Source organism: Glandiceps talaboti, chromosome 12, assembly GCF_964340395.1.
Source record: "Glandiceps talaboti chromosome 12, keGlaTala1.1, whole genome shotgun sequence".
Lineage (NCBI taxonomy): Eukaryota > Metazoa > Hemichordata > Enteropneusta > Spengelidae > Glandiceps > Glandiceps talaboti.
The window spans coordinates 17012687-17155097 of NC_135560.1; the positions used below are offsets into that span (position 1 = coordinate 17012687).

General features: G+C 35.7%; 12 protein-coding genes and 2 non-coding genes across 14 annotated transcripts in view; 2 read left to right on the forward strand and 12 right to left on the reverse strand.

Annotated features, from left to right (window-relative positions):
• Positions 1-4845: 4845 nt before the first annotated feature.
• LOC144443020 (glycine receptor subunit alpha-2-like) lies at positions 4846-34337 on the reverse strand. The gene is made up of 9 exons (XM_078132394.1): positions 34267-34337; positions 33829-34022; positions 22141-22208; positions 14770-14990; positions 12081-12163; positions 9863-9997; positions 6986-7215; positions 6495-6602; positions 4846-5222 (listed from the first exon to the last, which is right to left on the reverse strand). Exons 1-9 carry the CDS (start codon positions 34335-34337, stop codon positions 4992-4994), a joined length of 1341 nt encoding a protein of 446 aa, XP_077988520.1. The 3' UTR covers positions 4846-4991.
• Positions 34338-50760: 16423 nt separating this feature from the next.
• On the reverse strand, positions 50761-51579 carry LOC144443021 (uncharacterized). The gene has a single exon (XM_078132395.1). It carries the CDS (start codon positions 51577-51579, stop codon positions 50761-50763), a length of 819 nt encoding a protein of 272 aa, XP_077988521.1.
• A 2260-nt stretch (positions 51580-53839) lies between these two features.
• LOC144443777 (uncharacterized) lies at positions 53840-55473 on the reverse strand. Its single transcript, XM_078133324.1, has 2 exons — positions 55392-55473; positions 53840-55014 (listed from the first exon to the last, which is right to left on the reverse strand). Exon 2 carries the CDS (start codon positions 54991-54993, stop codon positions 54172-54174), a length of 822 nt encoding a protein of 273 aa, XP_077989450.1. The 5' UTR covers positions 54994-55014; positions 55392-55473; the 3' UTR covers positions 53840-54171.
• Positions 55474-57374: 1901 nt separating this feature from the next.
• On the reverse strand, positions 57375-64022 carry LOC144443023 (protein dcd1A-like). Its single transcript, XM_078132396.1, has 14 exons — positions 64017-64022; positions 63331-63463; positions 63051-63148; positions 62643-62713; positions 62161-62210; positions 61924-61982; positions 61681-61715; positions 61345-61436; positions 61062-61175; positions 60270-60364; positions 59761-59871; positions 59088-59202; positions 58062-58278; positions 57375-57432 (listed from the first exon to the last, which is right to left on the reverse strand). The coding sequence occupies exons 1-14, from the start codon at positions 64020-64022 to the stop codon at positions 57375-57377; spliced, it is 1254 nt and encodes a 417-aa protein (XP_077988522.1).
• A 2159-nt stretch (positions 64023-66181) lies between these two features.
• LOC144443706 (protein dcd1A-like) lies at positions 66182-72695 on the reverse strand. The gene is made up of 14 exons (XM_078133246.1): positions 72387-72695; positions 71855-71987; positions 71223-71320; positions 70983-71053; positions 70597-70646; positions 70268-70326; positions 69901-69935; positions 69577-69671; positions 69184-69297; positions 68666-68760; positions 68203-68313; positions 67407-67521; positions 66817-67033; positions 66182-66429 (listed from the first exon to the last, which is right to left on the reverse strand). Exons 1-14 carry the CDS (start codon positions 72447-72449, stop codon positions 66372-66374), a joined length of 1314 nt encoding a protein of 437 aa, XP_077989372.1. The 5' UTR covers positions 72450-72695; the 3' UTR covers positions 66182-66371.
• A 1541-nt stretch (positions 72696-74236) lies between these two features.
• LOC144443024 (protein dcd1A-like) lies at positions 74237-80389 on the reverse strand. The gene is made up of 14 exons (XM_078132397.1): positions 80321-80389; positions 79606-79738; positions 79123-79220; positions 78657-78727; positions 78439-78488; positions 77983-78041; positions 77203-77237; positions 76819-76913; positions 76391-76498; positions 76103-76197; positions 75596-75706; positions 75122-75236; positions 74591-74807; positions 74237-74294 (listed from the first exon to the last, which is right to left on the reverse strand). Exons 1-14 carry the CDS (start codon positions 80387-80389, stop codon positions 74237-74239), a joined length of 1314 nt encoding a protein of 437 aa, XP_077988523.1.
• Positions 80390-82253: 1864 nt separating this feature from the next.
• Positions 82254-90510, reverse strand: LOC144443025 (protein dcd1A-like). The gene is made up of 15 exons (XM_078132398.1): positions 90506-90510; positions 89072-89105; positions 88498-88630; positions 87782-87879; positions 87116-87189; positions 86726-86775; positions 86326-86384; positions 85846-85880; positions 84917-85011; positions 84504-84614; positions 84075-84169; positions 83869-83979; positions 83184-83298; positions 82538-82754; positions 82254-82311 (listed from the first exon to the last, which is right to left on the reverse strand). The coding sequence occupies exons 1-15, from the start codon at positions 90508-90510 to the stop codon at positions 82254-82256; spliced, it is 1290 nt and encodes a 429-aa protein (XP_077988524.1).
• A 75-nt stretch (positions 90511-90585) lies between these two features.
• LOC144443026 (long-chain fatty acid transport protein 2-like) lies at positions 90586-99019 on the forward strand. Its single transcript, XM_078132400.1, has 9 exons — positions 90586-91036; positions 92557-92784; positions 93713-93874; positions 94917-95041; positions 95277-95471; positions 95862-95952; positions 96564-96762; positions 97140-97237; positions 97685-99019. The coding sequence occupies exons 1-9, from the start codon at positions 90586-90588 to the stop codon at positions 97990-97992; spliced, it is 1857 nt and encodes a 618-aa protein (XP_077988526.1). The 3' UTR covers positions 97993-99019.
• Positions 99020-99304: 285 nt separating this feature from the next.
• Positions 99305-105764, forward strand: LOC144443028 (long-chain fatty acid transport protein 2-like). The gene is made up of 8 exons (XM_078132401.1): positions 99305-99746; positions 100300-100488; positions 101849-101973; positions 102790-102984; positions 103354-103444; positions 104097-104295; positions 104807-104904; positions 105457-105764. The coding sequence occupies exons 1-8, from the start codon at positions 99305-99307 to the stop codon at positions 105762-105764; spliced, it is 1647 nt and encodes a 548-aa protein (XP_077988527.1).
• Positions 105765-107205: 1441 nt separating this feature from the next.
• Positions 107206-107287, reverse strand: Trnal-aag (transfer RNA leucine (anticodon AAG)). The gene has a single exon. It is a non-coding gene; the product is annotated as a tRNA-Leu (tRNA).
• Positions 107288-108216: 929 nt separating this feature from the next.
• Trnat-agu (transfer RNA threonine (anticodon AGU)) lies at positions 108217-108290 on the reverse strand. The gene has a single exon. It is a non-coding gene; the product is annotated as a tRNA-Thr (tRNA).
• A 1437-nt stretch (positions 108291-109727) lies between these two features.
• Positions 109728-118561, reverse strand: LOC144443029 (long-chain fatty acid transport protein 2-like). The gene is made up of 9 exons (XM_078132402.1): positions 118078-118561; positions 117466-117690; positions 116361-116519; positions 115499-115623; positions 114433-114627; positions 114001-114091; positions 113528-113726; positions 112932-113029; positions 109728-110065 (listed from the first exon to the last, which is right to left on the reverse strand). Exons 1-9 carry the CDS (start codon positions 118559-118561, stop codon positions 109758-109760), a joined length of 1884 nt encoding a protein of 627 aa, XP_077988528.1. The 3' UTR covers positions 109728-109757.
• Positions 118562-126281: 7720 nt separating this feature from the next.
• LOC144443759 (uncharacterized) lies at positions 126282-134636 on the reverse strand. Its single transcript, XM_078133302.1, has 9 exons — positions 134554-134636; positions 132639-132669; positions 132054-132122; positions 131040-131825; positions 129400-129441; positions 128676-128888; positions 127993-128124; positions 127087-127200; positions 126282-126519 (listed from the first exon to the last, which is right to left on the reverse strand). The coding sequence occupies exons 1-9, from the start codon at positions 134632-134634 to the stop codon at positions 126404-126406; spliced, it is 1584 nt and encodes a 527-aa protein (XP_077989428.1). The 5' UTR covers positions 134635-134636; the 3' UTR covers positions 126282-126403.
• A 2924-nt stretch (positions 134637-137560) lies between these two features.
• The window catches only part of LOC144443030 (uncharacterized), a 10999-nt gene continuing 6148 nt past the window's right edge, over positions 137561-142411 (reverse strand). Inside the window, exons 7-10 of the mRNA XM_078132403.1 lie at positions 142202-142285; positions 139160-139279; positions 138755-138865; positions 137561-138230 (exon numbers count right to left, since the gene is read on the reverse strand). Of these exons, the coding sequence (XP_077988529.1) occupies positions 138106-138230; positions 138755-138865; positions 139160-139279; positions 142202-142285 (440 nt within the window). The 3' untranslated portion in view covers positions 137561-138105. The remainder of the gene's footprint in view (positions 138231-138754; positions 138866-139159; positions 139280-142201; positions 142286-142411) is intronic.

Sequence of the window (142411 nt, forward strand, 5' to 3'; positions counted from 1 at the left end):
TAAAGATGTCACATTTTTTATTCAGCTTCCCGCCATAACAAAATCAGCCATAAATAAACCATCTCTCGAAGGAAACAGATGAGTTAAATTTTCGAGGGAAACAGCTACGATGGTCAGCTATAAATTGATCAACATTATCACAAAACTTCGCGAGTATCGTGCATGTAGGGGAGGGGGTTCACATCAAGAAGAGTCGTTTATCTGTCCAGTTCTGATATGTCTGATGGTCATAGTGAAATTCATGTTCGTTCAGTTAGTTGTGATAAACACATTGTCGAATGAACGTACCACATCTCTAGAAATTCATCATCAAATCTATTCCGATGCTGTAGCTATGATGTTGACAACTTTCATCAAATTTATTACATATATATATATATATATATATATATATATATATATATATATATATATATATATATATATATATATATATATATATATATATATATATATATATATATATATATATATAGTTAAACTCTCCAGCATTAGCTTATATCCAATCGGATTTTATCCGATGTAGATGTCGACTAATCGTTCATTGTTATTTTACATCGGTATTTTTGCTTCAATTGACCTTCGTATTACATATGTTTATGTTTTGGTCCTGATGACCGCAAAACATAAACATGCAATACGAAGGTCAATTCAAGCAAAAAGACCGATGTAAACTAACAATGAACGATTATCCGACATCTAGATCAGATTCGCTTATATCATAGTTACTCAGCTTACGTGTTGCGATGTCTTGACAACTTAGCGCGCCCTCTAACATTCGTTTCGATCTGTGCAACACTGAGTTGCGTTGGAGAAACCGTAAACACTTGTGTATCCTTTTATTCGAACTATTGTGGTTGAAATAGCATCCATGAAGATTAAAATTCCCTTGAAGATTTCGTTCACGTTTCTAATTTCGTGGTTTTATAAATCAACCTAATTTGTGTCTCATATAACAAACCCTTGTCACGTACGCGTCTTGTACGTTTACACGTTAATTGGTGTGTTCGTTACGATACTTAACATTTATTTCAAGTTAAATGTTTGAGGCTTTATTATTTAAGTTATTAAGGGTTACGTTTGGCAGTATTAAAAAGGAGATTTATCTCCTGTTTTATAGGAGAAGAAATTGATTGTTATTGGTATTTACGAACCAAAGTTTAAAAAGGTCACTTTTGTAAACGAGACGAAACGATAACCTTGTTCCATACGACATACTTAACGCACGCTAATTAAATCTACAAAGTTTTCAATATCATGCAAAGAATTCTAAATTTGTTAATGTTTTTTTTTATCGGTAATGTTCCGAAATCTATGTAGATTCACAAAACATTTTACATCGCGAAACCATCGATCTATTCATTGTTCTCTGCTATGTGATTAACCTGTGATAGTAGTGATATATGGATTTTATGCCTTGGAATTTTTTTTTCTCAAAAGTTAATTCGTTTTGACATATCTTTCAATTGCAATTGGTTCATAAATTTGAAAAAGAAGCGTTCAAATATAGTAAAATTGGATATGGAATTACATCCTATAAGTTACCTTTGATATCTGAATACCCCCCCCCCCCCGCCCATACTCAACTTGCGGTATGTCAAAATCTGTAGTTAGGTTTACGGTATTGATTACGATCACCGTTTTTGCAGGATTTCAAGCGACGATATATAGACTTATAGTATGTATTGTAAATCAAATGTAGCAGATGTCAAGGTGTCGGCATTTTATGCAAGTAGTAAACACTTATTATGTTCTTCCTGTCTCAATGACAGGTTGATTGTGTTTTAACCACAATACAAATTCACTTGATATTAAGGAAACATCAATTTCTATCAGCAACCCGGAAGAAACGTTAATCTTCATACCATTGTAACAACAGAAACAGGGTTGATGTGGCGTTTCACTGATGGGACACACTATAATGTTCACATGGACACAGACACAGACACAGACACAATTTCAAATCCAAAATAATATAAACAGATAAATAATGGACCGTTGTTGCTTGTCAGTGTGTGTGTGTGTGTGTGTGTGTGTGTGTGTGTGTGTGTGTGTGTGTGTCATTGTTAGTCTGTAATTGACTATCTGTATTTAAAGAACATACGGCGTCCTGAGAACATTGAAAAGCCGCATCAATTGAGTTTCTGATGTAGTAGGTTTAGACTCTCAATACGGTCTATTTGAATACTGGTTTATATCACATGTGGCTGATAGAACCTCGCGACAATACACTACTACCCCACAGAACAAAGACTGCAGTCTCCATGATGAATTTGAAACGAATGCATCTTTTGTAAAAGATCTCGTAGATAACACGATACAAAAGAACGGTTGTGCACAGATCGATCGACAGGCTTAAAATTGCACAATAGAACGTATCTGTACAGCTGTATGAATTGTATCGACGATTGATCAAATTTAACAGTACTCGTATAGGTTTCCGAAAAACCTGACACACATGCAAGATATACGAGGTTGGAAAAGGTTGGTGTAGTCGTGTGTATATTTGTACTCGTTTGATTTTATAGATGTCAGGGGAGATATTGCAAAGTCTGACCACATCACATGTAATATCTGTACATCATTTTTAACTGACTGAATGACATTCACCAACTGTTACAACATTGTATTCACAGCTTGACTGTACGTACGACTTCTGTACACCTTACATCACCATGGCTGATGTAACATCACTGTGTTTTCCTAACAGTTTTTCTTTGCATTGTATGTATATCTATACTCCCGGGACCCCACCATTGGATCTTGCGAGAGGTTATTCTTATGATGACCTGTACAACTGTTTAAAGGTCATATATGTTACTGCAAATTATTCATCACCACTCTTCACGAATATGGAATCCAGTATCAGAGACATAACGAACCAATGGGAGCATACTACTTCAATAAATGAATATTTTTTATTCAAACCACCTGCTAATAATGACTTACAAAATGGATATTTTTTATTGTGGATTATTGTCCATATTAAAGTGGTCATATGGATGACACATGGGTATTTATTTTGGAGTTTTAGTTGACAAATTAACTCTACTATGTTTTTTAAACTTTAAAGACTATGTGAAAAACACAAGCTTATACAAAATCCTTGTTAGTAGAGTCAATAAATAAATGGCACAACATTAAGCAATGTTTACAATTATTTGTTATTGTATGTACAATAACAAACGTTTTACATACTTTTTAGCTTTTATAGTAATTCATTGAGTTACAAACACGGACTTGGTCGATGCTATTTCACATTGGGGTTTTAGTAGGAAAAGTGTAACATAGTACATCTGTGTTAAGAATTAAACATCCAAAGCAAATATCCATTTGTCATCCATATATGACCCTTTAAGAACAAATATCCCGATTTCGTTCTGTGTTTCTAGTTAGTAAAATAATTTATTGATAGATTGAGAGTGCAAATTGTTACATTTGTATATGAACAATAATGCTACCGTATCATCATAATCATAAAACGTGCAATGAAAGTAAGTACATATTTCCCTTTAGGATCAGTTAATAATTAATTAACGATGGTTGAAATTTACTGTGTATTCCAGTTTTTTCTTGAATATTAGCTCAATATAGGCTCAACCAAACAAGCAAATGGTTGATTGAAACACTGCAAGCATATATTTCACCTTAAGTGGCCTAGATACGATCATTGTTGTTATGATTTTTAAATTGGTTCACGTAAATTCTACGGATTGGGAGCTGCTGTTACATGCCGAGACAATGTAATCTGCGACCTCTCATCTATGTTACTTAAATGTTGTAAATTGACTTTAGTTTAGTTTATTGTTATCGTTCGTTCATTATCCGTTGATCTAAATCTTTACAGTTCCACATTCATTCAAGGTACATTAAATGTGGCCATGCTGAAAAGTTTCAGTAACAGTGTAGGTGTAGATATATGGATGAATGAAACTGGAAAACTATAACAAGTTTTAACGTGAAAAGACAACAAGATGCACTTGTATATATTGGTTGGTGGATTCTACAATATATTCATCTACAATAGTAAAATACACAAATATTATTCAACTTTATAAAAAAAATTGCCACAATCTGTATACAATTAAGTAAAAGAAAAAACTGACATTGTAATCTATTCACATAACACAGCAAAGATGTAGTATTACACGAAAACTCATCAGTGAAATAAAAGATTGAGTAGGGTAAAGTTTCTACAAAGCCTAATGTTACTTAGTTATTTCTTTATTATTTCTGATATTTGTGTTTTTGTGATAAACTAGAAGCAAGTTTGGTGATTATACATTTAAAGCTTGTCTAAGCGCTTCATTGTGAGAAATCAGAGAAGCTACCACGTATATTGTCTACACTGTTTGACACTCACTACGTTTGCAAATCGCAATCGCCGCGATACCGTCTGAATATATATGCTTACTGACAACGTGTATATAAAGTTGCATGTATTCCCGACAAAAACGTTGTAAAAAAACAACCAACCAATACGTGGAATACACGTATCGCAAACTGGCCCTTCACGGCAAAGTTTGACTCAATACTTCATTTTAACCACTCGAAATGTGTGAAATTAGTAACAAATTCGAACTTATTAGTTGTCACGAAAACAAATTAAAGGGACATGGTCTGCAACTTTTGCGTATTTCTTTACATTTTTGTTTCCTTTTTAAAGGTTACTTATATTATACCACTTACTGTAACTTGTCTAAACAGCGGTTAGTCACTGGCAAACCTGTACGCAATAAACTGCTGTGATACGATATCTGATTAAATGGTACGTTTTTTTAATCGACCCCTGACCCCGTTCAAACCAGTAACGTCGATGTTCAAACGCGAGAATTTGACCCGGTCACCTAACGGTTTTGGTTTGAACGCAAATATGCGCATGCCTATTATTAAAATCAGGCACAATTCAAGTTTGGCACAGAGCGTTTGCGAGTACTGACATATCTTATATTTTAGTACTTGTGGCGAGAGTTTCAGTTCATGTTTGAGATTTATTTTGCCATCGCGAGACCTGTGTACGGCCAGTATACAGTATTAAACAGTAAAAATGCAATAGGAAAGAACACTCTGGAGATACGATCAAGTCTAATGGCTATTTCTGGACCTCGTTGATGCCGTTGCTGAGATTCCATATCAGCGTCAATGAAGCTCACTTCACCGCCTTTGTTAGTAACGCCTTTGCTGTAGCCAACTTGAGAATTCTTATGGAACGACAACTTCATCTGAAAGAAGATATTTGTATTTAGTAAAATATTACAGTGATGAACTCGTACAAAGTAAGGATTTAATCTATATGCTAAAACATTGTGTAATAGTAGAAATTGACACGTTTCCGGGGAAGATAGGAGGACATTTAAAGAAGTAGTCAGTTTTACAGATTTCGAGAATGATGTTACAGTAACGTTTCGATGATTTCTTATGTCACTGGATGTGATAGGAGACATATCAATTAATCCGGTGACATGAACCTGTTGGCGACATTTCTTATTGTGTATCCTTTTTTAGAATAACTAGTACCTTAGTAAACGTATGATCAGTATATAAAAGTAACGTGATACACATTTAATAAGGCGTAATAAAAAAAATTGCGTGTTTCCGATTACGCTCAATTTCAGACTAGCTGGGGGCCGGGGATAGGTAGATTTTTTTCCATATGTGAGTGTCTGTCAGGTAGGTATGTTTTCGGTTGTTTTCCATATAGTTTCTGTGTTGTCGGTTTCTTCTCATCAGATGTACAGCCATTACAGATTGGAAGAACAGTTGTATATGTCTTTTTAAGTTGATGTCAGTATCCGCATCCACTATTTCTTGTGAGACTTAACAATTTTCGCGATTTTTCTTTTTCGTGAATACGCCGAAAAAGGGTTAGGATCGGCGTGAAAAAGTAGGTGGGATCGGGTAACCGGAACCAAACAATTTTTTAGGCCTAAGCAGAAAGCCTGTTTCTTAACGTTTTCAAAAGTATGACTATCTTCACACATGATTGAGAAATCACGAAATCATTAAGGATTGGAATGGCGAGGGCATGTTGATCGAGTTACTATATGTGCTGAATATGAATGTCTTGTAAGAGTTCTAGAGGACCTGGTGTACATTTCACTTTCAATTTAAGGATTGGTAGTCATAAAGGACAGATACCCATTATGGTCATTATTCTCGCTAGCCAGAGTACAATCTTTCTGAGTCTGGACGGTGCCGTAAAAGAGGCTGTGGTTTACGACGATTGGTGATCATGACTACTGTACATGTGTTGCAAAATATAATGGTATAGTCAAGTTTTGACAATATTCATGTGCATTTCATTCTTTACATAGAGGTACTTAATCCATACGCAGTGCCCGCATGTCAAGTCACGTGCTCTTTTCATATTATGATGCGCCCCCCCCCCCCTCAGGAGTGGGGTACTCGCACAGAAATGCATATGAGTATATGAGCATAAATTATGAAAAAAAGATATTATAGCTGTAAATCAAAGAATATTATTTCACTTATACCTTTTCTCCGGAATCTTCTGAACGAGTCAGCATAAAATTGACCACCGCATATTGGACAAGAGAAGCAACGACAAACACCAAACAGGCTAACATCCATATGTCCATTGCCTTAAATATGAATACATGATACATCGAGATTTATTGGATCCCGTGACACTACATTAGTAAGAATTTGAGCCATGTATTATTTTAAACAATTTTCACTATTTTAACTTTATGGAAGTTTGCAAGTCGTGGACATGTCAATCGTTTTGTCATAGCTATGAGGAACACATTGAATGAGTATTCAAACCAAACGCATTTGACACAAGTGATGAGTAGTAATCGTTGCTGATAGAGCCGTAGATGTAACTACTAAATTATACTAGCTTTAATTGTGAGAATGGTGTAAATGAATTTTTCCCTGTACGAGTCAAAAAATCCAAAACATGATGTAGGACAAAGTGATAAATAGCGAAATACAATTATAATTAAATTTGAGTGGTACGTACCGTAACGTAAGACACTTTTGGTAGGGAGGAGTGCACACTAATTGCCTGGGTAGTAACTGTCAGGATTATTGTCGTGCCCAGCGATACTCTAGCTGGAGCTGCCTTAGGACTTATCCAGAATGATACCCACGAAAGAATGACAAGCAGAATTGTCGGAATGTAGTAACTAAGCCAGTAGTAGCCCAATGCTCTTGTGAACTGAAAACGGGCTTCCAGACAGGAAAATGTTCCTATGTTGATGCAAAAAATGATGATTTTAGTGTACAATCGTTAAGTTAAGTTTCATAAACAAAGTAAAGCATATAAAGCACACACACACATACATACATACATACATACATACATACATACATACATACATACATACATACATACATACATACATACATACACACAAACACACACAAACACACACACACACACACACATACACACACACACACACACATATATATATATATATATATATATATATATATATATATATATATATATATATATATATATATATATAACTGATCAATATGATGACAGAAAATAAATTAAATCAAAGTACTTGAAATTAGAAATTAAAAATTAAAATTGTCTTGTATGTAAATATTAGATAAATGCAATAATGTCGGAATAATGACCATTACCGTGTTGAAGCAATGTTTGAAATAAATATGTGGCCTGATCATGTAGAGCTCGGATAATACAAGCATTTGATGCGGCCTTTTTATGTCACACAGGTGCATATATTTGAAAGTTAGCATAAACTCAAATTGATTGACACTGTCACTGATCAGTAACCAGTAAATAACGACATATATTTCTGCAAGTTCAACATGTGTGAATGAAGTAAAATTACATGAACTTGAGATTAAGCAATTACAGCAAACAAACAAACAGCAGACAAAGTCTAGGTTAAGTAGATAGTAGTATAGGTCAGGCTACTATTTCCTGGTGAATGTTATCATGGGGACAATGTTTGGCGGAAAGGGAATGCTAAATATCAAACAGTCCAGGGATTAAAATTTACCTCAGGCCCGCCTCGTTAAATTTTAATTCCTGGACTGTTTCATATATAAATCTTGCGGGGAAAAATATGTATCACATCACAGACTCAAGTCGGATTCATTTCGTTGAAGAATATCTCATCAGATAGTATTTTCAATTAGTTGTACTAGTATTCTCTGCACAAAGATCATTTTTGCTTGCACAACGACACGTTTGCATGCCATCCAATAGCGTATTACTGGTAACTAAGCAACACTTACATCGATTTTGACTCACAGAACAAATTAGCCATGCATTCATCAGAGTAAGCGTAACTTTATCGGCGTGCTGGTATTACACCAGGCGTATCAAAATATATCTCTTGTTACAATAGAAAACTACCAGACTGTTTCAAATTCTCGTCTAAAAGTATCATTTGGTATCACTTTCATATTAAACCACTATCTCATTTTCGAAGAATAATACCGTTAACGGTTTCAAGATAACGCAGGTAATGCAAAGTCTAGATTAGATGCATAAACATGCATGTCTGTCGTCTGCTTGGTTGCATTTGAGAGCCTTGTTCACGGCAAACAAATAATCTATTACTGTAGGTATAGCCAGGAATCCCTCACTTTAGATTGGGGTCATGGAATCAATTGAGACAGATTACGATAAGGTCGGCTGGTCAAATAGATAACACACTGTTCTAGAAGACCCTAGAATGATCATGGCTATACGTCCTAACGATCGACGCCGAAAAACCCGAACATTTTGCTCTCTTTACTCTCAGTATAAGAAATTAAAATAACGATATTCTATAAATTATCTATCAATCTATCAAGTTTTAGACTGACCTTTCGTAATGTAAAACTTCAAGACATTCGATTTCTGTATGTCCGAGCACTTCTGACTATGTGCTTTGCTATTCACTGTGCGTTTTCCAAAATTACATGAAGCCGACCGTGTAATCCCTGGTTATCAGAGATATCTACGAAGATTCGTTCAAGAGTTTGCCAAAGAGCAATGCAATACAAATTAGGAGCACTTGAAGATCACCGGTACCGGACAATCTGCCTAGCTTGAAGGTGATGAGACGATAACCGCCAACGATTCACGGTATAATAAGTTAGTTAATCAACAAAAGGATTTCTATAGCGTCAACATATAACCCAAGGTTAAGATCTTTTGCACTCTATTGGAAAATCATATGCGAAGTTAAACCACCCTTGAGGAGAGAGGATTTCGCGATTAAAGAAATCGTCTATTCAGGCAATTTCAGAGTTAATAAGTTATTTGAAGGTGCCATTTTATCACCCAAAATCGTGAATCTTGGTAGCAGTAATCAGTACGAAGTGTACTTAAAGCAAAAATAAGCCCGATTAGATTTTTCCTTTAACAACAACTTTAAAAGTAAATTTGTCAAATAAATTTGAAGAGCCAGCGAGATAACATAGCATAGCACTGATAACACAGACTTTGATCAAATGAATATACACACCAAGAAAAACTCAAGGTATTGCCGAAGATGATTCTTCATTTATTGCCTATACAGTTACACAATATTTACTCTGAGCCTGAAACGTTTTTCGACATCAGTTAAATTCATAACCAATACAGTGACCCAAATATTCACCTGTAAGTGACCCAAAACAGAATTCATTGTGTGCATCAACTATCACATAGCTAAACTTCGTACGTGCATATTATTCATCGTTATAATAAATGAGATAGAACAATATTTGATATATAGTTTACGCTGCATTTTATGCTAACTACTTCAACAGTAAACGAAAACATTACAACATCTACTGATGGGCAATAATTTCTAGTGAACATCAATTTTGGTGCAGCACGTGACAATATAGAAGATATGAATAGACGGGGTTTTGGTCATACCTGTATAATAGCTCTTCGTACAATTCAATGTCTCGTTGCGTGTGAGAGAAAACTGTTGCAGTTGAACACTATCGGGCAGTTGTATTGGTTCCTCCGATTTCCATACAAAGTTCAGTTCATCGACTGTGTAACCATCTGAAAAGTGGGTCAACGGAAGTCAACGAAGGTCAATGACGAGAGTCATAATTCAAAGCAAAGAACGGCGTCATGCAAAAGATACCCTGCCCAACATGAGTTAACTTGATATAAGAATGAACTGCACGACATAGTGAATTTGTAAAAAGAAAGGGAACAAGATTGTAGAAATTTAATAATACTATATTCGTACTGTTAGACTGGATTCTGGATATCATTAATCGTAATGAATACTCTAATCCTGAAAATTTACAAATTAATTTGAATATTACGTCGATGAACATTCCAATAGCCTACTTCACCTTTAAAAGCTAGTTAGGGTTTGCTTTTAGATGCAAACACACCGTTTATCCATTACTACATGACAAATTGCTTATTAATGAAAGATGAAAGAAGACGACAAGAATGTACTAATTTCATGCAAACGCTTAAAACTTCAAATGACACAATAATAGGCGGCAAAGAGAAGCCTTTGGGGTACTCAAATGTATGTCTTTTTGCATAATATTTTCAACGATTTGATACGACTTGACTATCATAAATACACTTTATTACTGTAATATATGTATTGTTATGCTCTTTCTACAAAACCGCTTTAAGGCATACGTTGCATCTTTCCGATAGGGAATTGTTGAGAAGAAATTACATGGAAATGCTTAAAACTTCAAAATGACAAAATGACGAAATAATAAAGATGGCAAAAAGCCTTCGGCGGTACTCGTATTTTTCTGTTGGATATAAAAGATTATCATATATATTTCTACAAAGCAGCTTTAATGCATACATTTTATCCTTTCGATAGGGAATTCATGATATAAAAAAAAGAAAGAGAATATGAAATACATGAACTATGAATAAACAAGTCAAATACGTAAAGGGAACCCAGCTGTATCTATGATGCTAGATGGTGAAAAGATACACTACAAATAAGTACTCGTACAAGTTCATTCAATGCTTTTACTGTAATAACTATTGATAGATGTGAATGCACGAACAGTAGACAAAAGCTTCTACTTCATGTCCCAATCCTAGAGATGTAAAACGAACTTCACTTCATTGCTCCGCTTTTTACGGTTTGAAAATGTCAAAAGCCTACGGTACATTTACTCATTTCCGTCTTTAATGAGAAAGGCTCGACCCCTTACATAATATCACCTCGGGAACAAACAAATGTACTAACTCATGATTGATGCTACAATATTGCTCACTGACTATTCCAATGTATATTAGTAAGTGAAATAGCATACGTGGTTTGAAAAGGGGAAGTGGTGTCAATATTGCATTTCAAGTATTCAAATGCTAAGTTTAAAATCGATATTCTACCTGACAACCAGAAAGACTGTAGAGTTTCAATCAGGCAGCACGATTTTTTCACATCTCACAAGTATTTTGGTTACGAATTACACGAACAAAATACAGGCACTGATAGTGCGCATGTACATAAAATATTACATATTAGCTCACTGTGAACACAAATACACAATTTTGTGCTTGAATGATCTTTAGGTTTAAATCGAAAAATTCAATTTATGTGCCGTTGTAAAAGAGCCTTATTAATTCAAATTATTGGACATTTTAGGAGCTTTTTGAAAGAATGGCAAATCCTATTTATATGATTTTATAGACAATTATTAATCAGATTATGCTTTCGTGTCGTTTATAATATGGAATATGTATAGTTTATATATCATTTATAACCGGAAGTAAGTCATATAATCATAACAACAAACATTGCGTTTACTCACATTAAACTTTGCAATCAGCTAAAAATCGACTGAAAAGTGCTGTTTTTTGATTACATATTTCTCATCCGTCTTACTAGTATCCCATAACAAAGGTTACTAAAAGTAGCCGCGATACTTTCCCTCATGACAGTGGGCGTTAGAACTCCTTGAAGTGTGAACATTAGCCATATTACGCATGATTTGCCATGAGACGGACGATGATAGGTATGATCTAACATGACATTATTCATAGTTTAAAGAATCTAAACATCTGGCGAAATAAATATGTTAAATAATTGTGATTACAAAATATTGCGATTAATGCCATCCATATAGAGGTACAAGACTAACGCACTTACAACTCTCTAATAGTATTCCACAATCTTGGACATCATTAGGAAATCTTCCAAAAGCCATTTGGCACGTTAGCGTCAAACTGATCCTGGTTAGGGTGATAAAAACAGGAATTAGCCAGCCTTAATAAAAATGACCGAGTCCCACAAATATCCATTGCCAGTAATGTCAATGAATCCATATGCATAGAAACGACCTATCAATGATATTATATGTGAATCATGTGTCATTTTTTGTATCTTACCAGCCACTAATCTGTGCTTCATCAGCTGTGATGATTGATATACGCTTTACTGTCGAGTCATTTTACTAAGTTGTATGCAACTCATGTAGGTTAGGCAATTTGAAGTAGGGTATATATGCTGTCAATGTTTTACGACATCGTTTACAAAATGCAAGCCATGAAATTGGCATTTCATTTCATCTCTCACAATATGAGCTGTTCAATAAATCGCAGTTCCTTGAGATTCATTATAAGTGCTCACTCATGCTGTTTGATATTTACACTTAATGATCAATACGATGGAATTTAAACATTAACTAAAACTCTCCCGTTGTTTTTCTACATTCTGATTGAAAATATATTGCTTCAATGAAATTGTGCAACCAAGGAAACGTTTCTGGTTACAGAGAACTGCGTATTTGTTTCACTTCACTTGTATTTGTTTTCAAATCAGAATCGCCAAGAACTGATCATAACATACTGAGGACAGACATGAGCACAAATATGTTAACTTGTGTTAATACCTTGTTAATTTGCGTATAACACTATTATACCTCCAGTATACTATAGATCTGCCTGCCTCAGTGTATGTCTGTCTGTCAGTCTGCCTGTCTGTCTGTCTGTCTGTCTGTCTGTCTGTCTGTCTGTCTGTCTGTCTGTGAACACGATACCTAAAAAACAACTCAATTCTGAGGAAATTGTATTGAAACTTCTTCCTTAAGGGAATCATTAGAACTAATCAGGCGGGTGATGCTAGATATGATTTGTTTAACTGACATACAACATTATGCAATTTTTGCTCAAAATTTCTTCAAACATGCGTAATAACCTTGGACATTGCTTGCATTATCAACGGAAATAAAATAAGTAACATTTATCTGTTAAATTCTATTCTTATTATGAGAGATAGGAACTGCCATTCCTTCACATTTCAGTGCAGTTTCAGGGTCATGTACACGCAATGTGTGATTGAGCAAAAAGGCAAAAGTCCTGTCTTTTGGTCATTACGGCGTTTAGTTTAGATCTGATCTTTTGCAGGTAACGTCCCCAGTATGTTTACCGACTGGAGTAGGGTTTTAAAAAATTCTTACGTTTTTGGGAATGTTTATGAATAAATGTTGAAGATTACCCATACGAAAAGGCGACGTGTAAAAGTTACTAAGTACAAAGCAATAGTCAACATTAAGAGAACAAACCAATAATGAATGGGGAAAGAATGGTGTATTTACAAGGCCAGGATTGATGAGAGGCGTGTCTTTAATATTGTTTGCTTTATTGTCTGTATACAAAGAAACATTTATGAACTGTAGTAGGAAGAATTTGATCTATAAACACTAAATAAAAAATTGAAGACCAACAGAGCGTGATGATATTGAAAGACAATTCTACTGACTAATCAATAATGGAAGTTAAACGAAATGAATTTGAAAATGATTTTTCGAAAAATAATAAATCGACCTATGTACGTTTTCATGTCACCAGGAAATATATTTTATTCAATTGAAAGTAGTACTTCCTTTTCGAAATCACTACAATATCAGTCTGATTGGAAGGAACTTTGGAAATGAAAATCTGATAAAAACATCATCCAATCAATAAATCACAAATGATGGATTGCATATATGTCATAACATGAACATGAACAGATCTGTAATACAATCCATATCTTTAAAGAAAATCTAACATGGAATTTAAAAAAAATAGATAGGAAGAGATGCATGCCGTGATGAATGGATGACAGCCAAGTTATGGATGGACAACACCAATCGGCTATAGTTACGTCATTGTACGTGCAAAAAGGGTTTATCTAATAATTTCAAGCAGAATCCGAGATATTAGGTTTTTATAAATCAAAACATGTTGAAGATGAGTGAACAGAGCAGATATGTGCTCAGTTGACCTTAACAGTTTGGAAACCATGGAAACAAATATGGTTCCCTTAAAGGTTGTAAGGTATCGCTCCAAATGTCAGTAGCAGATATTGTACTGCAGATGTCGTATAAACGGCAATTAGAGAATTCTTGCTGCAATAAAACGTCTAGCCATGACAAATTGTCACTCCTCAGAGAGTCGTAACATGTAAGTGAATATGCTAAAGCTATCTAATTCTGACAGCCTTTTAAATTGTAAACTCTCATTATTTCATTACTATTTCTCTCATCGCCATGATTGTGTTTAAAGAGATGACACATTGCTTTTAAGCTGTAATTTTGAGATTCATTGATCGATTTGTTTCTAGGCAGATGGTCGTTTTATTAGATAACCGTCCCAGGGGTGTTTGACTAAACACTATTGTATAAAATCTAGTAGGGTGATTCATTTGGGAATCAAATGTGCCGATGATAATCTATACAAATACTACCGTAACAATAAATATATATATTGTGAACATTCCTCCCGGAAGGCTTTCAAGTGTTAAAATCATGCAATACTTAAAGTTAATTATCTTAAAGTAAGAGTTCTGAACCTACCTCATACTATAAAGTACATCTCCACTAGGATAAAACCTCAACATGACGTTATCAATGGTCTGATCGTGGAAATGTGCCGACTTTTCATTTGTGAAATATAAATCTGGAATCCATATTTTATTCAGCAGATGAGCGGAAGGTGGGATATGTTGAGTGTTAGCATTATACTTCAGTCTTGGGTCATTCCACATTTGACGTAATATGACAGTTGCTCCGTAGTCCTGGATGTGAGAAAAAAGACACGCGTTCATTATAAATATACCCCTAGAGTGAAATCGATATTACACCATATTTACACCGTCTAATGATATATATCTTTCCTAAACTGTCTATTTTCGACATTTAGATGTTATTTCCCCAATATTTTTCTTCATTCAGCCAAGGAAAACACGAGTGACCTAAGGGACCCTTGTCATTATTCGTCTAGCGACTCGTAGTGACAACCCTTTACGTCACGAGCATTTTCCGGCTTAATGAAGAAAAATATTTGAGAATAACAATTATACCAGCGCCAGTAATATAAAGAAAATTCGGGGAAAGTAATGGCAATTCTGAACGTTTTGACTAATCAATCAATAAATTAATCAAATTTCTATAGCGCCGATTTCCAGAGCAATTTTCTGTTCAGTAGCGCTGAAAAAATAAGTCTTCAGGTTTGTTTTGAAACAATCAAGGCTGGAGGCTTGGCGAATGTCAAGTGGCAAAGAGTTCCATAGTTTAGGGGCGTCATATGAGACATACTTCGAACACATCGGGACCACTGACGTTACGTAGAACGACCACAGTATAATATTATATACATGTATTCCATATTTTTGTTTAACTTGGTTCGTGCATGGTATAATACTCAATATCCACTATCCCATTTTGACTCTTAATAGTTTACTAGTATGTCTGTACCTGTCGCTGCTTGCATCTGGCTACCTCTTAGCTGTGTTTTATATTTCTCTTTCTTGTTTCCCCTATACTTCCTAAATAATTCCCTGGTGTACCATATTCAGTGCTTAGTTATTTAGCTCTCAACCCACTTGTGGATGAGACGACTCCATCACGATCATCTAAGAGTGACTAAGCTACACTATTTCGGGTAGTGTTGATCTCTCCACAATGATGCCAAACTGTTGAAAACTCTAACATACACACCACATATATAATATAAATAAACTCAGTATATGTGAAATGTCTATTGTGTTGTGTGTGTGTGTGTGTGTGTGTGTGTGTGTGTGTGTGTGTGTGTGTGTGTGTGTGTCCTGGTAAATATTAGCCAATTAATGTACAGAAATGACCATATGCACAAACCTGATTTTCGTCATAGAACTGAAATGTGATGAAACATTTATGACAATATACTCAGAATGAGCAATGCAAATATTACTAACTTTATTGATGAAATGTTACCAAATACAATATTTCTGAGCAGTATTAGTTCCATTTCTATGCTTTCTGACCTTTGACCTTTGATGGCATGGATAAGTTAAATAGTATTGGAATGTCGTAATGTACTGGACAATCATACATACATACATACATACATACATACATACATACATACATACATACATACATACATACGGACAGACAGACATACAGTCCATTTGCACGTATGACACACGGATGCACATTGAAGTAATCGATATGATTACAAAGCACCTTACACCCCTGTACCGAAATTGTGTTCATTGCTTTAGAGCAAGATGTGAATCGCAATTTATTGACGAACCATATAAGAAACAGCTGTAGGCGGCACACATCAAACACACGCTTAATAATTAGCTATAATTGGATATATTTACAATGTAAAAGAGATAATCGAAATGTTGCTCCAAATCGTTACGGAAACAGAGTTGTTAAATACTGATGCATTTCGGATGCAATTGAATTCAGATAGTGAATGCTAATATTTATCTTTAACTGGCGGTGTGTTCATACAAAATTACAGACAAATTAGTAATTACGTGCAGCTGTGTGGTCTTAAACTAAAAATCACTATTATACGTCAATTTCAACACATTAGTTGGTTGTTGTTGTTATTATTATTATTATTATTATTATTATTATTATTATTATTATTATTATTATTATTATTATACATGTTGACTGTTAAACAGGATCTACACTCCTCTTCACACCGACCCTGAATGTGTATATGTTACCATTGATTATATCGAGTACACGTAATGTGTGGTGGAGCATTATTACTGAGTGTGACGGTAAAGCCATATTTCTAATCATGGTTTTCCAGTCCTTTGCCACTCGAGCTTTATGGGCTGATCATGAGCACTGTTATCATACTATTTAAGTTTTTATACGTGAATATCTCTAATCTCTCATTACATCTCTGTTTTTAATCATTGACCTATTGATATCATCCATGAATAACTATTCAGCGATTCATAGATATAATTTTCCATAACAAAGCCTTTAACAAAATACGCAATGTCATTGTAGTAAAAACGTTTGATATATACCTAACTAGTATAGCTACCTACCTACCTACCTACCAACGTACGTACGTACATACATACATACATACATACATACATACATACATACATACATACATACATACATACATACATACATACTTACATACATACATACATACATACATACATACATACATACATACATACATACATACATACATACATACATACATACACACATACATACATACATACATACATACATACTTACATACATACATACATACATACATACATACATACATACATACATACATACATACATACATACATACATACATACATACATACTTACATACATACATACATACATACATACATACATACATACATACATACATACATACATACATACATACATACATACATACATACATACTTACATACATACATACATACTTACATACATACATACATACATACATACATACATACATACTTACATACATACATACATACATACATACATACATACATACATACATACATACATACATACATACATACATACATACATACACACATTCCATTTGCACGTATGACACACACACATACATACGCACATTGAAATAATCGATATGACAAAGCACCTTAAATGAAACGAAGTACGTAATTATAAAAAAAAGTGTCTGGTTTGTCAGATCTGCATGACTATCGGCCTACCATATGTCTTTCCTTTCCAATTTGTTTTACTTGTACCGAGGTAAACCCCATGGCCATGTCGGTGCAATTGTATTTGATTTAATCACAGAAAACAAATTATGACAGATTTCTCAATCGTACAAAGCATTTTGAACGTGACTGCAAACTACATGATCACTTTTCACTAGTACTGGTCTACACCATGTCGGTATGCTATTCCAATACACCAACAATTGTATGTTTGTCTTTCCACTCCCTCGGTGGTTTTCTGGATTTTGTTGTTTTTTATGAGTTGTCAAAGGTCATTAAAACTATATGTGTGAATCTTAATTTTCAGCGTTAAATAGAAAGTTTTGAATATAAAATGATGTATTATTGACATCTTGATATCGAATATTAATATTTTGTAAAAGTATCATGCCTTGACATAAAGAATGCGTGGTTTTTTCTCCGTAGTGCATCCATCCCTTTGAGGGAATTTAATTTCCCCTTTATCAAATGAACAGACAGGTGATTGTCTCCAGTTTCAGAATTTCTATGCATATTGTATGAATTTCAATTCGGAATCCCAACTAACTAATTCACTTGTTGTGATTTACGTTCACTTCTGTATGCATACATAGAGCGTTGCTCAGGTGCACTCAGTTATAGAATGATTACTGGATATGGTCAAAATTTGAATCTCTGTCTAGACTTGAATATGCCGGAAATTGGTTGTATTGGAGTGACTAGATTACTGGATTGTGATGTGGTATGAGGAAATAATAAAATAGAGAATTTAAGTGGATGAGTAAAGACTGATGAAATCGTAAATTCATCGTTAATTCGATAAGAGGGTGATACCAACCGTATAACGAGCAATATATACACCCTTCCTCAGTGGTCATCAAGCGACCGATAAAATAGTCACCTGATGATCGCTGAGGAAGCATGAAACTCTGAGTAATGACTTAAATTTTAAATAGACAGTTGACGTTGTTTGTATGTCTGGCGTGTTATCGTACCCCTATGGCATGTAAACATGCAATGCCAAACAGCTCGTACGACTCTATTGACATTGATATGTTCATTTTACCTCGAATTCTCGTTTCCCTACATTCCAATGTTTGCTCTATATAATCTCCCGTTCACGCAAAGCAGACCGCCTAAAACACACTGAAACCGTGTTCCTGGTAATGTAAACTTAACGGTTACATCCGTTCAACCTGTGAAAGGCCGCTCATATTAAAATGATATTTCATAGAATGTGATTTAGTGGAAGTCTTTATTAACAACTGTTTACATTGGAATTAGAGGAGAATGAGCTACACGGTTCCAGCAGTCAATGTTGGAATTTACTCAGCCATTTCACCAAGCAAAAATCAATTCGAATTCACTTATGCCAGATCGTTCCGAAACATCAGACTGAGTCCATTTTAAACACACACACACACACACACACACACACACACACGCGCGCGCGCGCGCACACACACACACACACACACACACACACACACACACACACACACACACACATTGACTTTGTCGGTATTAACATAATGATACAAGAATAATAGATCCACAGGTCGACAATTTATCTGCATCATATTGAAAAAAGTTAAATTGAAATTCCTACATTATCCGCAGATTTTTACATTGAATTTTCTGCTCCAGGTTCAATGGTTTGCTGAATTGTCATGTAAGGGCAACATGTTAATACGACACACTGAAAACATACCAAGTATAAACCGGTTTTAGTGATAAAAGCTAGAGTTTACCCACCTAAGAATACTACTTACATCAACATCAAATTGTTCAAACTGGCATGAACTTTGGAACATTTACAAATAAAATGTTTAAATATGTCAAGCAATTTATGAAACGATTTCCTGATACTCCATGGGTAGTATAAGTACTGTAATTTTAAATGACCACTTTTAGACAGACGGGTGGTGTGCTCATGTCTAGGAAAAGTCTGGCAGTAAGTGTTCGTTATTGATTCCGTCGAAGAAAATGTACTTTCCATTTCACATATGTATGAAAGCTGGTCTAGGAGAATTTCTTCAGGACATATAATGATATCGTTGATACTGTCTACCGTGTTCATGGCATCGTACGCTTACCTGCTGTGTTCATGTCATCATACACAAAGGGGCGCCGCCGAAGCCTGACAATTCTTATTGTAGTGTTTAATACTAGCAGAAAGTGTAACTAATACATGGGTTATTAGTCAATATAGTAACAGCCTTTGGATAGTCGTTACATGAAGATACCTAGCATCACAAGAAAATAACTTTCTAGATTTTGATAAGAGAATACCGTACCTCTAACTTATTTTAAATCAGCACTAATTCATTTGAAGGACAGAGCGAATCTCGTAAGACAACACTCGTTTTCTACCTGAGATACAGTAACCTTCAATGGTGTAGCCCGGGGTACTTTTTTAAATTATTGCCGTGAAATGAGACGAAATGCAATACAAAACGTACAACCTTCTGGCATCCATTAGTTTCCCACCACGATTTCCGATATCCTTCAAAGGTGGAGATGAGAGGATTGGATTCAGGAGAATCCAAAACGTGTAATTAAGATACATGCGAGACACAACGATTCAATAATGCCACTTATCTTATTCCTAAAAAGATACTTGTCAGTGATTGCCCGAAAAAGAGAAGTGAGCCTGAAACAAAACATCTCAAACAAATGAGCTTATAAAAATGTCAAGTTATAGACGTTTTTCAGTTGTCTTTTACTGTCACTTTATTAGGGTGTATATATTTCAAAATATTTCAATGGTGCATTTGATGAACATGGAGGTGCCCTGCTCTGTACTAAAATAGTTATTGCCATAGTGTCCGATATTGTCTGGTCATTAACACATAGATTATGAGCTAGGTTCTCTCTAGCTCTGTTAATGATATTTTAGACCATAGTTCGGTACGCATATTGCAAAATTACTTTAGCTCCCAGTGTTTTATTGTCGTTCATTCTCCAAAACATCACTCATTTGTCAATATTATGCCAGCTATCGTTTATCGACATATATATATACCAGAGTTGGTCACATATAATCCAGTACTACAATGCATTTCTAGTATTGCACCCAGAATACTCATTAATGCTTTGAATGATTGAACTAAGATCTATATGATGTGTGCACTGGTTTAACTTCTAGTACACTCGTGTGTGTAGAGAATTTAAATAGAACCCACAAAGTATTGTGTATATGTTACATGTTGGAATACACCAGATGATAACTGGGTAATTAAAAGTATGAAAGGTAATGCCATAATTCTTACATATTTTATGAATGACAGTCTGAAGGTGTGAATAGGATCACCAAGTTAATTCAATCGTTCTAAAGAAAACACCAGTGTATTGATTTTTGATGTTCTCCCTTCTGGGCAGGATACTATGGCGCAGTATTCTGGTCGGTCAACAATGAACTCATAGAAAGGAAGAAACTAGTGAATGACATAGGGTGGATGTAAATTGATAAAAACACGGTCCGTTGTGAGCATACTAAACCATTTACTGTATATCCAATACTTGTAATTGTGCCTTCCTTATAAAATTATCAATACTATGACTGCATGTGGATGGCAGCAGACGCCAAAAAGCACGTATGGGCGATATAAACAAACACAAAGGCGGTATCAAACCAAATTATTCGAATTTCTGTTCCAATCTTTAAACAATGTTGTGCCTAAAAAGTTTCATTTGACACTTACGAGCAAATGACTGATATCTATTCATCTACGGAAATATAATATATGTAGAAGGAACTGTAAGTTATTGGCTATCATCATAGGAGAAAGGAGACAAACTATATTAATGACTGTGTATGAAGGTTTTGACAATAGAAGTATATTAAATATATATTTTATTGTATTATATGTGACGACATAAGCGATATGAGCAGTACGTGGTGAACATTGATGTCAGTAGTGGTCAGTGTTTGTTCTAGTTCATAGTACAATCAATGATATGCATGTAGACATTTACACACTAACAGGTAATAAATGATATCCTACTACATTACTGATCTGTCAATAAGTAAGAATTGGTATAATCATTTTTTCAAAAGTGACGGCGATCAAGGGTAAAGTACATGAACCTATTTAGGTTTTAATTTAACACGTTTCTTTCATTTCGTTGTTAACTGTCAGTGTGACTTGGTACACCACGCAAGTGTGTTGTCAGATTGTGTCCAAGTAGGTCTACATAATGTATTCTGATGCTCCACCAATAATTTACTCACCATCGTTAATTCCGCCACACTGTCAAGTCGGCTAATGAAAAGATCAACACGAACATCAGTCGATGGACCTACAAATGATAAATTATAAAAATATAATGAAAATACGTCTCCGAGGTTAAATTTGTAATTCGCTTTGCTATAGATATAATGAAGTTAGCCTACATCATTTGTTTGTGTGACTCGAGACCACCGCTGCAGCTGCTATAGTGTAAACATACAATAATCAAATACGCGCGCGTTAAGTAACGTGAGATAACACATACATTGCATGACAGTCAATCAATACGTAACAAAAATAAGGTTTCATCCAAAGTTATTTCAGTAAATAAGTACACTGCGGATATTAATCAATTTTCTGATCAAAAGGAATGCGTTATTGAGTTGTTGACCATTCAGTCACAAATTAATGAATTTGGACGATAAGACCCTTCCTATTCGTAAAGAAGACATATTTGAACCACTTCACAATAACCTAAAAAAATATCCAAATCATGATTTATTTGAGTTTGCCGTCACGCTTCTGTTATACATTGTATGGTTTCAGAAGACAACAATCACGACAAATTCAAGCAGATGAATGGATGCACGGAATAGTTTTAAGCCAACAGGAAAACCACAAAGTCATTGAGTCAAGTAATAATTACTGATGCATTACGTATCCGTTCTAGGTAATTGCATTTACTGGCCGTTAGGTTTCTATCAAGTCACGATACCTCTAGGCACAAGTCTCGCCAGATAAATTATTCATCGGTGTTTCTCTGTTCAGCTGATTACCTTTAAAATGTAATGGCGCATAATCAATCATTTTAAAGATGAAATTTTAAAAGAATTCTTCGAAGACCATAAGAAAAAGAGGAAAAGATAGCTATGTAATCTTATTGTAGTTTTGATTTAATTTGATGATGGTGATTGTACAATAGCAGTACTATAATATATCAAAAATATATTTTGACGTCGCAGACGAATTAATGAATCGTGACTAACGACCAACTTATCCAATTTATTGAGCATTATGATGCATTACTATAAATGTAGAACGAGGAAGGATAACAGGGAAAAAAAGCTATTGCATTTCGAATGGTAACAGCTCCTATTTGTTTCTATCGTTTAATATTTCCTTTTAAAAGCAAATCTACATTCAACCAGTGCCGAGATTTGACATGATTTCAGTCATCCTTGACTAATTCATGACAAACATATTACGGGTTAATTGAAATCGTCAAGGTTTGGAAAAACACGTATTATTTTCACCTTTTACTATTAAACATTTCCTTGACTTAAATCAAGCGTATTATTGAGCAAAGGTAAGCAATAGTCGTCATTCATTAAACATAAATATGAATTGCGTACCTTTCATTTGTTAAACGCACATGTTGAGGTGGTTTCTTCATAAAAAATTGAATATATGTACTGAAAATAATTGCAATGAATATTGGGGGCCCCGAAGTTAAAATAACTCAAAGCCGATGCACTTTTGGAAAATTGACTTTTTTTGGTCAAATGTTTTTAGCAGACATAGCCAGTAGTTAATTAGCCCATACTGCCTATTTTTTCATATGATATCGAAGTGTTTCATTCATGCATTTTATGAACTTTCGGCTTATTTCCCAGAGCAGCTTATATGTGTCTTTCTTTCTCATTTTAATCCTACACTGACTTATTTTTAGTTTTCTTGTTCATGTTGATATATATTATTCTTTATATATTAACTTAAGATTCAGTGAAAAAATACAGCGTTCCTGTATTAACTTTTTTGTTGCGGAAATATTTCTTAAGTGAGGTGTGCCAGAAAAGTGTTTTCCCAATGATGTTTTGCGCCAGTGCGACTTTTGGACATTGTGCATTCCCAATGAGTAATAATATTTCATTTCTAATGCTGGAAAAACTGTTACCTCATGATTTTTTATCATGAAGTCTATTCAGATTTGTTAATAACAGCAATATATCTTCAATTTTCTGGAAAATAATTTCAAAGTAAAAATAAATGACAGCTTCAAAAACAAGAGGTTAAAATCTTAATATCTAACAGCATACATTGAATCAAAACAATGATTCTAACTCCTGATTTTCAGTCCCGAAATGGCATTAGTCGAATCAGTGGATTTTACACTCGCAGCGTAATGCTTTAATTGGGCAAATAATCAGTGAGTTTGTTCTCGGATTAGCAAGCCACTAATTGATGCAAAGCTGGTAAACTCTGGTAAGACAGTGATAACAGTAGAGTAACAGTAGGGAGAGAGAGGAAACAATATTTAAACCTTTATTTGAAATGTAGAGTAAATAATATTAGAAATCCGGAAAATCGCGACAACAAAATTGATTATTTCCCTTTACCCTATGTTGTATGTTAGCATTAGAGACGCTCTTATCAACCATTAAATACTATATCAATAATAATATAATTCAATGTAGTTATGATTAGATCTTTAGTTATCAATACTATTATAACCACACAATAATAGTCATTTATCTTGTCATAGTGTTGTACTAGCTTTGTTTTGAAGACGATTTATTGGTCTTGGTGAAATCAAAGTGTCAGGGTTTTTCCAGTTTGTGAATGTATATCAACATTATAGTGAAAATATGGGAAATCGCATGAAAAGTAAGAGGAATGTTTTGTGTAGCAACCTGGTTGTATGCAGGTACGAACATTTGCGCATAGATGAACATGTTTTAAGTATTGAAATGGTTTGTTTCTCATACTATCACGTTCTCTTATTTCTAGCTCCGAGCAGTGCTTATGTTTTGGTTCTGTCTGTCTGTCTGTCTGTCTGTCTGTCTGTCTGTCTGTCTGGCTGGCTGGCTGGCTGGCTGGCTGTTTGTCTGTCTGTCTGTCTGTCTGTCTGTCTGTCTCTGTCTGTCTGTCTGTCTGTCTGTCTGTACTCAACAAAATGATATATTTTCCTTATATCTGAAGAAAGACAGATCAAGTCATGTACGTTGTCTATGCTACACATGATCAGACACATAACTACCTCAATACATCCAACATCTGTCATTCCTAATTGATATTTGTAGATGCCTAATGAAGAAACATCGGTGATTTGACACTGAATGTAGCCTACCTTTGTAACAAAATTTGTTTTGTATAAAATTCAGTCGATAAGTACATAAACCCATCGTGCCGACTCGCCGAAGCGAAAAATTGGATTGAGACACCAGCTGTACACTTAAAATGACCCGTATGATACGATAACTAGACAATCAATAAATTGAACAAAATGAAGATATGAATTCACGATAATATTCCGAAGAACATTTTTTTAATTTATACCTTCCATGGTATAATCCATTTCGTTGTCAGTGTCTGAGAGTAGTTTTCAAATATAATATCATATCAACTAAAATATTGTAGATGATTTTAGTAAATGTCATACCAGTTTGTAATTATGTTATCAAACATACATGGAGCACCTGCTTCTTCTCGATCACCCCTGATAATATGGTCGATATTTCTGACGATTACTATTTCTCTAAGGTAGCTTTGAAGAGATTGGAATTCATCCACAACTATATATCTTTATGCAAACGAATATAAAGCATACATGGAGAAGATCTTAAGTGGGTTATAACAAACAGTACTTTAGCAATTCCATATTGTAATCGTTGTATATGGCAAGTGCCACCTGCTAGTATTCCATACAATGGCGATCCAATGCAGTGTCAAATATGTTTTCACGATGTTGCTTCCGTTGAATACGTCGTGTTTGTGATATAACAATTCTACGTCAACACAATTTGTAAACACAGTATTTATTGATTCAGACGCCAACAACATCGTAATTGGATACCTTACGTTTTAGCAATGTACTCACCCTGAACTATTGGATATGTTACGTTTTAGCAATGTACTCACCCTGAACTATTGGATACGTTACGTTTTAGCAATTTACTCACCCTGAACTATTGTATACGTTACGTTTTAGCAATTTACTCACCCTGAACTATTGTATACGTTACGTTTTAGCAATGTACGTACTCACCCTGAACTATTGGATACGTTACGTTTTAGCAATTTACTCACCCTAAACTATTGTATACGTTACGTTTTAGCAATGTACTCACCCTGAACTATTGGATACCTTACGTTTTAGCAATGTACTCACCCTGAACTATTGGATACGTTACGTTTTAGCAATTTACTCACCCTGAACTATTGTATACGTTACGTTTTAGCAATTTACTCACCCTGAACTATTGTATGCGTTACGGTTTAGCAATTTACTCACCCTGACCTTTTGGATACCTTACGTTTTAGCAATTTACTCACCCTGAACTATTGGATACGTTACGTTTTAGCAATTTACTCACCCTGAACTATTGGATACGTTACGTTTTAGCAATTTACTTACCCTGAACTATTGTATACCTTACGTTTTAGCAATTTACTCACCCTGAACTATTATATACGTTACGTTTTAGCAATTTGCTCACCCTGAACTTTTGTATACCTAACGTTTTAGCAATTTACTCACCCTGAACTATTGTATACCTTACGTTTTAGCAATTTACTCACCCTGAACTATTGTATACCTTACGGTTTAACAATTTACTCATCCTGAACTATTGGATACCATACGTTTTAGCAAAATTTAGCTATTTACTCACCATGAACTGTAAACAAACCTATCAAGGATGTAAATATTTGATAATTGTTTTTGGCAATTACTAATGTTTCTAAATTTACTCCCGAAAGACATATCCTCAATATTTCACATTTTGTAAATCTGGAAAAAAAGGTTACATTATAACTATGCAAAGCTTATACCTTTGACATATTTATCGTAGAAATCGTGAAACATGGAGTGCTCCTAGCTTACATTCAAAGAGGAAAATTACATAACAATGTATTCGAAGCAAATTACGGTATTCTGAATTCACAGCGTTTGCAGTCTCTCTGACTAATATATGTCGTGCAGAGCGTTACGACGGTAACTACAATCAAAAGTACATTTTTGGTTCTAACGAAATCATCCATAATATCTGAATCCCAGGGGTTATACTCTGGATTGATTTGGATTGGCGGAAAATGAATTATACATATTTGGCTTTTCTTTGTATTGGTAAGGCTGCATAATAAATCCGGATGTTATGTCATTTAAGGAAATAACTTAATTTACTGTCTTGGAAAATGTCATTACGGGTTCTGCGCAAATAAGAGAAATGGACACGCAATAATTCCACACCAGTGGCTATCAATACTTTAAACAATCATAGTGTTACTTAATAAATTTGAGAGAACTCTCGACTTGCATGAAATGCTATACAAAACTTTAACTGAACCTGCATGTAGTGGCCTTACAGCTGACACCGGTATTGTTGTAAAACGCTTGACGCCAGCTTAGTAATATTAAAAGGTTCATTTAAAATCATTGTGCTCAAAAGTTACCATGTTGACATTTGAAGTGCCGTGTCCATGAGTAGTGATTTTTTCCGCATAACAATTAATCATTACAAACATTAAAGTCTGGACGAGATGATCAAATAATACGTCTCAACCTAACCAGCTTTGTCCATCGCAATCTTTATCTAAGTTAAGTGTGCTCCTTTGATATGTCTATGATATTCTATAGTTTACGAATTTTTGTACATATTTACAACAAGTATGCTATGCATTAAACATTCTATGAGCTCGTTTATACTATTCCATATTACGTTTCTAACCATTGCATTTTCAGCTTTAGATATCATACTGTTTTCTCAATTTATGATAATCCATATTTCTAATATTTTCATCTTCCCATGAACAGTTTTATCTCTAACACTTTTACCGCCCTCCGCATTTTTTAGCCATGCCATGTGTCCAACTTTATTTCCGGTATTCTTAAGATTTGGTGGGTTTTTTCTTCTTCTTTTTTAAGTTTCTTGTTTTACACGTTTGCTACACATTTTACAGTTACTGTATTCTTCACTGCCTGTGGTAATTTTATATGTGTGTTTTATCAGATTGCTGAACGCCGCTAAATGTGGGGAATCGAAATATCGAAAGCATGTTTCTTTTTATAGAATGACATCAGAATTTTGATTCTTTCAAAGTTGTAAGTCTTATCAAACTTCACCTATGTTTTACATCGACTAAATATTAAGTTGTATAAATGAATGCATATATATATTATGTCTCCGCAATAACAAGCTCTCTTTACCTCTTTACCATGGTTTAGTATTTGGCTATGTGTCACATACTCTAGACATGTCTCAGAAACGTTGTCTCATCGTTAACACTGACTTTCACTTTATTTTAGAAAAATTCAAACTGTGTCACTATTCTGGCTTATAACTATATTTAAAGCCCTCGTTTGGGCTCACGTCTTTGATTCACAGTATTGCGATATCCATCATATACTCTACGGCAATAATGGTTTAACGCCAGAACACAAAATCATCTACATTCATTGGAACGCAAAGCATTGAAAATAAAGATGTTATGAGATATAGCTGCCGAGTTCTTACCGACTAGAACCCCCCCCCCTCACAACCAACCGATTTATTAGTCTTAGACCCTTTAAGGCTTCGAACTGGAAATGTCACTTAGCAACTTCTTGACATTTTGAAGACGAATGTCGAAAACACCGGTATATGTTTCAAATGTCGACTGCTAGAAACTCCGTTTGGTTCTAAGCTATCGTATATGCAACATTAAGCTCAGTTTAATCATGGTATGATATTGCCTATTTATCTTCAAATATACCAGAGTTAGCTGTCCAACTTACCATTCATTGATTATTTGAGATATACTGAAGTAAAATATAACATATAATCTAAACATTTTATATCGGTGTAAAAATATCCATACAGTCTAGTCATGTAAATGCAATTCTAACATCGAATCTATATGTTGTTATTGAACGTAACTTGTTCATGCTTACATTTAAGCTATCATTTTTTTTAAAAATCATTATTTTGCTCTTATTTGACAGCGTGTTCGGGTTAGCCACACATTGATAGAGGAGTTGTAAATAAATGTTGTAATATCGCATGTTATCACATGTCGTGATGTAGCTGTTAGGACAGTAGAACTTGGTTTTTATTACATTCATTCACGTCTACTGTTTCCGTTCGCCGCATGTTTAGGTAAGTATATCTCGATTGAGGGGGGGGGGACCTGACCTATTTTATTGACAACAGATTTCCGGAGGGGAGGAAATAATCACTGGAGGAACATACACGATACGTTCGGAAGATGGAATAAACTAGCATGATCCCCTACAATATCATATTAATCTGATTATTAAAAAACCTGGTCTGACCATTGAGCACTACAATCATTTTTCTCTCTTTCATTTCCAGGATATGTTTTCGTAAATAATGGTTTATTTAATTAGTTGCAGTAATTCAAATAACAAGTCAGTGTTTTCAGTCTGACTCATTTCGGCACTATAGTAGCCATAAAATGTATCTTTGATTGATCGGTAGTTGGTAGCATTGACATTTCATCGTGATTATTTAGTCTGCGAATTTCGAATAATATCTTCTCGTTAAAAACATGATTAGTGTTCGGCATCTTTTTTTTCAAAGCAAAATATGTCATTTACGTTGCTCAAAAGGTAAAATTCATTCAACTTATTTCTACAATGACTTTTTCAGATTTTAATATACGGAAACAAAAACATTTCAAATGTCATATACATTGTCTTCATCTTTATACGCAATCTATGGGTTCTAAAGTTGGCTACCACTAGGTAAAATGTATATGGCGTTAATCAGTCCTAATTATTTCTCTAACAATATTCTCAGAAAATTGATTCTATTCTGCTTCCAACCATTTTACAATGCAAACTACAACTAATAGTATTTCTAGTGTATTAAACACAACTGTTTGACTGAATGGCTCAGAATCAAAACATCCAAGTTCACACAAAGATGATGAAGTGGTATATTATATTCGTCATTGGATCTCGCGAGGTCTTAAAAATGTGATAATTCCTTTTCCTCTACTATATGTAATTTTGTCCTTATGGTCAGTTTGAACTTGGGCCTTAGACGATTGGACTTCCTAAATATAGGCAATAGTACATATCCAATTGTGAGCCGTTAAGGTATGCGATGTTAGATTTGTGATTCACGCGCACGTAGTATCAAATATAATAATAGTGTTTTTGTAGGTGTGCTAAATCAATTTGCGACATACTCTGTTTTGACGGAGTGATTGTAACTGTTTGTGAATGCAATTGACGAGATGAAAATCTAATTAAAATCGAAGTATGTGGGAATATTCTATACACTAAATCAGTACAACTGTTGCATCACAATAAACCAGAAAAAACGTGCTGTATCTGTGTTTTCTAGTGTGCCAAGCAAATTTCCTTTGAGCTAGGATAAATGTAAAATCTCATAGGTAAGTCAAATAAATACCAGTAATGCGTTGAGTTACTCAGTCACAACACGTCGACTTTGAGGTGTGTACCTTGAAGGTCAATGTCCAATCAACGTTTTTAGATTTTACAACAGCAAATGATTCACTAGGAGACTCATCTAGTTCAAACTATTGCATTATCCAGAGAGTAAAACTCAATTGACACACGAATAGAAAGTGACGATAACCTACACATTGGTAAGGAAACAGAGGGAAGTAAACGTAAAAGAGAGGGAATGAGGGCTATAAAGTACACGTGGAGAGTTGTGAGGAAGGAGACAGACAAAGCAAATAATATCTATAGAATATAGCTTTAAATCTGAACTAGCGGTAACTGGGGTATTATTTTTTCAATCACACAACTGACAATATCTATCCACTGAACATTGTCACAATATCATTAATTAGACATTGTGTATGCCAATTAGAGGTTCATTTTTCATAAGTAGTATAGTAATAAGTTGAAATTGTGATTCATAGGGGGCGCTGCGTTTAGGATGTGGACCTAAAAAATCAATTTAATTGGCTATATTGGACCATACTATGCGCACTGTTACACAAATATCTTTACCCACAGGTATTAAGAGTAGATCATTATATCTAACTACACAGTTTCAGCTCTAATAAGTTGCAACAAACTGAATATATGAAATGGTTGGGCGCGAATTAGTTCACACAGCATGCGCATTCGGTTTGCTTCACAGTAAGCCAAGTTCAGGATTTAATATTTCTTAGGACAGTCGTTGCTTAAGAAATATTTTGTTTTTGATTATCATGTCATGTTTTCTATGACACTAATAACAAAGGTATGATTACACTACATCAGTCAAATGCTTGAATGTATTTCATTTTAACCAAATTTACTTTCTCAAGAGATAGCCAAATGTATAACCACAAAGGGTTTGGTTTCGAGTGTTGCCTTTTGACGTAGACGTGGTGGTAGTTCCTATAAAAGACTGCAAATCTTTACATGTAAACATCAATCAGCAAGTACACTGGACGAACTCCATAGCGTTCGAGAATAGGTAAAGATGAACCGAGTACAGTGTAGGGAGTATAAGAAACATCATCTCTGCAGTAGAGTAAGCAACGTTAACATAAACTTTCAACAGTCAGCGCAATTCTACAACAAACCTCAGACAATTGTCTGAGAACTAACACAGAAGGTGGGCTTTTCCACTGGACAGATGCGATCACAAAATAAGCTACGATTGCAAGCTCTAAATAAGATGACATTAATCCACTCCAGCAGTCAATTATAATCTCTCTGAATATATGGGTTCACCTATTTGAAATATATTACGGTGTCATTTAAGAGCAACACGGACGTAATCCTGGCAATATGTGTAAGGGAGCTCTACAGACGTAAACACTAACAATAAGTGTCAAGGAGCTCTACAGACGTAAATACTAACAATAAGTGTCAAGGAGCTCTACAGACGTAAATACTAACAATAAGTGTCAAGGAGCTCTATAGACGTAAATACTAACAATAAGTGTCAATGAGCTCTATAGACGTAAATACTAACAATAAGTGTCAATGAGCTCTATAGACGTAAATACTAACAATAAGTGTCAGGGAGCTCTATAGATGTAAATACTAACAATAAGTGTCAGGGAGCTCTATAGACGTAAATACTAACAATAAGTGTCAGGGAGCTCTATAGACGTAAATACTAACAATAAGTGTCAGGGAGCTCTATAGACGTAAATACTAACAATAAGTGTCAGGGAGCTCTATAGACGTAAATACTAACAATAAGTGTCAGGGAGCTCTAAGACGTAAATACTAACAATAAGTGTCAGGGAGCTCTATAGACGTAAATACTAACAATAAGTGTCAGGGAGCTCTAAGACGTAAATACTAACAATAAGTGTCAGGGAGCTCTATAGACGTAAATACTAACAAAAAGTGTCAGGGAGCTCGAAGACGTAAATACTAACAATAAGTGTCAGGGAGCTCTATAGACGTAAATACTAACAATAAGTGTCAGGGAGCTCTACATACGTAAATACTAACAATAAGTGTCAGGGAGCTCTACAGACGTAAATACTAACAATAAGTGTCAGGGAGCTATACAGACGTAAACACTGACAATAAATGTAACGAGGTATGCAGAGGTAAACACTAACAATCAGTGTCAGGTAGGTATGCAGATGTAAACAGTAACAATATTAAAGTGTTTGAGAGCTATATACAGACGTAAACGTAATCGTTGACAATTAGTGTTGAATGATGAGTTGACAGATATACGATATAAATGTATGCGATTTATTCGTAAACAATATATTTATGTAGCTATGTAAATTCCTTAGTTAAGTATGGAAAAAGGGTTTATTAATGCAACTATCATTGCGTAGAACGTGTGGATGTTCATAATTATCTTACGAGCATTTTATCCATCGCACTTTACAAACTCCGCAACACAAGTTCTTCGAGTGCCTTCAAAGTTACTTTTCATTCCATACCTCAACACCTAAACCATAATACATTGTGTACCCATTTTACAGAACTGTGTACACTTCTTACATTATCGTATAAAGAGGAAAGTGTGGGACTTTATATTTTTTCAGAAAGAAATTGCTTAATTGTCTTGAGGAATTTCATATTTTGGTTAAGGTTACCCGCTTTAGTAGATGGAAGTACAGTCACGCATTGTGATTGACACTAGACTAGTGGAATTCAAAATGCATTCACCACATCACTGTACTGTCACTGTTGGAACATAATTGTTGTTTTTAACAATATACGATATGGCAACAGCAGGGATACTAGTAAAAGAGATCGGTGTAATATCAAAAAATAATAGCACGTAAATATCATACAAGCTGACGGGAAAGTTTAAACCATGGTTTCCTAGGAACCAAGCTGAGATTGTAAAACCGTGCTGGAATTATACAGTTTGATACATGCAAAGTGGTTGCTCATCTTCCATAATTGGTCGATTAAATGTTTTTTAAATCCTGGAATTCCCCCCTCCCCCCCCCCCCAATTAATTTCAAATTTAGAGTAGATATATTATGGGTATTAAATTATAAGTAGTTGTCAGCAACGTAAATACTAACTCTAGCAGAATAAATTATACCAGTAACAATTAGATCACTCAAAAGAAAGTGTAAAGTAAAAGTTCTTATATGGTGTCGATAATTTGAATGGTTGTCATTCTCTTCCCAGCTCGTAACAAATGCTGTAATACATCATCTATATACCCCACAGCAAACAAATGGCAAAATACACCATCCTAATGATCTCATCTAGTGCTCGCAGCGAAAGATGATTACATTTTATTTTCCTAATTATGATATTGTCATACCTTAGGACATATGTGACTTACCATCAAAATCGGGTCTAATTCGTCTGTCATAATTTTCCATCAACTTTGTTACAAATTCGGTCGTAGTTGTAGAATTGTGTTTCTCGTGATGTTCACTTTCTTCACCATCTTCGACGTTTTCTCGACTCGAAACGTTATATCCACGCCCGTACCCCTCTGTTGATTCTTCGTGTCCGATTTCCTTAGCTTGAAGCCTGCAATCATAAGAACATGAATGGATGAATGAATGAATGAATGTCACTCAGTATTGAATTATCACATCATAGCATAATGTTACAATATAATACAACCATGCATTCAGTTGATATCCACGAAAGTGTTCACGATTTTAGGCTAAATCGGAAAATGATATGCCAAAGTACTGTACATTCAACAAACGTATCCAAATCAAATCTGTCAGAGTGCCTGAAACTCTTGAACATTTTGGTCAGAATTTACCTTTGTAGATGAATGGATAAGAGGAGAACCGCTGCAGAAAAGGTCACACGTGTAAGGTATTGCACAATCATTGTCGTTATGGCGCACAGTCTGTAAATGTTTAACTGGTGATGCATGTGAAGGTAAAGCGCCAGTCACGTCAGTTGAGATCGAACCATTCGGTTGAACCATTCAACAATATTGTTGGATCAAGCCATTTGCCCCTCTATATATTTGAATATCTAGAAAGCGATAATCGAAGCCATGAAACTCATTTTGACTAACATCGTCACATGTTTCTGATACAAACAATTGGTATCAGTCGCCCTCAACTGACACCATTCAAGATCAATGCCAATGATCTGTTTAAAAAGCATGGCGTACTCACAATATAAAACATGTTCCAATGCTACGATTCCTACCACGAAATTTATTTTGACACTCGATAAAGCTGACAGAGAAAGAAAGTGCCACGAGGAATTCTAATCCTGTGGGATCAGAGTCTGACCTTTTGATCATACGATTATAATAGTTAAAGATTACATCTATGATGTAATAAAATAAATATACAATTGACATAAACGGGGTGAATAAAAAGGTCAACAAACGTATGGTAAAATTATAATTGTCACATATGTGAACTCACGCAAAGAGACAAATACATTAAAAACCGAGATATTTGATAAAAATATAAATTCAAATGAGATTACATTGCATCAATACGCGAATGTTTATAATAATTGTATTAAATTTGTGATTCTTCCCTTTAGAAATGATACTTTTGAAATATCTACGTCAAAATTGAGTGCATGTGAAAACATAACTCCGACGCCGCCTCATGCATTTTATTTTTTTATATTTATGAATAACCATTTCATTTATTTATCGAATACCCAACGGGTGGATTTGAATAATCATATATCTTCATATCAGAGTTAAATCATTTAACTGTCTGTTGCCAAGGTAACGCATGTCATATGTTTATGTAACCTCTATTTGAATGTTGTAATGACTATAGTTCTGATGCGATTCGAATCTAGTATGTCAACTATAGTTATGACGTGATGCGAATCTAGTATGTCAACATTTAGACTTCTGATGTCGTACAATGCACTCCACTCGGATTTCGTTTATCACAATATATCAAGTATAAGTCTGAAATTACAAGTCACTGAACCGGGGCATCACAAACATATAGCCACAATTGGCATGTTTAAACATCACACAGTACGCCGAATGCAGACGTAAAGTAACTTTCCTTTGTTGGAATTTTAGTTTTAAAACTAGCATACACAGACGATCGATTATGACAATATGACGCCAGTTAATGACATGTACGCTTATATTAAGGGGTCAACAATTATGAATCAGAAATTTGAGAAATGCCGTAAGTTCCAGCGTGCAATAAATGATTGCAGTCACATTGTTAAACAGGTACATGTGTACTGAATGTAGTGACGTGAGTTACACAAGTAATCATTACATCTTTTACTGTGACATTGAGATGACATCATATTGACGAGGAGACGCACTCTTACTGTGAGCGTTATTTAAGAATCAGATCATGTTTATTGAAGTGACAGACGACAGCTGAAAGGTTCATATTTCTTAATTTAAAAGTATATTCCTTCTTAAGAACTGTCGATATAGGATAATCTTTGCAGGGAATAGGTAAGATAAATTGCCACTGATCACAAGCAGTGTTTACGCACAACGGTTTACATCATTTACTTTGCACACTCTGTATGGCATTGGCATTATAGCGAGTGAAGGGCCGGGGGAATTCAAGCCCGGTCTGTCGAATAAAAATGTCACCCTCCCCATTCCTTTTTTAACAACTGTGCCTCCCTCAATTTCATTCTCTAAACATGAACCTCCGGCCACCGGTTCAAATATTTCAAACACGTGGGTTCAAATGCTGTCTGGCACATTTAATGTAAAGGCATTCTCCCACTACTACCACCACATAAATGTGTATGAAGGCACTGCAACAATAAATAAATAACTTAAGTAATATCTATCTTAGGATCTAATTGGCAACGGTGAAGGCCAGTATTCCGCAAGACGAGATGGGTTCACTACTGACATTGTCGAGGTCGAAGTCAACATCTCCAGTCCACCACATTATCCCTAATATCTTACCATATTGTTCCCTCTTCTTCTCACACTACAACTGTTTATCTTATTGTTAAGTTTATGACTGTTATCATACTCCTCATGTCACAATATTTCCTAACCTATAACCTCATATTTTCATCATACGTTCCACCTAATTTAATATAACCATCGTTTGATATAGTAGCAATATTGTCTGCTGAAATTATTTTTTCAAAACAAACTATGCCATACAAATATCATACAAAAGTAGACTGCATTGTCTCTGGGGGGTATTCAGTATATACAGAATCAAATCCGCAGTAATTACTGGCCAGATCACCACGAAGGGTGTTGTTGGTCGTATAGTAACTCGATTACAGGAAATACCACCCATCCATTGGAAAGTTTCAAACGAATTCTGTCATGGAGATTATAGAGATTCCCATTGATGACAAGTAATAAAAACACAGCTAGTAGGCCACCTGATGCTGTTTGCGAGATGGGCTTTTTATGCTTCCTCTATTGACAGGTTCCGTTAAATAAAGGCTTATGGGATAACCAGTCGACAGCCAATCAGACAATATCGTGTATTAAAATTTGTGGGATTGAGAATCTAGGCATGAATTCTAACCTAGAGAGAGAAATAAATCGATGATTCTGGAATATTGTCACACAGACAGTAGGTAAGCCAAAAGAAAATTTGAAGATGATGATCTCTATATGACGTGTATCTTATACATGTTTGTATTCGGTACGATGAAAGCAGCATAGGTTGATATAGTTGAGGGGATACATGAATAGCCTCGAGTCATAGCATGCAGACGTTTGCGAGCTGTATCTTAGTATAATCCAATGAAATGTCTTTAACGTAGAATCGAGGTCAGTAGCTCTAAAAGTGTGTAAGACAGTAGACGTGGTTAAATATCAAGACCGATTCCTTTGAGAGATACCAAGGTGGCGGGTTGACATATTTTCAGTACCGTTATGTAGATCTATACAGACTTAGCAACAGCTGTGATACATCTTCGAAAGGATACCTACGATTTATGCAGTTTAAAATGTCACCATTTCACTACATTAAAGGTTAGAGATGAACATGAAAGAAAACATCCATGTCTTCAATTTAAAAGATACAGTGTTCAGTACTATTGCAATAAAAAAGCAACAACAACAATGACATTAGCCTGTAGGTCGTATGTCTTAGTACCTCACTCACTTTCCTATCACTCAATGTTAGTAGCGCGTAACTATATGCATATGATACGTTTCTATGTTATTTTTAAAAAACTGAAATGAAACCCACACGCGAAAACAAACTATGGTTGTGTTTGGTAACATTAAAATGTGCAATGTAATATACGATACAAGTAATGACCTAAGTAAAATTACTCTTCCATTTAATATTGAGCTTTGCATTCATGATTATATACGAGTTTGACACATTTTGTGACCTTATTTGTAATTAATTGCTGTTATGAAGACCATTTATGGCGTGTTATACATAAATCGTCATACATTTCTTGTCAATTTCGACACCAACTATCATAAAGTTTACTTCATGTTCATACTGTTTGATCTTGTATAATCACACTAAATAGGTATTGCAAGAGAGAAAAAGAGGATATCAAAACTGGAAGAAACGTGTTGCCAGCCATGGTTTGTTATTGATTGCCGTTTTATAGGCCTGAAAATCCATTTCCTCCTACATGAATACCAATTGACTTCAAACAGTAAGCTTTGTAATTCCATGCCCAGTACGTGTGTTAGGTGTTTGTGATACGGTTCGGTCTTTCTGTCTTCTCGCATTCATGTGAATTTATAAACTGAGCCATGTTAGGTTTCTACTTGTATACGATATAATAACTTACGCTGTTTTGGAAAGGTGTTTGTTCACAAAGTGATAAAGTTTATCATGCATCGTACGTTGAACAGTTAACCTATACCTTTGTTTCATTCCTACCGTCCTTGGGAGCATTAATCTGCCATATCAATGACTATGTAGTCGTAGTAAGCTTTGAGAGGCATTCACATGAACGTTATATGCGTGTGCCTGTGTTGGTACTTATCAGATCGCGTGCGTAGAAGGAGTATTTAATTGTTGCGATGGGAGATGGACAACATACATATAATACACGTTGGAAGTAAAGTAGTGTTGTCATACTGCGGATTTAAGAGCTAATTATTAGAATGTTACTTTTATAATTTACATAAGAATTGCCTCATATTTAAAATAAGTTCAAGCGACATTCGAAATACATTGTATCCTTTCAAACCTTTCGCCATGAAAGTTATATTTTTTTCTGTAGAATGATAACGATGTTGTAGTCTATGTAGAATGTCATGGAGAGTAGATAGACTCATCGATTTATAGGACATGTCGTCTGACCTGTGTCATGTGACCTGTGACCTATGATGTCCATCGTCATTTTCACATGGCACCGAAATATATCGGATGATAATGAGTCTTCAAATCGAAGAATAACATCTTTGATAAAGGTAAACTTTGCTCCATTGAGAAAAGGATGACATGCAATTACCACTGTCGTTTCGTAATGATTGTTCCATAAGCGATTCGTCTCATTCTATCGATGCCTTTGTAAAATACAAACTATAGGACCCTCGATGCCTAATAATACATAAAACCGTATATTAATCACAGGGTTAAGTAGGCATTCAGGATACCCCTAAGACATTGTTCACCAAATATTACGTAGGTTATATTGATTGCATATAATGCGTTATGTTCCCTTGTGTATTTCCTGTGAATAAAGTTACGAGTGTTGCGTTTATCAGCAATATTTCCACATGTTCAAGGTTTGAACATGGCACTGGTAATGTTGACTTATTACAGAACCAGACGTTTTCCTATAAATTGAGACTCCTGCACCAGCCTTTTGATATATTGAACTGTTATATTGCCTGCCATGCAGTTATTCGTATTAAGCACTGCAGTTGAACTGAAATCACGTTTGTTTCCGGGTCTATCTATTTCGTTTGGCATTAATTTGCACTGGTATCCGACACACTATCACTCACAAACCATTCTTGTTAACTCGACAAATTATCTGCTCATGGTTTATAATCTCTACGTCGGATGTATATATTACACCTTGCAGACGTACGGAGTATGATTATCCTTTGATCGTGAAGTAAAGATGCGATTAAAGTGGACACCACTTACTCTACTATGCTATGAAATGGGGCAAGGCATTTTGTGATGACACCTGCGAATACTTGTTATTTCTCCTTCAATAATTTATTATTATCAAAATTATTATTATATAAGATTTATTTAATCTTTATTATTTCTTTATTTATTTGTGTATATATGTGTATATCATAATATAAACATTTATTGATTCTGTGCGTTTTCTTCTGGGCTAAAATTAATAAAATCAGAAGGAAGCTTTCAAAATAGGTTTAGAGTCTTACAAATGCTTATTGCAGTATTTTAATGTGGATTGGAGATATATTGTACATATATATCAACGTCTGGTGTAAATTCATACATGAATATTATACCCGTATATATCCTATATGTGTTGTTTTCATGCTTATATTATTACGTTGTACCCGTATAAGCTAATATCCACTATTTTAATGTTTTCACTCGATTGTATACCATACACATGTGTTCAAATACTCCATTGTTAAGTAGCTGGATCTTGATTGCATAATTCTATCAATTCAATATGGTGTACAAAACAGATCTTTTAACTACAGGTTAGAGTATTGACACAACACCATAAGTAAAGCTGTATGTAAGGCTGGCTCTGTAATCATTTACCTAATAAGTATATTGTTCCTCAGATGTGTGATAACCTAGGACATGGTTTGCAATCATCCGTCATTATTGAAAGTATGAAGCATTCTGTGAACATCAGTAAGGATATGTAAACTCTTGACAGAAATAAAAGTAACACTAATCCTACTCACAACTAGGCAAGAGAAGTGTAATAAAACTTTGTAAAAATAAACACATTCAAATAACACAAGATTCATGTTGGACAAAAATGAATATATAACATCATGCGTTTGTGGGGCCAATGCCCGTTCGGTCTCATTTAAGTGAACATTACAAATAACAACTACGAAAATCTATTGCATTACCATATAAATTGTGTAGCAAGAGCTATTAAAAAGCCAAAAATTGTTGGGTCAGTGTTCGACTAGTTATAGCAAGTGTGCAATGTAGACTAATGTGCAATCTGTTGTACACTTCGATCAGTCATGAAACATGATTATTAAATCGAATACGAGAAGCTTACATGCCGCTCGTTTTAAATTAAACCTCATTCCAATCGGTTTTGGATAGCGGATTATAGGTTACCTGCAGTCGTTGGGTCTACACAACTGTATACACTTGAGAAATAAGTGTAAAAACTCTAAATTGCAAAACATGAAAATGTTGGAAAATGGTCATGTGTAGTTTATAAAAGTTTATGGATCTGCACTCTGCCACGCCTTCGTGTCACTTTTCTGCTACCACTCATGAGTAAAACTCATTACGGCACCGTCCAAAACGCAGCGCCTAGCCGCTGGCTTGCGACTCGGGAATGCATTAATTTTAAAACGAAATTGAGCCGTACTTATGACAGACGCCCCCAGCGCCTATTAAGTTTGGCGTTTGCCAAGCTAAGATGTCCATTTTCCCGTAGGTATTATTGAATTGTGCAAATACAGTAGTCGATATCCAACATGCAAAGGTATACATCAATTGACTATTTTGCTAGGAGAACGGTTTCGACCATACATTTCGTTGCTAAAAACATCAGAATTTCTCGTATGGTCGTCATAACTGAAAAAAAAATATTTTACATGTTCGATTATTTAATGATATGTGTAATCTGTGATAAATCACCTTTTGGTATATATGTGGGGTTTTTTTAACTAGTGTACATCATGCTATATCGCATTGAGAGGTCAGGGTTGTCAATGTATGTAGGGCGATAAGTCGTCACTCGGTATATTGACGTAGTATGGTCACACTTCTGCAGACAGGATGCTTACCTGTGGTTACCAAATGGCTTAATTACCATTACAACTAAAATGGTGTTGGTTTGGTATGTTATCATGGGACATTACGTTGTTGACACAGAGATAGATGAACAGTGATAAGTATCGCTATTCTTTCACAGTGCAGTAAAACATGCTTCTAATGAAAACATTGCACATGTACCTGATGATTTTAATGGCTTCAGTTGTTTATTTTCCAACTCTCTGATAATCAATATATCAACTTGACTACTGCTACATCCCCACTGTGCCCAACACCTATGTAATTATTGTTTCTTTTGCATTAGACGTTGTCTGAGTGTGTGTAAAAATGTCATTTTACATGTTGAGTGAAACACCAAACCAACATAATTTTAATTGTACGTATCAATAAAAAAGGTCACTTTTGCTTTTGCTGTTGTTGTTGTTGTTGTTGTTGTTGTTGTTGTTGTTGTTGTTGTTGTCGTTGTCGTTGATGGGAAATGGTCGGCCTTTCATCTGCATTATATCTCTTGAGATTTGTAAGTTTACTTATATCTTGCAGGCTAAACCTTTTCGAAGTATTGTTGTTCAATCATTATAAGACCATTTCAAACTTATTGTAGAAAAAAGACGCCACATTTGACAGGAAGGGAGAGATAAAAGTCTTTTTCAGTAGCACTATCAACGCCTTCCTTGGTTTATGGATATTAAGAATGAAGAGCCAGACATTTTATTTCAACTGCCTCAGGCTGGTATAAAAAACCTGAGAAAGTGCATGTTTATGAGTGGGTGTCTATGTGTAGGTCATCTAATGACACGTACAGAGTGTATGTTATCACACAATTGCTTTTCATCGAAGCTAAACTAAAAATGAGTGTGCCTGGGGGAAAATATTTGTACACAATGCAGCCATTTGCAATGTTTAAGCCTTGTTCTTTTGTATGTATAGTACACAAATTAAATACACACTAATTTACGACTCTAGACTTTCTTACCATATAAACCCTTTGGGAATGGTTTTCAGTCTGTGTGACTCGAAAATACACCATGTACCGATCTGGAAATCGTACGTAACGTTACACACGTTGAAAATTCGCTTCTTGCCTCCCTAATCTAGTATTATAACATCATCCTGCTCGCAAATCATAACTACGTTGACGATGTATTACCCGATAATGGTTTCAGTTATTTTTAGATGAGCGACATATGAATCTCACCTACCTCACAACTTGTAAAGATAGCAGTGAATTGGCAATCAATAGCACTTGAAAAATCAGAAAATGCATGCCGAGGAATGATGTTTTCACGAGCTCGGCAAAAAACCAAAAATTCAATCCGACTTTTGTACTGAAATCCCGCACTTTAAAGAGCTTTACGTCAAATGCCAAACAACCCTATGCTAATCACTACATTATACATATACCATATACGGTACAAGACAAGGAATAAGGGAGTGATGAAATTTGCATAGGTTCGGGTAAGACAGCTCATTACATGTATTTGCCTACAGGAGGCATCTCTCCGTGTGTCTATCTTGTGTATAGTTTTAAAGTCCCCTGTGGCCATAAAGGTATTGGTTCGACTAACAGTTCACTTACTTGGTTCGAATCCTTCTGAAAACAGCCAGTGCCAGTGAGAAAATTTGCTGTCAAGATTTAAGATTATTATAACTCACAAATTACTTATGGATATCCATCTCACACAGCAAGAAAATGAAAAGGGAGATTTTGACTGCCATGCAATCTCATGGGAACTAGTACTATGCATTGTACAAAACCATTATTGATCAAATTCTAAATCTTTTATCACAGTTTTTTAAATTTACATATATATATTTGTTGCAAGTTGACTTCATATGATTTTTCACTTCGTCGGGTTCTCATTTTGTGGGGAAATTATCGGGGGGGGGGGAGTTTGGCTATGATCTTCTAAATTGTAATCAACTAAGACCCGTCCCCCTATTATCGAACAAAATGTTGAGCTTATATAACTAACGAACTTATACATGCATATCAAATTCAAACATTTATTTCTCCAATCACCTCAGCAGTTCAAAATCAATACGTGCAATGAGCTCGAGATTAGTTTGATCTTGCAATTAAAAACAAAAACGTCAGTTAATGTTTGATGATGGCGTGTCTTGCGATAATACATCAATAGACCTATTTGGATCTTGAAAACAATAATAGCTGATTTCATTTGAACCAGAGTCAATATATAATTTGGTAATAAAAGTCCTTGTTCAACTTATTAGTTCATTTACTTTTCTAAATACTCTTGGAAACAATCAGTGAGATTGTTGCAAACGCTAAATCGTTAAGATTAAGAATAAGTTCTCGTGTTACGTATATTTGACCGTACTCTCATTGGAATGCAGTGTGCATCGTACAAGACCACTATTGGCCAAGCTCTTAACGTTTTATCACAGTGTTTTTATTTGCGCCTCGATTTCACATTTTCATCGGTTCTTTGTCTCGTGGTATAATACAATTGATGTCATTTTGTGAAACGAAACATCGAGGGAAAAGGTTAGATTAACTTCTGCTCAATTGTGTAGTAAACTAAGCCCAGTCCTTATATGATTTACTAGTACATGGCAGTTCAGAATCAATATTATGTACAAACAGATCAATTTAATCTTGAACAAAAACGCAGTTGATATTGAATGACTCGCGTGTCCCAATGTACTTATTGGGATATTGAAAACAAAAAGCTCATTTCATTTGAAGACAGAGTGAAAGATCCAAGAGATACATTAAAGGAACATCGTAAATATAAAATTGGTGACCTAGCAAGCACCTTTGTTTAATAAAACTGTGGGCCAAAGTACGGACAGGTTGCATAAGTAAGAATCTAGATCTGTACAAGTAATGTGTAGTAATGTAAGCGTAATGTACTACTGGTAAATTTAGTTATTCGTTGGTGACAGAAATACGTAGTTACTCAAGGCCAGGAATATTAAGTGACACTAATTTGCCGACAAGGTTAATAATGATCCTGGACACATCTCGCGATGTGAATAAACGCCCCCTCTCTAATATCAGTTATGTATTATTAAAACCAAAGACCACATTATTGATTGATTATGACCTTATATATATATATATATATATATATATATATATATATATATATATATATATATATATATATATATATATATATATATATATATATATATATATATATATATATATATATATATATACACACAAAATACACAAGTTATGGTAACGGCTCCGTACCATAACTTGTGTATTTTGTGTAATACAGCTCTACTTCTCAGTATTGAGCGCTTTTCCTTCAGTTTATGACTTACCTCTTACACTGAATTAGTATATATATATATATATATATATATATATATATATATATATATATATATATATATATATATATATATATATATATATATATATATATATATATATATATATATCATACTCGATCGTTTTGGAGAGCTTATCACAAGATGTTGTTAGGGTGAAGATACACTTGACCTTGAATCAATACTAAAGACACAGTTTGACTTTCAACCCGCACTAGCTGAAACTGGGGTATTATTTTTTTTTATCAGACAACCAGTAATATTCACTGAAAATTGTTAAAATATAAATAATTAGACAGTTAAAATGTTAATAAGAGGTTTTGAAATCCTGATTCATTGAGGGGGCGCTGATTTTTGGGTGCGGACCAAAAATAAATTTAGTATTGGAAATATACACAAACGTGTTTACCCGCAGGTGGTCGATCCAATACTATGCAGGATGTGAGATATTCTGAATAACTTAAGTCATTATATCTACAAAATAGGTTTAAAAAATTCCGGTTGCTGCTTGCCTGTACAGCTTTCAACTCCGGAAACACTTGACCAGAAGTTAATTCTTCGTGCGTTGTATCCCAACTGCTAGTAGATAACAAACATTCGGTCGACCCGAAAGTTATCTTCAGAGTAATGAAAAAACAAAAACGACTAGTAACAGCTCCTGTACGTGGCTTTTAACTTATCTTCCGTCGTACTGCTATGATGGCGTGTAATTTCTCTAACTGAAATCTATAAACGGTTGGTAAATGGGATTGACTTCAAGTTTTCAGGATGTCTTTGCGAACGGTGGTGGTACTGAGATCTTTTTGTCGTTTGGGGCAGGCATTGGAGAACTTAATACCACATGAAAGGGTTTTTTCACACACAGAGCTTAGACTTTCAGGGAGTTACTGTAAAACATCTATATTGTTACTTTCTGAGCAAACGTGTTTATAAAACGTCAAATTACAACAAGAGATATGGTACTGTTATTTTAATCACTGCTGCAGCAAAATGTGTATGTCATCGAACACATAGACGGCAGTTTTGAGCTCAATTATACATAATCTCCATTTCAATTCATCCATTTGCCTTCCGCAATATCAACATTTCAAAACAACAAAGGACAAGTGCTAGTATTGAGTCAATATGTTTCATTCTTATTGTGGATGTGCGACTTACTCAACAGACAGCATGCTTACTTGTAGTTCCCAAATGAATTTTGAAAAGTATCACCATGGGGATATATAAGAACACACAATGCAGCCATAACCGCCATTTTTTGCTCCAGCTGATGTTGTTATTACATGTTTCCTCCGGTACATCTCGTGGGCGTCATACGAACTGACTTCTTGTAGTAGGGGAATTAGTGAAGTAAGTGTTGTGGTTCAATACACCATTTACTACTAAACTAGAGAGGCTATAGGGGTTCTATTGGGTGGCACGATGTTTTTACATCTCACACGGCGTAATTGTTACAAATTACACAAACAACTCACAGAGATTAATACACATGAATTGACAAATAAATAGTTTTGTGTTATTTATTAGTAGTATTTTTGAATTCTTAAAGAAACGCGCTACACTACGTCTCGGCGCTTTGTACAACAAACTAACAACTAAAAATGAAAAAATAATCCAACAACTACGAAAACACAGAAAAAGAAATAAAATGTCTCCGAACAAAGGGCACAAATGATGTATAAAATTGTTGGTTAAATGTTCTTTCAAATGTGAAGGATGAAAATTCAGCTAGTAGATTAAAACAAATCACTCATTGAAATAGCATCACACATTAAAATAGAGAGTCAACTGTCCTGCAGCAACCCTTGCAATTCAAAATCATTAAATTAGATGCTGTCTATAAATAAGATGCGTCTTCAACCCACTTTTGAACATGTGAACAGTCTTGGAGCTACTTGTTTGAATTTTCCTAGTTTCATCAGACAGTAACATTGATTTTTGTTCATAGTGGGATATAATGTATAATTTCTTTAGGCTTTCGGACAATCAGGCATCGTACTGCCTAATTGAAATTCCATAGTTACACTGGTCTTGTGGTAAGGGTTAAAGTTGACTTGATTGACAAGGAGAAAAGACCTTGTCAGTAGCAATGGTCATACGTTACTCTGGTTTATGGACACGGTGAATGCAGAGACAAAAATTTCATGGTGACAAATAACCCAGACGACGACCTTAAATACCTTTTACTTAGGCTGGTACAACCTGATAAATTGTATGTTTCTGCACAGGTGTGTGTCGCGTAGGTCATCAAAGGAGACACATGGTCTCATAATTTAACAGAAGACAAGTCGTGTTAATACACATTGTCAATTGTTTTTCATAGTAGCTGAATACAAAAGTACATAGCCATTTCTTATTGTACCTGAGGGGGAAAAACTTTGTATACAATGGCAATGTAGCTCATTTCTATGTTTAAGCCTAGTTTCTTGTAGGTGTGGTTCGTAAATACACATCGATTTGCTGTTATAGGAGCTGCTTACCACATAAATCCTGGGGAAATAGTTGCCATCGAGTCGATGTTATTCGAAAATGCACGACAGTCACGACCCGTTCTGAAGATCTAACGGCAACAACATATTAAAACCATAACCAAACAGGTAGAAAAGTCGCTACTTGCCCGCCCTCCAATCTAATAATATTGCACATGAAAGGAAGTATAGCAGCTGTGATCTAGTTTGGGGACTTTATTTTTGATGTTGACAAGGCTCCATATATATAATGTATTTGACACTCTGGCCTGTTACTATTTTGAACAATTAACACTCCAACAAGCTTAATGATAACAGAAATTTATCCTATTGATCATATAATATACGAATATCTCAAAATTGAATGGACAATATGATTCCTGTACAATTATACAACTGATATTTCTGATCATTTTGCAATACTACAAAAAATGAATATTCTAGGACATTCCATGCGCAGGCATGTTAGAGTTGATCCTAACGGTGAAATATGGGCCCGGTGACATCAAGACAGCCCTTCAAAAGTTGTGCAATCCGCATGGTTCTCAACATACTTTAGATAGTTTCGTCTTGCCAAATATCACCGACATGGACTTGAGGGGAAGCATGTATTATAAATAGGTACTAGTCACATACACAAATAGTGTACGCGTTATTACTGGTAGCAAATGCGAAGCGTATACAACGCCATTAATCAAAAATAAATATGCATTTTCTTGACACACACACACACACACACACACACACACACACACACACACACACACACACACACACATCATACATACATACATACATACATACATACATACATACATACATACACATACATACGTTAGAGAAGTCTCTAAGCACCCTTCCCCATCATACATTTCTACTATTTTTCTTGATACAGTGCAAACTTTATGTTCAGGATGATTTAACATGATACTCAATATTTCAATTGACATTTCATTATAATTTACATACCAGCGTCTTACAACGTTAGCCAAAGACGTTGCGATGTTATCAAGTTGAGAGAACACATGTTTCTAAAGCCCCCCCCCCCCCCCCTCCGGTCTCTTTTAACAAGTGAGTTGACGCTCCGACACCCTGTAACGAATTTATCTTTCAATGTGCTCCATAGATCCAAAATGATAAAAAACGATATGGTGATATTACCAAACCAGAAAGACTGGTTTCATTTAGGTGGCACTGTGTTGTTGGTTTTTACTACACAGCGTTTTGTTTTACAAATTACACACAAAATACAGACACTGATAGTGCGCATGCACATGAAATGCCGTGTTACAATTTAGTTCACTGTGAACACAAATAAAGAGTTTTGTGTTTGAATCTTTGTTTTACCCACTGTTGATTTGTATTCAATGAAATAAATGTATCTTTTATATGCTTTCGCGCTATCAGTGTCTGTATTTTGTTTCTTGTAATTTGTCAAACAAAAAAACTTCTGAGAGCTGTGAAAAACATCGTGCTGTCTAATTGAAACTCTATAGTCACTCTGCTTTGGTACTTTAATGACGGAAGTGATTTGAATCCCACTTACCTCAATACCTGTGAAGAAAACAGTAAAACGGCAATCAACACCACTTTCAGAAAATGCATGGCGATTAAAGATGTTTTCACGACGATTACAACGCCAGAACTGAACTCTTGGACTTTAAAGAGCGTCACGCCAAATGCCAAATGAACCCTAACCAACACCTCAAATGCCATATATTAGGGGTAGGGGAGTGATGACATTTGGATAAGTAGGGGTATATGCAATTCATTATTTGGGCTACAAAAACAATTTATCACCATGAGGCTACAGTAAGTAAATCAACCAATCAAATGTGTCGAATTTGTATATATCAAAAAATACATTGACGTGCATATGTCCCATATGATATGTCACATATTTGTGCCAGATCTGAAAGAAATCAAGATATTGCATGTCCGAGAATTAGAAATGACGTATTAGGACGCACGATCAGACATACGGGTCGATGGAGCCCATCGCAATAGCCCCGCCTTCGGTGGAAGGGGGCGAGGGGTTAACAAAGAATGAAAGACCGTAAAGTAATTTATAGCAATGTCTTGAAATTGGTGACCCCAGTGAAAGTGTCTGTGTTTTATTACGAAGGGGTTCAAAGTACGAACAAGTTGTTTTGCGCAAGAGTCTGTAATGTGTAGTAAATTGCACCACCATGTTATACTTGATTAGTTATGTGTTGGTGACAAATGAACAAATACATAGTTACTCAAGTTTAATGCAAGGAATATCAATTTACACTAATTTGCAGACACGCTTACGGGGTATTTATTTACCATGAGCATGCACTGGTGATTAGGCAACTTGTCAAATTCACTGGCCACACGCTTACTGCAGACACGCTTACGGGGTATTTATTTACCATGAGCATGCACTGGTGATTAGGCAACTTGTCAAATTCACTGGCCACACGCTTACTGCAGACACGCTTACGGGGTATTTATTTACCATGAGCATGCACTGGTGATTAGGCAACTTGTCAAATTCACTGGCCACAAGGTTTTATGTTAAGATAAACTCAGCAAATATAGCATACAGTCATTGCTTCAAATCTGTCTGCTCTGTTTTTGGTTATTATGATGTAAACAGTAACACCATGCACGCTACTATTACATTAACAAATGATACACTTGGTAGATTGTACATGTTTAAACAATCAAACACCCAACTTTCCAGTGGTCATGCAGACTCATGAAACACTACTGTCACAACAACCTCAAGACTGAGGTCAAGCTTTGCTATCTTTGTTGTGTTTACCTTAACATTAAATTTTGATCACGGATTGAAGTATAATCTCTTTGAGTTTTGGGTTAGACAAAATATGTCTTCCCGTCTGGCAAAGAAACTAATGTCACTTCATCGATTATTGTTGATTTTAGCTATAGACCATTATTGACTTTCCCTTGACTTTGATGTTAATCCCATAGCATTAAATCAAGCAATACATTTACATCTCACATAAAACTACTAAAATCTGTCATTAATTACACCATAGTGGAGGGTCTATGATTACACAAGAGGTCACAGTTAATGCCTGATGTAACACTATGTAGTGTAAAGACAAAATAATAAACTTATCAGGGTGTTTCTATAATCCATGATAATCATTTGGACAACCGATATTTCTTTACTTTGTAGATATACAATCAGAGGGACATAACAAAAGCCAATAATCATCATATTTTACTATACATTTTCACAGATTTATTGAGATTATTCGTATTTTAAACATTCAAACTTCGAAAAGTATCAGATATGACCATTCTTAGATAACCATTCAAATTCAATGATAGCTCTGACTGTATAACTCATTGATCAAGCTGAAGAATTTTTCACAAAACTATTTGTCATGTGACTGCTAGAACTAAATGTTATTAATCCAACCCTAGTCTTGTTGAATAACGCCAAATGTACACTTCACAACAAATGTTTGACATGAATTGCTCAATAACATTTACCGAAGTTGTTATTCTGTAATGGCCATGCTAGAGAGCTAAGTGTCGATGAGCAAACTGTGTATAGCACTGCAGTTGTTAAGTGAGATAGGTTGACATTAGCATCACAAACCCTTATCATGCAGTTAGAATACTACTCCAAACATGTGAATAGAATTAAATCTGAATCTTGTATTTGATGAGTTCAGTATACATGGGTTGGTTGAATTCTATAAGTTTCAAAATCTCTTCAGGCAATACTGTATCCTCTTCTATGATAGAAGTACTTGAGCTACTCTGTGGTGACAAAAAGCAAGAACTTGCAACTGCAGTTTTATAATACTTAACAAAATATGGCTGCTGCATTTTAGGAAACCAAAAAGAAATATTTCCAGGTTTCCAGTTTAGCATTGACTCTGTAAAAGACAGACCGGTTTCAGAGCAATATCTTTGGAGAATTTCTTGTGGTGAACGTAATAAATCATCTGACTCAATGACAATGGGTTTCTGCTTCAAAGTTTCTGTGACATATTTGAATAGTTCAAACATTGGTGTCAAGTTTGAATAATCTGTAACACCCTTGATAATGTCACTATAGGGAGCCAATCCCTTCATTACATTCATATTATTATTAAAGTTTGAAATGACAGCCTTCCTCTGATTTCTGATAATGAAGGTGTGAATATATCCCGATGGTAAGTTATCCATATTACCGCGTAGATTGTTAGGACTATCTTTGACAAAGACTGCACTTTTTCCAGGAAAATCAACCTCCAGGCTTTCCCTTGCTTCCTTAAATGTAAATCCTGGTACCACTGGACCTGGAACCAAATCTCTGCGTTCTTCACCAAATAAATCAGCGACAACAAATGGCTCATGAAACACCTTGAATGCTGGTACAGATGCCATTGATAGTTCAAAAGCTGTTGATCTTGAACGTGGGTGGCACCATAACATAACCCTAGTCGATGGTTTGGGATCTGAAGATTTATCCATGGTTGGTGTGTTGGCTTACCTCTGAAATATCAATAAGTATGATCAAAATGGTTGAGTAAGCGATCTCTGTGAAGAGCTCTGCTGTTAGCCAAAATAGTTACACTTTTTTATTGGAAAGTATGGTAATAGGTTACCCAAGAAATATAAAATGTGTATGCCTCCAAATCGCATTGTCTTGCAATATGACCTCGGATCTGTACTTCAATCAGAAGTTTGTTGAATAAAGTTGCACTGAAACGTGATGACAACACACTCTATATAAATTCTCTGTCCAAGCTAGCACCACAATAGGCGCCTTTGAGCGCCTTACGACCTTAGGTCGTTTCTGAGGTGATTTATAACTTAGCCTCAGGTTATAGCCCTGCTTGCATATGGAATAAGTCGTCCCTTAGCGAAATGCGTGTACCGTCTGCAAACAGGACTACCTCAGGCTATGACTTTGGCAGCTAGTCTACAAATGAAATTGCAAGGTGCCAATAATAGGGTGATATTTTTGAGAAGTATTCACCAAATTATTAAAATCGATGTGAATTTTTAGAGGATCATGAAAGTTAAATGTTATTGTTAAAAATATTCGTAAACAGCCGCTAGTCGTATCATCATCGCAGCACTGTACTAGTCCAAAAAGAATCACCAGCTTGGTTTCATGATTTTATAGAAAGGTTATTTCATCAAAGGCAAGCAGGGATGTTACCTTGTCCAAATATTTCATCTAGACGAGCTTGACTTATTCAGTGGACTGAATGTTGTCGCTGGGTGTCAGGTGCTCGTGATAAAATAACCTTGATAAATTATACATGATTGCATCAGTGAAATCACTATGTTGTCAGAAACCCGCGGCGTGTTCTCCTGTCACTTTTACATAATATCGGGTATACAGCCCTACGTCAGTATCATCAATAATGTAGAACATATTCTAAAGCATATCACGGGTTACAAATGAAAGTGTCTGTGTCTTTCAAGTTGATTGACCTGGGTCCCTTGCCTGATACACCGTCTTGCGTCTGTAAATAGGACTACTCCTTATAATAGGCCTTCATTTCGCAAAAGAAAATAACACGACGAGCATTAAGGACACAAATAACATGCTTACCGTGTTAACATTTACCAGTTTCTTACAGCACAGTTTGGTTTTAGGACCAGATACGGGAGACTCATCGAAACGCATTGGACGTTTACGTCTGCTTCCGGGTCAAATGTACATTTCCACCCGGCTTCAAATATTTGTGTTTGCTTTTGTGTAATTCTCTGAACTTCATAAGATAGCTAAGAAAAAAAATTCAAACTCAATTCCTGTTATGCGTTATAGCACTACATACTAACCTCAACATGAATTCGATAAAACATCAGACCATCTTACTGGTCTCCGATAAAAACACTCTACTATGATATATTTATAACTACATAATACTCGCCGCTGGGGGCTCTCTCCTTCAGATCGAGCCAGAGTAACTGATACTACATCCACGGATACGATAGTGTGTAGACAAAGCTTCAGCCAAATAAGTTAGTCTACGCAACGGTTCAAATCGTCTAGCAAACGTTTTTTTTTATCTGGGGAGGTACAATATAAAAACTATGTAATGCCATGCTTTTTAAAGAAAAGTTCACAGTGGCATTGTAAGAATATCCATTCCTGGCTTTGCAGAAAAATAGACACACCACACAATGCAGGTCAAAGGCATATGCAAGAGTCTAAGAATGTTCACTTTAGACGGTAGTCACTTGAATGAAGTATTTATCTATTAGTCTTTTTGAGTTTTGGTTTGGACAAACGTGCCTGCCAGCCAGACAAAGAATCCATTGCTGCTTCAACGAGTACTGTTGATTTTAACAGTAGACATTATTGAGTTCCATGATCTTGATGTTAACCCACAGCATTACATCTAGCAATAAGTTTTACTCCTCACATAAAACTACTAATTTAAAAGGTGATACTTACTATTGACTGCCATTAATATGTCATTAATTACACAAGATGTCGTAGTTATTGCCTGATGTAACAATGTGCGGTTAACATCAAAAACAAAATAAACTTACCAGGTTTTTCTATAATCCATGATAATCATTTGGACAACCGATATTTCTTTACTTTGTAGATATACAATCAGAGGGACATAACAAAAGCCAATAATCATCATATTTTACTATACGTTTTCACAGATTTATTGAGATTATTCGTATTTTAAACATTCAAACTTTGAAAAGTATCACATATGACCATTCATAGATAACCATTCAAATTCAATGATAGCTCTGACTGTATAACTCATTGATTAAGCTGCAGAATTTTTCACAAAACTATTTGTCATGTGACTGCTAGAACTAAATGTTATTAATCCAACCCTAGTCTTGTTGAATAACGCCAAATGTACACTTCACAACAAATGTTTGACATGAGTTGCTCAATAACATTTTAATACCGAAGTTGTTATTCTGTAATGGCCATGCTAGAGAGCTAAGTGTTCACAGTTAACAAAGTCGATGAGCAAACTGTGTATAGCACTGCAGTTGTCAAGTGAGATAGGTTGACATTGGCATCACAAACCCTTATCATGCAGTTAGAATACTACTCCAAACATGTGAATAGAATTAAATCTGAATCTTGTATTTGATGAGTTCAGTATACATGGGTTGGTTGAATTCTATAAGTTTCAAAATCTCTTCAGGCAATACTGTATCATCTTCTTCGACAGAAGTACTTGAAGCTTTATGAGGTGACGAAAAGGAAGAACTTGCAACTGCAGCTTCATAAAACTTAACAAAATATGGCTCCTCCTGCATTCTAGGAAACCAATGAGAAATATTTCCAGGCTTCCAGTTTAGCATTGACTCTGTAAAAGGCAGACCGGTTTCAGAGCAATATTTTTGGAGAATTTCTTGTGGTGAACGTAATAAATCATCTGACTCAATGACAATGGGTTTCTGCTTCAAAGTTTCTGTGACATATTTGAATAGTTCAAACATTGGTGTCAAGTTTGAATAATCTGTAACACCCTTGATAATGTCACTATAGGGAGCCAATCCCTTCATTACATTCAAGCTATTTTTAAAGTTTGAAATGACAGCCTTCCTCGTATCTCTGATAATGAAAGTGTGAATATATCCCGATGGTAAGTTATCCATATTACCGCGTAGATTGTTAGGACAATCTTTGACAAAGACTGCATTTTTTCCAGGAAAATCAACCTCCAGGCTTTCCCTTGCTTCCTGAAATGTAAATCCTGGTACCACTGGACCTGGAACCAAATCTCTGCGTTCTTCACCAAATAAATCAGCGACGACAAATGGCTCATGAAACACCTTGAATGCTGGTACAGATGCCATTGATAATTCAAAAGCTGTTGATCTTGAACGTGGGTGGCACCATAACATAACCCTAGTCGATGGTTTGGGATCTGAAGATTTATCCATGGTTGCTTTGTTGTGGTACCTCTGAAATATCAATTAGTATGATCAAAGTGATTGAGTAAGCGATCGCTGTGAAGAGCGCTGATGTTAGTCAAAATAGTCACTTTTTTATACCATCAGCTATACAGCCCTACGTCAGTATCATCAATAATGTACAACGTGCTCTAAAGCATATCGCGAGTCACAAATCAATAGGTCTGTTGATTCACTCGATCATTGCGTCAGTGCAGCACAATTGTACAGCAGTGATACACTGTACGACCTTCGTTCCGCAGTGCGGTGCCATTGTATGATAGATGTATGACGTGACGTCTAGCGTCTGTACAGAGAACTACACAGGCTTCTATTTCGCAAAAGAAAATATCATGATGAACATTAAAACACATACAGAACGTGCTTACCGTATTAAGGTTTACAAGTTTCTATCAGTATCAAACATCACATTTTTAGGACCAGATACGGGACAGTGAGTTTTATCTGAATGCATTGAAAGAGGAAATTACGTCTTCTATTTCCGGGTCATGCAAATGTTTATCGCGGTCTTGACCCGTGTTTGCTGCTGTGTAATTCTCTGATCTTTTATACTTCATCCGAAGTAGAAAGTGTTTAAACTCAATTCATGTAGCTGTAATATAGAACTGTATGCTAACCTCAACATGAATTCGATGAGGCAAAGTCACTTCCATGTACATTCGTTAATTACATAATACTCGCCGCTGGGGTCTCTCTCCTACAGATCGAACCACACAGTAACTGATACCACGTAACGCCATTGTAACTACTAGTAGTCTGGTCATATCACTCTAAAGATTTTGACGCTTCGGACGCGTCCCATGTGTTCAGTTTAGCGTCGTTTGTGCCAAAAACATAAAACACTAGTGTTCAAAATCTTATAAACTAGAACACTGTTGACGCATCAGAACACTGTAACAGTTTTTGAACACAAAGTAAGTGTTCAGAACAAGCAAATAGAACACATACATTCTAGATCTGAACACTGTGTTCTAAATCTGAACACACGCGTTCTAGTATTTATATTGAAGACATATACTGCGTTCAAAATCTGTTACAATTAAGTGTTCAGGAACTGAACACATCACTTTAGAGTGTAGCATTTGCGTTACGATTGGCGTTTTCCGTATATCGTCTAGATAAAGCTCTAGCCAAACAAGTTAGTCTAGACGCAATGTACATGTAAGATAGAGCTATACAAATCGTCTAGCAAAGGCTACTTTCTGAAACACTGAATTTTTTTTGCATGATCTTGAATTTTTTCCTCCTAAAGCTTTAATCATTTTTTTCTCAGCAAATAAAATATCCGACTTTAAAGAAGTCTTACTCTTTTTATTTGCATTTCCCAACAGTTTTGCATTTACAATCCAACACCGTTGTGAAATAAAATGTGGACTTAAAATGAATTAGTCGATGAATTGCGTGCTATAGATTTTTATATATTTTAATGTTCACATCACCACACATAACACGCATCATTCGAAATGTAAGTTTAGTTCATTTAAATAATTTCGAGTTGATTTGCGTAATGATGTCCAAGGTTTCTTGTCAGAAATTAAGATGGATCACGCCAAGTACCAAAATTTAAGGTCACATAGTTATGCCTCTATTCGAAATCTTTTACCAATTTATCTCGATTGACATATAAAAGTGAATTGTCTTACACCTTATAACCAAAATGCCTCGATAGTAAGTTCCAGACACAATACCGCACATTTAAAATAGACATTTATTATCTTTATCGAAAGTGTGGATTCTTTGTCTTTTCATCACCAAGGGTTGTAGGACACGTGTACTTTATTATGGTTGATGTATGTACCAAATTATATGGAGTTTGAAGCGTGCATTCTTAAAATATAGCCTAATTATTGAAAATCATTAATTATGTAAATGACTTGTTCAATTCATAGGATGTTTAACAAGATGTGTAGCAAGTTCCATTATAATTGATACAGTAGTTTTTGGGAAATCGTGTCAACAGACAGACAGACAGATTAGACAGACAGACAGACAGACAGACAGACAGACAGACAGAAGCATAACATAACCTTCTCTTTGGGAAAGTAACATTTACAGGTATATAGATTTCGTCAAAAAAATACACTCAGAAATTGGTTATTCATTGCATCTGATATTTATTAGGTTCTGTTGGGGATATATCGATAAATAATTTGTATGACTATGATTATCCAATATGAATAATTAACAATAATGCTGTAAGCATTGTGACGAAATTGATTACCCGTGTTTAGAAAACACCTACAGAAGCGTTAAAACTAAGCATTGAATAAATGGTATTCTTCTCGTTTGTGTTCCTTAATTAACCGTCAGCATGGAGAAGGTTGTTTCAAGCGTTAGTTATTATTGCTGAATCAAAGAATTGGCTTCTGTTCTCCGAACAACTTCTTCATCTCCAATCGAATAAATGGTCTAAAATTTGAAAAGAATTGTACAGATGAAATAAAACTGGTAGTCAAGGAATCAGAACAATTACTTTTCTTTTAATCCGTGTAATTATCCGTGTGTGAACCTCTAGTTTGTGTTAAACTTATTCGAATATCGTTGTCTTGTAGTATTGTGTTTATAGTTTACCTATTACACGTCGATGAAAATCTCTTTGCAAGGAAATGGACTCTACGATACGTCGTGTCTCTCGCCCTCAATTTCCTGCTATGGGTTGGCAGATGTATGAGGGCGCCCAGTCACGGCGTACCTTACAGATAACAAGGAAAACTCAGTGTTTGGATTCTATCTCAGACCACTACCACTATAGTGGTCTGAGATTCTATGTAGAATTCGAGAAACAAAAGAGTTGTCCCTCATCCTTTAAAATTGAAGCATTCATGGTGCACACTATATTTTTTGTTCTTTTTGCTATTATTTGAAACAATGTAAAGTGGCCTATTTAAAGATAACAGCAAGCTTTTAATTTACACATAGTAACTCTTTATGTATCACACAACATATTATATATTCTAATCCTGTAACACGATCCGAATATTTGGTTGAAGTGCTTCAACTTGACGAGCTCCTATTTGCTCTTATATATAATAATTTACCTGTCATATGCATTCTCGGGTCCGGAGGCACCATCTTTACGAGCATTTGCCACATACATGAGATTTTCCAGGAGATCGTAAACAGCAATGTGTAGATTACCAGTCTGAGCGATTGAAACCATATCACGAATTGTATTTTCTGCTGTTATATTGCCATGGTATTTTTGTATTTGGCGTGCTAAGACAGAGCTGTAGTCGGGATCGAGCCAGTCCATTCCTAGATTTGAACAACGAAATATTAGTATCACCATATAAACAATAATATATTATTGACTTACTTGTGTCGCTATGTTAAAGGGCAGGGATTCAATGCCAGGTTCTCGCATTATTATTGGTATTTTATCAGTAGAGCCATAAGGATGACATAGGATTTTTTTTGGACCAACGTTTTCGATAGCTCTGCCAGACATAAACAACTGTCTTTCAAACATTAATGTTAATCCTTATCCGAAAAGGCCTTTCTGAGATCTTCTAAAGTGAAGGCGTACATTGGGAAGTTCAATCTGATTCAAATTCGGTCGGCTAGTCATTTGATGTAATCTGTTCTCACCTTTGTATCAGCCGGGATTGTCCTAATATTTACGTTTTTGTTTTGAATGCAGCCCAAACAAGACAAAAACGTAAACACATAATATGGAGGACAATTCAAGCATCACATTTTAATCAAATGACCCACTGTAAATGTTATTTGAAACTCAAACGCCGAATATGAAAAGACATTAGTTTACACATTGATTAGAACGTTATATATTGTTGTGTGCCTACATAAGGATATGGTGGGAAACCTTGGCCAATATATTTCCTTGTCACAGTGTACCAATGTATAACGTGATGCTATGTTAACATACACTTCAAGGGCATTAGTAGACGATTGATTGCTAATGTTCTACATGTCACTTATGTCCACCAGCAAATCCATGACAACATTGTGTCTGTTAGCATTAGTATCAGTAGTTTAGTTGATATCAATTGCAAGGTAGTGTGTTTAAAAATGCTTATCTATTCTGAGCAATATATCATGCCTACCCCAGTATACTACATTTTCGATTTTAGGATGCCAATCAGCGTCTGGTCTCATGTTGAGGTCATCAAAGAAGTACGCAACTGAGGCAGAATACTCCACACCACGAAAAGCATTTAACTGTCAATAAACACAGGACAATATCTTTTTAATTTTACTTACAGTTTACATTGATGATAATGTACAATAATTATTTACAATCTATCCTGTACATAATCACATGACATCATTGACGAACATATTAAAGTAATATATACATGGATATTACACACATACACACATACATACATACATACATACATACATACATACATACATACATACATACATACATACATACATACATACATACATACATACATACATACATACATACATACATACACACACACACATACATACATACATACATACATACACACATACACACATACATACATACATACATACATACATACATACATGCATACATGCATACATGCATACATACATGTATACATACATACATACATACATACATACATACATACATACATACATACATACATACATACATACATACATACATACATACATACATACATACATACATACATACATACATACATACATACATGCATAAATACATTTCCATAACTACAGTGCATATCATGTATCGATGCCATACATAATTCGTACCTTCAAATCGCCTATACCAAATATCTGGTTACACGTTCTATGGGCATTAGCAATACGATTGACAGCGTCATCCAGTGTGTTGTCGAATTGCATGATATCACGTAGAAGACACTAGATGAGATTTCAGATATCATAAAATGAATATTAGCTTTTAAAAAGTGTCTATGTGAATATATACCTAATTATATTACAACCTGTACGTTTTTATTTATCATCAAAACATTTGTAAAATGTACAGTACAAATCACGATATGCTGTCATATTAAATTTACTCTTTCTGGATAAAATCAAAATCTTAGACACTTATAGGTATAGTGTCATGCGTTTATAGTCACATGTGCAACTGTTATAACATGTATAAGATTTAAGATGGTACAATAACAGTTTTGGTTTTCCATTTACTTGTTGGAACAGCACCGTTGCCCGGCAACTATAATATCGTGAATATGATCAGTTTACTATTTTTTCCACATAATAATCTACGTTACCACAAAAGGGTATAACATTACCACAAAAGGGTATCCGAATCTCGATTCTTTGCCGAATGTTTCATCTGGGTATCCGACATCCACCTGACTGATTGCCATTTGATTTGAAGACATTCCTGAATGAATTAAAATATATATTAGCCATGGTTAACTCTCCGATTTGAAAACGTCGATATTTAATCTTAAGTAACTGTTCTAGAAGCACGTAAATTCAATAGAATCAAACGTAAGTGTCGCTAGAACACTATCCCCATGCATGCGAGATCAATCCATGGACTATAAGTTACTGTTATGTACATTCATGATCAATCCAACTTTAAGATGTGGAATATGTTGATATATTATTGGGGGCAAAAGGTCGGGGGCAAAATGACCAGGGGGCATCGGGCGAGTGGGGCAAAAGTGATGTTTACATCACGAAAGACGTGTTATCGTGGTATTGCTTTGAACATATTCATCAGCCTCATTCATTTGAATTTACTATCAAAATCACAGGTGTGTAACAGACCCGTGTTGGTGTGTTACAGGTCTGATTTTAAATAATGTCGTGTATGCACATGCACCTACACTTAAAATCATTACTATAATATTTTTGTGAGAGACTATCGGAAATTATACACCCGTATAACATACCTGTACCAACATACCTGTTACAGGTATAATATGTGTATACAGTCCTGGCCCTGTAACAACGTTTTAGACACACCTGTTACTGGATCTGTACACGGCCTGTTACAGGCATGTCCTGTAATCTGCATGCGGATTTCTAGCTGTATATTTCATATTTGTTATCCATGCATGCAATATACTCACCTGTGATCAAACCGATCCAACCAGTCCAACCTACATTAGCATAGCTATGACCGTTGGTGGCGTTTGTTTCATCGTTGTGATACACGGTTACCTGTGGCTGATTCAGGAAACCCCCTTAAAGAGGAGAATAAATCGGGTATAAAAGTGAAACAAGGCCTCGGAGGAGAACAACAAACAATATATTTGACAAGATAAGATGCTTTCCCATCCAATACTGTCTTACGTAACACACATATCACAACTCGTGATTGCAAAGACAGTGTCAATATTATATTTGCCTTACCTAAAAACCAATCCAAGGCGCGTAGCTGCATGACAGAGTTTGGTTTTGGTACAGCTTTACCCCAAGCTCCATACAGTGAACAGCTTTCCCTTCTGAAGAACAAAAATTATCAAAAATGGTCATTTTCGTCACTTGAAATTAATGGCAAATAATAAATATTGTAACAGTTGTTCTTCAGTGTAGGTATACTAACTTATCGCTTTATTTCATCTCTACTTTATATGAGAAATTCGTTTTTGTAACACAAATCTCGTTTTCATCTGACAATTAGCAACCAAATAGGGTATTTGTTTTCATCGTGGTATAAGGCGTAGATATACTAGACCCATTACTTACGTCAGTTCCCCGATCATGTGAATCCTTTGTATTTTCTGTAAGAAAAGTTCAACACTTTATTTATTTGTGTATTTCTTTATATGTATGTTTTTCGAAATATAACTTCTTGTTATCTGGTGAATTCATTCATTCATTCATTCTCTTTCTAATTGCAAAAACTGTGATTAAAATATCTAAAGTCACAATTTCAGTCAATGTTTTCCGTATTAATACACAGTAGTGGTTTATAATCTATTTCCATACCTTGATATTTACACCAGATGCATCAGCCATTCCTTGCATTTCTTCGAAGAAATGGTTTGCTGAATGGAGAAAGGAATTGTATTTATTGAAACGAGAACATTTAGTGTAAAAGAAAACACAACATTGGAGAAAACGCTGTAACAGTCAACGACTGTCACAATTTATTACTCACGATTCTGTCTGAATACCCTCGACTTCGTGTGTACACTAGTAAATATTACATCAGTGTTGACTTACGTGTATATGGCTTGGTCGCTGCTGCTTCCAAATCTAACGCAACTTCCAATCTGTAAAATAAAGATATGACCGAACAAAATATGCATCAATCAATTTATTTTCCATTGCATTTTTTTCACTTCTGGTATAATTGATGCCATTGCCACAGTAATTGTCGTCGTTACCACAAACACAATTGCAAAAAAGTTAGTTACAATTATCATCGAAACACGAAATTTTAAATAGACTCGGTGTTTTGATTTTTAAATGTCAAGATCTCATTGGATATGATAACATAAGAATTCTTTTATTTTGTAAACAAATATCCAACCACTGGCGGTTATTTGTTCATGTACATCCATGCATGCATGTCTCTCTGTGTGTATTTGGGTCCATATGTCTGTCTCTCTGTCTCTCTGTCTCTCTGTGTGTTTGAACATAATAAGCATGTGTGTGATAAAATCAAGACGATTTCATAAATTTGTTAGGTTACATTGACTTACCCAATGTTAGCTACATCTTTCAGAAACCAAGGTCTGACGAAGCCTGGCAGAGTCCCATTCAATTCTTCAATCTATGATTATATGTACATACAATCTCAATTATTGAACACAACCATACAATAGGGAATTATGAGCAGACTGTACCATAACTATTTAAATCAGCAGACAGCTCAAGCACCGTTCCAGAACGATGCGTACAAATCACGAAAGACAGCCTCAAACTAGTTGATAAGAGTTTCGCATCATCTTAGTAAGTATAGAACAACGAAAACACTTCTAAGATCTTGTGGAAGTTTGTTATATTTTTGTCAGGGTCTGCTACTGAGTTTCTGGGTACAAAACACGACCCTCTGCCTTCGGTGCATATATTTCCTACTTAATACCTACAAGGATACTCATGAAACTTACAACTTGCTGCTCAAAATAATCCCAGACGGCATTCACCATGGTGTTTACGTCATCTTTCAGTATCTCACCGTGTGCATATCCTTTTTCGTACGGTGTACCTTTCGATAGATAACGGTTAGAGAATATGTTTTATAACATACGCACTTTGATGTGAGACTTACTATGAATTCATGAAAGGAAGTTGTTGACTTCCATTAAAATAAATTAGAACCTGCCCGTGTGGACCTCCTAAAAATACTACATGCAAAAGGCTTACACATTATCCAAAATATTGTCTTACCCCAGAGATGAAGCACCTTCATCATATCGTCCCCTTTACCCACGGTGAATAACTTGGCGTTTTTGGTTTGTTTGACAAACACTGGCTGATCAGTTTGGATAGGATTTAGGTTGGGTTTGGCATGAGGGTCGGGCTGTAAGTAAAATACATACAGTGTGTGTATTTGAGCCCTATACAAATCCAAGTGCCAATATCACTATGGGGTGGACTCTGATCATAACATTTTATCGCTCAGTACAAAAGTTGGAATATCTTTGCTTAACAAAACAACTGGCATGTATCACATGTATAGACCACGCATGAATAGAGTGTCGTGTTTTGCTTTGACGATTTAACGAAAAAAGTTCACTGTATAAGCTTTTTAAAAAAAACACATTTGTGTTATCTAGTTGACAAGCGCCACCTACGTTCAAGCGCTCGACTTGCATGGAGTCGTACACGACATTAGTCACATACTTGTCTATTTGCTGCCTATAGCTTCTACCGTTGGTTGTTTTGTATTTACAAACCTGTTCGGTTTCAGGATTGCATATAAACAAACGCCAACTATGCAATTTAACGAAAAGAACAACATGTGATTTCAAAAATGCATTTCTGTGAGTTACAGGGCGTGAATAATGTCATTTGGCTTGTATGTCTCGTCACGAGACAATAATTACAATAACAATTCAATTCGTCATCCTTACCCTCATGCAAATAGATTGGACACAAAATAGCAATTCTAAATACTATCATGTTTGAATAAAAATATAGTACAAATGAATACAGTGAATGACTGATAATTCACTAACCTTTGCATGACAGGCCAATGCGAAAGCCAAAACGACTAGAAAAAAGGTGACACGCATTTTACACGCAATACAAAAAGACAACTATACTATACCGAGTTTAGTAGACAGATAAAACTACATGTTAATTTATTTGCGAGCATGTACAGAGGTTAAATTCCGTATCAAAGTCCTACATTTTGTTTTGTAGTGTGATTAACTTTAGATCGTCCACTGCATAGTTGAACATTCACATGATCACCATATTGTCAACGTTCTACACTGAATTGAAGTTGATGACAGACCCGCTTTAGAGATGGTTAAAGGCAATGTACAACTGCCGACATCAGACCGTGGACGAACAGAACCTGTTACAAACGGGAAAAGTAAACAACTGAATTGGAATAATAATACGTGGCACAGTATGTTTGAAAAGCAGAGGCTTGTATTATATTTCAAGGCTTGATAAGAATAGTTTTATGGCCTCTTTATGTGTGCATATTCCAGGGGAACTTCTAATTGTTTCTGAACGTGAACTATTATTATGTATGGCATACAGCTGTTCTTATCAAATGATGGAATGCAATATAAGTCTCTGTACTTCCAACATGATGTGCCAAGTATTAATTTAATCCAATTCAGTTGTTTACTTTCCTTGTTTGTAACAGGTTCGTCCACGGTGATGTCGGCAGTTGTATTTCCTCTCTTCATAGATGCTGAAATCAGCTAAATCCCTACCAAAAATTTTATATTTTTTTATGAGAAGTGCCTGTAGAATTTTGGAGGTAAAACTACCGAGAAGATTGAATAAACTTCGAAAATCAGTGAATTTACTTTGACATGTCCAAGTATCAAACATCAAAAGTAACGGAATTCTATGTTTCGTGACCCCCTAGGTAGGTTTTGATGATTTTTTTTTCAGAAAAAGGCACATACAGCTTTTGTTAAATGGATTTCTGCATTTGATTACAATTTTTTGATATAAGGTATTGGATATTTTAAGTAGTTTTGCTATACTGGATATAATCCAATGGCCATGATTAAAAAATAATGAATGTAGGACATTGGTAACCTAAACACTATTTTATATAAATCGTTAATTACGCAAATGACTCATTAATATTGGTAAGATTTTATCAAAACCTGATCAGTTCTTTCAATTACCACAAGGAAGATGTCAGGCAATTTTCATTTGAATTGATATAATAGCTTCTGAAATATCGTGTCCATAGAGACAAACAGACAGACATACAGACAGACAGACAGACAGACAGACAGACAGACAGACAGACAAACCGATAGTCAGACAGACATCAAGACATACATACATACATACATACATACATACATACATACATACATACATACATACATACATACATACATACATACATACATACATACATACATACATACATACATACATGCTTGCATGCATGCATACACACACACACACATACATACATACATACATACATACATACATACATACATACATACATACATACATACATACATACATACATACATACATACAAAAGCATTACAATCCTCCTTTACGGAATGTACAAATCAGAATATCATCGATTTTGTGTTTATTGTTTCACATTGTGTATTGAGATTGTCTTTCATCTAAACTCAAACTACAAGTGGTCTCAGATCTAACACAGTATTGTACAGAACATATTACTGGACAGTTACACACAGTCACGGAGTCCTTGTCATAAATGCTTAGCATTTGAGAATTGTTTCCAACAGCTTACTCTAAAACAGAACACGTGAAAAGATGAGTCAATTTTAGCCGACAACATAGACAGTCTAAGCAGTACGGACGATGGTGGGCATCGGTGTGAGAAATAAAATGCAAAGAATAAAATATATTGAATTCCGAATACAAAACTGATGACTTCTCTCTGAAGCTTGGTAGTTTACTGTATACGCTGCTTAAATTTATAAAATGTCGACATGTGGTCAAATTTCCCCCGAGTTAATCCACCTCATTCAAAAAAGACAAGTGCATTAAACTGTTAATTGTAGATCACCATATATAAGAGCCAATCGTTTTACACTCTAAGACTTCCATTCTCAAGGTGTCTTAATTGTTATCAGTTCACTTCAATAAAGAAAAACGAACGTCAACAAATATAATACATTGTGGGTGTCTTCAGACTGGAACTGAATCCCTTTTTCTTCAAAACGTCAACATTTTTCAAATCGTTAAGTATTTGGATTTACTTCTTGTTCCTGTATTACGTATAATGTTGTCAGCTGCAATTACAAATTTGGTTTTTCTTCGTCGAAAAGCTTTTTCATGTCCAGACGAATGAAAGGTCTGAAAAAAATAGAAATGGAATTTTAAGTTTGATTAACTCTCACTTCTTAACATCAGCACAAAATGGTATATACATTTAGAGAGGATATTAACGAAGTTATTGTCAGTAGACTACCACAGTGACTTCTAATCGTTTGTAAAAGGCAGACAGACAGACAGACAGACAGACAGACACACACACACACACAGACAGACACACACACACACACACAGACAGACAGACAGACGGATAGATAGATAGATAGATAGATAGATAGATAGATAGATAGATAGATAGATAGATAGATAGATAGATAGATAGATAGATAGATAGATAGATAGATAGATAGATAGATAGATAGATAGATAGATAGATAGATAGATAGATAGATGTCATCAAATACATACCTGTCATAAGCATTCTTTGGCCCGGCTGCGTGATCTTTCTTTGCATTCGCCACATACATGACGTTACTCGTAAGATCATAAACAGCAATATGCAAATCACCAGTCTGGACGATAGATACGATGTCACGAATTGTATTTTCTGCCGTTATGTTACCATGGTATTTTTGTAGTTGTCGGCCTAAGACGGAACTGTAGTCGGGATGAATCCAGTCCATTCCTGTGTTGGAGGCATTTAAGATTATATTTAATACACACATACGGTATCATAAACAGCTGTGGATAGTTATTAAACAGTGACATAATGGTTTCATTCACCATCGTACTATGCAATGGCTTCAAATCGCAAACAAACATTTTGAGCAAAATGACGAACTAAAAACATTGGTTCCTCAATCCATCATATATCACGACATGGAAAACGAAATAATTATACTACATAATATAGTTATAGTTAAATTCTCTGTAAATTGGGTACATTTTTATTTAAAAAGCAAATAGGGACCTAAAGCTGAACGGAAGAAATCAAAATGTATCATTTCAATTTTCTATTTGCTAACACCTTTAGATTTTAACGAGTAAATCATACCTACCCCAGTATACTACATTTTCGATTTTAGGATGCCAATCAGCGTCTGGTCTCATGTTGAGGTCATCAAAGAAGTTAGATACTTCAGCAGAGTACTGGATACCACGGAATGTATTAAGCTGAAATACAGTGTATAACAGTACATGTATGTAATATGTATATATGTATGTATGAAGTGCAAAAGCAATGAGTAGAACAATCCTGCAGTTGATGAATAAATTCAATCCTGACGTTTTGAATAAACATTCTTTAACAAAGGATACGAAGGCAAGATATAAGTAGGTTACCCCCTGGCATTATATATATGTGTTATCAGACATAAAACGAAACACCGCAAGTTACAATAAACGGTAAAATACGCGAAGAAAGGTCTTAAAATCAGAATGTATGTATGTATGTATGTATGTATGTATGTATGTATGTATGTATGTATGTATGTATGTATGTATGTATGTATGTATGTATGTATGTATGTATGTATGTATGTATGTATGTATGTATGTATGTATGTATGTATGTATGTATGTATGTATGTATGTATGTATGTATGTATGTATGTATGTATGTATGTATGTATGTATGTATGTATGTATGTATGTATGTATGTATGTATGTATGTATGTATGTATGTATGTATGTATGTATGTATGTATGTATGTATGTATGTATGTATGTATGTATGTATGTATGTATGTATGTATGTATGTATGTATGTATGTATGTATGTATGTATGTATGTATGTATGTATGTATGTATGTATGTATCTCCTAAAGTATGTATTCTCCTAAAATATACCTACCTTGGCATCGCCAACACCAAGAATGAGATCACATGTCCTGTGGGCGTTGGCAATTCGATTGACAGCATCGTCTACTGTATTATCAAACTGTAGAATATCTCTAAGAAGATACTGAAATTTAACAAGTCTTATCATATAACACCATACAATGTAGGCCTATCATACATGTAACATTATCTGCAACTGTCATTGTAATTACTGTAATTGCTTCCGAACTTCTTGTCATCGTTAAATCTCCCACCTCAACTTCTGTCAATTAAAATCATATTTGTTTTTAGACAAAACTGAACGTTTTCTGAACATTCTCGCACACCAGAGCTGTTATTTCTTCCGCGACACTGCGAAATAACGACCTATTGACGGCGCGTTTTGGACGGTGCCGTAAAAGAGGCTGTAGTTTGCGACGATGTTTCTAAAGCATCGATGGTGATGTTTTGCGGCTACGATGAAACATGTTACTTACAGTAAAGGGGTAACCAAATCTGGACTCCTTGCCGAAAGTATCATCTGGGTCGGCTACTCCGATTTCACTGATGGCCATTTGAGTTGACGACATGCCTTTAGTGTAGAGAATATTTGAAAAGAAGAAAAAGAAAAGAACATTTAACGAATTTCGTTGATTTCGATCAGATAAAACGAGACAATAAAAAGTAATCGAGATTGAAGTTCATAATCTTAGAGTTATAATTACTGGATGATATCATTATGATCCTTAGTAAAGTGTTGTTTGATTGTAAATTATCATTCACACACACACACACACACACACACACACACGCGCGCGCGCGCGCGCGCGCGCGCACACACACACACACACATATATACATACATACATACATACATACATACATACATACATACATACATACAAACACACACACACACATACATACATACATACATACATATATTCATACATACACACACACACACACACACACACACACACACACACACACACACACACATACATATACTTACCCGTGATTGATCCGAGCCAACCAGTCCATCCAACATTCGCAAATGTGTGACCGTTGGTGGCGTTAGTTGGATCAATGTGGTATACCGTAATTTGCGGGAAATTCTGGAAAGGTCCTGATAAAGATAACGACAACGGCTAGTTTTATACAGTTTAATAAGATAGTAAGTCTTGCTTCTTTTCCAAAAATAATCCAAGTTACGTTTGGTGATAGAAATTATTATATTAGACAACAATTGACGATATTAGATTTAGTACACGAAGAAACTGTTTAAGAAAGGTCATCTCCCAACTTTTCACCACAAACGTTTTAGGTTGTCATTATTAATACAGGAAACCTACCATCAATGACAAGAAGATCAGAATTAAAATTAAATAAAGCAGTAACACCTTACCGTCTGAAGCCCAGTCAAGAGCACGTAACTGCATCACAGATCCGGGTATTGGCACTGCCTTGCCCCAAGCTCCATACATCGAACAACTTCCTTTCCTATCGTACGAAGAGTATTGGAAAGTTGAGAATGTCAAATAACATCGCTTGTTTTGAGAGAAAATCTTCGTTAGAGTTGTTTATTCCTATTTTAACCCCCCCCCCCCATGTGAAGCGCTTCTAAATAAGGCAACAATTTGTTTTTCAAACTCAGCGCTCACACATTTTGAACAAATCAACATCGTATCCAAAATATAACTATTGAAGAAGACACAAATGAGATACTCACGTCAATTCTCCGATCATATGAATTCTTTCGATTTTCTGAACACAAGAGAAAAGACCCTGTGTCAAACTAAGTTATTTCCGCGAGTTAACATTAGCATGCTACCATCAATTATGTGATATTTGGAGACATTATAGTATTAACATCAAGAAATGTTGTTTCCGGACAATGTTGAAGTACTTTTGTTATGTTCAGTACAAAGAACTTAAAATGAAACTAGTAATATAAAGCTTTAAATATGACACAAATTTTTGAGTTTGCGGCTTCAGAGCATAAACAGCATAGCAGTGTTGTCGACATCACTATATATTGATTTTAATGAACGGTGTATAAGTAGTTGGATATAATCACGTGTCAGTCACGTGCTTACCTTGACGTCTACTCCAGCAGCATCGGCCATTCCTTGTATTTCCTCATTGAAATATTTGGCTGTAAAAATAGAAAATGACACGTCAGTGAATAGGGAAGCTCGGAACACTGTTTTCAGCTTTTAGGCCACGAAAGACACAACCAGTGACCCCGACCGACTTAGTTTGGAAAAAAAGGGGAAGTTGTGACCAGGAAAGTAATCAAATACACTGATGTGAGGAATGGAAAATCAATAGAAAAAGTCCCAAGGTACACGGGTTTATAGATTGAAATTGCACACACATATTATGGTTGAAGTAGAGATTTATACGACGCATGTACTATACTTACGAGTGAAGGGCTTGGTAGCAGCTTTCTCTAAATCCAACGCAATGTCCAATCTAAAGAATAGCATTTTAATCATTAATTTCAAAGTGCACAACCATAATTTGTATAAATTGTTCATTCATATTTTTGTCATTTATGTGGTAAATGTGTTGTGATTTGCACTTTAACAGTAAACGTAGTTGATGTCTTGCAATATAACATTGTTATCCGTTCGATAGTTCAATGGTTTGTCGATTTATGTTTTATTTATAGGCCTTGGTAAACTTAAACTATGACACCCTAGCCTTACCATTGGAATTCGACTCACCATAGACCCGTTTCACTGTGTACGGTGTTGTAACCAGAAGACAATTTTAACAGATACGAAGTAACTGATTAAATATATTTACCCAAAATCTGCCACGTCCTTCAGAAACCATGGTTGAAAGAAACCTGGCAAAGTACTGTTTACTGCGTCAATCTGATTGTGTGTGTACGAATGAAAAGTATAACATATCAGTGAAAGTGGTTTTTTTATCAAAGCTTCATTTAAAAAGTTCTAAAATTGGGTTATTTCTGAGATGATTCATTAAAAAACGTAAAATTTATCATTTTTATCAGTATCCGAAAAGAAGATGATAGTAACTTACGATTTCCTTCTCAAAGTAATCCCATACAGAATCCATCATTTCAGTTGCTTCATCCTTCAAAATGTCACCATGGGCATAACCCATCTCATATGGTGTACCTGGGAGTAAATATGACGGTTACACTGATTTGATTTGATTTGATTTGATTGACCTGGCCTGACCTGACCTGACCTACTTGATTTGATTTGATTTGATTGAGTGATTTGATTTGATGTAACACAATTGAATATCATGGGTGTGGTGTGGTGTAATAAAGTGCATGTGACGTGACTTTATAGAATTCCAAGTCGATCTGAATGATGATAAGGATAATTTTACTCTCACCCCAATCTGATTAAAATCTGATGTTAGATAGACTGGTTTTCCTGTATTTACCTTTATTCCATCGTTATTGCGTCTTTTACGTGAGTTTTTTTCCCCGGGCGAATGCCTTTCTTTCTTTGGTGGGAAGGCGGCGATCACTCCGAACAAAACAAACGTCACAACACGATGAATAGAGGTAAATAAGGACATCTAGCCGCTTTCACCACATCGGATTTTAATCAGATTGACTCTCACCCGTACGATCACAGAGGGAAAACAACATTCAACAATATGTCTACATCACATACACACCCGTTACATCATCTTACCCCATAAATGAAGTACTTTCATCACGTCATCTCCTTTACCCACGGTGTATAACTTGGCATTCTTGGTTTGTTTGACGAGTACAGGTGCACCAGTTTGAATAGGATTTAGGTTGGGCTTGGCATGAGGATCGGGCTGTCAAATTGTTTTGAAAAAATACATTAACACAAGGCATGTTTTTAAAACTGTGAATTTCTCGTCTTGTTTATGCATAGACTTGTGAGACCGTACTGACAGATTCAAAATATTAGTAAACAAAATAAACCAGCAATAGATGGATACATTCGGTCTCTCCGTCTTGCAGATGTTAAGAAATGCTACCAAGCCCACTCAATAGCGTCACCAGTATTGTTATTAACAAACAGGTCAAATCAATGGAGCGATACGTATACCGTTTCCTTGTATGGCCATGACGCAATTCTATGTGTAAAACTGTCAATAAGATTAGTAATAATACTCGTCACAATATAACACACACTTTCTTTAATATATGATTCTTTTACATGAATAATGAAACTAATCACAAGTACTTACCCCTGCATTGGTACCCAGTAAAGCTGACACAAGTAGTATTGAGATGAGTTGAATACCGGCCATGATTCACCGCCCACTAAACTCTGACTAGTGTGTTACTGTATAAAATAAAATGTGAACGCACTTACGCACTGACACAGTGCGATGGCAAAAATCAAAGTCCTATTTCACGCATCAGCTGATAGTTGTCACGTGACAAAACACCAGATAAAAAGATGCACTCGGTTGATCTAAATATGTTTACCTTGGTTGTAACACTAAAGACTGATATGAATCGAAAGACAAGGTAGCCTACCTACCTGAGCGTGTTGTAGTTATCTTTTTTGAGTTCAAAGGTCATATGCAAATGATTAGTCAAACCAGTTACTCACAATTAATTGTGCGATACACGCTATTTATTGTATTGCATCAAGAGTATGACATGACATGACATGACATGACATGACATGACATGACAACATACTACATTACATCCCATCATATTACATTATATTGCATCCCTTACGTCACATTATATGACAGTACAGTACAGTACAGTACATTGCATTACATTACATAACATCACATTGCATGACATCACTTATATATATCACTTTATTACATTATATTGCATCACTTACATCGCATGACATGACATTACATACCATTACAGTACATTACATTACTTTATGTTGCGTTACATTTCGTCATGTTACATTACATTACATCATATGACATCACATTACATCACATCACATTACATTATATCAAATCACATCATGTTACATTACCTTGCATTACATTAGATTAGATTACATTACACATCACATTACATTATATCAAATCATATCATGTTACATTGCATTACATTACATTGCATTACATTACATTGCATTACATTACATTACATTGCATTACATTACATTACAGCATATATTGCTGTGACATCAACACATTGGCGTTATCACATTGTACATGTATGGAGTTATCAATAAAGTTTTTCAATCACAAATCCGAAAATAAAAGTAGTGTAACATTGAAATGAAAAGAGACAACAACCATTCAAACTATTATCGTTTGCGGTTTTATTATTTTTCAGCGACGTAAAATATAATATATTCGAATAATAGACTTTAGAGTTGGGGTTTATAACCAATATCAAAAAACCTTACTAAGTAAGGCGTCCTTACTTACTAACAACAAAAATCCCTTCACAAGATATACTTATAACACGTCTTTGATTTGTTTAGAGTCAGTGTATGTACCATAATTCAATTAACAATGAAACCTAGACTGTAGCGGATGTGACAATCGGTACTGAGATTATAGCCTTCTCTTCTAAATGTAAACTCATCTTTACTGTCACTGTACTGCGTCAAAGTTGAGGGCGTTGTTTTGACATCACGGTTCCATTTGAAAAGACCGAGACAAACTCGTGACAATTCATTGAATCCCCTCCCCCCCCCCCCTTCGCAGCTGTACAATGTGTTATGCCATCTGTTCACTCATAGAGTTGTTACACTTCAATCGGAATAAATACGCTAGGAATACTTTCGAACTGTGAGGATTGCGTAACAGCGAATCGTAAATTCCTTACATACAGACATTCAAAAAATTGTTTTCATATTTCGACAAGGTAGTAATTCGATTTCTGTAAGAGGTGCCTAATCTTTGTCGTACCATACAGCTTTTTAAGAATTATTGAATTGTTAGAACTTCACATCGTCGCAAACCACGGCCTCTTTTACGGCACCGTCGAAACGTTATTTCGAAGTGTAGCGGAAGAAATAACAGCTCTGGTTTGCGAGAATGGAAATTCAACGCTAATTTATTGTTGTCATGGTTCTATTTTCAGTGAGAGAGTTCCCAGATTACAAATCCGATTTCTGTTCGTTGAATAGCTTCGCCATGTCTAGACGGATGAAAGGTCTGTGAAGATATGAAAATGATGAAGTGTGAAAATTATCTGCAATAAATGTGAGTATTTTCACTAATATTTCACATAACAGAGGAATGGCAACACTATTGATTATTAAATGATGTTTGTGATTTCTCAATTAGGAGGACAATACTTGTCATAAAATAACATGCTATTAGTATTCAGCAAAACTCGTTGAAAGTTTAATGACTTTCACTGATGATAGAACATGTGACCACTATACTATCAGGCGACGATATGCCAAAAATATCTTAGTGTAAATCTTACAGTTATAATAATTACATACCTGTCATATGCCCAGACTGGTCCGGAGGCAGTGTCCTTCTTTGCATTCGCCACATACATGACGCTATTCGTAAGATCATAAACAGCAATATGCAAATCACCAGTCTGGACGATAGATACGATGTCACGAATTGTATTTTCTGCCGTTATGTTACCATGGTATTTTTGTATTTGTCTGCCAAGGACAGAACTGTAGTCAGGGTCAATCCAGTCCATTCCTTTGAGATAAATGACAGAAGTGTCGTCGTGAGTTCAAAGTTCAAATGCCATCAGAAAATACAGCTTGTAAAGATAATGTAACAAACTATATAGAGACCTCAAAATCATTTCCTTCATCATATGAACTGTAAAATGTCGGCAATTTTCATTTGACATTTGTGTTACTTTTTGCGAAACTGCTAAGACCTAATAAAAATTATCTGTCGATTCAAAGCTTCTGTTAGCTTTATACTTGAATGTGTCAGGTTTGCAGATAGATAGCTGTCACTATATTCCAGGAAATGTTTTAGCACAGAACACAGCATTTTCTTACCCCAGTATACAACATTTTCAATTTTGGGATGCCAGTCAGCTTCTGGTCTCATGTTGATGTCGTCGAAGAAATCTGAAACTTCACCTGAGTACTCAATGCCACGAAATGTTTCAAGCTTTGGAGAAAGAAAAAATGTGTAACTAAAATTCTGATGCTTATGCATATTTATACGAAACTTGACTCAATATTTAGAAATGTAAATTATCAGGTTAACTATGCATTCTGTCATTAAAAGATTGATGTGTCCATAGGTATAGTAGAAACATCAGACGTTCTTTTCAACCTCTATTATCATCTATATTCAAATTCAGATATGCAAATGGGTAAGTCCGTGGAGGTTTCGAATTTCGTTCACCGAGATGCAGAATGATTTTAGGAATGTTTATGCAAGGAACTTTCAAAAATACTGTTTGGCAAATTATAGACTTAGTAGATTGCTGTCCATTCTTAAAATAGAATGCCGATTTTGAATACCTTAGCATCGCCGACACCAAGAATCAAGTCACATGTCCTATGAGCATTAGCAATACGGTTAACGGCATCATCCAAAGTCTTGTCAAACTGCAATATGTCCCTCAAAAGGTACTGCAAGTGGTAAAAATAGAGAGACATTATTGAAGGTTTCTTACCATAAGATAAATCAATAAATAACAGTGCCAGTTATTTAAAGGTTCGCCATTATTTTTACATGTATTTAGCACGTGAAATAACGTGCACATACTTTGAATGTAAATGGTAAATTACGACATTTTAGAGCCTGAAACGGCCACGACCTTTCCTGAAATATATTTTGTAAAATGTAAATGTCTGAGCAAGTTGGGGATTAATAAATATGACGACAACCCGACTATCCAAACTCGAGCTGGTTCTGACATATTTTTCAAGATACATACACTGTTTAAAAGTCTTTCCTTTCGACTCTAAGCGTACGTGAGACGTCCAAATTCTCAGCCCACAATATTTTTGTCGAAACATACGTACCGTGAATGGAATGCCAAATCTTGATTCTTTACCAAACGTATCGTCAGAGAAATACACTCCAATCTCACTGATGGCCATCTGAGGTGATGACATTCCTGAAAGGAGACGTTTCTTTTAGAATTAACTCATCATTTGACGAATCTAGCATATAAGTTTTAATATAGGAAAAACCATAATGTTGAAAGTGATATGTTTACTACCAATGTAAACTTCAGAACTTTGTATTGGTATATACGAGTGTTGGTGTAAAGGTTGATGGTAAAGTGTTATGACAAACACAATACCTACCGGTGATTGACCCGACCCATCCAGTCCATCCAACGTTTGCATACGTATTGCCATCAGTGGTGTTCTCTGGATGATATACCGTTATCTGAGGAAAGTTCTGTAAAGGACCTAAAGTGTGGCATAAATAAACAAGATTGGTTTTTTTGAACGAGTCGTTTAACCAATGATTCTTTGGATTAGTTACAAATCCTTCTGTTAACTTTGTTGTCTCGATATTCTTATAGACCACCAAATGTCACTTATATGGGGTGTACTGAATCGAACCCATTCGGCAAAATTTGATCTCAGACTGTTGTATGACTGTGATGTCAAATTTATGTGAATCACCAAAACATGTATATACAACTTACCACTTACTGATCTCAGACTGTTGTATGACTGTGATGTCAAATTTATGTGAATCACCAAAACATGTATATACAACTTACCACCTGAAGCCCAATCTAGAGCTCGAAGCTGCATAACTGATCCCGGTAATGGCAAAGCTTTGCCCCATGCTCCATACATCGAACAACTTCCTTTCCTAAAAGGGTAAGCGGGAGACTGAATGAATTTTTTTTATCCCGATATAGTTTCAAACACAAAAGTCCGGAAAAAAAATTGAAGAATACACAAAGAAATACTTTTCATATCAAATGAACCAACAAGATATAGAAAGGGCTAAATTACATATGCAAACAAGCACACATACACAGACAGACAGGCAAACAGATAGGCAGGCGCGCGCGCGCACACACACACACACACACACACACACACACACACACACACACACACACACAGAAACATAACCGCAGACACACAACACTTACGTCAGTTCTCCAAACATGTGAATTCTTTCAATTTTCTGTCAAGTAGATAAACAAAGCCATCATTTATTGTTATTTAGAATATTTGGGCAGTTATTAACCTAGTCGACAACATAATTCGCCGATAAAACATAAAAATCCTCCACATAGCCATGATATTTTCAGATTTAAGAATGTTATCACTTAATCTTCTCAAAATCCTGATACAAAATTGTACAGTACACAGTTGCCTACAAATTTTTGTCACTGAATCTGTGAGAAGAGTAGCTGAGTAATGACTAACCAAACTATCATCGTGGTAACGTATATAGTTACTGTTAGTGTCACGTGAGTTCAGAAAATGCAAAACGAAAGGTTGATCATGAATACTTATTTCGACACATAACTTATTCTTGTAGAATTATTGATAATTAGTTACTATCTGGAACCCTCAGGTTATAGAATGAAAAGGAATAGTCCAGTAGTTAACATATGTGAACGGGGAAAAACGAATTATCTCCTGCTCTGTACACCTCTTTCAGTTTTTAGCCGTGTGACAGTCTAAAAAATAGTTTTAAAAATTTGACTTTCAACTGGATTTTGACATTGCAAATTCTTACTTTATCTTAAGTTATCTTGATACTTTACTACACAGGTCACTTCTTAGTATTTAGTCCACTGAGGTTTCTGGTAGACAATATTTGGCGGGAGGGGGCGGGGGTGTCAGCGTAATATTACAGTCATAGTGACAAGTGGCATTGAAATCAATCAATAACACTACTGACACCGTAACTTTACACTCACCTTTCTGTCAACATTAGCACCATCGGCCAACCCCTTTATTTCATCATAGAAATACGAAGCTGTTAAATTAAATTATTGGAGGGGAAAGGTTTGATTTAGTACATCATATTGGCCACATGAATGAAATAAACGTATATTCAATGCAATGAAAATCGTCTGTAGGCAATTTCTTGCTTAAAAAAATTGTCATTGTAAAGTTTTTTACGGAAACTAAATAATACAACACGCGGCATTATTTATGGTAAGCATATCTCGTCCCTCCAAAATAAAATTTTTGATATGATGTATATTTATAGCAGAATTGGACTTTGGACTAACTTTGACCAAATTCTTCAGAGGTTGTAGACCTTGAAGGTTTCTATGAAGATCGTGTACAAACGATCGTCAATATTGTGACTACGGTAACTGTAAAGATTTAGAGAATAATCAAAAAATAGTCCAGGAAAACAAACTCACGTGTGTATGGTTTTGTAGCAGCTATCTCCAATTCTAATGCCACTTCCAATCTATTTACACAAAACCAAAGAATATACAATTTCAAACAACGAATATTCAGTGTGAGAAATTCTGTCATGGAGATTGCACATTCAAACGACAGGGAACTGCTTTTTTTACATTCATATCGCAATGGTATACAGAGAGAGGAAGGCACGCTCGAGAGTTATAAAACTTACCCAAAATTGGCAACGTCCTTTAGAAACCAAGGCTGAAAGAAGCCAGGCACTGTCTTATTTACTGCGTCAATCTGTAGAGAAAAAAATTCAAAACCAACCATTCCAGTGCACTGATATAATCTCTTATACTATAACTTATAATTTGTCAAATTACAAACTGAATACAAGTGTTTGAAATCAAAGCGAGCACAGTGAAAATTAGAATACAGCCAAAACACTTTAAAGGTGCTGATGAAGCATAATGGATAGGAATACTTACATTTCTGCTAAACTGGGTATTAGCTCGTTCAAAACATACATAAAATGATTGTCATTACAGTATAAACATAAATGTGGTTTTGAAAACCTCTGCATGTTGCAATTTTTGGTCAAGCAAAGAGAGAGAGCTGGTATGTGTAAAATTCGAGTGACTGAACCAACTCCTCGCTACTGAAGGAAGCTTTAGATTGTACAATGTTGTACTCACTATTTCAGATTCGAAATATTTCCAGGCTGCATCAATCATGGCTGAAGCCTCATCCTTCATAATAGCGCCATGTGCATAACCTCTCTCATAAGGTGAACCTTTATCACAAATTGATAAAAAGATATTAGTTGTAATTGTGATACTTTTTATTTATTTATTCTTTAGATTTTAAATGAACCTAAAGGGTGATGACATATACGTTGGGCTACTTTGCATTAGACAAAACAGCACTACTTAGCGTTGACACAGAATATACAATATTATGTCCATGGTGGCTGATCGATCTCAGATTACCTCGGTAAGTAACTTGGTATGTATATATGCATCAACATATAGCGTTTTTTTGGCATAAAATGGGAACATGTTTTGTGGTCTAAATATTCAGCTCGTTTTTATATATCTTGAATGTGAAAAGATAGCAATACTCTATGTGCATGAATGGTAACGAATGACGACTTCGTTAAGAAAAGAGCGCCATCTTACCCCAGAGATGAAGAACTTTGATCAATTCGTCCTCTGTACCAACAGTATATAATTTGGCATTCTTGATTTCCTTGACAAACACTGGTGGGGCCGTCTGGATAGGGTTCAGGTTTGGTTTTGCATGGGGATCTGGCTGTAGTAAAAGACAGCATAGGAATCAATATCTATTTATCAAACAGCAACCTTTTTTTCAAAACCGCTTACAGTTGGTATTTTTTTAATACCAAATTGTTACTTTACTCATTGTTCTAATAATAAGTTAAACACTGCATCCAAAATAATTGTACATGCATTTGTACCGACGATGAAAACTTGTTTAAATTAAATGTACCCTTGGATTTAGATAGATAGCTGATGATAACAGTATAGGTCAGGTTCACCAACTATAATGAGACTTTCAACTTCACATTATCAAATAACGGACATAAAGACAGTGTAGATTGAATAAGTAGAAGATATCGTTTGTTAAGACAATTTACTAGAACGTTTTATGTATGTCAAAATGAGTAAATATGAGCATAGCATAATTTCAAGTACTAAGTTCCCTATAAAGTTATCGAAGCAGTCCACGGTCAAAGAACAGCGTCCTGACCGATATGTCTGGTGACATCTCTTGGTAAACATACGCCCATTAACCCGCCCTGCTTCACTGCACCCCCCCCCCCCCCTTTACACACACAAACATCTAAATGTACTAAAATTGTACGTAATTTACCTTTGCATAGCATCCTAGTATGGAAACTAGCGCTACCAAGAGTACAACTTGAATACTTGTAGCCGACATACCGTAACTTCGACAATACGTTGTATACAAGTAGACTGATGACTGCTACCTAAATAAAACCAATCGAGTGCGATGACCTTATCAAAGTCCTCGCTATCTTGTCAGCTGATAGCGGTCATATGATTAGCTGTCCTGATTAAAGGACGATCGGACAATGCTTTCAAAATTGTTTATTTAATCAGCAAATTGAACACAAAGACTGCAAGATCCGTTGTTGTTTCCACTTATGTAGCTACAAACTCCACAGGTTTGAAGCCTGTGGTTACAAAAGCGGACGTAATAGATCATTTAGTTTAATATAAAACGATAATCCGATAATTATCTATTGTGTAGCAGTACTGTGATGGTGTCTTATCTTCTATAGCTGTTGTCTATATGTGTGTAGCAATGAAAGATGTTGTTTTGTCTTCTATAAGCTACCAACACACATTTATAAATAACAGTAAATACAGTAAATACACAATGATAGATTATTATTCGAAAGATATTTTCAAAATAGATTTCCCAAGAGTTTGGCTGATACACAGGTAATCAGTGGAAATCTGTATTGGAAGAACTAAAGGTTGTTCGCCAACTAGACAGGTCATCTTCTTATATATATATATATATATATATATATATATATATATATATATATATTATATACATGTATATATATTATTATATATAGATTGATTCAAGTGCCTGTGGCAGATACCCTGTGGTTATCGTACTAACATATAGAGCCTGTTACGATTCTTATCAGTGACACATGTAACATGATTTGAAAATATGACATTGTTTCTAATTTATAAAGTTCTCGTGACCTACTTTATGGGTATTTCCGTCATATTCTGACAATACTGTCGCTATGTGTCATAGATAGAGTCGCCATATAAATAAATAATGCCGATATATTTAATGTACCTTTCTTCAAGGTTTTGATTATGCCAATTTACAATCTTCTCAAGGCATTAGTGCATTACTGATACACAATGATAGACTTTTATTTGAAAAATAATGTTAAAATAAATTTCCCAGGAGCTTGTCTAATATACACAGGTAATCAGTGTTAATCTGTACAGGAATAGTGAGAGGTTGTCCCCAACTGGACAAGTAAACTTAAATTTAAAGTCATTTATCTCTGAAGAGTGTGTTGGTCTTGGCTAGACATTGATACGGACAGCAACAATATTTTGAAAAATCGAAATGAATAGCATAAAGAGATTGGGATAACATAACACTCTTCTTCTACATTTGCAACACACACAAACGAATCAACAAACAAAACATACATACATACATACATACATACATACATACATACATACATACATACATACATACATACATACACACATGCACACGTTTACATACATGCACACGTTTACATACATACATACATACATACATACATACACACGTTTACATACATACATACATACATACATACATACATACATACATACATACATACATACATACATACATACATACATACATACATACATACATACATACATACATACATACATACATACATACATACATACATACATACATACATACATACATACATACATACATACATACATACAAATACTTTTGTTCATGCCAGACGAATCTGAATTACTTTATTTAACGATTAACAATATACTTCACATTAGTGTTACATTACAATAAAATAATTTATATAATCATACGTGTTTGTTTTCTTGTGAAATTACAGATATTTAACTTGGTTGATTAAAAAATCTGACGTCTTCATTTACCGTAAATCGAAGTATGGAAAAGCAATAAGGTAATAGTATGGGTATAACTTTAGTTAACCTATATACTATTCATCGATTATCATTTAACACGTGATAAAGGTATCACAGTCATATCAAACAGTAGGTTTAGACTCGCCGAAAAGATCCTTCATGTTCAGACGAATAAAGGGTCTGAAGAATAATTAAAGAAAGAAAGAAAGATTACTAAATCAATATCACTGAGTAAATATTTTCTGAAAATGTGCACAATCCTTTTAATTTAAAAGCAATTTCTTATATGTCAGAGTTTAAGTCTTCGGTTTACTTCATAAAAAAATATAGATATCAAATACATCAAACTACTAAATCAAAAAGTGATCTCGTACTGATATGAGCTAAGAGGGACACTTGTACCCACCTGTCAAAGGCCTGCGGTGGACCACTGCCACTGTCCTTTCTGGCGTGTGCAACGTACATGTAGTTTTGGTTCAGATCGTAAATAGCACAGTGTGTATCACCACTTTGAATGATCGACACAATATCTCGGATGGCATTTTCTGCCGTTATGTTACCATGGTATTTATTCAGTTGTCTAGAAAATACAGTGTCGTAATTTTGATGCTGCCATCCCATACCTAGAAACACAGAAAATCCTTTTTAGTCCATAGAATCAGAGGTGCCAAAAGTGGCCTTGTGTGTCAGAAGTGTTATACATCTATCAAGCCGTGCTCTTATACTCTCTCAGCTTTTCAAAATGAATTTGTGTAAAATAAGATAAAATAAATTCGAGTTTATAAGTCAATACAATTAAATCTGTCGGCGAGGCAAGTTCGTCTCTTCGATGTCTTGTATCACCTTGAAACTCCAAAAAACCTTCCCTGAAAAAACAGTATCTCTGATTTGATATAGTACCTGTATGTTGTGACGTATAGAATTTCATGTTTTGTAGTGTATTGTTTGTGTTTGTGCTGTAATCCACTATCGTGATAACTATTGTTTTCTGTGTATTATTCTTGGAAGTCACAATGCTAATTTTACTTTGAATAACAAAATGTACAACATACTCCAATATACAGCACCATCTATACGTGGATGCCAATCTCCCATTGGTAGCATATTCTTATCATCGTAAAAGTTGGACACGCCAGCAGAATACTGCACTCCGCGGAACGTACCAAGCTAAGGTAGAGAACATGTTATCGAATATCGTTATTAATAAGTGTATAATATGCTGACTTGTCACGATGGTGATTGACAAGATGAATAGTCATTGAGATTGTGACATAGTTGTTACTTTGTTACTCTTGTAACTAACCAATGGTAAGAAATTACTAAATCTTGTTTTTTAGTGTATTTCTCTGTTTTATCCCCTTGTGCTCCTTCCCTCTAAATTCCAAAGTAACCGGTTCGGAACTTAATTCCATCGAACACCTATCTACCCATTCCAAACCCTTCTTAAACGTACACAATATGTCTCTTCTGACACCAGCCAGGCACACATTAACCGTTTCTCAGCCCCCCCCCCCCCTCCCCCTCCACACACACACAGTCATCACTGGCCATTCCAAACACATCACATATACACATTTTGACCCCTGAGCTCAACCAAATATCCACGCCCTCATCCACACACACAAAACCATCGATGTATCAACTTTGACATCCTGAATACCCACCTTATGTACATCCATCCTACCATCCCAAATGCCCCGCCCCATACGCTGCAATCCTTCACACACTAGTACTCACCTTGCCGTCCCCAACACCCATCAAAAGATGGCATGTCCTGTGAGCGTTAGCAATCCTGTTAATAGAGTCATCGACAGTGTTGTCAAACTGCAAGATATCTCGTAGCAAATACTGAAAATATAAAAGAAAAGTATTCAAAATAAAAGATATTTGAACATATCTGTGAGTTTTAAAGGATCCGAGTATATCATGCTCTTGATACTCACAGTGAAAGGAACGCCACTTCTTGATTCTGAGCCCCAGCTGTCATCAGCATCCACAATACCAATCTCACTGATTGCCATTTGCTTTGATGACATTCCTCAAAACAGAAGATAAAGTAATCAAATAGAGTTATTTAGTTTACCGGTTTTTGAAAACTACAGTTTATCTATGACAGCGACTTTATATAAAACCGAATCTATGATTGAACGATAGACCCAAATGTATGGAAATAATGAAAGCGTATAGTAAGCATATACAACATTCTAACCAAGATCCCGTGCACCATGGCATAGAACAAACAAACCAAAACCAACCACTAAGGAGTATAACAAAGTATGTATACTTTAGAGAAAATATCACAGTGTTCTGAAACAAACAAGATATCATCGACATATCATAGCATCTGTAACGTCCCCTGTATGTATTTGTACCTGTTATAGATCCTATCCAGGCTGTCCATCCCACATTGGCAAAGGCGTGGCCATTCGTACCGTCAGGGTCAGGGTGATACACAGTGACTTGGGGATAATTTTTGAAAGGACCTTGAAAAACAAACGAAATTTTGGTCGTGTTTACGAATTCATAAGCAAAGACATAGTTAATTACTTGACAGCAAATATATAATACAAATTTGATTAATGTCAAAGTAACTTTTTTCAAGTTACTATACCAGATTATATGTCTTCTTTTTTCTTTGCCCCTGTTATTAATTGAGGATTTTATTCATATTCCTTCAACGTCACTTTAAGATTTGTAGACGTCATTAATATCGCTCGCCACATGCGTACCCGAGTGTTGAAAAGAGTGCCTACTATATCTATTGTCCAGTCTAAAGGCTACCTACCGTCCATATTCCAATCAAGTGCCCTGAGCTGTAATACGGTTCCAGGTGTCGGTACTGCTTTTCCCCATGCACCAAACATTGAACAGGTACCCTTGCTGTGAATCATACACAGAGCATGACTATCCAAATACTACCAAACCAAAAGACTATAAAGTTTAAATAAGGCGGTGTATTCTGAGTTATGTAATTTGTAACGAAAAAAAACATCGTGCCGCCCAATTTAAACTCTATAGTCACTCTGGTTTGGTAGTAACAACTTTAACGTGACACTTTATATTGACATTTATATTAAACCAATTACCTTTAATTTCCGACATCATAATAGATACTTTCACTCAGTGTAGAATTTATAAATTGAAAACGTCTATATCTGTCATTCAAGGGTTATATGTAATTACTATTACAGAGCAGCTTGTTACTCATAATTTAGATGTGACGGCTGATGACTCTCAATAGTACAGATAATTAGTTTACTGAATGATTTTAATTTAAATAATAAGAAAGTAATCAACATATCGTACAGGTTAACTCCAAATGATATAGAGCTCAAATACTTAATTACCATATCTTGTAACAAGTGTGTAGTTTGCACAATAATAATGTAACTTTAAGCAATAAAACTTAGAAAAGACAGTATCTGTATTGGTAACTCTTATTTTTTTCCCACTTTTCAATCTACGAAGAACAAAAGTAACTTGATGTCAACTAGTGCATATGTACTTTATCGATCAGCCAAATTATGAATACATTGTGGAGTTTATGAAGATAACTTCATATTACAATGAAAGTACACCATATAAGTAACGCAACTTTAGCCGATCACGGCCAATAATAAGATTAGGTACGTCTAACTTATATAACAAAATTATTGAAACGCGTCTTTCTTAAAAATTGAAGAAGAAAACAACATTCTTTAAAATAACACTCACGTGATTTCACCTAGCATATGTATCCCTTTCAATTTCTGTAAAAAGAAATAATAAAAGTCATAGAGCCAGCAAACTAGTTACTAGTAATTGTTTAGTTCTTTACCCACACCACAATAAAAGGAAAATAGACACTTAATAACTTTTGTTAATTTCCTATCTGGAAAATTTGGAATAGGTTTCAATGATGGCCGCGAATACCTGTGGAGTATGTATGTCTGTCTGTCTGTCTGTCAGTACGTACGTACGTACTTACGCAGGTAGGTAGGTGGGTAGGTAGATGTGTGTGTGTTTTGCCATAATGCAGATCTTATTGAAGAAAAAATTATAAGATCGTCGATCTCAAAACTAAAACAAAAGTCTTAGTCCGGCTACAGAATTATACATTTTCATTCGTAAAGGAAATTCACGGACAATATTCACATAAACATCATATATACTTGTATCATCTTTATCGGTATTGGTAAAACAAAAAAGGATTACCTTGAAATCAAGTCCGGTAGCATCGGCCATGCCTTGAAGTTCATCTAAGAAGTACTTTGCTATAAGACAGGACACACAAAGTTCATGATACTATATATAGTATATGTGAGTCTCTAAGGACTATTTCTGTCATTTCCAGTTTTGAACACAAACACACAAATACACATAAACCATCTATTACCCAATATCTAAAGAAATCTCTATTGCTCTTTTAATGACGATGATATCAAAATAAGTTTAGATATCTTGTATTGATTTGTATTGTACTGTAACCATTCACTATTACATCTAGTGCAAGATATAAACAATTGAACCCCCGATTGAGCACTGTATACACTATTATTTCAGTGGTTCCAAACGTTGAATAAATGAAGTAATGTTTTGAATAAGAGTTACTTACATGTATATTTTTCCACCAACAAGTTTTCAAGGTCAAGAGCTAAGTCCATTCTGAATACGAATGTTACAAAAATCAAGTCAATTGTCAAAGTATGGCAGTAAGAGCAAAATTGTGGGTTGATATTTTGCTGTGTGTGGTAAGCTATAACAATTACAATTAAAAGGAATGTTTGTGCGGATGTTGGATTAATTATCTATGACAATCATTAACCAAGATACCTTCTCGAGATGGTAACACCAAGACAAGCCTCTGGGTTATAAAGTCATGACAAAGAGTCAAATCTCCCACTTCAGACAGATACAAATACATTCCTTGTGGTCGTAGCCTAAGAGTACTACGTACATGAATGAACACAACCATGTTTAGCAAAACTAGTATCAATTTCCATACCCCATATCTGCAACGTCCTTTACAAACCATTTAGTAAAGTATGGCAATGGCACCGTACTGTTTATTGCATCGATCTACAGAGAAATTAGAATATATGTAAAGAACGAATGAAAACCCACGTTATACATCACACAAGCCAAGTTCAACGCATTCGAACAAAAAATATGTAGTTTCTACACTGGTCGTTCTACATCATGACACTGCGTGTCTACGTCGTCGCCACCATTTTTCGATTTGTTCATAAAATTATTTTACACGGGTGTACTTGTAATTATCCCCAATATCTTTCTTCAGTCAGTCAGTCAGTCAGTCAGTCAGTCAGTCAGTCAGTCAGTCAGTCAGTCAGAAACCAGTCTCACCTAATTGTTTTCTCACTACACATCTTTTCAAATTGTGGTGACAATGCCCCGTGCGTGTTTTTCCTATTGGGACTCCTATCGAAATCCATCTTCCGTTGGGTATTCTTTAAAGTGGGGACGATGTGTAAATGTGACTAGGAATTGCAGTTATGATATAACATACAGATTTTTGTCACTACGCATCAAGGCCTTTCTGATATCCATATTTTCTTCGGCTGAACGGAGAAAATATTAGGAAAACATCTTATCGTTCGAGTGACTTCAAAAGGACTCAATACATGTATGTGCAAACATGTAAATTTCTTACTATTGTATCTTCAAGATATTTCCAAACGTCATTGACGAATTTGGTGGCTTCCTCCTTCATAATGGTACCGTGTGCGTAACCCATGTCATAAGGACTGCCTGTATGGAGTGAAAATGGGATGATCTAGAAGGGTGTACTATCTTGTTTCATACTCAGTGTTAAACTGTGATTTTTCCTTTCATGAAACATATTAAAAAATCGACTTCGGCATCTTCGCAATTCAGTAAAGTAATTTCTAACTAATTGCATTTCCTGATAAACACCTCAACCAAAAAGGTTAGGCGAGGGTTATGTTTTCACTCCTGTTACACTGTTTGTCTGTCTGTATGTATGTATGTATGTATGTATGTATGTATGTATGTATGTATGTATGTATGTATGTATGTATGTATGTATGTATGTATGTATGTTTGTTTGTTTGTTTGTTTGTCTGGAACAAGATATCTCAAAAATCCCAATCGATGATATGATTTTAGTTATGAGATTGTCCAGTTTTACCTATCTTACGGCTACTTTATAATACAAGGAATTAAATTAGTCATGATTCCTATTAGGAACCCACTAAAGGCATTAGGGACAGATCAAAAGCTCAACATTCGACTGTTTGTGTTAGTAATACTTAACTTTAGTAATTCAACTGATCTACCGAAATGAGGAATATTTTGCTCATACTGATAATGAACGTTAATATTTTAAACAATGAAATCAAGTCATACCCCAAACATGCACGACACTGAACGAGTCATCTCCCTTGCCCACGGTGTATAATTTGGCATTCTTCGTTTGTCTAACGAACACAGGTGAATCAGTCTGTATCGGATTCAAGTTAGGTTTGGCATGTGGATCAGGCTGTTGATAAAGGGAAGAAGACACAATAGTCCAGCGGATATGTGCAGATTTTGGGTGGAATTATTCACTTTAAATTTGTGATAAAAGAGCCTAATTTTGTATGAAGGTAGAGTTCGATTGATTAAAAGTAGACATTGACCCACTTGTATAGATTAACAATGGCCGCCATTTTCAAGATGGCCACCATTCGGAATGCTTATTTCACAGTAGCTTGATGTGAAAATTGTTCAATTTGTGATAACTACACCGAATTTGGTATGTAGTTTTTTAATTTTATGCAAACGGGTCATACTTAGATTTAACCAGTAGGCCAATCTCTACCTCCATACAAAATTCGATTTTATTATTTCAATACGAACAATTTTTACATCAAGCTGCTGTAAAGTAAGCATAATGAATGGCAGACATTCTTAATTTCTGCCAGTGTGTCCATATCTCTACCTTAACATCAAATTTGACAATGTTATCTGCTGGACTAAAATAAATACAGTGATAATATGTAATTACATTTAAGACTAGCTCTCCCTTACATGAATAGCTAAATATATAACTGTTACAGTTTGTTTAAAGCGTACTGAGGTGTTGTTTTTGACCTTTGAACTTGTTGACCGTCTATGATATGACAGTTCACTGTCTCGATATACAATCGTATTCCTCGTTATTGTTGTCACACAGCCATACACATGTCAACGCCTCAGATATCTAAGAATGCATCAGAGGTGGTTTTACATTCTTATCATTTTAATATCAGGTTGATTCATATCAGTCTATGTCTATGTACTCCACTGTCTATGGTTAATTACAGATTATAGCAAATACTCGTGACCTAAGATCAGTCCATTTGATCATAGACAGTGGAGGGCATACACAAATAAATAGCAACAGATCATGTGACAGGATTAGTTACGATAGCTTATAATTATGCGGACGCATCTGAAGGAATGTTTTTTCGAAGTAACTCTTCTAGTGTTTATGTAATAGTTCGTGGAGTGTAGACTTACCCCTGCAAGTGTTGAGGTTACAGTCAACAACAAGCAACAAGCAATGATCGATCTCATCGTTTCAGTGTTATTCACAACAGCTGTATATGGCGGCTCGGTAGTTGCAAAGTTCGTTGCTACAGTCGATAGAAAACACTTAATTTATATGTGGTCACTTTGAAACAGCTCAGAACAAAGGTGTAGTGGGACTTTGACCACAGACAACCCGTGGTCATACATTTAGAATCGAACAGGTTATGATTCTTATCAATGACAACATGCTATGATTTGAAAATCTGGCATTGTTTTTAATCTATAAAGTTCACATGACCTACTATAAGCTTATGGATATTTCCATCATATTCTGACAATACATGACATAGACAGGTTTTCTATTTCATTATTATTATGCATATAAAGATCACTGGCCATTTTTACTCCAGTTCTCGTGATGAAATAAGAAATGATTAGGACATTATATGAAGCGAAGATGGCATAAAAATAAAGAATAGAAGTTCGAGTTCTCCGAGAAATATTACAGACATGACTTAGTTTGACCGATCTAGTTACTGTGTATTCTCATGTTGCATATTGTGCCCTCATTGACTAAGATCCCGTCACCATGATCAGCGAACGACTGAATGGCAATAATAACGAATAGAGGGCGCCACATAACCTGTTTTAAATGATGTCATAATGCCCATATATTAACCTTTCTTCCAGGTTTTGATTAATTCACTGACCTACTCGAGGCATCAGTGCATTGAAACGTTAGCGCAAGTCCTGGATCACTCCTGAACACGCCTCCTGGTGATGGCTGTCAGAAAGACATGTCCCGAGCAACTTAAAATCTATCAGAATACACCATTTAATTCTGACCTCAATCAACACTTACGGCATATATAATCTGATAGCATTGTTGACGTAAATTGTACAATGCACTGCTGAGTCGAGTCGACTCACAAACGTGCAAATATGATGGCCGACGACGCTACCACGGAGGACGAATTTGCAGTCCAACCTGTCGATGCAGAATCGTTCGAACAAAATGTCCTGCAACGACTCTATTCTGGTAGGGAATTGTTGCGGGAATATATGGCTGGACAGCGTTTTTATATGGATGCTGTCGAAGAATCAATGTCTAAATACGCTCACAGAGACTGTCTAGTGTTTGGCGATAATGTCTACACATATGCAGATATTGACAGGCGATCTAACCAATTTGCAAACTTTGTCCTTCGTCGAGGACTAAAATTTGGAGACACCGTGGCAGTACTCATGTACAACGAGCCAGCATTCTTTTGGACAGTTTTTGGTCTGGCTAAGGTCGGCATTAAAGGCGCACTTCTAAATGTCAATCTACGAAACGAGTCCTTGGTACACTGTTTGGATATTTCTAATGCCAAAGTAATTATTGTTGGTGAAGGTAAGTAACCATAGAGGGCTTTACTACTAGACGTCAGTACACATATGCATGTATACTTTTGTGACTTTACAGTGAGACTAGTCTGGATGACCAGTCTGGTTTCTAACCCACGGTGTGACGTACTTGCAAACAAAACGCCCCTATGCTCCGTACTTGTTTAGAAGCAATTGAATCAATTGACCCTAAGTTGACCTCTATTTATGAAAGTAGGACAAGTTTCTGTTATATAACAAGCGAAAAAACACCAATGCGTTTGCTTGAATAAAGCGACTTCAAACAAAGACAAAATTGGGTAAAAGCAACAATACAGCTGATACCAAACTAACAGCAGGTGCCTTTGTAGGTTCAAGGAATGCTATTGTTTTCAGTTTAATAAGTTATAATGTAACAGTAACGGCCGTAGGCAATGTTATAATGTTTAGTTTCTATTCAGTTAAAGTGGCCATATGGATGAGAACTGGATATTTATTTTAATTTATAAAATGTTATCAAGGCTTCCTACTTGAAAAATGAATGTAAAATAGCACATACTAACGAAACACTCATTGTGTTGTACGCCGTGACGGGGCGCCCTCACACATCGACCGGTGAGGGCGGAACGCCACGATGTATCTTACAGTCTGTCAGTGTGTGAAAGCAATTGACCTTTGAGCTTTATTTATGTTCAATAAATATATTATCAACGCGGAGTCATACTTTGATCCCTTGTGTAAACATCTTCCATCTAGCTTATAAGAAAGTTTCAAAGCATCTTTCAAAGCTCACCTGTAAAATTTGTAGGAAACACACTTGTTTATATTTTCTTAACTTAGTATGAATTTTATTTCCACTGTTCATCGATATTTAAATACTGTTTCAATGATTATTATATCATATTAATTAGTCTATTTATTACTCCTAGTACTGATATCATTTCTTTCTCTTTCGTTCTTCTCTTTATAATTATTGCGCAGCACTTGAACTTAGCTCTGAATTGTATATTAAATGTGTCATTGTCACAGACTCGACTAGTTCAGATCGAACTATTTCTCTGGTCCTTGCTTTCTTAACATATGAGAACGTGAACTTTCTGACAACAAAAATGTATGTTTGGATGGTTAGTGAACATTATAGCCATAGCATAATATAGAAAATGAGTATTTTGGAGCAAAATCATTGTTATGGGCGCCATCTTTGATTTTACTTTCCTCTCAAATGATTCTATGTACCATGCTTAACAACGTGTACCAAATTGGATGCTTTAGTCCAGTTGTCACGATTTCACCCCTAATAGGCCCTAATGTAACTGACTACATGTAGTAACTGCATATGTTGTCGGACCATGCATTATCCAGTTTTATCTATTTCAGTAGCAAACCATCCTTCCATCCATTCAAAACTTTTATCAAACTCTCTAACAATATTTTTCGAGATACTGAAAAATTGTTGACGATATTTTTTTTTCTTTTCTTATAATCCATCACATACATTACAGCTTTCACATGTATGCTAAAGTTGTCAAATGTATGTGTTTCTGTTAGTTTTCAGTGACCAGCTCCTTCAAGCATTACATCAAATTTCAGAAACTTTACAGGAAAAAGGGATTTCTGTTTGGTACCTTGGAAGTATACAGTCACCGGTTTCTCCAATTATACAGAATATTCAAAGTGAACTCAGGGAAACAGAAGATAAAATCATTCCAAGGGAATGTAGGAGACGATTAAATAAAGATGATGCTTTGCTATATTTGTTCACGTCGGGCACAACAGGTATTTTTATTCCGATTAATCATTAATAAGTATGTAAAGTATTTTCATTTCCCGATTAGGTCTAATAAAAAAATTGTGTGATTCCGATTACGCTCAATTTTAGCATATGTGGGGTATGTAGATTTTTTATTTGATATTATTATTATAATTTTTCATGTGTGAGTGTCTAGTTCATGTTTCCATTGTTTTCCAAATGGTCTCTGTGTTGTTTATGTCTTCCTATCAGATGTACAGCCACTACAGATTGGAAGAACAGTTTTATTTTGTCTTTTTTAAGTTGATGTCTGTCACTATTTCTCGTGAGACTTCACAGTTTTTTGCGATTTTATTAATTTTTTCTCGAATACGTAAAAAAAAGTTTAAGGTCGGTAGTGAAAACTAGATGGGGTAGGGTAACGGGAACCAAACAGCTTTTTGTTTGTTGTCAGTGGATATTTGTTGCTGTTAATTGTCCTGAATTAATAGATGTGTTTTGTTTGGACAAACTAAGATCAAATTTAGACTAAATATAAAGTTATGCAAGCAAGTATTTTACCTCTCGTAAAGAGTAATTTCCATAAATGGCGAATTTTGGTACTGGTATTTAGGCAATCTCTTAGTACATGCAATTATGATAATTGTTTTTTTCAATGGGTGTCGTCAGACAACTTAATTTGCATAGGCCTCGTACGCCAACTTATTTTACATGTACTAAAGTCCGATTCAAAGTTGTCAAAAATCATATGTTCTCCGTCTTGTTATGTGATGAATACATAATCCAATGAAAACATGTCTAGTCTTGTGTCATAATATTGCTTGTGTGATTCCTTGATTTCACCTAATCTCACTTTCGACTCCACGGTGTATCTGTCAGCGAATCATACTCGTGTTATGATGAAGTCATATAATACTGATACTGGAATATACTGTATATATGATTATCTTCCAGGTCTTCCAAAGGCAGTCCGACTGCTACAGTCAAGAATGCTCAGTATTTTGTTGCGGGGACGTATTGCTGAATATGTCAAGACAGACGATAGGGTATACATGTCACTTCCATTATTCCATGGCACTGGATTTATGGTAGGGACATCCTATTCAGTCTCAAATGGTAAGGACGAACAACTCTGCATATAAACCACATACAGACGCGCGGACACTCGTGGACACTAACATGGACATAGACACACACACACAAACACACACACACACATATATATATATATATATATATATATATATATATATATATATATATATATATTTTTTTTTTTTTTTTATTTATTTATTTATTTATTTATTTATTTATTTATTTATTTATTTATTTATTTATTTATTTATTTATTTATTTATTTATTTATTTATTTATATATCCACGAATTACCACATTGTGTGTCCAGTGAATGATTACTTTGTATGTGATATTTAACCTTGATTGACAGAGGCGCTTATTTACAGTAAACTAAACAAGTACTACGTTTTCTTGCCGTTTTATATGGAGAGGTTTACAAACAAATTTACCTGAGGTATATCTGAGGGTTTCATATATTGACAAACTTGTCATTATATCGAACAAAATAGTGTCATGAAATGGCTGCAGTTAGTATAGCTAAATGGATATGTGTATACTTGATTTTATTGATCTGTTTAATGTATGTATGTATGTATGTATGTATGAATGTATGTATATATGTGTGTATGTATATATGTATGTGTATGTATGTATGTATGTATGCATGTATGTATGTATGTATGTATGTATGTATGTATGTATGTATGTATGTATGTATGTATGTATGTATGTATGTATGTACTATGTAGAAAGAAATGCATAAGGAACTAATAAACCAGTCCGTATATATAGCTGTTAGATCCGACGTTTCGAATAAATATTCTTTTTCAAAGGAAAAATTGGCAAGACAGTATGTATGTATGTATGTATGTATGTATGTATGTATGTATGTATGTATGTATGTTTCTTTCTGTTTGTCCGTCTATCTTTTCTATCTATCTATCTATCTATTTGTCTGCCTCTGTCTGTCTGTCTGTCTGTCTGTCTGTCTGTCTGTCTGACTGTCTGTCTATCTGTCTAGCTAGCCACCTAACTACCTAGCTATATAACTATGCCCTGTACCATTTCGTTTCTCGCATAGGTGCTACTATGATATTGGCACCAAAGTTCTCTGTAAGTAAATTTTGGGACGACATCATTAAGTATCAAGCAACTGTGTTTATTCATATTGGTGAGATATGTCGATATTTACTATCAAGACCAAAGGTAAGACTTGCTTGGATGGAGATGATTATTGTAATCACTAGTTCATTTGAAGTAATTCTGTTATCTCGTGGGAACTATATAAATGTCTACGTCTCAATTAAAACGAGTTTTAAACAGGACAAAGAGCGTATTTGAGCCACTGATTTTAAGTGCGCAGACTTCTGTCTTTTTTTGGTGAGGCGGTTAGACGTACCTGGGTCAGCTTACCCTTTAGACTGTTTTTGTTGTGTTTCAGAGTCCAACAGATAATCTTCACAAAGTTCGATTAATAATTGGAAATGGTTTGACTAAAGATATCTGGAGAGAATTCCAAACAAGATTTAGGATTGGAACTATCTATGAATTTTATGGAGCAACTGATGGTACATTCTCTTCTATGAATATAGACAACACTGCTGGAGCTGTTGGACGATTCACACCTCGGCTGAAGGTATGTATACTGAACGCCCACAGTAACAATGGCTATGATTGTGTGAGTTGCTTTCGAGAGATGTTTTACACTGAGGGGTATATGCATTCAGGACTCATAAATATTCAGTGTGCAGCTTGAATACATTATTTCTGCTGACTCCCACGATGCAATGTCTCACAGCAAAGATAAAAGCACGAGATCAACTTGATGTCTCTCTGAAATCGCAACTAATTGTAGATGATGTACATCCGATTCATAAAATGACTCCAGAACCCATAGTTTATGAAAATTTCTTTTATTTCCTGGAGTAGCGTTCCCCTTTAAGAGCAAGATCATTGTTGGTGCCCTCATCTAATGGAAATTTAATACTAATTGTGGACGTACCTTGCTATACTGGTTTTATTGCAGGAAGTGATTGAGTTTGAATTAGTTCAGTGTGATGTTGAGACAGCTGAGCCAATTCGTAATTCATATGGAAGGTGTATTCCTGTTAAACTAGGTAATGTATTTGTCAATGCTACTGTATGAAATTGTAAACAAATGTGTGCCCGTATTACTAAATCACAATTTTGAAGATACTTTTATGAAATATTTTCTCTTTTGGGAAGGGGGGGGGGGGATTTATTCATTTGTATTTATAATTTCATACCATCAGATTGATATTAACAGTACATATCAGTGTGTCACATATATCTGACACCATCTTCTAGTTCAGAAAATTATATATTTATAAAGTCAACCATTCATAATTATATATCTATCAACGAGCACATCATACGATATCATGTAGAAAATACATACGGTGGACATCTTTTTATCTAATTTACTATTTTGTACAGAAATATTTAATAATATAAATGGGATGCAGGAAACCGATGTTTTAACTCACCATTCATTGCAAAGTTAAGAAAATGTATATTTAGATTTTATTAATAGAGAAAGAAATCCATTCAATCGTCAAAAGAAACTTAAGTTAGTCATATTTTTTATTATTGACTCTCAGATATTCGAATCTAAAGCCTACTATTAACAACACATTGATTAACGACACGTGGTCGTCTATCTTTTACAAATACTAATTCATTAATCATATTGTATTCATTTTACCAGGTGAGGCTGGACTTTTAATTCATCGCATTTCAGACGGAATCCCTTTTGGAGGGTATAAAGGAGATCCTAAAATTTCCGAGCGGAAGATTCTCAGAAATGTTTTCGTCGATGGAGACGCGTACGTCAATTCTGGTGACCTCCTCAGACTTGACCATAACTACTACATATACTTCGTAGATCGTTTAGGAGACACCTTTCGGTAAATATTTACTAAATCGTTGAAACTACTTTCTTTGTTTCAGTTGTTGAAACAACGTCATAATATATGATCAGCATACCAATCAAAATGCTTACAAGATGCAGACAATAGTTCAAAGGTGGCAAGTTACAGTTCTCGCTTTCATCTTTTGTATCATCATATTTTTTTATATTATCACATCTTCATGTATTTTGAGCATGTAGTTAAGTAGTTTTTTAATCAGCATATTAAGACATAATTTTCCTACCCAGACTGTCAGACATCAAAATGTACTTCACACATAGATAAAACACCTAAAGCAACTTTAATCTGTTTTTATTTGTTGGGTTAATTTGCTTACAATTCAATACAATTCGTTATCTTTTGTTTGGTCACAGGTGGAAGGGTGAAAATGTTGCTACCACTGAAGTAACTCAAACGATTGGCTCGTTTCCTGGGATATCTGATGTAAGAGTCTATGGAGTCAAAGTACCTGGTAAGAAACTGAGTAAAAATATGAACAGAAGTGTATATATTGATGAATATGACAAATTGAATATAAGTATCAAATGAAATGAATATGTCATTGACAATATAATTACTTTTTGTCAGTCTTGTGACTTCTGATCCGATTGCTAAAACGGGCAAACCCCATTTATGGATGAAGAATAAAGGATTGAAAAGAAATGAGAAAATATTGCATACAGGATATACTTAAATTCAATCCAGTATCCCAAACTTCAGGGCAACATTAACAATATATAAGCTACCTATTTTATCTTCAACAGCTTGCAACTGTACTGTAGTTCGACTTGATTATATTTCAGGAAAATGAGTTGGTCCTTCACAATCAACTGCAAAATTTACTTAAATCCAAACACTTTCTATGAACCATTTCAATCGTATGCTACTCCTTCACACTTTTATGTAATTCTGTCAACAGGTCATGATGGACGAGCTGGAATGGCAGCTGTTGTTCTAAAACAGCCAAAGCTCTTCGATTTTGCTCGGCTTTACAGCCATATCACCTCTCAGCTACCGAAGTATGCGTGCCCGTTATTTCTTCGAGTAGGAGAGTCGTTTGACATGACCGCTACCTACAAAGTCATTAATACAAAGTTAAAGAAGGAAGGCTTTGACCCAAATGTTGTGGATGATCAGTTGTTCTATATGGACACCAAACAAAAAACTTATCTACCTCTGACTGGAGATGAGTTTAAAAAGATCGTGATGGGAAAGTCGAGACTGTAGGGGAAAACAGCAAATGCTTGGGATCGTTGTAGTATATATAAGTAACATGTGTAGGTGACATTTATCAGGGAAATTTAGGGGGAATTATGGTGAAATGATGCTATTAAGAGTATCCCAAATACTGATGAAAAGGAAACCTGCAGGCTGAATGAGTATAACTAAATATGGTGATGAATATTGCAAGGTAATTTCGACTGGAGTACGATACATACGGATAGAAAACAAACTAAAACAAAGGATACGGAGAAGTTGAAAAAAAAAGAGAAACCAACTCAACATATTTTTCGATGCACAAATATACATAGCTTATATCTTTTCATACTGTAAGCGGATTTAACTTTTATTTCCCTAGCCAAGTTTTATTAATTTACTGTACCATCTACCAAATGTCGCTTTGTTGATGATGTATCTGTAACCCTTAGTATTGTTCCTTATTTTCGAAAAGATGGCGTGGCTTTCAATTAAGCCTGTCTGTCTTGAAAGAGTCAGAAGGTCAACATCTCTACAACTTATATATCAGGTTATCGCTATATGATGGGGATTTAGATGGTATTGAGAAAATGCTGTAATGAAAATGATCATTTCACGATTTCAATTTTGTCACCCACTTAGTATAGCTGATAATATACACATGCCAAGTATTGTGACTACATCTACTTCTCCTTGTCAATCCTTGTCTAGATATTTGAAGAAAAAGCCTTCCTGTTACTAAATACTAGTAACGTACAAATCTGTATAATATAATCGGTTCTGAAAATATCAATTTTGTGTACCAAATTTCATTTCACGTCGCTCTTGCAAAATGATGACACAGACAGACAGACAGACAGACAGACAGACAGACAGAGTTTAATTCTATTTTTTAGGATTCACCTACTATGTATGTAGGTCAGTGCATAAAAACGTTAACTATAGTGAGCTGCAACAACTCTGATATTGAATGATAATAAAATCATTATACTTGAATTGGAAACAATGTGGAAATTTAAACGACATCTGATAACAAGCTACGTTCAAATAAAATAATTGTGAGGACCATTGAAGAAAATTTAACTTTTTTTCGACTTTGTCCTCGTTTACCCGTCTTTAGGTTAGTCACAACCAAAGGTGGAATAATATTACTTCATACATGGTGTGATTTACCAAAAGTGTCCCACGTGCGAACATGTGTAAGTGTGTATAAGTCAAGTGGTTTTGGTGACATTATCTATATATCGATCTTTCCTTCACATCATATATGACTGATGCTGACCTTGGAACATTAACCCTAAGCGCGCAAACTCGCGTCGTATTACACACAGCTATGAATACAATGTCCGACATTATGAAAGACGATTTTGCAATTCCAAAAGTTGATGCAACTGTATTCGAACGGAACGCCCTACAGAAACTCCGTTCAGGTAAAGAAGTGCTGCAAAAATGGCTGACCGGGCGGCGTTTCTACATTGATGCCGTTGAGGAATCAATGACTAAATACGCTCACAGAGACTGTCTAGTGTTTGGCGATAATGTCTACACATATGCAGATGTTGATAGACGATCTAACCAATTTGCAAACTTTGTCCTTCGTCGAGGACTAAAATTTGGAGACACCGTGGCAGTACTCATGTACAACGAGCCAGCATTCTTTTGGACAGTTTTTGGTCTGGCTAAGGTCGGCATTAAAGGCGCACTTCTAAATGTCAATCTAAGAAACGATTCCTTGGTACACTGTTTGGACATTTGCCATGCCAAAATCATTGTTGTTGGTGAAGGTAAGTGTACAGAAACTCGCCAACTTTAAATGTGATATCGCAATAACGTCTGTTGATGTTCTCTTTTCCATTAGAATATTTCAACCCCTTGTCCTATAAGCATTAACATCGCAGTTGCTGTATATGTAGTTATTTGCCTGTCTCCTTACACTTATTGACATGCATTTTCTTGTTGACAAACAGACAATACATTGCACGTGTACTACTATTGAGAAACAAGATAGAATTTTGCCTGGCTATATTTATATCTAATCTTTGCAAACTGATTTACCAATTTGTATATCAACTAGATGCATGGATGTACATGTATACACTCCTCTCCCGCTGAAAATCGTGTACGAACAGCTTTTTGCAAGAACAGCTTCGTTGGCTGCATTTGTTAACAGGAGCGCCACCAACGATAAATCGTTCACTCTAATATACAGGAATGAATGTTGACATTGTGTACCATCTTTTATCATATATATATATATATATATAATCCAATTTGATGATATTTTAAACTGATTAGTTTTCAGTGACCAAATCCTTGAGGTCTTGAACCAAATTTCAGGAACTCTACAGGACAAAGGGATTTCTGTTTGGTTCCTCGGTGAGAACATACACTCAACAGTTTCTCCAATTGTGCAGACTGTTCAAAGCGAAGTCAGAGAAACAACAGATAAGACCATTGCACGGGAAACAAGACGAAAAATAGACAAACATGACACAGTGGTCTATATTTTCACGTCAGGCACCACAGGTAAACTGAAGATTTTTAGTTAAGGCAAGCATTCACATTATGCAGGCACGTTTTTTATGACATATATTTTCTGTTATCTTTATTATGTGATGTTTTCAATAAATAAACCATGTCTAGGATTTTTGTGAACATGGTCGAGAAGAGAAATGAGAATAAATTATCCCTTTTCTCGCCATTACTTTTATAATTACAGGAGAAATAAAGTTGCCTTGGTGGTTCACTCATGAGACAGGATATTTTACACACAGAGAAACGACTTCAAATGCAAACCAAACATTGATAGCTAGAGGTGCCGCACGTAGTGGGGATGTATAAGTAGTCAAGTTACCATATCGATTATCTATAGGAAAGTAAGCAATTGAAGCCATTGACATCATCAAGTCCATGTGTATTTTTTTCCAGCAGAAGCCTGTTTCTACTGTACTGTAAACAAATAGCAATGCTTATCACTTTTCAATATGATTGGGTAAAGGATCCTGCTGTATGTTGTGTAACTGTTATTGTAACAGTTAGTCTTGAGGTAAATTGTCTATCCTTGTCTTAAAAACACCATGTCCCGTGCGTGAGACGTCAAGGCAGCTTCTTTTCTCCTGTATAATGCAGCTTTGTCTTTCAAATAATTTCTACTAACTGCTTACTTCTTACGTACACCTACAAGTGAAGAAAACTTATTTAAACAATCTAAATGTATTTCTTCCATCATAAATGGATAACAAACATTGAAAGTCAGCAATTAGTTGACATAATATTAACTATTTTCCCCTTTATAGTCTCAGTTACTCTTTTCAAAAACTGTTCCAGGTTTTCCGAAAGCAGCTAAAATCTCTCAATCAAGAATGCTCTTTACAATTATTGGGGGACAGATGTATCCGTATTTCAAACCAAATGACAGGGTGTATCTCTGCTTGCCGATATTTCACTCCTCTGGATTTATGAGTGGAATATCATATTCAGTTTCTGTTGGTAAGCACATACATAGATACTATGTATGTATGTATGTATGTATGTATGTATGTATGTATGTATGTATGTATGTATGTGTGTATGTGTGTGTGTGTATGTGTGTGTGTGTGTGTATGTGTGTGTGTGTGTGTGTGTGTGTGTGTGTATGTGTGTGTGTGTGTTGTACGCGTATGTATATTACCGGGTTTGCATGAGAGAGGGATGGATTGCGGATAGATGGAAGAGTGTGAGTATAACTTGCTTACTGGTTTGATTTATTGATGCGTGTGTGTGTGTGTGTGTGTGAATGGATGGATGGATGGATGGATGACTTGACAAAATAAACATTTCTTGCAGTATTTACTTGCATGTTCATGTCTTTACTATTCTATCCATATCTTATTTTCATATCAAACAGGTGCTACTATGATATTGGCACCAAAGTTCTCTGTAAGTAAATTTTGGGATGACATCATCGAGTATCAAGTAACTGCATTTCTGCATGTTGGTGAGATATGTCGATACTTACTATCCAGACCAAAGGTAAGTTTGGAATGAGAACAAATTATTTAATTGTATGTTTAATGACAAGTAGAAAGGGATATCCTATATCATTTATATTCCTTGCTTTCAATATTAATGTTGTCTCGCTAGTTACAAACATAATTGAATTATTATATTGTTTATGTACACATATGATGTCATAATGTAATATCACAATGTATCTTATTGTATCTTGTCCTCATTACACACAAACTATAATCATTTACTTATTTAATCTGGTTACTGCTATTCGCGTTTCTGTTTAAGGCCTACATTCTATGGAAAATACCAACAGTGCTAAGTAGAGGTTACTAGAATCATATCACTTGTACAAGTTAAAACTTTTCTTGGTAGTCAAAATTGTATCCACTGTGATCTAAATATCAGGGGACGGTCATCACTTTAGAATGGTTACAATATCAATTAAGACATGACATTGCCAAGGATTGTATCATATTAAGGAATATGGAATATCAATAATTAATACATTCTACAAGTTTTATTGATTTTTTTTCAAAATGAAGAAAGTCAAACTGCTACAGTCTTATTAACTTGAAGGTATCTACTCTCATAACTTAAAGACGAAGGCACAAGTTGACGTCTGTGATTAAGACGGGTGCTGTTACGTAGTGACTGTTTCCTGTTTCACGTCTCAATGTCGTTTATTGTACGATCATCATCACCTTTAATAACTGTTCTGAACAATTCACATGCTACTACCATTAGCGTACTACCGTTCCCGTCTAACCAAACCTATCAAATCTGACCTCAGTCTCAATACTAGTATTTGTATTTTGTTTGTGGGGTCTGTTTCAGAGTGAAAAAGATACATGTCATAGATTAAGACTAATGATTGGAAATGGCCTAAGCAAAGATGTCTGGAAAGAATTCCAAACTAGATTTAGGATTCCAGTTATCTATGAATTTTATGGAGCGACTGAATCTACATTTCGTGCCACAAACATGGACAATACTATATGTGCTGTTGGACGATTTACTCCACGTCTTAAGGTTTGTTTGATGTACTCGTTATTTAACATTAAATCGTGGGTGTTTGCAACTGTTTTCACTGCAGTAGAACTAATAACGTGGGTGATTATTAGTACCATTCACTATAGTGCATCACAGATAATGAAACACCTTGTCTGTGGTCTTCTGGGTATTTTGGCACCGTTGATATCGTGCGTGTTATTTAGACACATGGTGCTCATGAAAAGTACTGCATTTTCATTGTATATGTACCAATAGGGATTTACTTAATAACGTTGAATGCACAATGAAATTGATATATTTTTTATGTATAACCTTTACTCATTGAAATTTAAGAGAACAGGTTTATTTGAAGGTATTCATCTTCACTTTGTAATTGTTTTATTGTAGGAAGTGTCTGGGTTTGAATTAGTTCACTGTGATATTGAAACAGCTGAGCCAATTCGTAATTCATATGGAAGGTGTATTCCTGTTAAACTAGGTGAGACTTCAGGGAATAAGTATGTTTATTGTCAATTTAGTAGAATGGTACAGTAATAGACAACATGATTCCAGGTAATGAGACGTTTGGCATTTGAACTACGCGTATCTATATTAAAAGCCATTGTAATAACATTATATCTATAAATACTTATATATGTATTTCAATATTTATTTATACGTATAATAAACGTCATCAGATCGTTGATGATTTATATCTTGATATCAGGTTTGAGAAAGATATATCTATATGTATATATATATATATTCTCTCACATTTGCTCTCTGTACGACAGATATGTATTTTTCACTATTTGTAAACTTTGCATACAACCTAGAAACGCAATAAACACATTATTATTATTACTACTAGGTTTGAGTCCAGTCAATATTAAGTATACATCGGTGAGTATAATACTACGAGAACCTTTTGAATATACAGCAAAATTTACTCCCCAGGACGTTTCAATTCGGCTTTAGCCCCTTTAACTTACACAGCATGGTCAAATTATTCACACGAGACTTTATCTTTCTCATAGGATTAGATCAATGGCACCAATACGATGGATTAATATTTTTATGGAAAATCTGTTAAAAATTTGTACATAAATAGTTTCTGTCTTCTTTTCAATAACAAACTCCCATTTCACCAGGTGAGGCTGGACTTTTAATTCACCGTACACCGGATTTGATTAAATTTGCTGGGTACGAAGGTGATCAGGAAATGTCTGAAAGGAAACTTCTCAGAAATGTTTTCGTGGAGGGAGATGAGTACTATAGTACAGGTGATCTGTTCCGACTTGCCAAAGACTACTATTTGTACTTTGTAGACCGTTTAGGAGACAGTTTTCGGTGAGTGCACTTTTTTCTCCTTGGTATTATATTCACGCTCCTCAATGAGAATACACATACGGTGTTCACATTTAAGCTTGCTACCAAACTGTAAAATTATAATGAATAACAATCAGCGAAAAATACAACGAACCAAACATCAGTAAAAATGTCTGTACTGTTATACTGAAAGCCTGTAGTTGCCATGGTGAAAATTCAAATTAGTGATAATATAGCAAATTTGCAACCAAGCTGAACATGCTTAGATGCAAACGACTGTGGGATTATTGCAATTGTAACAATACCTGGTGATCGAAAAAAATGTCTCTCCTGCAAGACTTAATTTTATATGGTTACGAAAAACTTACAAGTCGCTGACAATATGGTTACAACGATGATTTTTTATGTATATAAAAATGGAAATGATGCACAATTTCCCGTGATGCTCCAGTCAAGATGGTGGTTTACAAGTTCCCGTACATGATGTGGTATATAAAAGAATACATATGTATGTATGTTTTCTTCTCCACAGATGGAAAGGAGAAAATGTTTCTGTCATTGAAGTAGCACAGAAGATTGTAGTATTTCCTGGAATAACTGATACAAGAGTATATGGGGTGAAAGTCCCTGGTAAGAAACTATGCATACTTGATTGCGTTGGGAAGGTACATGAATATTTTAGATAATATTATCATATCGAGATAACTATTACTCCGATAGTCTGAATTGTGTGTTGTACTGTTATAGTAACACAAAGCAATGAAAGTAACACCACAGAATACCAATGTTTATAGATTCAATTACAAATGTAATTTTGGACGAATATGCTTATTTTGAGCAGTCACAGTGTTACAATTCCGAAAAGGTTATTTCAACAAATTTATGTGATAACGAAAAAATTCACCACAAATAAAATATTTCTATATCAGTATTTATAAACATATTTCATATTAATTTTGATTTGATATAACCAAATATCTGTTGCGTCCACCGTGTGGGATTTCTGAAAAAGGGGGTTGCCAAACGCCGAATGTGAAATTGGATGCATCCTTAGGGATAGGGTCAGTTGGTGCGATTCTGACACCTGTCAACTAGAGAGGGCGTCATACATAAATAAGATTATCACAATACCTTTCATATTGATATTTCATCTCAGATTTGTATCATTATTCTTTTCAACAGGTCATGATGGACGAGCTGGAATGGCAGCTGTTGTCCTAAAACATCCAAAGCTCTTCAATTTTGCTCAGTTCTATAACCATGTCACCTCTCAGCTGCCGAAGTATGCGTGCCCGTTATTTCTTCGAGTAGGAGAGTCGTTTGACATGACCGTAACCTACAAAGTCATTAATACAAAGTTAAAGAAGGAAGGCTTTGACCCAAATGTTGTGGATGATCAGTTGTTCTATATGGACACCAAACAAAAAACTTATCTACCTCTGACTGGAGATGAGTTTAAAAGGATCATGATGGGAAAGTCGAGACTGTGAATAATCTATTGGTACATAAATGTAAAACTCTATACACTGACTTTGTCTGAAACCTGCACTAGTTACAACAGGGACGTGTTTTCATAAAATAGCCAAAGATATATTCACTAAAAGACATTGTATATGTTAATTAGCGGTGAATATTATCTTTAGGTAGTGTAGTGACAAGTTTAAATCTTGAGAAAAAAAGCTCCGTTTTGAATCTGTCACCATGTTAAAACTGTGTTAGTTGTAACTGGAGCATCATTTTTCGATCAGACAACCACAATATATTCACTGTACATTGGTCGATACTATCCGCAAGCAGTACAAAAACAGGTTAAAATCGTGATCGTCGTTGACGTCCTTGATGTTTAGATGCGAACCGAAAAAAAATCAATTTGATTTTATTTGTCTTGTACACAACTCAAAAATGCGTTTAGATTTAAGAAATCGTATTTTGACGACATCTGTTGTGATGTTATTTCTGATTTATAATATGATTGAATTTATTTACTCTTTAAAGGGCAATTGGGCGCCGTGTATTATCAGGCTACGTGAAATACCGTGCTGGAGGGGATAGTTAAGATGATTCAACACCACACATAGAATAGAATGATTGTTTGCTACACGAAATAAAGCCTGGCACTGTAATGACGGTTTTACTGTGCCATCCTTGGAATTTACTGAAATCTATCATGTAATAGTTTACGTAGATACGTCAAGAACTGGTTTGTCCCAATGTCCGCTAATTTTACGAACAGCAACAACTTTGAATTGCGTGTAATAGTAACTGCGTGATCAATAGTGTTGACTGTTGTTAGTTTGCGTGCGCAGTCACATGGAATTAGTCACTGATCGTCAATGCGTATGTATCCATGATTTTGCAGTCAATACATAGTGAACTGTTGTGTGGAATGTGTGGACTTTGGTCATGGGACAATGTACTATTATATTAATAGGTACATCTCACACCACTTATTTTGTTACGAATCTCACAAACAAAATGCAGGCACTGATTGCGAATACGCATTACATTTTAGCTCACTATGAACAGAACACATTTTGTATTTTAATCTTCCTTGTTTCGAGTCATCCCACAGTGATGTTGATTTGTATCCATAGTGACATCAAATGTACCATTTATATGCTTGTGCGTTATCAGTGTCTGTCCGTATGTTGGTTTATGTAATTTGTAACAACAAGCCTTTTGAGAGACGTGAAAAACGCGGTGCTGCTAATTGAAACTCCATAGTCACTCTGTTTTGGTAGTATCGTAAGTTTATTACCTTTTTAACGCTTTAATTATCATTTCAGTCTATCGGTTCAAAGTTCATAGTAAAATTTTATAAAATAAGTCAGAAATATCACCTTGGAAACCGAAGACTTGGATTGAAATTAAGTTGATATATGAAATTGTTACAGAAACATATGACCGTTACAAAAAGAACTTGAAAAGTACTGGCAGCGGTGGGATTCGAACCCACGCCATCGAAATGACTGGTGCCTTAAACCAGCGCCTTAGACCACTCGGCCACGCTACCTTAACTGCATATTAAAATAATTCGTGTAGTTCTCACTACTTCGACATTTTGCATACTTTCTTAACTGAGCCTGTAATGGAAAGGATAGGTTATTTTTCGTTTACTGATAAATGACCCCCTACCTTCACCCCTCCGCCAACCAACTCCACATAAATTTTCCATTGTGCACAGAGTACATAGAATTTCTCTCCCCATCGTACACACAACACTAATTCCAAAATGGTTATTGACATGATAATTTTTCTAATAAAATTTTAGTCATTTCGTTTGCCTGAGTAACAAATGTTCAAAACAAACATACTTTGACTGTCGTTATGAAATCACATATGCAACACAGCATAACAATGTATCATACATACAAAAACGAACATAGTATATACAGTAACTTTCATGTCACTTTGGTATCAAGTAAACAAACTGACGATTGATGAACCAATTACAGGGAAGTTTGAAATCAAACCACATATAATAAGACCGCACATTGGGAGAGCTTACGGTTGGGTCCAACAAAACTAGTTTTACCTTCAACAACTGTGATTAAAACATTTTCGGTATTTTTTACTCGTCTTTGTTGATAAATTATCACAAACATCTAAGATATCTGTATCATCAGAAGATCCTGTGTTATTATATAGATTAATAATCTTTATGACAATCATAATAATATTATTATTATATGAATATGGTTGTGATCATTTACTTAAAGAATTGGGCACATCAAACAAACACAAACTCATTCTCCTCTATCCAGGCGTTGAGGGCGTTGTTCCATTCGAAAAAGAGGAACTCATCAGTGTCACGTTACACGATTAAGACAAAAAAGTACAAACATTACCAAGCGAAAGTGACATTTATTTATTGCACTAAAAATCACTGACATTGAAGTGATTGCTGACTATGGCATTTTGCTAACAAATGCTAAACAAAATAGGCACCGCTGGGATTTGAACCCAGGATCTCCTGTTTACTAGACAGGCGCTTTAACCAACTAAGCCACGGCGCCAGATACTTAATGACATAATCATGTTATATCATCAAATGTCGTCATGTGTATGAAAATTCCAACATGTTGCTTTCTTATTTTATTATTTATTTATTTACTTATTTATTTATTTATTAAACTTATTTTACTAGAGAGGGGATTATTTGTCAATCGTAAGGTTGCTCTTCCGTAGAGGCCTCCGATTTACCTCTCAGTTACTAACAGAATCCTTTCTTGATCTGCAGTGCTCCACACTATAGTTATTATCATTTACAAATCGTTGGAAGACTTTTGAGAAACGCCATAAAGTTACCATTAAATGATGGGATGTGAACACTTTCATTTCGATATTTTGATATACATTATATGATACGAGAATGCAAAGTGGAATGTAAAGAAGTTACAATCTAGTACTTACAGGACGAATTTTGAGGAAATGTCTTGTGGCATACGAAACATTCATTGTTTCGGTGTTAAAACGCGCGTGTGTATAAAGTACATTTGAACACATTCAATTAAATTGTTTATTTCATCAGATACAAAAGTGTTTATTGTGTACATATCAAAAAGAGAAATTACTCTAAGGATCATAGATCTGGTAAAATTTTCGTCTGGATATTTTAATTGATGTCAAGAGACTAACAACTCGTATCTACTCGGAGTTACTCAATCATTATATATCTTTAATAGTATAAAAGGTTTCATATACATCAAATTTATATACATGAGTACTTGAGACTATAATTAAAATTAAAATAGAAATGAAGGACAACATACATGCGATCAAAATCGCACGATACATGTGCATGTATAGATACATACATACATACATGCTTATTACATACATACATACATACATACATACATACATACATACATACATACATACATACATACATACATGTTTATTACATACATACAGACAGACAGACAGACAGACAGACAGACAGACAGACAGACATACATACATACATACATACATACATACATACATACATACATACATACATACATACATACATACATACATACATACATACATACAGACAGACATACATACATACATACATACATACACAAGGACAGACATACAGACATTTCCGTTCAGCGATAATAATTATAAAAGATATCTGAATATTGCGTGTGGTGACAATACCTATTTGATTAACTCAATCTAATATTTCAGTATTGTACTCTAGAATGCTTCACCATCACAATGCTTACATGATTAAAATAATGATAAATCTAACAAAACAACAATGCAATCTACACATAACCTTGGCATACAATTCATTAAATTACAGAATCTCTCAATATCATTACTTAAATTAGATTACGAGTTGGTTCACATCGGCAGTTCAGATGAAAGCTTCAAAATATATACCCATATTTTAATAGGTGACATCAAAAAACAACTGGACATCAACGACGTACAAAATGTACAAACTGTGGGCACAAATCAATTGTTCGTATTCACGTATTGATAACTCAAAGTCTGGCCTTTCCGACCAAAATTCCCGCGTACGAATTGTTATCAAGCGGTGAGTACAGTTCTTTCTTGCTGTCCATGTAGTACAGCGGTTCTTCAATCAAGTTTGGGTCAAAACCCTCTTTTACCAACTTTGTTTTTTCGTACTTGTAAGTACCCGTAGTGGCGACACTTTCCTGAATGCGTAAGAACCGTGGACACGAGTACAGTGGTAATTCGGAGATAACGAAGTTGTAAAACTTTTTGAAATCGAATTCGGTGCGATCTTCAAGATGTAACACGGCCATTCCAGCTCTCCCGTCCTGGCCTAAATTAAATGAGAAAAAACAGAACTCTACTTCAAATAAATGTTTACAGATTACAGGTAGACTGTCACATATATGACACCTCTATTGTGTACTTCATCGATGAGTCTGTAATCAAATCATCATCATCATCATCATCATCATCATTTATCAGTCTATCAAATTTGTTAACTTATCAATACATTATCCACATGATGCCAAAGTACAAGTCGAAATTGAAACGTCTTACTCCAACAGTAGTTGAGAAAGTGATTATGGATCAGTCAGGCATTGATAGAATGAATGCGTGTTTCGAGTTAACGGATTGGAATTTATTCATTGTAGATGCTGCAGGTGATGTGAATATATTAACCGACGTTGTCACCTCATACATAAGTTTCTGTAGCAATTTGCATTTTCAGACGAAACAGGTCAAAATGTTTCCAAATAATAAGCCATGGGTCACATCAGATTTAAGACAGGCAATACTCGATAAACAAAATTCGTATGGTAAAGAGGATTATCATCAGAAACAGATTCAGTTGAATAGGAAAATACGTAAAGCCAAGCGTGATTACAAAAATAAAGTTGAAGATCTCTTTAGAACAAATGATTCTAAACAAGCCTGGAAAGGCCTGAAGGTTCTTACTGGTATGGGCCAGAAATGTAAAAATCAGGTCATTTTGTCCGAACCAGGTGCAGCAGACCGTTTGAATAGATTCTACGCTCGTTTTGATCGTGTAGATTTTAGTCATGAACACCGGAACATAAAAAAAGGATTACAAAGTTCTTTGCAGGACGACTTTACGCTCTCTGAGAGCCTTGTTCGTAAAGCCTTCAGTAGAATCAGGGTGAATAAAGCACCTGGTCCGGACAAAATCAGTGGTAGACTCCTTAAACATTGTAAAGATAGTCTACTCTATATAATTCACTATGTGTTTGAGTTATCCTTATCTACAGGTATTTTTCCGTCACCATGGAAAGTTGGGGAGATAATACCAGTCCCAAAAAAGCAACTACCACGGGTAGATAATGATTTCCGTCCAGTCACTTTAACGTCTATTATCTCCAAATGTTTTGAACGAGTGGGTTTAGAATTGCTCATGCCATATATTCAGAACCATTTCGATCCTCTGCAATTTGCGTATATATCTGGCCGCTCGACTGACGATGCAATCTGCACACTAGTACATCGTGCAACTAAGCATCTAGATATTAAATCGTCAAATACAGTTAGAGTCTTGTTCATTGACTACTCTTCAGCATTCAACACGATACAACCTCATTTAATGCTAAATAAATTGAATGTGCTCAATGTTCCTAATTATCTACAATTATGGATATTAGATTATCTGACCGGAAGATCTCAGTATGTTCGCACCAGCTTCGAAACATCAAGCACTATTACAATTAATACAGGAGCACCTCAGGGTTGTGTGTTGTCACCTGTTCTTTTTGTTTTGTATACAAATGATTTAGCATGGGACACTGAGGGGGCAATGATTGAGAAGTATGCAGACGACTCAGCTGTTGTGGGGTTTATTTCGAGTGATGACGATCGTGAATATTTTGAGTGTATTGATTTTGTTTACACCTGGTGTAATGATAACTATTTAGATCTTAATGTGTCAAAGACGAAAGAGCTTGTATTGGACTTTAGAAGAAGACAAAATGAAAAACAACCAGTTGCGATCAATAATATGAAGGTAGAGAGAGTGTCATCATATCCATATTTAGGTTGTATGATCGACTGCAAATTGTCATTCGCACAACACGTAGAAAATCAATTGAGAAAGGTAAACAAACGAATGTATCATATAAGATCAATGAGAAAGTTAAATGTAAGTTCAAACGTAATAGCTCTGTTTTTCAACTCAACAATATCGTCTGTTATTAACTATGCTAACACCGCCTTCTATGATCTGCTATCAAACCATCTCCAAGAAGACCTCAATCGCCCTAGAAAGATCTGTAAAAGGTTACTTGATGACAGCCATGATGAACCTGTTCAGAACTCTGTGGTGTACAAAGATAAAGTTATTAAGATGGCGGATAAAATAATGAAAGATCCTAATCATCCACTTCATACAGAGTATGAATATCTTCCAAGTGGTCGTCGCCTTAGGGTTCCACGTTCTCGCACAAATAGATTTAAGCACAGTTTTGTACCAAGGTCAATCCATCTATTGAATCAGTAGCAGTCTGACGTGTGTTTATGTATATGTATGTATATGTAAAGTAAGTTGAAATAGTCTCTGTGTGTTCTTCCCTTTCCCCCTGCCAATGTACATCGAATTTCATGTAAATTTAGCATGACAATAAAGTATATATATAAGATGAAGTAAACAGAATGAAGAAATCACATAATTTCTAAATATATTTGACAAATATCAAAATTCGAAAATATCATACAAATATGAGTTATCCCTATATGCCATGGCATGAAACATAACAGCTATATTATCAATTTCAGTTCATTGTAAATTAATTTTAAATATTTTCTAATAATTTGGCAAGTTCTTCTAAATATCAGTTCAGTGTCCAAAACTTGTAAGTTGACAGCATATTATAAGTTGATCATACATCGTAATCCATACATGTACGATAACTGCAAAGTACAACCTTATTCAAAGTCTGCATACACATGAGTTTGTGATGTTGTTAAAGAAATTTTGTAACCTAAGAAATAATTTACAGATCTCTTTCAAAAGTATGATAATCCTACCGTCAGGTGTTCTTTTTTAATTTGGAAACTCTGACAACTTTGTCAACCTTCAGTGCTGAACATTTGTTTACATTTGACAAATTCTAATATTTTTGATCATACGAAAACATTTGAGAGTGGACCAACTTAGATTTTGTTGGGATAACGAGGCATTGCTTTCTTACCTGGAACGGCAACACCATAAACAACTGCCTCTAATACACCCGGATATGACGTCAGAACCTGACTCACTTCAGTTGTAGCTACATTTTCTCCTTTCCACCTATGAAGTACAAAAGACGTTAGGATGGTTGATAGTACCAACAGTAATCTTGGAGTAATGAGTGTTATACTATCTTGTATTGTACAAAACTGTATTGCATTGCAGCTTACTGCACTGTATTCTATTGCACTGTACTTTATATTGTGTTGTGTTACTAAACTGCACTGTATTGTAATATACTGCACTGCACTGTACTGTACTGTACTATACTGTACTGTAATATACTGTACTGCACTGTACTGTACTGTACTGCACTGTACTGTACTATACTGTACTGTAATATACTGTACTGTACTGTACTATACTGTACTGCACTGTACTGCACTACATTGTAAAGTATGTAATCATGATGCGAATTGAATAGTTTTGGTATGGGACTGTTACAATTTAACGAAAAAGGGAGGAAATTGTCTAGCTTTCTACAGTGATAACAACTAAAACACCTCAGAACTGTCAAATATTTCAAATAATCTATTGTAGACTTTGCAAATGACCAACCTGAATGTATCTCCAACTCTATCAACGAAATACAAATAATAGTTCTTGTCCAAGCTGAGAAGATCGCCTGTGTTGAAGTACTTGTCGCCATCTTTGAAAGCATTACTCACGATTTTCTTATTGGTCAAATCTTTTCTACCGTGATAACCATCATATCGGCTCTGGTCGTTGATTGTAGCAAGTAACAGTCCAGCATCACCTAAAGTAATATAGCGCCCCATCAAACAATTTATTTACTTAATTATACACATTGCAACGGTTTTAATTATGGTCTCAATGAAAAAAAAAAAATCTTAAAAACACATTCTTTGATAATCATGGTGTTTTTCTGCTCTGGCTCAACAATGTACTTCCACTGCTGTGACAAAGGTTCGACTCCTCCAGTATCAAATCAATTCCAGTTCAAATCAGACATCACTAATTCAATACTTGATATGATCAACATTTTGGTGATTCTTTTAATACAAACTTACCATGTTTGACAGGGATGCAGCGCCCCCTAGAGTCTCGGATTGGTTCGGCTGTATCATAGTTATATTTAACAAGCTCAAATGCCATCATTTTCTACCATAGCATAAAAAAGAAAGGAAATCAACTTCACAAATACTGTGCATCAGTCTTTGTTAATTGGTAATCAAATGAACTGGGTTTTTTTTGTCAATAGCAATTTGACATTCCCGCCTCAGGATACAAATTCCCTGTTGTTGTGTAAGTGACAATGGAAACGTTTGTTGACAGGTGCTGACTATGTTATGCATCAATATGATGAGTGAAAAGTGTAACTGTTATTCAAGGTCCTATCATATTCTGTGAGATGTCGCAAGGTGTACAAGTTTTAATCTTGTGAATAAGTAATACCCTTTGATGATGACAACCTTTCCAATACATATTGTTCTCTTTCTCACCTTCATGAATGGAGACAACTTTCCAACAGCACCAACTTTGTTATCGTGATTGGAAGCCCAAAAGGGTCCATCTGTTGCAGCAAAGAATTCTCCAATTGTACCAATGTTAAATCGGCGTTGGAACTTTTCCCAAATGTCAGGTCGCAAACCGTTACCCAGTGCCATTCGTACCTTGTGATTCCTGTCATTGGTGTTCTAAAATGACAAAGTATTGACATACATCACGTGAATTACAAGCTATTGTCAGTCAAGTCATGCAGATCACTTTTGACCCCGTAAATGACAAAACAAAAATCCAGTACTAATTCTCACCACAGCCTTTCAGTATCTTGACAAGGGTACATTCTATCTCCTAAGTTCTCACACATTCTTTGAATCTTCTTGTTATTATACATATATTTCATACTTTCAATTCACCAATTGTTCAAAGGCTTCAAAGGTCAATACAGTTGATAACGTTACTGAAACCATAGCTATTTGTCAACACAATGTAGCAACAACTAGCTATACTCGTTGACCAATGAACTTTTGCGAAAAACAAATAACTATCCACAGAAATTGGGAAAATTATCAATTTTCAAATCTACTTGGGGTGGCATTGTGACCTGAGGAAAGGGGCAGCACTATTAAAGGAGAAGTCCATCCAAATATAATTATGTCATTCAAGTAGGTGACTTCATTCAATATGTATGTGAATTTTCAAATAAAATCAAACGTATTACAGATTTTGGGACTTTGAATTTGAGCTAGATTTGGTATGTTGAACTGAATTGAAATCCACCATTCATTTCATTGCAAAAGATTTCAGGGAAAGTGATGCCATACCCTGCTAGTTTGAAGGTGTTGAAAATCTTAGTGTTTGAAAACATGCCGAATTTTAAATACTACGGTTCCAAATAACTACCTCAAAATATATTAGCTATGAGTCAAGTATGTTAGACTTATGGGATCTTTGTCCTGTGAAAAGAATGACGGTAACTGTTCTATCTTATCCCAGACACTATCACCAGATATCAGTAAGTATCTCCTAATATGCACAGAAAGCAGAAACATTGTATCGACTTACCTCGGGCATCGTCGTTAAATATCGGCAAATTTCTCCAATGTAGAGAATGACAGTAACATTGTGTCGTCGACAGTCTTCCCAAAATGAATGTACTGAAAATTTAGGTGCCAAGACAGCAGTTGTACCTGCAGTGTAAGTTAGATACCTAGTTTGATGTCATGCATGTTGATATTTGAAGACACAAAATATGTGATTTTATAGCTTAAATATCTAGAATAAAATGGCTACGAAATTGGACTAGAATCAACTGTCAATAATGTTATCACAATAACATTTTTTATCTAAGTGATACCATCATAACAGGAAACATTGCACAGAAAAATGAAATTCTTCAACGAAAAGTCCCGTCAGACTTATTTCTGCATTAAGTACATGTATTGGTTACTGCTATTACAACTTACCAATGATTTTTGGTTATAAAATAGCACTGGTAATTTACCTTTGAAACTTGTAGCGAAATTCTAAAGAATCATATAGAAGCCTAAGCTGATAGCAGTGGATCAAAATAGTGTACTGAAGGCGTAAATAAGCCTGACTGGACTTTTTTTAGCTTTTTTTTAGCTTTAAATAGAACCATAGTTTTCAATTTATTTGTGTTGTACTGGGGAATTTATGATTGCCTAGCGATCAAACGTTATCAACATCCCACATAATTTGTTTGACAAACAAGTAATTTGGTATGTATCTGCATTACAACTATTTACATACTGACATCACACCAGTGTACTGTGACGATGCCACCAACTATGATATTAGGTAATTCAACTAATACACACATTTTCAAGTAAGTGTTTCGTGTATTTTTCAACGAAGGTTAAGCTACCGGACTTTTAACAATGTTTTAAAATATTGTATATCTTACCCAAACGAATTACATTACCAATTCCAAGAGCAAACGCCGAAGCATGGTACAAAGGTAGTGATATGTACACAATATCGTCCTCACGCATGTCAAAAACTGAAAAGACGTGGCAACTCAGAAGATGCCGATAATGGCTGACTATAGCAGCCTTCGGAAGACCTAGGTGTTTTCAAAAATACAAATACATGAGTTAACAACAATATTTACACAGACTGCTTTACATTTTATATCATACTTTCACAAATGGCGCCATGGCACCAATGGCGTTGTAGTACAACTGTATTTGGCTGTTGCTATGGGAGTGGTCTTGTTGTTAGGCATATTTGCATACATTTTCAGAATCCTTATTCACTTGCCTATCCTTCCCAGTTATTCCCAAGAATACATCTTAATCTAAAACACCCCTTAGAACGTTCCCACCAAATCTCAGCCCCAGTATCTCAGTAATTTTGGAATTATAGACTTTTTGACCAAAAAGACACATTTTAACCCTAATTTGCATATCACTGATGGGATCATCATGTCATGAACAATTCTTAAACACTCCCAAGAACATTCCCACCAGTACTTTTGGAGTTTAAGTATTTTTTTACAAAAATCACATTTTTTATCAAAACGCACATCTCTGATGCGATCATTTTCTTTTCAAAGATTTCCCATCTACACGCCCTAAGTAATGTCTCACCTAATAGGCTAATACCAAGACAATCGGTCTGGCGGTTTGACAAATCCGCACACACACAGACATTTCACCATGCCTATAGCACTACTAAACCTCTGTTCAGTTATGCTATTATATCAATTGAATACTGAGAACCTTCCTAAAGAATTTAATTGTATCCTTGTTTAGAAATCGAGAACTAATTAAGAAGGTTCATGAGCAACTTGAATAGTCATTTCCGAATTTAAGTAGACAAACAAAACCAACTTCGACAACCTTAAAGGTTTGAGAACCCTGTAAACAGAGCGGCAGAACTGGTAAAATTTGCAAAGATTTCCATACATCAGACTCCTGTGCTAGTTCGTTCACAGACCTGTAATGTGAAAGAGCTATATGTTGAGCGGCCACACATTACATGTACCAAGCATAAGCTTGTGCATTTACCTGTAGTACCAGATGTGTATATGTAGACCGACGCGTCGCCCTCTGTGACAGAACTTCTTTGTTCGGACGGAATTGGGTCAGTTGAGGCATTACCTACGCCTTCGTCGACAACTTCGATATCGGCATAGATATCCTGTAGATTACTGTTTTCAAGTGACCACACCTCCATTCTAGCAGCTTTCAAGTTGTCACTTATGTCGGCTACAGCTTCTACTAGATCTAGACCTAATATTTGACAAAAAAGGTGGAAATTTTAGTCGAACATTCTCATTCTCTCTCTCTCCCCTCCCTCCCTCCCTCCCCCCTCTCTCTCCCTCCCCCCTCTCTCTCTCTCTCTCTCTCTCTCTCTCTCACAATGTAAATAGACGATTAATGTTATATTGTCACACACATAGCCAATACGTCATAATGCAAAAATTTTGAGTTGACCCGCCCCCCTCGATTTGCGCCCCCCCCCCCCCCCCCCGCCGTAAAAAAAAACCTGATCGCTCCCTAATTCTACGGGTCACGAGTGTCTGAAAGGTCACAGTGCACTAGAAAGAGTGGGTATCGTAAAAAAAAAATCCTGAGTCCAGTACATAATATCTCAATGTAACATGATTTTATACTCACCCTCACCAATCACCAATAGTTTTGCCCCACTAATAGTCAAACAATGGGTTAGCGCTTCTTTCCGAAGGTGAACATTGATAAGCGCGCATTTTATCCCAAGTTTGGCGAGGGCAAGCCAGGCCCATACCACAGTCGGTGAGTTATGCATCAAAATGGCCACAGTGTCGCCACATTTCAAACCCTTTTCCATAACGAAATTGGCGAATTTGTTCGACAGCATATCGATATCTTTGTAGGTAAAGATACGATTGTTGAATATGATGAACGGCTTGTATGGATGTTTAGCAGCCGAGTGTAGAAATAGATCAGCCGCAAAGCGCCCAGACTCGCTCCAATTGGCGACTGACTTTCTTATAGAAATAACTCGCCGTATGGATTTAAAATCGTGTCCAAAGTAAGGATACATCCATCTTGCTGCGGCTAAGAATGCAGCCGACCCAATGGCTACTTTATAACCTTTGTTAATTCCAGCCGATGGATCCATAATTACTACACCACTGCACCATAGACCACAGGGAGCAGCGAGCATGCAACTGATTGATCGATCGATCGATCAGTTGATGTATTGATTGATTTATTTATTATTTGGTTGAATGATTGATTGATTGATTGATCAATTTTTGTGGTGCAATATAACTTACTTTGTGTGTGATATTGATCAATCATTGAGTTTTAAAACTATTTCTTTTTCTTTCCGTGGTTACTTTGCTCTCAGCTGTTGATCTCAGACCACTAAAAGTCTGAGGCTGTATGTAATTCTCTCCTTGCTTTATTGACTAAATAAAGACGCCTTGTCTATTCTTCTAATCTTATCTTAATTAAAACACCCCTTATCTTAAAACTGGCAGGAGATCACTTACATTAACAGTTTGCTTTATCTCTCATCTGCTGGGAGATTATCACACTGGACAAACACTCGATCATGCATAAACTAGTAAGGAAGAGAAAAGGGATGTAACTCCAAACCACCGTGAATTGAATAAACGTGATTCTGGAGTATTTTTACAATGAATTACCAAATAAGTGCTATGATAAGTCTTCCATAGGTAAGATAAGTAATACTGACAATGTAAGGGTCGATCAAACATGTAGTTCGCATTATATTGCCGACTATCGTTTGTGTGACTCGATGGTAAGACCATCACCGTAAGACCGGAAGACGGAAGTACAAACCTTTGACCCACACAGAGGCGTTCGCTTTGCATTTCGTAAACATATTTGCATAAAATTCCCGACGTTCTTGGGTGCTCAAACAGAGGATATTATTTACCATATGATGGTTATCGGCTTTAACTTCTCTGCAAGTTGGTAAAACGGCCGAGTCATTTTAAAATTGATGCACAAGAAACGAGATTCGTTCGTTTAACTCTCCTTCCATGGACCAGACTTCACCAAAGGGAAAAAATGAACGACCTCAGCTGTCTTATCTTACACAATACACAAATATGTAGCTACTTTTGTGACATCGAAAACACAAGCTAAGCTTGCAATTCAAATTGTAAAACAAGTTGCTTTCTCTGGAAAACATACTTTCAACGGGACAATTTAGATATACCGGTACTCATGCTTTTATAGCCTTCATGTTGTTTCTGGAGTTTTGATTCGCACGTTTCCGTAATTTATACACGTAGATAGCACAGGTAAACACCATGATCACTTGTTTCCTGGGATATGTATCAGAATATGTTTCTATCAGAATACAATAAAATATCGATAATATTGGCATGTTTAGCTACTCGCCCACTTACACTCACCAAAGGGGTAAAATCACAGGCATTTGTTTCCCGAGTTATGGCTCAGAATATTTGTATCAGAATACAATAAAATTATGATAATATCGTTAATATTGACGTATTAAACCAACACTATATGAAAGGGGTAAAATTACACTTGTTTCTGTGATCGCACAGTTTCACTAAATGCGAAGGAAGACACAAGGTATGAAAGGCAGCCGCCATTACCGTACGTAAACATGAACGTTCAACCGGCCGTTGTACTGGGCAAACATTTCGAAGATTTTACCTTCCGTCACTTCCTGGTTCCTAAATTTAATAATCTTCCGATAAATCGTGTCGTTGTTACAATCGGACCACACTTACCAAAGATATCAACGGATTTCTGACGCCATGTAGGGGAATTGGAGCAGATAAATTTTTTCTAACTACCTTCCGAGAACGTGATTGGATATCGATGTCTACATGTTAAATGGAGAGCCGTTATCGGCTGTAACATGTGCTGCTGTTACATAAAAGGGCTAGGACAATATGCAAAATAGGTAGTTAGAAAAAATTTATCTGCTCCAATTCCCCTACATGGCGTCAGAAATCCGTTGATATCTTTGGTAAGTGTGGTCCGATTGTAACAACGACACGATTTATCGGAAGATTATTAAATTTAGGAACCAGGAAGTGACGGAAGGTAAAATCTTCGAAATGTTTGCCCAGTACAACGGCCGGTTGAACGTTCATGTTTACGTACGGTAATGGCGGCTGCCTTTCATACCTTGTGTCTTCCTTCGCATTTAGTGAAACTGCGCGATCACAGAAACAAGTGTAATTTTACCCCTTTCATATAGTGTTGGTTTAATACGTCAATATTAACGATATTATCATCATTTTATTGTATTCTGATACAAATATTCTGAGCCATAACTCGGGAAACAAATGCCTGTGGGTAAAATAACACGCGGTGCGCTGCATAGGCACTTGTGTCCCGAGATATATATCAGAATACAATAAAATATCGATAATAGTGGCGTGTTTATCCAATTTGTATATGAAAGGGGTAAAATAATACGTGTTTCTGTGATCGCGCAAGTCACCATGGACTCCAATGCGCGATCACAGAAACGCGACGGTGATGAACAAATTGACAGCTGCTTTAACGTGTTTCAGCATGTGAAAAATGTACAAATATGTTTAGCCACTCGCCCACTTACACTCACCAAAGGGGTAAAATAACACGCGTAATATGAGAGGGGTAAAATAATACGTGTTTCATTGATCGCGCGGCTGTTTGAACGAGACTTCAGAGTTGACATCAATGAGTAATAATATTGTACTGGTAGTTTCCAGACTTTCATTCGTATAGGTTTATCACGTTATATCCCAATGTGATTTAGCTTGATCATGCCTGAGCGTTGGTGGATTTTGAGGACGTACTCTCTACCACAGACAAATTTCCTCCTTGTCTGTGGTTCTACATAGTCAACTTGAAATAGCTTCAGGTCACCATGGTTTGCTCATCGTCTGTTCGTCAACAAAAACTCACATGTTATGCCATACGTAGTGCAGCGCAGCCTTGACTATTTTGTGTACACGATAATGTCTAAAATTTGGTATCAGGTGTTCTTCAAAGCTATGTTGGATGTTATAAAATCAAGAAATTACAGGTACAAGTAATTTAGTATTGAAGTAATGTTTTCAAGATTTATAATCGCAATCGATGTCGGAAGAAATTGGTTGATGTGTAAGTTCGTCAAGTACCACACATTCATAAGTATATAAATTATAAATTATAAAATATTATATTTTTGCTACTTTTGGCGCTGGGAAGTGTGTTTCATCCACTTCATGTGTTTTTCGTTTAGAAACTTCGCTACTTCTACCTTCTATAACTTCGACTGACTGGAATATAGCCATAACAAACGGGTCATCACAGTGACGCAAGTTTATGAAAACGGCAGTGTCCTTTATACAACGGACTCTAATGTTTTGTCTTGGTAAATTGGCGAAACTTGAATATTTGTGACTATCAGCGACAGAAAACTATCATAGTCGAGAGACTGTATGGATGCTTCGTAAATGCCAAATGTTGCATTACTATGGTTAATGCCGTATTTTTAATAAAAGTCTGTGTCGATACAGTTGACATGGCACTACACCAGTTACGAATGCCTTCTGTGTTCCGAGTCACAGATCTAAAATATATCCATTGGTAAATTTTCATTGTGAACTCTAAATTGAAGTCAAAAGCATTTAAACTTTGCACATACAGTGACATTCCGTTGCGTAACAACCGTAGGTCCTTGACATCTCAACATCGCTATTTCGTACCAGCACTTGCACTGATATGAAATTGTCAACGTAAGAACGAACATCTCTGTTGCAGTCACTGTCTCTGGCAAGGTGATTGATATCACTTGAAACTGTACTCCTTGGAATTAAATATAATTACAAGATGAAATTTCAGAAACTTTCCTATAACACGATTTATTGAAAATACTCTAATTTCTTCGCTTCTGTATGCACAACCTAATGCAATTGTAACTGGACTCGATATGTGTGTAAAATTCGTCGATTACGATGCAAACATTATTGATAAATTAATTTCACCCCTCTCATCAAAAGTGGTACATGTATCATATGGGTGCGTCCATGTCTGTCCGTTCTAGTAAATTTTCATCTGTTGCCAATAGAAGACGCACTCAACAAATTTGTTGTTTTGGTAGCTAATCAGTGCGGGTTAAACTTGCAATAGTGTCGGGTGGATCTCAATGGCGACATTGTGACGACCCACTTCAAATGGGAAAACGTTTCTGGATTTTAGAAACTCCTGTTTAGGTGTTGATGAATGATAAAATCGTGTTTATGTAGCATTCAAATCTTTCTTATTCATTCATTTGTTGGAATTCTCTTTATTGTCCCTGGACATTATGGTTACTTTAGGACAACATGCATCTCTCCCCATGTATATAAGTTGGCCTAGTTTCTGACTGTCGTGTCTTCAAGACGACTTGAGAAAAACAGCTGGTATTTCATAATCCTTATCGTGATTTGGACACAAAACGAAATCTTCCCCCTCCCCAGCGAAATATTTTTTTTATGTGTCAGTTTTATAATGTATGACACGTACTGCCGGCCATCATGTGCTTCTGTTGAAGCCATATTTAGGATGCTGCCCCACCTGAAGGAGGACCTGTGTACCTGTGTGGTTTCTTTACAATTTGAATAAATTAAAGCGTCACTCCTGCGGCAGCTTATTTATTTCCTATTTATAAGTGCATACATGAATATATTAAGTGTCCGGCCGACTTACGGTGATCCTCAAGCCACAGTGCAGTGGAGTTACATCCCTTTTCTCTTCCTTACTAGTTTATGCATGATCGAGTGTTTGTCCAGTGTGATAATCTCCCAGCAGATGAGAGATAAAGCAAACTGTTAATGTAAGTGATCTCCTGCCAGTTTTAAGATAAGGGGTGTTTTAATTAAGATAAGATTAGAAGAATGGACACGGCGTCTTTATTTAGTCAATAAAGCAAGGAGAGAATTACATACAGCTTCAGACTTTTAGTGGTCTGAGATCAACAGCTGAGAGCAAAGTAACCAGGGAAAGAAAAAGAAATAGTTTTAAAACTCAACGATTGATCAATATCACACACAAAGTAAGTTATATTGCACCACAAAAATTGATCAATCAATCAATCAATCATTCAACCAAATAATAAATCAATCAATCAATACATCAACCGATCGATCGATCGATCAATCAATCAGTTACATGCTCGCTGCTCCCTGTGCATAGACTTGAACTGATCGTATGACACTCTTTTGAGAGTTCAGCTCAGCTGATATAATTTGAACCTTGACCTGTACATGGCATGACCAGGGAAAGTTCGATACACTATGCGCGCGCATAGTACATGTAGCTCTGTCAGCACACAGAACAGGGCGTGGAAATAAATTTAAGATATAAAATAAGCGACGTTGATGAATTCGATTAGTGGATATAATCACACGAAAGCAATGTATGTTAGTTTCGTCACTGATATCAAAAACGACGTCCGACAGCTATGCCGCCATAAGCACAGACAAGAAACCGTGGCTTTCATTCGTCACCTGTCGCAATGTGACGAATGCTTAGGGAACATTTCTGATGGTTACGAAAGCCGCTGAGGGCCATCGTACTTCCTACTTCAATTTGATGGTCTGAAAGGGAGGGTGCCATGAAATATTTTGCTCATGATTTGAACCGAATTAAAACTCACGAGTACAATTGCTTTAAGTACAGAAAGGGGTGTGAAAAGTGCTTATTATTTATGGAGCGATCAGTTTTGATGGCCGGGGGCGGTAAATCGTGGTGGGGGGGGGGGGGGGGGGCACCTTAATTTGGAACTCAAAGAAGGGTGTCATCATTTTAACAAAGTGAATAAAGGGGGTCACCTTTAATATTTTCAACAACTAAACTAAACCATGAACCACCCTGCTGTACTTAAATTTCCATACAACAAATGTATGTGCATACAATAAACCATAAACAATGGCTATAAATATATGTTCAAATATAACATAAACTCTGATTCTTGAGCATTCAAGCATATGACATAGAGTCATAACATTGCACATTTTAAGCAAAGTTTTGTTAGAAATGACTTTTCAATATTGCAGGCCATGAGTTGCATTGTGTCATCATGTGGTATAAAAACTTGTATGTGTAGCTGTACACTAAGAAATGAAATACCTTGAAATTTACTGGATGGACTGACTCTAAAATCTGTGTCTCCATTGACCTGAACAAGTTGAATTGTACACAAACATAGCCAATAGACACACACTTTCAAATAATTTAATGAATTTGTATCTCTAAATGGTAACTGACCTCCACTGTGCATGTTTTCCCCAAATTTTCTCACTTTCTACTTGATCTTTTTTTATTATTATTTGTGTCAGTATGACTTGAAATGATTTAAACTTTTGAAACCTTAAAATTAGTGATACTTTTATGATATAACTAAGTTGTGTTTTACTTCTGAATGTTGCTCTAAATGGCCTCCAAATGGTGTTCATTTTTTTCAAAAAGCTCTTACCGTGGGAGGGGGACACCCTCCCAACCTCCCCCGCGAGCTTGTATAACAGGCGCGCACGCGCATAGCGTGCTCTTCTCCCCATACTGTTTCCAGTTCTCTAGCTACTTTGAAACTGACTGAAACTCCTAGGTTTACAATTATATTAACTCTATTTCTAATTATATTATACTTTACAATTAGCTCAATTAATCTATAAGCTTAATGGTAATAGTTCACTAAATCTAAGAGATATCCTAGAACTTTTGGTTACTAAACCATGAATATTTTGTATGTGCATATGAGCAAACAATCATACTTCTCATAGGGTTCCTGTCTAAAGAGCTTTGGACATGTGAAGCAATGGATTTGGGACAGCAATTTACCAGATACACTTAAAATTACTCTCCCTCCCTCCCTCCCTCCCTCCCTCCCTCCCTCCCTCCCTCCCTCCCTCTCTCTCTCTCTCTCTCTCTCTCTCTCTCTCTCTCTCTCTCTCTCTCTCTCTCTCTCTCTCTCTCTCTCTCTCTCTCTCTCTCTCTCTCTCTCTCTCTCTCTCTCTCTCTCTCTCTCTCTCTCTCTCTCTCTCTCGTTGCAATGAAAACAGAGAACGTGGCGTGAAGTGTGTTTTGGGAGATTTCAACACAAGTGATGAATCACAACTGTTGTGGTGGGGATATGGGGGGGGGCTAATACTGTGACATGTTTTCACTGTCAAGGTGTATTCTTAGGTAAAATACGTGTCAGAGTTGAAAGATTACCTTATTTCGGAGAAGCTGAACAGTCATTGACAGAGTAATGTATCAACCCATTCCAGGCAGTACATGTTAAATATGTTTTCCTCGAAATTATACAGTTAGGTTCTTAGGAATCATACCGGGAAGAGTTTTTATCGCTCCAAAGCAAATACCATCTTCAAACTATAACTTTTTCCCGAAATAAGGTACGAATCAACCCGGGAAGAGCCACAAACTACAGATTGTCGTCAACCCATCACTAAAAGAATTGAAATGCATAGTCTTTGAACTATAAACGTGTAGACTCGTTTTCTACGATCTAAACATGATGACGTCATCACGTCATTCTCACGTAGCTCACTTTCTGACTGAAAGTGGAGTTTAAGTAAGCAGCGAAGTAACCAATGACAACCGCCTGTCAGTGTATGAAGGATTACTACTGACAAGCATGCCCAGCAGGAAATTTAGCTCGATTTCGGTAGAATTTGTTCTCATTTGAACCTATAGCTATTGACAAGTAAAGGTATCAAACGACAGTGGTGACGATTATAACACTACATACCTACTATACACACAAACAACACAAACCAGATACATTGAGGAGAGATAATAGTGGACATGTATGAATGCTTAACAAGTTTAAAATTTATTTAGGTTGAAATGAAATGATAAAAGTAGCCGTAGCTTACAATTTCAAATGTAGCATGCAAAAGGGAAGACAACTTTCTCTGCTTGCTTTCATAAAGATGTCGAAAAGTGGTGATAAAGAACTCTACATTGATCATGTGTTAAATATAAAGGTCGTTAGTTAACACTTGTTGCAACTCTTCTTGCATTCCTGGTGCATGTACGACGGGTTTATATCACATTCACCACGCTGAGCCCAACTAGAACACGACCCGTTGTTGTCAGTACACGACGTGCCTACAAATAAGGAAATCATTAATGTGTAGGACGTATAAATCATATATTTGGTTGAGGTTACAAAGACTGAAAAGAAAATATTGTTGTGAAAGAGCACACGAGTCAGGTAATTGTTGCCATTCTTTAAAATGGTGCAGACAGACAGACAGACAGACACATAGATAGATAGATAGATAGATAGATAGATAGAAGAGAGAGAGAGAGAGAGAGAGAGAGAGAGAGAGAGAGAGAGAGAGAGAGAGAGAGAGAGAGAGAGAGAGAGAGAGAGAGAGAGAGAGAGAGAGAGAGAGAGAGAGAGAGAGAGAGAGAGAGAGAGATCGTTGGGGGCGCTGACAAGACCCCACGATAAAAGATTTCCAAAGTCGAGCGTTGCAAGGTTTGGTATGCCTAAAACTATAAACTATTGTGACAAGCACATCAGTCATATAATTCCACCCCGCTTCGCCCTTGCGGCATTCAACTATGAGTACCGAAAAACACACTGCGTACAGCTAGTGTGCCAGGCGTGTCTCATGCTTGTCTTCTATATCTAGAAATGAAATGAATATGAACATTTTATATACTCACCTCCGCATTGGTTACAACTCTTCTTACAATTGACCAACATATATGAGGGATTAGCTCGACATTCACCAATGTTAGCCCACACTCCACATCTGGCGTTGTTGTCAACGCAATTCTCTGAGAATAAAGGAAAACAAATGGAAAATGAATGAGAAAAATAACCCTCATTACAGTAGAAGCGATGTTGGCTTGGTGTTTTACTCATGGGACATGTCGTTTTTGAGAAAAAGATAGGCACATTCCGACTCAAGACGAACAATAACAGAGACCCCCCCCCCCCCCCCGTGAACTTAAAAACCACATTTTCCAAAATGGCCTCATGCATTGTCCTACCATAATGATGTTCCTATAACACCATATGAATATAATTCAATATTGTTAAACGTTATTTAAGATAATAGATTAGTTTTGGTATAGTTTTTGTTTGCTTTCTACAAGTTTATCTGAAATATATTGATTTCCTTAGGGTATCTTTAGTACACAGCATAAATCCATGGGAGACTTATAAGCAGTTAATTCAACTCTTTCTATCAAACTTATAAACTAAACGTAAACTAATTTAAGATAATGTTACATATATTTGTTCATGGTAATATATACAGAATCTAATACCACGTTTCCCTTGGCAACCGATAAATGTAACCCGGTTTGAGTGTGAATACGGGGTACATGTAATGATTAATGAACGAGAGAAGGACAATAGGCTATATGCATAGTTAGGTAATAAAAATGTTAACGAGTCAAATGTGACTCTCCCCTAATTTCATTTTTTTGCAATATAGCCCTCTCCTAGAACCGAATTATAAAATCTAACCTCGACCCCCAAATTCCCCCGACCTCCTTTAATATGCAGCAGGTGTACCATGTGATATTTAAAATAACAACTACATTTTGGAAAAACAATCTTACCACCAACACCGCCATTGTCACAGTCCTGCACGTCACAGCTTTGTTTGCAATACTGTAGCATATAAGCAGGATTTTTTGAACACTCTCCACGGTCAGCCCATTCTTTACACCGACTGTTTTCATCAGTACAATCTGTACAGAGAAAAACGATTTAAGTATAAATTTAGTTCCAGTGTTTTTATCGGTCAAACATTTTGGGGGTTTTCTTGTCAGGACCCCGGAAACCAAACCACTGTCTTCAAATAGCTATAAATCAATGTACACTTACGATTCTTCCAATTGTTAAGAGTCGCTACACTTATCTTGTAGTTTCTGAAACCAAACATTTACTTTTTTGCAATGCTTCCAATTTTAAAAAGGTACATGTCACTGTGCATCCAACATGGTGGTATGTTACTACAGAAAACGAACTGCATACTACAGTCAACCAAAGTTGCTCCATTTTGTTAAAAACTTCATACATGTGCCACATTATACATGTAAGTAATGTTTGGAGTACTTAGTCACAGTGTCCGTCTGTATCCTTGGCTTTTGATATCGTTTGCAGGAAATGATAGCAAAACGTTTGTTGGAATTCTGCTATGAATCCTTGTTTACATGATCTTTAATTTTCTTTCCATATACTTAAGCTTGTATAAGAATAACTTTACATTCAAAGTTATAGTAATGACATATTAAAATACCATTTGTTTCCGGTTCTTCAGTAGTTGGTGGAAGCGGTGGTGGTCCTCCCGTTGGTGGTGGCGTTGAAGGAAGTGGTGGGGGACCTCCCGTTGGTGGTGGCGTTGAAGGAAGTGGTGGGGGACCTCCCGTTGGTGGTGGCGTTGAAGGAAGCGGTGGGGGACCTCCCGTAGGTGGTGGAGGCGGAGGAGGCGGCTGTTGGGTGACCGGAGAGTCTACGATAAAAGGAATTTAAATTTAAAGTGGCTATATGGATAACAAATGTTCATTTATTTAGGAATTTTAATTAATAAAACAATTTAAGTGTGTTTTTCTACGAAAAAAAGGTGAAATAACTTAGGCGAAGTCCGTGGTTGTAACTCAATAAATTGCAGCAAAACTTCAAAAATGTGCAAAGAAGTTGATATTGTACGTTAACGTACATGACGTGATAATGATTTGTAAACGGACTGAGTGCACACAATTTTTCACTTGTAATTTTCAAGTAATCAAACTAGTTTACCTGCATGTGCAGACAGGACTGTTTACTAAGTTTATTTTCTAATCATCTCCTTACGTAAGATAACAATGTTTTTTCCAAACACATTTTTTTCACTTTATTGAGGTACAGAGACGAACATGAGCTATGTTGGTTCACATCATTTTTTAAGTACAAAACGTTGTTTTATTTGTTAAGAATCCAAAATATAAAACATAAAATGGAAACTATTTCAACATTTTACTTACCTCCGTCACAGTTCATTCGTAGATTTTGAGAATGAATACCAGCTGCGAAAATTAGAGGAAACACGAATTAAGTTTTAATTTACAAGGAAATGAATACATACTGGTAATCGTTGATAATTTGTAATAATAATCATAATCATAATTATCATAAATAATCTATAATAACCGTAATCGGAAATCAACAACGTAATTGTTATTAAATACGAAACTTTAATAGACAATGATCATTATCAACTAGCAAACTAGCACTGTAGCAGCATAATGGACCGAGTCCAGTGACAAAAACATGTGAGTTATGGGCCTCTTTTTGTTGTTTCAGATTCAAAGACCTCCCTGATAATGATCTTCAGTAATTCAAAAGATTTTGTAATCAAAGCTAAGCAAGTACGATCTTTGAATTAATCATACCGTCACCTGTTCGATAATTCAAAGTACCAATACTTCAATGTTTCTATGCACGAGTGTAATACAAGTTAAGAGTGCGCGTCAAGTCACGAGTGCCTTTTAAAATCAAGAATGTATTGCTATAGAACCAACATACAGCATGTTTACGTTACTAATGTGTCGTTTTCAATACCAAGGGATGATTTGGAACGGTTTTCTCTAGTCTACCACTTCACATACTGGTTTGAAAACGTGACTAACATGCACATTAATAGCTTAAGTTCACATAAATACAACAAGAAGTGTATGGTAACGTAACAAAACTGTTGAACGGGTCTAGAAGGAATATGTACTAGACGTATATTGTTTTCTGTAACTTAAAGATACATATACATGGGTGTAATATTTATTGCCTGGCCACGAGACGTCTATTACGATATCCCGAGGGCTCTATGTAGCACAGATAAGTAACACTTGTTACGAGGCTGAAGGCCAATTTGTTTGCTACATAATAGTGTTTCAAACGTTCAAGCAATATGACTTTATGAATAGATTTAGGTCAGATTCTTATCAAATTCGTTCACAAACCAAAACCTATTTGCTTGTTTTGTTTCCTATGCATCGTTGCTTCTTCCTAGGTGTGATGTGAACTCCAAATCTTGTCATTTTATGTAGCAGTACCTTTGGCAGACTACAGACTCGCCTATTATTAAAGATTACGGAAATGCAGCGCTTCTGTGTTAGTACTAGTGCCCTAGGGCGAATTGAAAATGAATAGTTCCTTCTGTATGCAAATTAAGATCATTATGGGGGAAACTAGTACATACCATGTGATATTATTTAGGCCAATCATTGAAGGGTTCAAGAAAATGATATATTACAATATTTGATTTTAGGGCTAAACAAATTGTGTGGTTCCAATTACGCTCAATTTTAGAAAAAGTGGCGTAGGTATTTTTTTGTGAGTATCTTTTTCTGGTTATGTTTTCCGTTGTTTTATCTGTGTTATTGCTTTATTCACATCAGATGTACAGCCATTACAGATTGGAAGAACAGTTTTATATTTTTAAGTTGATGTCAGTTTCCGCATCCACTCTTTCTCACGATACTTCACAATTTTCGCGATTTTATTTGATTTTTCTCGATTGCACAAAAAACTGTTCTAGTGGGGTCGGCAGTGAAAAACTAGTTGGGGTCGGGTAACCGGAACCAAACATTTTTTTAGGCCTTATGACATATTAAAGATGTGTACTAACACTGATCCTGACATCGATCAATGACACGATTTCCACATGGAAACACTTCCTCCACCAAGCTGTATAATGTAGGGTCGTAACTTCTCAACTCGCTTCTAGTGTTCACGTGATTATGGATTCCTGGCGTGGGATGGGAAGGGTTCTGGTCAAAATAACTCTGCGTGCCCTCGGCAAAATATTCATCAACTGTATTCATTGCATACGTTCCCGCCCACAATCCGCGCGCGCGTGCACTGTTGTAAGCTTGTCGCAGTCGATACTCAAATGTTGAATCTGCAGACACGGCAGCAATTTTGTGAACGCCATGGGAAAACTCGTGAAGAAATATGTCTTCTGCTCTGTATGCATCATTTGTATAGCAAAGAACGTTTTCCTCTGCCCCAGTCGATATGGGAATGTGCAAAGTACCACCAAGTCCACGTGCCCGTTGGTTGAAGTACGCTGGTAAATGAGCATGCTCAGGAATGTGAAGGGTCACTTCTGATTGGGCCATAATGCCGACTCGGCCGTACTTGTCATACATCTGTTGACGAAGATCATTTCTATCCGCCATCATAAACCGTACCACGTAACAGGCGCGTTTAAGAGCATTATCAGGGACGCGATAAGAAGACAAAATTGGGATGTTGTAGGCATGGGTGTACTTTTGATAGAAGGTGCTCAACCGCATTGTGCTTCTTACGTTGTGTGGAACACTCCTCACAGTTTCGCATTCAGAAGTCTGTGTTGAAGAGCCAGGTCTCCCACCATAGTCGGCCCGAGCAACGCTGACATTTGCCGGGATTCCTGTCAATAGAAGAAGACATTCAAAATTCATTCATCACGGAATCTATAGGGATGGGTAGGACAAGCAATGGCCTGCAAGTAGATTTTCTGTCAAATTTCATGCCATACCCCTCTTTCGAGTGATGCGTCATCAACAGATAAGGCCTTGTAAGATGAATATGTATTTACAGGTAGCGCATTTATTGATCATGGGACGGATATTCATTCGAGCTCGAGGCGACTACTTACCAAAATCAGCGAAGAACACCGTTTCCATCTGTATTTGCTCACCTAAGGTGAAATGTTCACCTCCAGTTCCTGATATAAAAACATAGCAACAAAGGATGAATCTTTGAAAAGATACATTGACAAGATTTTTTTTACATGCATTAAAAGTGTAACATGTAAAACGGGGTCTAAAAAACTCCATAGAAATTATTGGCATGTATTATACATGGTATAAATGAGGAAATCATTTCCATTGCATAGATTCATAGATTCATTCTGACTTCAGACATCTCTAGCTTCTTCTGTCTACTACAGTTCCCATAAAAGTGAGTCTCAATTATAGTGTTTCCTTGCAATCAAGGATTGATGGCATACAGTTTATCCAGACAACTTTTAGGATGGTAATTTGTTCCATATCGCAGTACAAACTAATATTTCTTTCACATCCAAACCAGTCAATGTTTTATCAATCTTTATATGATGACCATTAGTGCATGTATCAGATCCAAAGTGCCTAAAAATTTCAAACTCCTGGATCAAATATTCCCTTCATTATTTTGATAATTTCAAGCATACATAGGATATATTCTGAAGATAATTTCTTACCCGTATCATCAGACACATCACTGTATCCAGGCTTGAAAAAATAAAAGACAAAAAGTGACACATAAGAATAAATTATAGGGCACTCGATACCACCCTCTGTCAACGTTAAGGATGCCCCCATGGTTGGAGCGCGATGGCTGATGCATCAGGAAATATACATTAAAATCTTGATCTGAAATTTGATCTCCACCAAGAACTATTAGTTCAGCTGGTCATTGTTTCGTGACAATATTTCTATTAGTTTTGTATCTAAATCCATCTATGATTTTTTTTAGATATTCGTCTAACTACGAAGCCAACAGACAGACAGACAGACAGACAGACAGACAGACAGACAGACAGACAGACTTGGAAACATAATTTGAGTGTAATCTTGTTGGTCATTGTAATAGAGAGAAACGGACTAATAATGAAACAGAAAGATTTCATGTACGAAAATTCAGCACAAACACAAATTACGGGAGTTAATCTTCTGTGGAAAACATTTTACCCGCTCAGAATGGGAAAGGAAAAAATATCCTATTTTATCTTGATTTCAGATAAAACATACTATGTTGAAGTGTGAATTGTGTTGAACGAACTGTGTTACAGAAAATTCAACAATTTCGAAGGCCTATAGCGCCATAACAAATGAAAACTATGGATACATGTACATCCATTTATGCCATACTGAAGCCAAGTTATTGTCTTTGAACACAAAATACCCTTGTCGTCACGACAATCCATCTCTACGTCACTGGTTTTGCGGTGCTCGACATATGACTCAACTCGTTCTAAATCACCATTATTTCCCTATGTTCCTTGAGGGGATATCGTTCCCCAATATTTTACTTCGTTCAGCCGAAAAATACTCGTGACCTAAGGGTAAGTGTGAGTTTAGCGACTCACAGTGACAAGGCCTCATTAAGTCACCCAATCGAAGGAATAAAAGAATTGAGAAATATCTAAATATTTACATAATTACATTTCACCAACCAAGTGTCTACACCTAGATTATGTTAGCATATGTTACTGTAATATGTATGTTAAGTATTCAAGTTTACCCAGGATGCGTCATAGAAAAGTTGTGTCTGAAAAGTCATGAGAAATTGAAGTTCATGTTTGACTTAAATTTGACTCTGCGCTATAACAAAGATATAACCTACCGTTAGACATGCATATTATCCATCAAGCCGACAGAAACTATGTTTGCTATTCAATTCGAAATAAAGACAACTTTGTGTTGCAGTGGAAAAGTAAATCTAAGGTGATTAACTTTAGAACCAAACAATTTCCATCCGCCGTGGTAAGGCAGCGTAGCATATTACTACTATCACCATAGCATGCACATTATATTACATGAATATTTTCGTGAACAAGTAGCCAACAGTATCCTTTGAGAAGACCAACAGTCTGACAATCGTCGATCACCCGACTCCCTTGTAGTAGATCAAGTTTGAATTGACCATGGGAGAGCTCAAAAACTTATTTAAGGTTTCAATATACTGCGTGGTAACAGTGGTCAAAAACAGAGTGGTCAATCAAAAAGTTTGAAGGCCAATTTATTGCATGACATCCATAAGTTAAACAATTCTGTGGTTTTAAGATTATACATATCGTCCACAGCTCATATAGGCGGCTACACCAAAGACAGTTACCCAGACTGGTGTAATTATACATTACCTAGGTCTATGAAAAGACTGAACTCAATTTGTACTGACTGGTAAAGCCATGATGCATTTGACATGAACAGACAAAACTATATGTACAACTGTCGAAAGATTCAAGACTCAGCTTTAGATCATCAGTGAGACGCATACCATAATCCTATAGCATCAATGAACATTTACTTGAGAAATTAACACTTCCACGAAAGGAACCTTCCTGATTCTTATCTAGAAAGAACGAGAACATCTATCCAAGTCCATATTCTTACCTGTTCTTTAGAAACTGATGCGGTATTGCTTGTCGCAGTGACAATCAGCAGGATTAAAAGTCGTTGCTCCATGACCATCATGTTCAACAGACGGAACCCAAGTAACAATCTTCAGGAAGAATGAAATGATTTATAAAAGCGTGTTAAGTACGTAATTGATCTGCTCAGAGGAAGGATTTGGGTAATTCTAATTATTTCACAGCGATGTTCAATTACATGATAATTAAGTCAAGAACTTAGTTTAAAGTTGTGTAATCGTGCGTGTTATTATGCATAGCCAGACCACAGTGACATAACGCAAATTAAGTATACAGATGAGATGCTTCTTGTTCTAAAATTCACAACAAACTCGAAATCACAAGATTTCTATTACTGCAAATCATCAAAAGATAAATATCCGAATTGATAGATCTATGGCTCATTTGCTGTCATTTTTTCTGTAACAATAGCTGATGTGAATTATATCTGACCCGTACTTTCGTTCATTCTATTTTGACCTTTAAAATTTCAGACTCATTAAAGCTTTTGTGGAGGTGGGTGCCTGGTGGTGATCATATTAACTAGTTCAAGCGAGAATTAATGGGTTCCTCATGTGAAATCTGAAAAAAGCTGTGTTTTTCTATGTCTTTGAAATAACAATTTACTTTAATGCTGGTGCATATGTTGTTCTGTCTACATGAACAGAATTGGATAGATTAGACTCTTTGCGGAGCATACAGCTTTGGACTGTTGTGGGCATATCAGCCCCTAATTGACATTGTCCGGCGCTCCAGATGGAGCGAGGCTATAGGGATGAGCGATGTCCGTTCATCCACCCGTCTGTCTGTCTGTGCATCTGTCCGTTCTTCCGTCCATAGAGAGCCCTATCTCTGTAACCCAATACTGTACTCAATGTCAACCACTTTGGCATTTATAATTTGTCAAACACAAGAGAGTAAATATACATGTCACTTTATTATGTGATCATGTCCAAACAACGACAACTTTTATGGTATAAATTACTTTTCCAACCATAACTCAAGAAATCGAATTCAGGTGTCTACATCCATATTATCGTAGGTAAAGTTTCTTTATAAGACATTAACCATTGTTATTGACAAACATCCTCAAGGTCAACCACAGAAATCAAGGTCAACCACAGAAATTTGCTTTCATAAAAAAGTGTTTTGCATAAAGAGACTTTATTGAAATGTCTGCACCCATAGTTATTGCAGTAAGGCGTTGGAATTTGACACACCTTTATCATCATGGTCATATAACAATTTGCTCAGTATCTTCAAAGGTTTTGTACCTTAAGACAACATTCAAGAATCTGCACCTATGTTTATAGAAGTAAGCTTTCTAATGAAACCTTCATCATCAACGCTACTCATACACTAAATAAAAATTGTCAATTATTGATATTGTTGTGAACATTGTCTGCAGCAACCATAAGATGTTATCGCCTGGACGCAGTTGGTCACTCTAAAACTGTAGGCTTGTGAGACTTAGCTTTGGGTGCTTTGATACTGAAATAATTCAAGTGGTTCATTATACATTTCCCTTCTGTTCTTTTCTTATATGAAGAAGGTTGTGTAGGTTGCTAAAGTTGAAACCTCGAAAACCATAAAACTGAAAGGGCCGAGGGTTTTTTTGGTTTTTTTTTTTTTTTGGTTTTTTTTTGGGGGGGGGTGGTTTGGATTATGGTTTATGTAGTGTTGCAGTTGTATAATTGTTGGACGCAACTTGTCACGGATGTACTTCGGTCGTTCAGTTGCCATAGTCTTGTTGCTATTGTTATAAATAGAATGTTGTGTTTTTTCGACAAACCCATAAACAAGCTTGTTCTCGCTCAAACTAATTACACTGTGTATACTATGTACACTAACATGGTCATAATGCTTATCATAAAGTAGTTTTATACCAAAGGGATTGGTCATTGTTTGATCAGGCTTTCCTTGGTCATTCGTCGTCATCAAGTCATGCACAATATGCCTTGAATATCAAATGGGGTTTATGCGTATTTGTTATCACGACGGAGCGGGGCGGCCATGTAAACATTATTGTAGATAGATTTAGAAAGTATACTCTAATGATAAACCAAACAGTTCAATATAATTGCTGTTTCATTTCTTATTTATTTTTGAACAGATAAAAAGATGTGATCGGAAATTTGATATCACAGTATTTTCCTCATTTTCACTGTATATACACATGTATGTATTACTGCATGCTATGTGATTATTCAGCAAGCTCCGATATCACTTCCAGGCAAGCCATGATAGTGCAATTGCAAAGAAACAGAGACAAGGAAAAAATGAACCTATTTGTGATAGAAAGAATATTGTTGCGGTACCGTCTTTAGTTACTTTGATAGCAAGTGATCCATCATCTAATTTGCACATCATTAAGTATGCAAATTAGTTCAATAAGATGCAAACAACGTCTGGAAAGACATGTGTCATGATATCATAACCAGTCAGATAAAATTCTAAGCAGCCTTTGATAATTATATTATCTCAAATTTAATTAGCCATGCAAATTCCATAATAGTACTTGCATCATTACTATTGAATATGTATCGCGATATTCATATATTCATTATGTTTGATAATGTGAGGTTATTCATGAGCAACCATACATGAAACGATACCTTGAGAAATATCATTTATTTAGCAAATTAGTCAGTAATATAAAAGCCATACATATCTATAGGACATGTGTGGCATGAAATTGATGAAATTATAAGTAGATTAAATTTTGAACAACTGTGGGTGAATACATAACCTAATATGTACATGCCTGAGTGTCAACAAATATGCGTTAATTTAAAGATTTGGTATAAAAAACAACTAAACATCTGTGACCGTAAAGGAAATGTATGTTGAATTTCATTTCATTTGAGCCATATATAGATTATTAAGAAAATGATAACAAAGCCAGACAGACAGACAGACAGACAGACAGACAGACAGACAGACAGACAGACAGACAGACAGACAGACAGGCAGACAGACAGACAGACAGAAAGACAGACGACAGACAGACAGACAGACAGACAGACAGACAGACAGACAGACAGACATTGCTATCTCATCATCTCCTTTTGTGAGAGGTAAGAAATCAGAACACGATAGAGTCTCATTCGAGTATATAGAGCCCTCTAACGGTGGAGTAGAGAAGTTGTAAATTCCTATCACTATTCAGGTCACTCAGTATAAGGATGTGTACTTCCGATGATAAATTTCAGTGTGATCTTTTATTCAACTCATAGACCCGGCCACATATTATATTAAAGCGCATACCAACCTAAAACAGATCGTCAGAGGATATAATTTGCTTCAACAGTCTACAATTATGTGTATCCTCAGCAAAATTAACCATCAATTTTGACCAAAATGTACACATATGCACATGTTTTTTTATTATGAAATGAAACAAAGTTCCATACATGTAATTGTGTGTCAATATTTCAGTGCTCCAGAGTCCAATACTCTTATGTCAGTGTTAAAAATGTTAAACCCTGAACGTCCTATATGTATATTTATGATATACAAGACCGGCTACGGTGTTCTAATATAAACGCTGTTCACAAAAGCCGCAACTCAATGGACACACTTCATTCATTTTTGCGTTGTCACTGTCACATTGACCAGCTTTTGCCCATTCCGGACATTGTTCGTCTTTATCACTGCAAGCTGGAAATGAAGAAAAAAAGAACCAATCTAAATATTTTCAGACCCCCAACGGCATTTTGAAATGTAACATCTTTAAATACGATGATTTTATAAGAAACCTGAAATTGGCTAGGTTCCATTGCACGTCCTAGACATCATAGGTAATTACGTGGAAATACGGTCAGATGGTCAAGGCAAAATCCAGCAGTTCTGATATTTGAGAACATTGCTATCTGTTTTGCTGGTTAGCACGATGGTGGGAACCATATTTTTAGAAATACCTCTTCAGATGTTTGCAGAAAGGAAATCAAATGACCCAGGACAACAGCGACTATAAATCATAGCAAAATATTCTTACCACTGTACTATATCTGTGTATGTATACACAATGAAAGTTTTGTTTGAAAGTCATACTAAAGGGTACGCATGCGTGTACATGTACACCTGAATGATTTAGTCTTTTAATTAAGACAAGGCATATTTACTTTTGGATAAATTAACAGGTTTTAGTCGTTAGAAGAAACGATCATCGATATGCTTCATACCTTTACACACATTGCAACTTTTCCTACAATAACGCCACGTAAACGTTGGATTGGCATAACATTGATTACTATCAGCCCAATCTACGCAGTCTTCGTAGAAGTCAGTACAATCTGGAAAGAACATAACAAACGTAACATATTATAGTAATGATATCATACACGCATACATCCATCCATCCATCCATACATCCATCCATTCATTCATCCATCCATCCATCCATCCATCCATACATACATACATACATACATACATACATACATACATACATACATACATACATACATACATACATACATATGTGTGTATATGTGTGTGTGTGTGTGTGTGTGTGTGTGTGTGTGTGTGTGTGTGTGTGTGAAAGATCAATAGCTACAACTTGTAACTGAGGAGTGATAAAAACTTACATCTAACAGCTTCGCACATATCACAGCTCTTCTGACACAAATGTAACAACATGTGTGCATTGGTATCACAGCCTCCATTGCCAGCCCAGGTTGTACAGTCTATGTGGCTATCCTGACAAGCTGGTCACAAAAAACAACAGAAGATGACAAGTCAGTCTTACAAAATGAGCTCATTACAATTGCAACGACTACCTTTAACATACTTTCAACAATACGTATTGTTATGTCATGGTATACGTTGTAGATGGGTCAAGTATGGGCAAATGATGGAGTTACAGTTATGCAAATCAAAACAATTTTGATTCCCTCTTACTCCTTTGTTTACATAACATTATTCATTTTTTATTTTTCTTAGTGGGTCATTGGGTCTTAGTGGCTCATTGGCTGATAAACGTTCTTGGTCTGGCGTCATCTTGAGCGAAAGGCTGTTGGACTAGTGTCACCTACCTTTGTGAGCCAAGTGATGGCTATAGTACACATACATGTATACATGGACTAGCATCACCTACCTTTGTGAGCCAAGTGATGGCTATAATACACATACATGTATGCATGGACTAGCATCACCTACCTTTGTAAGCCAAGTGATGGCTATAATACACATACCATGTATACATGGACTAGCATCACCTACCTTTGTGAGCCAAGTGATGGCTATAGTACACATACGTGTATACATGGTGTCACCTACCTTTGTGAGCCAATGATGGCTATAGTACACATACGTGTATACATGGTGTCACCTACCTTAGTAAGCCAAGTGATAGATAGTTCACAACCATGTATACTCAGTATGTGTACATGATTGCTCTCTTTACCCAAAGACATGTTAGGTAATTCGAGTGGCGTTTTATTTTTATACTTCAAAATACTGATCTTACAAAATTTTTCTTAAAATGTTTTACGAATTGTTTGACCATGTTAAAGTTTCATTAAAGAAAAAAAAATCATATAATTTTTTTCCTGATTTGGGGATATACGGAATAATATGACTAGATGTACAAGGATGTTTGGTTACTTAGACTATGTGGTGTTTATCGAATTTATAAGTATCCAAAACTGTCAAAATTTTTACATTACAGTTTGAATTCCTGGTGAGAGGTCCACCAGTTACAAGACGTCATTCAACATATTTTCGAAATTGGAATGTAAAACAGAAATAGCCATTTAAACCATATGGTTCGGGACTGTGCCCCTTTGAGTCACCCTGAGTGGAAAACACAGTAACCTCAATCAATCACACACACACACAAAGTTCAGACTTTGGTCAAGCATATCCAACAACTGAAGAGACTGGTAGTGATGAAACACACTCCATACCTGGGTCGATCGTTGTTAGTGCTTGTGTTGTTTTTAGTGCTGTCGTTGGGCTGGCGGTTGTTATAGCAACAGTTGTTAATTCAGGCAGCGTTGTTTCTTCTTTCTCTGTTGTAGCTTTTAAAGTTTAGATAGGCAGTTGTCAATGCTTCTAGTTAATATAAAGCTGATGAAATTGTATGATTACTGCCGACTGCAAAATAGTGTGACATTTAAGAGAGATTACGACACAGACCAATGTTCTGACCGAAAGGCATAGAATTAAGGATTCTTCTTATATAGCGTGTACAGAAATGATAATTGTTTGGTGCATGAATTGTTTACAGTTGTTTTACCGTGTAGTTTTTTATCTACCGAAACCTACAACAGCTTCCGCTTTATTTGTGGTGCACAGTTTTACTTCAGACCATATTGTATTTACTGCTGTGATCTGAACCATGGGATGAGGCATTTATCTTAGCACAATGTCGTGTTTTTTCTTTCGAAATGCAAGTCTGTGTCGAAATTCTAGACTCAATTTACCATTATGCAATCTACAGTATAAAACCCCAAATGATAGTAATGTAAATGATAAACAAATTCAGATAATAGAAATATATAATAATGGTGATTGTATTGGTGGTGGTGGTGATTGTATTGGTGGTGGTGGTGGTGGTGGTGGTGGTGATGATTGTATTGGTGGTGGTGATGGTGGTGGTGATTGTATTGGTGGTGGTGGTGGTGGTGGTGGTGGTGATTGTATTGGTGGTGGTGGTGGTGGTGGTGGTGGTGATTGTATTGGTGGTGATGATGGTGGTGGTGGTGGTGGTGGTGATGATTGTATTAGTGGTGGTGGTGGTGGTGGTGGTGTGATGATGATGCTACTACTAATATTTATAACAAGAATACATGGAAAATAAAAATATCATGGTAGCTGTAATGAAGCCAGGAGCATGAACTCTACTCTTTCTCATGAGATGTTATTGAGTGATGGATGAATTCATTTTCTCTCTAAGGTTATGCGGAGAAACATTTGTGAAATCAATTATTGGTCCTGGCATTGTTAAACACTTCACTTATTTGCAGGACTGTAGCCAACACATCACAGACGTTATCTATCGTGTCGTATATAGCCAAGCATTTATACTTTGAAGTCAGCCTGGTTACTATCATGTACATGCATGTGGACCAATGTATGCAATTTGAATGATAACTATGGGGAGCAATACGGTATTATTTTAGTCCATGGAAATCAAATTACTACATAAATTTCAAGGCATGGTTCGTCATTAGAATAAAGGCTATATCAGCATTGGAATTAGAGGAACCAAACGGAAGCAAATAACCAGTATTCAACGTGGCTAAATGTCAAGATCATTTCCCATTCAATTATACTGAGCGACTTCACTGCCATCTGTGTAGTTCGATAATGTTTTGAATCCTCGTCATCACATACCTGCGGTTGCTAGACTCTTCAGTATAATTCTACATGATGCTAGTTTTATGGTAGTAGTGGACATCATGAAAGTAGCTTGTTTACAGTCATGGGGACTTGACAACGTTGCCCTGTATAAGTATAACTGCTAGAGCGATATTGCATTGCTGAGACTTTCTCATCTGTGAAAAGGCTATGAAAGAGAATCTGTCTATTGCTGTATGTGTGCATGGTACGGTGTCAGTGTTTGTCGTCTCCATTTAGTATACCCATTTGTAACCTTAAGATCCAACAAATGTACATCAGCAAACCTGGTTTAATTGTCGGTTGTATGGGTTCAGTCTTCTTCTCCTTCTTCTTGGCATCGATCTTACTCTTCGCTAGTTTCGTCTTTTCTGTGGAAAATCCAGAAGACACAAAATAAATTCATCCGCTCGAGTCTAAGATTCTTTGTGAAATATCATGATTCCATTGGATACTGAAAAATTGAAGCATGCACACATGCCATTTTCTAGCGCCAA

Coding starts and splice junctions, on each gene's coding strand:
- LOC144443023 (XM_078132396.1), bottom strand. Junction 63,149..63,330: donor GAAGGTGCTTCATCTCTGGG/GTAAGACAATAT, acceptor ATCTATCGAAAG/GTACACCGTACGAAAAAGGA. Junction 59,203..59,760: donor TTGGTATAGGCGATTTGAAG/GTACGAATTATG, acceptor GTTTATTGACAG/TTAAATGCTTTTCGTGGTGT.
- LOC144443025 (XM_078132398.1), bottom strand. Junction 85,012..85,845: donor CATATGCTAGGTGAAATCAC/GTGAGTGTTATT, acceptor TATGATTCACAG/CAAGGGTACCTGTTCAATGT. Junction 82,755..83,183: donor AGATGGTGCTGTATATTGGA/GTATGTTGTACA, acceptor CTGTGTTTCTAG/GTATGGGATGGCAGCATCAA.
- LOC144443020 (XM_078132394.1), bottom strand. CDS start 34,337: ATGATTGTGCAATACCTTACACGTGTGACCTTTTCTGCAGCGGTTCTC. Junction 14,991..22,140: donor GTGTGGCGGAATTAACGATG/GTGAGTAAATTA, acceptor TCTCACATCCAG/GACTACGGAGCAACTGTCAT. Junction 5,223..6,494: donor CAGAAGATTCCGGAGAAAAG/GTATAAGTGAAA, acceptor ATCTTCTTTCAG/ATGAAGTTGTCGTTCCATAA.
- LOC144443706 (XM_078133246.1), bottom strand. CDS start 72,449: ATGGCCGGTATTCAACTCATCTCAATACTACTTGTGTCAGCTTTACTG. Junction 68,761..69,183: donor TTGGCTCGGATCAATCACGG/GTAAGTATATGT, acceptor TCTACACTAAAG/GCATGTCGTCAACTCAAATG. Junction 67,034..67,406: donor CGAAAATGTAGTATACTGGG/GTAGGTATGATT, acceptor CCTCCAACACAG/GAATGGACTGGATTCATCCC.
- LOC144443029 (XM_078132402.1), bottom strand. CDS start 118,561: ATGGATCCATCGGCTGGAATTAACAAAGGTTATAAAGTAGCCATTGGG. Junction 114,628..115,498: donor ATTTAACGACGATGCCCGAG/GTAAGTCGATAC, acceptor TTGTCATTTTAG/AACACCAATGACAGGAATCA. Junction 110,066..112,931: donor TTATGGTGTTGCCGTTCCAG/GTAAGAAAGCAA, acceptor CATTTAATTTAG/GCCAGGACGGGAGAGCTGGA.
- LOC144443021 (XM_078132395.1), bottom strand. CDS start 51,579: ATGGATAAATCTTCAGATCCCAAACCATCGACTAGGGTTATGTTATGG.
- LOC144443028 (XM_078132401.1), top strand. CDS start 99,305: ATGTCCGACATTATGAAAGACGATTTTGCAATTCCAAAAGTTGATGCA. Junction 104,296..104,806: donor CGTTTAGGAGACAGTTTTCG/GTGAGTGCACTT, acceptor TCTTCTCCACAG/ATGGAAAGGAGAAAATGTTT. Junction 104,905..105,456: donor ATATGGGGTGAAAGTCCCTG/GTAAGAAACTAT, acceptor TCTTTTCAACAG/GTCATGATGGACGAGCTGGA.
- LOC144443759 (XM_078133302.1), bottom strand. CDS start 134,634: ATGATGGTCATGGAGCAACGACTTTTAATCCTGCTGATTGTCACTGCG. Junction 129,442..131,039: donor TGATCGATGTCAGGATCAGT/GTTAGTACACAT, acceptor TAATTTTCGCAG/CTGGTATTCATTCTCAAAAT. Junction 127,201..127,992: donor TGACAATGGCGGTGTTGGTG/GTAAGATTGTTT, acceptor CTTTATTCTCAG/AGAATTGCGTTGACAACAAC.
- LOC144443026 (XM_078132400.1), top strand. CDS start 90,586: ATGATGGCCGACGACGCTACCACGGAGGACGAATTTGCAGTCCAACCT. Junction 95,042..95,276: donor ATTTACTATCAAGACCAAAG/GTAAGACTTGCT, acceptor GTTGTGTTTCAG/AGTCCAACAGATAATCTTCA. Junction 96,763..97,139: donor CGTTTAGGAGACACCTTTCG/GTAAATATTTAC, acceptor GTTTGGTCACAG/GTGGAAGGGTGAAAATGTTG.
- LOC144443024 (XM_078132397.1), bottom strand. CDS start 80,389: ATGTCGGCTACAAGTATTCAAGTTGTACTCTTGGTAGCGCTAGTTTCC. Junction 79,739..80,320: donor TACTAGGATGCTATGCAAAG/GTAAATTACGTA, acceptor CTTTTACTACAG/CCAGATCCCCATGCAAAACC. Junction 76,914..77,202: donor CACATGTTTGGAGAACTGAC/GTAAGTGTTGTG, acceptor TTACCCTTTTAG/GAAAGGAAGTTGTTCGATGT.
- LOC144443777 (XM_078133324.1), bottom strand. CDS start 54,993: ATGGATAAATCTTCAGATCCCAAACCATCGACTAGGGTTATGTTATGG.